This window comes from Capricornis sumatraensis, chromosome 12 (assembly GCF_032405125.1).
Source record: "Capricornis sumatraensis isolate serow.1 chromosome 12, serow.2, whole genome shotgun sequence".
Classification (NCBI taxonomy): domain Eukaryota; kingdom Metazoa; phylum Chordata; class Mammalia; order Artiodactyla; family Bovidae; genus Capricornis; species Capricornis sumatraensis.
The window spans coordinates 34,434,074-34,578,252 of record NC_091080.1 but is presented as its reverse complement, the minus strand read 5'-3'; the positions used below and the strand labels follow the sequence as shown (position 1 = coordinate 34,578,252).

Below are 144,179 nucleotides of genomic sequence, written 5' to 3'. Positions count from 1 at the left end.
AACCTCCCTCTTCCTGTCTCTCTTGCAGGGGTGGGAGGGGGTTCCTTCTCCTGACGGCGGCCCATGGCTCTCCACTAACCGGGAGGCGCCCTCTTACCTGTCACAGTTAAACCATGAAGGAAACCCACCTGGCGTCTCCACGCGGCGGTAGTGGTAGGGGTTGATGCACACCTCTTTCTGCTTGGAGCCGAATGGGAACTCGCAGCACTCGAGCGGCTTCAGCTCGTGGTGAGACTGCAGGTCCGGCCAGCGCCACACCCGGCAGTAGATGACGTGGGGCAGCCCCTTGCGGTGGGACACTTGCAGCCGCCCGTCCAGGGAGCGGGGAATGGTCACGCACTTGCTGGGCTGCCCTGGGCAGCTGAGCGCCCTCTCCAGCTCATCCATGGCTCCTTTCTTCTTCTTTAACTTCTTCACTAAAGAGTCCACTGCTTTCTCCGCCCACTTTTCCTCTTCATCTCCTTGCTTCCAGCCGAGCAGTCTCTTCACTGCCGGGCTGGTGAAGGAGAAGAGGGAGCTGATGGGGGTGCTGGAGTGCATAAGAGGGGGGAACTGCAGGCGTCCGGTGCACACAGGAGCTGGACCCACAGCCCTTCACTGCCTGCAGGGCCCAAGTGAAGTGAGCAGCGACGCTCCTCGGGAGGTCATAGGTCCCAAGTCCCCAGGGACGTCATAGGTCTTCCCTTTCTTCTGGAAGTGACTGCGACCAGTGAAGGCTGGGAAGCAGTTGACTTTCTCCAAAGCCCTGGGGTGGGCAGGACAACTCTGGGGGGAGAAAAAAAAAAAGACTTCAGTGAACCTCACTGGGACAATTTTCAGAAAAGGGTAAAGGTTGGGTGTAAGAGAGAAAATATTTTTCAGATGTTCTATACTTGAAAATACTTAGGATTTCCCTGGTGGTCCGGTGACTAAGAATCCACCTGTCAATGCAGGAGAAATGGGTTCAATCCCTGCCCTGGGAAGATCCCACATGCCACAGGGCAAATCAGCCACAGGGCAAATCACGCACCACAGCTGCTGAACCCACACGACAGCCCGAGAGCCACAGCGACAGAGCCTGCGAACTGCAACTGCTGAAGCCCAAGTGCCCTAGAGCCACGCTCCACAACAAGAGACGCCTTCGCAATGAGGGAGCCTCAATGCCACAAGCAGAGTAGCTTGGGCTTGATGCGATTAAGAAAGCCTGTGTGCAGCAACAAAGACCCAGGACAGCCAGAAATTAATTAATTAAAAATAATAAAGGCAGACACCAAAAAAAAAAAAAGAAAAGAAAACTCTTATTAGTCATCTTGACTCTTTCTTCTGTTTTACGCCCTGTTCCAAGTCTTGGTAATTCTGCCTTCAAAACGTCTTTCAAGTTTGGGAGCTTTCTCTCCATTTCTGCCAACATCTAAGCCGTGCCCCCCTGACCTTTCCCCTTGATCACTGCAACACCTCTGAAGGAGCGCCTCTCTTCCAATTCTAATCCATGGCTAGAGGAGCCTGGCGGACTACAGTCTACAGGGTCGCAAAGAGTTGGACACAATGGAGGGATTAACACAGTAATCTCACCGCTCGTTTATGCTTCCAAACTACGTTATAGGATAGTGGTTCTCAAAATGTGACCCAAGGACCCCTGGAAGTCAGAGAGTCCCCTTAGGGGACTGTGAGAGCCTCTCTTTTCCAACTAACACATCTGGGTGCACTAAACCTTCCCCCATATACTTCAACCCAAACAACAGATCACAACGGATTGTTTGCAGGAGCAGTTATGAGAATGCAAGTGTCATAGTCAACCAGGCATTAAGGAGACTTGCAAAAATACAAAATAATAACAACTTTTCATTATTGGGGGGTAAAAACTGATTTTTAAAAAATAAAAATGTTTATGTTATTAATAATATATGATGAGTTTGTCATTGTTTTTAATAAGTCAGTAAATGCTCTAAGCTTTTCAGTCTTAATTCCTAAAATGGTACCAAAAAAAAAAAAAAAGAGCCACATCAACAAAGGTTCTTTGGAGTTCTCAATAATTCTTAAAAGTAGAAAGGGGTCGTAAGACCAGAACGTTCTAGAAGTTACACACAGTCACACACACAACACGCACACTGTCACTTTTGTTATTCTCCCTCAAAATCAGCTGAACTTTTCTTTGCCTTCTCATCCCAAGGAGACATTCCTCTCCAGTTATTCAACAGTCCCATTTAAATTTCCTGAGGTAGCTCTGCATTTCCTCTTCTGTGAAAAAATAGCTGGCTTAAACAAAACCCTCTGCTTCTTCCAGATTTTAGAAACCAGTTCCCTTGTTTCCCTTGTAAAGTGGTTCCTGGTAGGATTTTGGAGAAAGCTGACTCATTTTAGCATCTTGGAATCAATCTAGTTCATCATCTCCAACAACTGCGTGTTTAATACGCGTGAGACGTAATTTTCCCCTCTGCCTCCCTGGAGTTGCACCTTTCTGGGTTCAATTACAGACACGTCCTTGGACAGAGCTGCTGTCACAACGCCTGCTCTTACGATGACCATCAGGCAGCTCTGTGAAGAGGGGTTATTGGTGACTCAGACGGTAAAGAACCTGCCTGCCAGTGCAGGAGACCCGGGCTCAATCCCTGGGTCAGGAAGATCCCCGGAGAAGAAAGTGGCAACCCACTCCAGTGTTCTTGCCTGGGAAATCCCATGGACAGAGGAGCCTGGTAGGCTACAGTCCACAGGGTCTCAAAAGAGTAGGGCATGACTTAGCAACTAAACAACAATAACAAAACTCTGTGAGGAGGATGGCATTCTGATTACACAAAAATGGGTGACGTTCATGAACATGAAGCAGCACGTACATCGCTTCATTCCTTGTGTAGACTTCAGTTAGCCCTGGATACAGAGAGGGGGTCAACTAGGGGGAAAGGAGAGTTAAAGACTCCGTAGCTGTTCTTTCTCTCCTGGCAGTTTGACTTACACTCAGTTTTATTTGGAAAGGTTGATTTTGTGGCTTAACAATCATGAATTTATAAAGTATAGTTAAGTCACTGTGTTCGAGCTCTGTTTACTTAATTGAGACAGGCTGCCTTAAAGCAATCGTTGAAGAGGATGAAGGGCTCTGAGGAGGAAAAGCAACATGACACAAAATAACCTGAACCTCAAAAGAGCTCTGAATTCTGCTTAGTTTTACATCAAATTTTTTATTAGTAAATCATGGCATAACTCTTGAAGCTTAGGCCATCAGTAGAAAACAGCTGCTAATAAAGATGTTCAGTAGAGTTAAACTAAAAGACCCTTTAGAAAAACTTTTGCTCCAGGAAACAAATCACAGTTCTGCAAACCCAGGTTTGCTGCTATTGTTTTAACTGCTCCGATCTACTAATGGCCTGGGAAATCAATTTATTGGAACAAATTCCTTTTCTAAAAAAAAAAAAAGACCCTATTGCAGTGCAGCTAAGAAAGAAAGAATAGGTATTATTTCATGTAAAAGCTTCATCAAGAGGTATGTGTTCTGTGTGCGTGTGTGTGTGCATGTACGCCAAGTATCGAGGGTCACTCTGCAAAATGTGTTTGTTATTGTGGGTTACAGTATAAAAATGTTTGAAAAGCATTACTCCTAAATGATACATTTCCTCAAGCCACGTCTGTTTGAGCTTTACCCTGATGAGTGACTTTCGGGGTTGACCGTCCCTTCTCGTCCCCTGGGGAAATTCCAACTAGTCAAGAATCTAGGGTCTGGGAACCCTGGCTCTGCAGTCTGATTTCACTGCCACATTTCAAATCTTTATGAGTCTCACCATGGCTCCAAAACTATGGTTTTATTGCCACAAGACACAGCTCCTGTTCCATCACACAGAGCCCTTGCCTTAGGGGGTAGGCTCCAAACAGTCAACTTTAGAATCTCTGAGTAACAAATGCCAAATTCATAATAGTGACCTCTGGATAGGGAAGGAAAAGAATACAAAAACCAAAAGGTTATAGTTAAGGAATTAAACTTAATATCTTGCAAAAAACTGTAACGGAAAAGAATCTGGAAAAGAATATATAAAAATAGTTGTTGGTTAGTCACTAAGCTGGGTCTGACTTTGTGACCTCATGGATAGTAGCCTGCTAGGCTCTTCCGGCCATGGGATTTCCCAGGCAAGAATACAGGAGTGGGCTGCTATTTCCTTCTCCAGGAGATCTTCCAGACATAGGGATCGAACCTTCGTCTCCTAAACTGGCAGGCAGATTCTTTACTGCTGAGCCATTGGGGAAGCCCATATGTGTACACACACACACACACACACACACACACACACACACACACACGCTCCTGCTGCTGCTGCTAAGTCACTTCAGTCATGTCCGACTCTGTGTGACCCCATAGACGGCAGCCCACCAGGCTCCCCCGTCCCTGGGATTCTCCAGGCAAGAACACTGGAGTGGGTTGCCATTTCCTTCTCTGATACATATACACATATATGTGTATAACCGAATCCCTCTGCTACATACCTGAAACTAACACAACATTGTGACTCAAACTTTAACAAAAATTTTTAACAAAAACACAAAGTAAATTGAAAATACATAAATTTAGGTTCTGTTTAAGAAAAGTTAAGGTCTAATAAAGCTGATTGGTGGGTCCACAGATGTTCAAAATATGATGCTCTACACTTGTTTGATATATATATTTTTAATAGGAAAACTAAGTGCAAAAAAACATATCGAACTTGGGCTCTCAGTAACACTAAGGCTTCAGGTTCCTGTCAATGTTAATAGTTCTGATTTGTCCAGGGGTGCAGTTTAGGGTTCCTGAAGGTTATCTCATTCTCATTCCTGTAATACTGTCGCCACTAGCAGAACAAAGGGGCCTCACTTATCTCCAGCTGGTCATCACTGACATCCACCGTGCAGGCCACCCCAACCCTGCCCAAGTCTGTCCAGGAGTGTCAATCTGACTCAAAACGGCTTTCTACTGTCAGATAATTTAGGTTTGCAAAGACTACATGCTCTAACCTAGAGCAAGCTCTAACCTCCTGAAAATACCACTGGTGAGACTCATAATTTTAGTAATTAACACACAGCATCCCGGGGAGCCAATAAAAAACTGTCACGCAAATAGGAGGTGGGAGGGGCGTTACTAAAGCTTGTCCATACTCCATTCCTATAAAGTACAAAGAAGAATGAAAAGGAATAAACTGTGAAGATGAATGTATGCGCAGCATTGATATACAAAAATAACCAGATGACTTCTACAAAATATAACAAGAGCTACAGAGAGAGGCAATAAGTGACGTAGGAGGAGGAACCCTTGGCCCAACTTAGGGGGTTCTGGAAGGTTCCAAAGATGGTCTCTGAGCTGCACCAGGAAGGCTTTAAGTCACAGTTAAAAGATAACCTAGCTAGGCAGGTGAGGACAACTTCCTAATAAGCTTTTCGTGGTTAAACTCTCACTTCTGTAAGGAAGCTGTAACGCTGCCATAGCCTGACTGTGTGATCTTGAACGAGTCTTGTGTTCTCTCCGGGGCCCCTCATTTCCTCATCTGTGGATCAAGAAGGGCTCAGCCTCATGGGAAGGGTCTGTCTGGGCACTGGGTCCACGATCCCATGTGGTGTCACAAGGGATTACACAACAACCGCATGTAATCCCCCACATGGATTGGTTTTCTCCCACTTTAAAGTGAAACCAAACGATTTGCTTGTGCTAAAGGAATGGAAACACCACATTTCCACAACACATTTCCAACAGCATGAAGAATATACTTCTTTGTCCACTGCACTTGCTTTCACTGAGTGAAACAAGCCTTCCTCGATGCTAATGGGCCACTTGCCTCTACCCCTCTCTTCTGCCAAGCAATGAAGTATTTTGTAGCCATTATGCCAAGATATTACTACCATGTTCATTTCAAATAGTATTTTGCACCTTTAAATATTTGTTCAAATTCTGTTTCAGGGGAGCGTAAGCATGAGTGAAAAGGGGAAACAGTTACTTTTCTCTCAGCTGCTGGTGCTACGCTGCTACCACTGGGGAATCTGAAAGTAAAGCTTTTCACCCATGAAGACATATCACATTGGACAGGGGCAAAACAGCTTCTCTCCATGGCTGTCAAACCGATCCTTTTGATGACAAATGTCATCTACCAATTATAGCACAGTGCCCACTTTTCTCTCCAGCTTTCTGTTTCTTCCCAGCATTATTTTTATCAGCCCCAGGGAATAAGAGTGAAAACACAGGCGTGGTGTGATTGGGTCTACCACCATTTTTCGCGCCTGCATCCAGGCGTTCACGAGGCCAGACATCCACAAACGCCATCTGTTGACCATCAGAGCTTTCCTTCTCTGGGTGGAAGGGAAAAAGCAGCAGGGCCATGCCTTCTCCGGTTCACTCATGGTCCACTTCACACACTCACAGCACAAACCAGTACTGGACGCTCTTTTTCTGGCAACTGAGTTTTACAATAAACCCGAACTGAGTGAGCCAAACAACTTCTCATTTCCAAGTTTTTTAAATAAACAGAACCACTTAAAAGGAAACAGCACTATGGATAGCCAGTAAACACAGGAAAAAATGCTCAACATCACTAATTATTAGAGGAATGCAAATCAAAACTACAATGAGGTATCACCTCACACCAGTCAGAATGGACATCATCATAAAATCTAAAAAGGCTGGAGAGGATGTGGAGGAAAGGGAACTAAATCTCCTATGCTGTTGGTGGGAATGTAAACAGATACAGCCATTATGGAGAACAGAATGTAGATTTCTTCAAAAAAACTACGAATATACCGCATATGACCCAGAAATTCCACTACTGGGAACACACTCTGAGAAAGCCACAATTCTAAGAGACACATGTACCTGCAATGTTCACTGCAGCACTCTTTACAGTAGCCAGGACATGGAAGCAACCTAGATGTATATCTACAGATAAATGGATAAAAAAGATGTGGTGTGTGGAATAATGAGTAATGGAATATTACTCAGCCATAAAAAAGAATCAGTCTGAGTCAGCTCTAGTGAGGTGGGTGAACCTAGAGCCTGTTACACAGAGTGAAGTAAGTCAGAAAGAGAAAAACAAATTTCATATATTAATTAATGCATACATACAAAATCTAGCAAAACAGTATTGATGAACCTATTTGCAGGGAAGGAATGGAGACACAGATGTAGAAAACAGACCTGTGGACACAGTGGGGGAAGGAGAGAATGGGATGAATGGAGAAAGTAGCATCAGTATAGATACACTACCCATGTGTGAGACAGACAGCTGGTGAGAAGCTGCTGTGTAACACAGGCAGCCCAGTCTGGTGCTCTGAGATGACACAGAGGGGTGGAGTCAGGGAAGGAGAGGAAGGCTTAAGAGGGAGCGAACAGGTTTCCCTGGTGGCTAAGATGGTAAAGAATTAGCCTGCAATGCGGGGTTTCAATTCCTGGGTCGGGAAGACCCCTTGGAGAAGGGAATGGCAACCCACTCCAGTATTCTTGCCTGGAGAATCCCAATGGACAGAGGAGCCTGGCGTGAAGTCCAAAGGGTCACAAAGAGCCGGGCATGAATGAGCAACTAACATTTTCACATGGCTGACTCTGTTTTTGTACAGTAGAAATCAACACAACATTGTAAAGCAATTTTCCTCCAATTAAAAAATAAATTTTAAAAAAGGCAGGGTTGGGGGAAAAAAAGCAGAACTAACCATGTGCACTCACCATGATTTAACTGTACATTATTCTACACTCAGATCTAATTTGGGTGGATAAAAGTGTGAGAGAAATGAGACTTTAAGTTGTTGGTTTAAACTGAACTTCTGTTACCAGTTACTCAATCTTATTTCTACTTACTTGGTCTCACTGGAAGATCCAACTGGTGAATTCAATCCTGAAGAAAATAAAAATCAAAAATTACCACTTAAGGTGAATTCCTTGGTTGTCTGCTCTGGAGCATATGGAACCACTGAACAGTCCCTCAAGGGCATTGCCTCTTGGTCAACCCAGACAAGAAAAGTCTACCTCACCAACCAGGCTGTACACTCCCGTGTCCATGCTGCACGGGCCACTCCAGAAACATCCAGGACAGAACACTGTAACTTCATTATTTGTTTTGTTTTTTAATTTCTCAACCTCATCAATTTTTAGGTGTTTTGAAGAAGCCTCTTTTTATTTTCTAAAAATTGAGGTATAATTGCTTTACAATTCTTGTGTTCATTTCTGCTGTACCATGAAGCGAGTCAGCTAAATGTATGCATATATCCCCTCTCTCTTGGACCTCCCTCCCATCCCCACCATCCTACCCATCCAGGTCATCACAGAATGAGCAACCTTGTCAATTCTGACCCTTTAATCCACAGCCAGCATGAAGTACACCTTGGTATCCCCTCCAAAAAACAGTTTACTACAGAAATTTAGAATCTGAACACACTTTCCAAAAGAACATTTAACCCCCTTGAAGGAATAGACTGTTTTCTTGACTACTTCTATATCACTTTTTCGTATATCAGTAATTAATATGGCTTTGAAAGGGTAAAAAGAGACCCCAAAGAACATCTATCTAGAAAATAGTTGGCTGTTATTATTACTATTGGAACATATATATCATGTCGTATTATTGAAGAGAAACCAGACTTAAAACACACACATACACAAATACACAGATGTATTCAGATCGGTCCTCACTTAAACTAGCCTGTCATCCCTACATGTTCCAAATGAATGGCAGTCACAAGTTTGTCTTGTAAGATATAAGTAACTACCTCATACACATACCAGTTTAATGTCATTGGATAAACATGCCAATTGGTGGATAAACATGGAAACGGTGTCATGATTTCACACTCTGGGAAAGAGGTTTTTCTAACCATTTTCAGAGACTTCCTACAAATCTGTGAGAGGGAAGTTTCCATTCACCAGTCCCTTAGTGAGCATCCTGAGCCACGGGGAGAATCCCTCCTGCCCAGAGTGTCAAGTTGACAGACATGCATCGTTATAGCAAGGGCTCCCATGGTGGGATTTCAGGGCACCTCTGAAGGCCTTCCCTGGTGGCTCAGCAGTAAAGAATCTGCCTGCCAATGCAGGAGATAAGGATTTGATCTCTAGGTTGAGAAGATCCCCTGGAAAAGGCAATGGCAACCCACTCCAGTATTGTTGCCAGGGAAATCCCATGGACAGGGGAGCCTGATGGGCTACAGTCCACAGGGTTGGAAAGAGTCAGACATGACTTAGCGACTAAACAATAACAATAATGGACCTCTGAGGAGCCTCCAGTTGGTGCAGTGGTAAACAATCCACCTACCAATGCAGGAGATACAGGTTCGATCCCTGGGTCAGGAAGATCCCCTGGAGAAGACAATAGCAACCCACTCCAGTATTTTTGCCTAAGTTTGATGAATGGAAAAGCCTGGTAGGCTACAGTTCATGAGGTCTCAAAAGAATCAGACATGATTGAGCGACTAAACAATAACAACAATGGGTCTCAACTATCGGCTCTTACTGGGAGATATATGGATTTTTCTAGGCAGACAATCCACAGGTAATTTTCTTCAAATTCTTAAAAGAACCTGTGACCACCAAAAGATTTTCTTAAAAAAAAAAAAAAAAGACCCACTGAATTAGAAGAAAGAGAAGGACAAAGTATGAGAGAGAAGGGGAAAAAGCTGAAGAAACTAAAGAGAATAGCTGACTGTTCAAACTGAATTAGGTGCTGGTGGCGGAGGCCTGGGGGACAGTCTTTAAAAAGACTAGAGGATTCTAAGAAGATGGCAGAGTATGAAGCACCAGGAAACTGTCTCCTCACCCAGACAACTAGTACACTAGCAGAATCTGTCTCGTAATTATTTCGGAACTCTGGTCAATTGAAGGCTTGCAACTTCAGGTGAAGTCAGTTGAAAGCTATGGTTTTTCCAGTAGTCCTGTATGGATGCAAGAGTTGGACTATAAAGAAGGCTGAGCCCTGAAGAACTGATGCTTTCAAACTGTAGTGCTGGAGAAGACTCTCGAGTCCCTTGGACAGAAAGGAGACCAAACCAGTTAATACTAAAGAAAATCAACACTGAATAGTTACTGGAAAGGACTAACACTGAAAATGAAGCTCCAATACTTTGGCCACAAGATGCAAAGAACCAGCTCATTGGGAAAGACCCTGAAGCTGGGAAACACTGAGGGCAAGAGGAGAAGGGGACGACAGAGGATGAGATGGTTGGATGACATCATCGACTTAAGGGACATGAGTTTGAGCAAACTCCAGGAGATAGTGAAGGACAGGGAAGCCTGGCATGCTGCAGTCCATGGGGAACCAAGAGTTGGACAGACTGAGTGATTGAACAACAACAACTCACAGGACCAAACAGGGTTGCAACAAAGTAGACTTTGTGTTACTCAGAGACTAGTCTTAATTTAGACCCAATTCTAACATGCTTTACTGTATGTATTAGAATGCTTTGACTAAAATTTCATATAGGCACAAATGTATATTGCATATTACTGAGAGTGAAATTCTTTATTTCCTCTCTTCTATATTTGTAACTCTTGGTGTGTTTATAAAACATTCCACATTCTTAAGTAAAACAGAATCCAGGTCAACTATTTCAACGTGGATGATTTATTACTTACAAATTGAAGACCCTTAGAAATCTATTTTTACTTAACTGTTTATAAACTGGTGAATAACTATTGCCCTTAAAAAAAAAGTCAAACTTTCTGTACCTTAGCAACCTCAAAAAGAATAAACAAGACCTTACACAACACAAGGCATCTTAAAGGAGCCCTTACTCCAAGCAATCCTGATCTATGAAAATTTGGGTTTGATGCAAATATAAATTTGGGAGATTCCTTTTCTTACAAAATGAATCATACTAAATGTAAAATTATGATGCAAAGGACAAAAATCTGATTCATATACAGCTTTTTCAGGAAAAATATCCTTTCAGTCAATAAATACTTATCAAGTTGTCTGTGTTGCAGTTCCTTGAATCAACTGTTAAACTTTACTTTTGTAAGTGTATCTGATAGTAACAATCTAGACACCTTAGTAAAATAAGAGATCTCACATTACATTGCTACTTTTAAAATACAAGTCTAACTTTAAAAATGTACTCTGGCCATCTCATCATCAAAACACTTTGGTTAGGCACTAAAGAACACCATTGTTAGCAAACTGCAGAACAAATCAAATTAGCTTTGGGGACGCTTTATCTTCTAAACACTTTGCCCATCAAAACACCAAACATCTTTAAAACTTTAAGAATTTTACAACTGTGCCAGCTTTTGGGGTAAGCAATATGGTATTATTTTACTGATGCAGTTAATAAACCACTTTTTAAAAATGTTCCCAGTGTGTCCTTCAGAAAACTCTGTTATTCTATCAGATGATATCCATGTAGAATAGCTTAGTTCAAATTCAGAAAACAGATATTTCCCTTTCTCTAAATAGATGTTTTGAAATTGTTTTTGTAGGTAAGGTAAATATTTCTACCTTCTCATTGTTATAAAGTCATTCCAGGACACCCCAGATAGCGTTCATTTTTTAACCCTGATGAGTGTTTAGGAATAGAAATCCAACACATGCATCCTCTTTTTCTCCCTCCCTCCCTCTCTCTTTCTTTTATCGTTTCTCAATAAAAGCGGTTTGGTCCAAATATAGGGAATGTGGTGTGGTGAAACAGCAGGAACAATGCATGACAGCCACACCACGCACAGCACAGAAACATGGTTTTCCAAAACTTTCCCTATTTTTCATTCAGAAGGTTGCATATGTCAACACAGAAGTAATGCGCAAGGAGCTTAATCGAAAAAAGACTTTTAAGTTCATTTCCAAAACTCCAGCATGTAATTACGGTAAACACACAAGTCACCTTCCCCTTTTCCTCTTCCCACTCTGTTTTGCAAATCGCAAATCGACAGAATAAATGGCCCTTTGCCCTGTACGACCAAAAGCAACTTACTACCCTCCCTTGTGCTTAGGTGCATTGCTAGAAGTGGGGATTATTTCCAAAAAGCCCTCTAAAATATATGCTGTGAAGCCATCCTGAAATAATCCTCAACATTTTCTTTCTCTCTTCTTTCCTTCCTTCCTAAGAGGTACAGGTGACTTACGATACTATATTAGTTTCAGGTGTGCAATAATGATCCAATATTTTTATAGATTATACACTATACAAAATTGTTATAATTACCACTGACTACATTCCCTGTGCTGTATATTATATCCATGTGATTTACTTATTTTCTGAATGGCAGGTAGTTTGTACATTTTCATTCATTCTTTGAATCAGTCAATGCATCTTTATTGAGTCTCTACCGTGTGATGGGTGCTGTGCTGTGCTAAAACCATATAACAGCTTCCCAGATTTAAAGTCTTCATTACCTAAGGAATTAAAAGAATCTACGTCAGGAAACCATCCCATTAAACTATTTCAAAATATTTAGAGTCTTAAAACTACAAGGAGGGGAAGGGGATATTTTTGGCTTTGCCAAATGGTTTATGGGAAGGTTTTGCTTTATTTTTATTTTAAACATAGGTGGCAAAAGAGTGATTTTATCATAGAGAGTCCAAAACTCTGGGTCAGCCCAGAAGCAATCAATTTGCTTCAGTGAACCAGGGCCAGGGAGACCCACCATCTGTAACTGGCACCCCCGGGGCAGTTTCCCTATCCCAAGACCTGTGGATGGACTGTGAGGCGTGAACTTGAACTGCTCCAACCTGTTATATTTTCCTCCAGGTGGAATCTCTGAAAAGGTAGATATGATGTAACCGAGGAAACACCACCACTTGGAGTCCTAACATTTCTGCGCTGTCAATTTCTCTACTCCTTCCACTCCATCGGGCATCTGTAAACTGCTACTGCCCCACCTTGCAAGCCAGGGCTTCTTTAAATTTACAGCTTGGATCCTCGCCATTGAGGAAGAATTCCAGAAACTAAAAACAAAACAAAAAATGAAATCTGTGCTGGAGTCAAAGTGAGCTCACCCATTGTAACGAGCTCTGTTCATTTTCAAGCTAGAAAAACTCACACCCAGAAGAATGAGAAGGTCCAAGGCAGTGTTGGGAGAGATTCTGTCAAAGATAATGACAGTATCACTGAAATATATACAACATGGCATTATTGGGTGATTAGGCTTAACTGTACCACTGACTTGAAAGATTAAACTGGAGGGAAGTTTACCTCCTGTTGGGGTCACCTAGGCCAGACAGACAAAAGGAAGGTGTCTTACAAGATGACAGGCGATGGGCCAATAACCAAGAGGATAGCTGTGAATAATGAAGTCAATCACTGTGCAGAGCAAAAATTCTCCATCTGTAGATTCAGTCACTGAATCTAGACTAACAAGTAGATTTTTATGTGCCAAGGAGTCATGAAACGCAGCAGGAGCCGAGGGGAACTGCCCCAGCGAAAAGAGGCAATCCCCTGGCAAGTGTAAGAACAGCAGGAAAGACATTCTCAACCTGACAAGTGATGACAAGACCCACAAACTAGCTAAGCTAGGTTCCTAATAGAAGCCTTAGATGTCAGGTTGGTTCTGCAAAAGGACACATTTTGACATAATCAACCAAAACTTCTCATCAAACAGCCTGCTTTGTTCTCATCAAACAGCCTGCTTTTATTTAACTGAGCCTCTGAGCTTTAAACGGATATCAAAACTACTGATAAAAATTCGTCTTTTTCAAATGAAGCGTGTCATACTATATCGAGGACAACGTATCTGTTTTCTCAGTCAGTTAAACTGTTACTTAGCAGATAATATCTCAAGGATGCTTAACCTTAAAATAATCAAGCACTGAGGCCACAACTGAGAGAGATTACTATTTGCATACTTGAGCAGCAAAGCAAACAGAGTAACAAGCAAGATGTACTTTCAAGCAAAGAATATGTGAAGCATTTGCCAAGCAAGATCTCAAAAAGAATACAGAACAACTCAGTGTAGTCCAGTCTTCTAGAAATTCTGGCACTTTATTTGGCTAGAAATTTGTAGTCATAAGATTAGAACATAAGTCAAAATTATTAACATGTTCTCACTTGTTCATTAAGTTAATAGACTTCTTGTTGAAAACCTAATTTTATCTGAAATACCAAGTGTTGATAAGAATCTGATTAACATGTTAACTGGCTGTACCCTAATACAAAATAAAAAGTTAAAAAAGAAACGTGATTAACAAAAATTGATAGGAATAGGTTGATCAGCACTTTGGGAACAATTTGCTATCATCTTTGAAACTGAAAGCTGCATATCTTTAGACCTAGCAACTCCACATCCTGGTATATGTCCTAGACTAGTTTTCAAACCTCAGATAGAAATGGTTAATAAAATCAGTTCACTGGATTTCTATCAGGATTCTAAAAAATATACTGGATTTTTTATCAGAACCATTGCTCAGAGTAGGGAAAAATATTATATCTAGAAGTTTGAAGTGATAGTTAGGTACATAGATACACACAGAGAGAGAAGAGAGAGACAGAGCTATCTGTGTGTATTTTCTATTGAGTTATAGTGAAAACCATTTGGAAGGCACCACACTAAGTAATGGGCTTTCCAGGTGCTGCTAGTGGTAAAGAATCTGCTTGCAATGCAGGAGACATAAGATGCAGGTTCGATCTCTGGGTCAAGAAGATCCCCTGGAGGAGGGCATGGCAACCCACTCCAGTATTCTTGCCTGGAGAATCCCATGGACAGGGGAGGCTGGCGAGCTACAATCCGTGGGGTTGCAAAGAACTGGAAACGACTAACGCGATTTAGCACGCACGCAGCACGCACGTCCTAAGTGACACTATTGCATACACTATAATATTTATAGTAGCACTATTCAAAAGAGCACAAATCTGTAAACAATGCATCCATCAGCTAGGGAACGAACAGATAAACAATGGAATAATCTCACAGTGAAATATCATATAGTCATAAAAATATACTAACTATATTGACAAAGATTACTCTTCCATGTTAAATGGAAAAACAAATTAGATCCTAAAAGACTACACAGAGGGTTAAATCACTTTTATAAAGTTGAAAAACAAATGAACAAAATTAAATATCATGGAGATACACACATGTTGTCAAATTGTATTTTAAACATCAAAGCAATGAAAACACAAGATTCATGACATTCATACTTGAGGCAGCGGACCAGCAAAAGAATTTCCCATCTGCTCTGCCTTGCCCTGCCCTGTGTCTCCTCCTTTCTTCTTTCTTCCTTCCTTTTGATTTTAATTAAGATAGAGAGGGCATTTTGATTTTAAAAACATTTTATGTTCATGAGAAAGAAAAAGAAAAACAAACAACAACCTAAAAAAAACACACAAAAAATTTCCTAAAAAGAAAACCCCCCAAATCCTTGCTCATTCACAGGGAAATGCTGATCACTTGCAAACATTTTTAAGAATTTAAAAATCTTTGTTCTAAATAAACATATTTTAAAATAGGATTAGTTCACAGATATGTCTTATATTTTGCCTATTTCAATGAATGAAATATTGTAAGCATTTTCATGTTGGTAAATATTTTGTTTTTAAAGTTTTGTGGTAGTCAAAGTAATACTAAGCTTTCAATTTTAATTCTAAGTTGCATGTTTATTTCACTTACAATACTTCCCTGTTCCATAGTTTGAAATAAAAGAGGAAAAAAAACAGATTTTGAGCACTCCCTGTACAGATTTTTACAGCTGGTTGTCAACAGTTTTAGAGTAACTGCTAAAACGAAAGCAAAATAAACCCAGAGGCATTTTATTTCTAGTCATACATAAACAAGTCAAGGCACTTTACAACTCTAATTATATAAGTTCCTCATTAAGGTATTATTCTTACAAAAGTTAAAACACGGACAAGGTTAAATTTCATTTGGTCATCAACTACAATTTCCAAATCCTCATGCCCTTCCTGGTATAACTACTATTACCCCTTTGGGCTTATTTTTTAATATTTTCCTCTGCATGTGCATATACAGACAGATCCTCACCGAAAAATACAGTATTCGTTTTAAGTTTTAAAAACATTTAATCATTCTGCAACTTGCAGGTATTTTCTATGTTGTTGTTCTTGTTTAGTCACTAAGGCATGTTTGACTCTGCGACCCCATGGACTGCAGCCTGCTGGTCTCCTCTGTCCGTGGAATTTCCCAGACAAGAATACTGGAGTGGGTTGCCACCACCCTCTCCAGGGGATATTCCCAACCCAGGGATCGAAGCCACGTCTCCTGCACTGGTGGGTGGATTCTTTACCTTTGACCCACCAGGGAAGCCCATTTTCTATGTGAGCATTACGTAAATCTACTTCATTCTTTTAAAGTGCTGCATACAGTATTCCATACTACAACAAAGCCTTTTCCTGCTTAGGTTCAACCTCCCATTCAAAAGAATCTACCACAGTGTGGGAAATCTAAAATATATCCATGTTTATCCGCTCGAAAACTGGCATCAACTTAAAGAATGAGAGGATGTGAAGTGTTGTCTCACTGTGGTTTGACTGGCATTTCCCTAGCAACTAATGATGCTGAGCATCTTTTCACATGCTTGATGGCCATCTATATATCTTCTTTGGGGAAAAGCTTTCTCAAGGCCTCCTCCCATTTTAAAACTGCACTGTGAGTCTTTTTGTGTAGCACTGTAAGAATTCTTTATATAACCTGGATATACAGATAGCGAGATACATGATTTGCAAATATCTCTCCCTTTCTGTATATTGTCTTCTTACTTTCATGATAATGCTCTTTGCCGCACAGAAGTTTGTTTTATTTTGATGACATCTGCTTCATTTACTTTTTCTTTTGTTACTTGTGCTTCTGGTGTGCTATCTAAGAACTTGTTGCCAAATTCAAGGTCATAATTATTTACCCCTACATTTTTTTCCTAAGAGTTTTGTGGTGTTAGCTTTTTAATTTAGGTCTTTGATCACTTTCAGTTAATTCTGTGTAATTTGGATCACTGATCGTTTTCAGTTAATTCTGTGTAGTGTGGGACAGGAGTCTAACTTCATTCTTTGCATGCATATACCCAGTTATCTCGGCACCATTTATTGAAGAGATTATTCTTTCCCCATGGAGTGGTCTGTTAACACCGTTGTCAAAAACTCAGCCAGCCACACGTCCACAGATGGTTGGTTTTATTTCAGGGCTTTCAATTTCTATTCCATTGTACTTTGGCCACCTCATGCGAAGAGCTGACTCATTGGAAAAGACTCTGATTCTGGGAGGGATTGGGAGCAGGAGAAGAAGGGGACTACAGAGGATGAGATGGCTGGATGGCATCACGGACTCGATGGACGTGAGTCTGAGTGAACTCTGGGAGTTGGTGATGGACAGGGAGGCCTGGTGTGCTGCGATTCATGGGGTCGCAAAGAGTCGGACACGACTGAGCGACTGAACTGAACTGAACTATCCTTATGCTAATGCCGCACTATTTTGATTTCTGCAGCTTTGTAATAAGTTTGAAACTGAAGTGTGAGTCCTCCAACTTTGTTGTCCTCTTTTGAAATTGTTTTGTATATTGTTGATTTTTGTTGTTTATTGTCTCTGTTCTCCCACCATGACACAGGCTATATTAGGATGTGGATTTTTGTCCATTTTGTTCACAACTGTACCCTTGCTCCTAGAATAGGGCTTAGCATGTAGCAGGCGCTAGATGCTGCTGCTAAGTCTCTTCAGTTGTATCTGACTCCTTGCTACCCTATGGACTGTAGCCCACCAGGGCTCCTTTGCCCAGGGATTCTCCAGGCAAGGATACTGGAGTGGGTTGCCATGCCCCTCTCCAGGGGATCTTCCCCACCCAGGAATCGAACCCAGGTTTTCCTCATTGCAGGCAGATTCTTTGCCCCTGAGCCACCAGGGAAGCCTATAGCAGGCACTTAATATGTGCTAAATGGATGACTGGGGTCTTGAGAAGACAGAGTGATCCACAGCTCAGAGAAAATGGTGCGGGTGCAAGGAGAAGAGGAGGAGAGAGGAAGAAAATATGGTTGAACAAGTCCTGTCAGACTTGAAATGGCAGGAAGGTGGGTGGTTGAAGCTTGAGATACAGTGACAAGGAACCCTTTCAAAACCATATTGCCGGGGTCGCAAGGAGCTGCAGCCATTGCGGTGTGTGTGTCAGTCTTTAGTAACTCATATGTCCTAAAGCTAAAAATCATTTTGTTACTATCACATTAACATTTTATATTTTTCAAAAACAAAACATCAGATAAGATGAAGTAGAATAACCATGAATTGCTCTCTCTGAACTGAGAGGAAAAAGAGCTTTTGCATCTTATCTCAGCTGTCTCCATAGCTTTTAGTGTACATAAATAATTATTTTTGATAAGTTAATGTAATTTTACAATCATATCAGAAAACATACACCGCAATGCAAAAGGACCATACTGACCTTTAAGAAAAATTCCGAACAAAATCTTTTGTAAACACATTTATCACATTTAGTTAAATTAAATAAGTGGGCAGTGACATCAGCAAGTCTGAACACTATTGTGACTAATGGGACAGAAGCCAGTGAAGAAAAAGCAGAGCTGGAATACGCAGTGCAGTTTAAGATAAATGGTTTGGCAATTTTCTTTGATGCTCATTGCTCCCTTTCGCTGTGTAAAATTTTTTAAATGTAAATAATTAAGGAAGTATGAAGAGCCACCACGACTGTTGAATATATATTATGTAAATTGCCACTGAATAATTGCATCTTTCCTACCTAACAGCAAATACTGCTGCCATGAGATGAAGCAACATACTGTCATTCTAAAAAATTAAGCCATACAGCCCCATCTGTTTCCAGGTTCCAAGAGAGCACATCTACCAGGTAATAAAGAACCTATTAACCAGAGGATGCGAACATGCCTCTTATTTAACTTTTTCAAAATCAACAAGGTGTTGTTGATATAATTTGACAGTGTGTCTGATTTATGAAGGGAGTGAGATACACACCTCTTTATCTGATAATGATTTAAAACAATATGTGAAGTATATAAACTGTCACTAAAATGGCACAGCTCTGGGATTTGCCAGGTGCTAATTGCTCTATTCAAAGCCTCAAAGAAAGTGTACAATTGCCCTGGGCAGTCATCCCAGGTTTAATTATGTTCCGGGAGCTTTATTCCCTGGACAGAGGTAACAGTCTGGAGAGAGCTTTGCGTCCACTTGGTCTTCAACTTAGCGACTAAAAGACCACAGGCAATTCACTGCCTCATTTGCAAAACCCACTCTAGGAGGCAATACTGCTATTCATCCCTCAAATTCAGCCCACGTGACCTCCCTGAAAGAATTCTCTTCTCGGTTGCTTGTACACATTAGTATTTTCACTTGGGATTGTAATGTATTTGTTCATCTGTCTCTATTAAAGAAGTCTTTTAAGGATAGCAACTATCTTCTTGCTCTTTGTAGTTCCAATCCCTTGCATAAAATCTGCATTGAATACACACTTTATTATTTGTGTTAAACGACTGTGTCACCTAGTGCTGGTGCCTGGGAAATAGTAGCTGCTTAATAAATATTAATTACCGGAAACTTTGTTTACTAAAAATTCCATTTGTTTTCTTCTTTTTATCACATCCTGCTGTTAGAACTCAACTCAGGCTCTTACTATCCTAGACTAGTAGTTCTCAAGGAGGGGGTGGGGGAATTTTGCCACCACAGGACCTCTGGAAATATCTGGAGGCATTTTTGGTTGTCATGACCAGACAGGGGGTAGGTAGGGGCCAAGGGTGATCTAAACATCCTATAAGCAGAGGACAGCACCCCATAAACAAAGAATTATCCAAGCTCAAAAGGCAGTAGAGAGAAGGTCGAGAAATGCTGACCTAGACTTTCATTTCTTGACATTGACTCCTGATCATTCTACTTATTCCTACCCCTTTCTCTCCTCTATTCCTCCAAAAATATTCTTTTTTTTTCCTAATTGAAGTATAACTGACATATAACATTATATTAGTTTTGGGGGTGCAATATAATGATTTTGTATTTGTCCATATTGCAAAATAATCAACACAGTAAGTCCAGTTACCATATAGTCATGTAATTTTTTTCATGCGATGAAAACTTCAACTCTCTTAGCAACTTGCAAATATGTAGTAAAATACAGTATGATCATGTGTCACCATGCGATACATCACATCCCATGACATTTATTTTGTAACTTATACCCTTTGACCTCCTTCACCTATTTTGCCCCTCGCCCCACTTCTGGCAACCATCAGTCTGTTCTCTGTATCTATGAGCTTGCCTTTTTGTTTTGGGGTTGTTTATTTTTTCCTTTGATTCCCCATATAAGTGAGACTAAAACGATTGTCCCTATCCTGTTCAAAAGGTCTTACATATTTTAAAAATCTTTATTGTTCAATTAAGAGTTGTTGCTGGATTTTCAATAACTTGGTTTAAAATAATTGTCAACATATAATTATGTCAAAAGCAGAACTAGAACCAAGTTTTTGAAATTCTTATTTCTAATGCACCTGCTTGACAGCCTCAGTTGGAAGCTTTTGAGAACACAGGGGGAAAGAAACAGACTCTAGAGGGTGGCAGCTAGTTTTTCTTCAGTGATCCAAATTTCTAGAGCTACAAAGACCAAATGGCCCTTCAAATTTCATTTGCAGGACAAATGCTGTGTCACTGAATGTCAATCACACCTCAAACCGTTATCCTGCACACTTGCTAGATACTAATTACAGTTCATTTAAAATTAAGATCTAAGACTAGTGGGTTTTAGAAACAAAGAATTTTAAAAATATCTGATTTCTGTTACTTCTATGACTGTATGTTATGAAACTCCACAGAATTTTAAATATGAAAAGTATATACACAAATAAGTTACATATATGTAGTTCTTTAGACTCTTTCCATTAAAAATCACATTCCATGAAAATCATATATCTGATTAGGAATTCATATCCAGAATATATAAAGAACGCAACAATAAAAAACCAAACAACTCAATTCAAAGTGGGAAATGCACTCAAAAAGACCTTTCTCCAAAGAAAATATAGAAGTGGCCAATAAGGCGCTATTAATGAGCACCATGGTAAGATGTTCAACATCATTTGTCATTAAGGAAATTCAAATCTAAAAAGCAATGAGATAGCACTTCATACCCTTTAGGATAAACATTACCACCAAAACAGAAACTAACAGGCATTGGCAAGAATGTGGAAAAAATAGAAACTTTGTGCACTGTTGATGGGAATGGAAAATGGCTCAGCTGCTACAGAAAACAGTTTGGCAGCTCCTCAAAAATTAAATGTAGAATTACCATATGACCCAGTAATTGCAATCCAGGTACATACACCAAGGAACTGAAAACAGGTACTCAGACACTTACTAGTACTCAAACTATTGCTCACAGCAGCATTATTAACAGTATTCAAAAGGTGGAAAGAACCTAAGTGTCCATCAACAGACGAATGGATAAACAAACTGTGGTATGTGTGTGTGTGTGTGTGTGTGTGTGTGTGTGTGTGTGTGTGTGATGGAATATTATTCGACCTTTAAAAGGAAGGGAATTGTGACATACACGACCGCATGAATGAAACTTACAGACGTTATGCTAATAAAATGAGCCAGGCACAAACAGTAAATTCTGTGATTCCACTTACACCAGGTAGATAAAATAGGCAAGCTCACAGAAGTTACAAGGACTGAGAGGAAGGGGAAAGGGGAGTTTCTGTTTAATGGGAAGAGTGCTGAACAAATTCCAATTTGGAAGGATGGCAAAGTCCTGGAGATGGACAGTGGTGGCGACGGCACAATGTGGAAGTACTTAACGCCACTGAACTGCATACTTAGAAATGGTTAGAATGGTAAATTTTATGTATATTTTATCACAAGAAAAATCTTATTCAAAATGTTATGATAATTTGCTTCATTGCTACCTTCAAGGGATTTTACAAAGTCCAAAATTAGACGGTTTCTTAAAACTCTAATTTTGAGATGAAAAATAACGTGCCATTGGTATGTAGAAGCCTTAAAAGAAACTAGAGTTCCTGGTAACATAAAATGCTGGAAAATATTCATACACAGCCCAGGCCCAACTATAGAGGTTCCTCACCTTTCAACAGCCACACTCACTGCAGGACAGCTGTAGTTTTGTGCAGTCCTGGCATTTTGCCTGCCTTTCAAATCCTTTCTTCCACTTAATGCTGAATCATATAAACATATCAATTTTCTCTGACAGTGGCAGTTGGGCCGGGGGAGAGGGAAGTACTGTTTTAAAAATAACATTTCCTTCTATTCTAAGAACAAGAGGAAAATATGGAACTATCTCTTGAGAGATTATTTTTTAAAACAAGATCTACCGTCTCAAAACCAACCAAGGGCAAGTTTACATACCATTAATTGATATTGTGTGTGTGTGTGCTAAGTCACTTCCATCGTGTCTGACTCTGCGACCCTATGGATTGCAGTCCGTCAGACTCCTCTGTCCATGAGATTCTCCAAGCAAGAAAGCTGGAGTGGGTTCCTATGCCCTCTTCCAAGGGATCTTCCTGACCCAGGGATTGAACCCATGTCTCTTATGTCTCCTGCATTGGTAGGTCGGTTCTTTACAGCTAGAGACACCTGGGAACCCCCTAATTGGTATTACTGAGCTTTATTTTCTTGGAATCAGTTATTCTCATAGTGAAAACTATAAAACTTCTTCACTCATAATAATACAAGCATTCACATATTCAACAACTGTGAGCATTTTGAAAGAAAGCAGAAATATGAATTCCTTTTCATGCACTATCATATCTGATATTTAAAGTTGTATTAAAACCTACTAATATTCCAGAATCTCTATGACTTCAAATCTATGGGGAGGTTCACACGATTTGAAATTCATTCTTCCATAAATTGACTTTATAATCCTTCCTGGAATAGAACTACAGTAGAATCTACTGCATGGGAAGATTATTGGGTTAAACAAATTTATCTTATACTACACACCTAAGTGGGCTTCCCTGGTGGCTCAATGGTAAAGAATCTACCTGTCACGTGGGTTTGATCCCTGGGTTGGGAAGATCCCCTGGAAAAGGAAATGGCTACCCATTCCAGCATTATTGCCTGGAGAATACCGTGGACAGAGGACCCTGGTGGACTACAGTCCTTGGGGTCGCAAAAGAGCCTGATGTGACTTGGTGACTAAACCACAACAAACAACATACCTAAGAACAAGAATATTTGAAGTTAACTTAAATATATGTATTTTTAATCATCACCAGGTATAGTGTGGCTCAGAGGAAGTGACATAATGCTTGCTTGAGTGTCATCTGATAAAAGCCCACAAATATATTGAAACCTCATAATGCATAAAGCATACATACAATCATGCTTGGGGCTGGTGCATGGGGATCACCCACAGAGATGTTATGGGGAGGGAGGTAGGAGGGGGTTTCATGTTTGGGAACACATGTAAGAATTAAAGATTTTAAAATTTAATAAAAAAAATAAAATAAATAAAATAAAATAAAATAGAACTTCAACAGAAGCTTGGTTTCTTTTGATATTAACACTGAATTTCACACAAAACAAAGGTCCTAACAAAAAGTGATATATCTCGCTTAAACCAAGATGTGGTTATACCTACCAGGCAGCCTTGCAGTCATGATATGAAGTACTAAGGTAAGCTGATGTCATTTGAATCTAAGCTTAATAAGCCTTTGAGAAGTCTTGATCTATGTTCACTTAAATCCCTGAGACACAGCTCTCTTGGTATTCAAAGTCTGATTTTTCAGCTAGAATGTCAATGTTGGTTAGACATCATTTCCTAAATTTCACACTCAGAATTATTTTGGAATTAGAATTGTGGGAGATTTAAAATTATATATTTTTTAAAGGGACAAGATACATTTGTATTGATGCTCATTGTCATTTCCTTTGGAGATGGAATTATTATTCCATGACCTATTTGGTATTTTATTGATGCCAAATAAAATAAAAGGGAAGTGGAATAGGCATTAGAGCATCAAAGAGGCATGAAAGTGAGTAAAAGAAAACCTCATTCACAATGGAGTCAGGAAGTCTGAGCAGCTTACTTTATACATATTAGCAAGAAGCTTAGTTTATATATGCCAGCAGGAAGAAAGAAGATTTTCTCTTTGCCCAGCAACAAACCAATGAGAAACTGCTGTAACTCAGCCAATGAGAAGTTGCCACAACCCCAAACTCTTGCTCTCCTCCAGTGGGCTGTTTCATTCAAAACAGCCCCTCCCAACTTCCTCATTTCTTCTATAAAAGAAGGCTCCCTCTCTTTAGGTCTCCAGACTTGCCTACAGTTTTCTATAGTTAGTTTGTCCTTAATTGCAATTCTTCTGCTATTCCTGAACAAACTTGATTTTCCTGGCTAAGTTACTCACCTTTTTGTTTTAAAGGTTAACAGAAGGAATCTAAAGAACATACCTAAAGGCTAGGTCACTTTTAAGGTAGAGTTAGAATGCTATCTGTTTTTCTAGGTAGTATTCTGAACATTAAGAGCAAGCTCAAACACTTTTAAGAGCAAGCAATTCTCAACATTTATAAGAGAATGTCAACACTACTTTGGGAAGATGATGGCATAAGTTTCTAGCATTCTAACCTATATCCTTTACACTGTCCACATATGGTTGGAAATAAAGTACACCATCCCACAAGTGTAATACCTTATTATTCAAGTTTGAAAGGGCCCACAATTTAACCAGTGGTTCCATGAACAAGAGGCTACATGATGTAAGCAATTGAAAACACAGGAATTAGTGGGAGAACCCTTGAATCTGAATGCTAGCTCCACCGCTAGCTAACTGAGGCCTTTAAATAATTAACCACTTTGATCTCATTTTCTCCTCTGTAAAACTGAAATAAGCCTTACCTTTCATACCAAGAGGATGTGTGAACAAAAGCAATTTGAAAACTGCAAACTATATAAGGACGCTCTTTTTATTATTATATTAACAGTTATACCTCTGCTCATTTTTTCTGCATACCTCATTGTAGAAATAAAAGGTGTCCAAAAGATGGGGGGAAAGGAAAGAAAAACAATCTAAAAAATGGATCTGAGACAAAGAAATGGAAAAAAGTTGAAAGGAAGATAAATGTTCACATAAAAAAATACTATCTCTACTATCTCATATCAGGATTTCATTACGAATTAAATTTACGGCATTTGGACTTCTTTGGTAATCCAGTGGTTAAGACTTCGTGCTCCCAATGAAGAGGGCCCAGGTTTGATCCCCTGATCAGGGAACTAGATCCTACATGCTGCAACTAAAGATCCCACATGCAGTGACTAAGACCCAACACAGCCCCCACCCCCAAAATTATGACATCATTTCCTTCCTAAACAGCTTCAACTGCTACTATTCACCCAGCGAAGTTGGTGTCTAGAAATTCTTAAGCCCATAATATATACTTTTTATATAATTCCAGGATCAGATGGAGGGGGAAGGCGAGAAGACAGATGAACCCTTACAAAGACAGTGAAATCTGCACAAAATCTGACTATCCAGTAATTGCTTTTTTACAAAACATAACTGAGAAGCAGCAACAAGCAAAAAAGAGGCCTGCCTGCCAAAAGAAATGTGTCATCAAGCCTGCACAAAAAAAGATCATGCAGGATCTATTCGCCACTATTCTCGACTCGGTTTAAACGAGCATGTTTCTAGGACTCGCAAGCTTACAGTGAATCAGAACTGCAAATGGACAAGAGGAGGTGCCACCAGCAGGGAGGACAGCAAAGTGACATCAAAGCTGGCAGTGTGACCCCGAGGAAAGGGACCAAAGCAAACAATCGGAAACTAAACAAAAAACAAAGCAAAAAAATCTATCAAGAAACAGACACCAGATCTCTAAAAGCCCAAGAGTTTGGGGTCAGTGCATCTGGGAATGACCAGCCCCTCCTCTGAGCTGCAGAGCTGCTTATGTGCAGTTTCCAAGAGGTGTTCCTCAGGATTCTGGAGACTGGAAGGAGCCTCAGGCACAGCAACAAGGGGGTAGGGGGAGTGGAAGGAGCTGGACACCGGGGGAAGGAGGGAGGCATGCAGGATTCTCTGTCCCCCCAGGTCCCTGCCCCCGGTGGATGCCACCTTCCACCAGAGCAGGGCTGCTTCACTCGCCTTTACTTCCTGAGGCTTCCATGATGAAAGGGCCTGCTGACTCAAAAACGAGTTTAAAAAAATTAATACATGACTACCACTAACTCTCTGGTGGCTCAGAAGGTAAAGAATCTGCCTGCAATGCAAGAGACCTAGGTTTGATCTCTGGGTTGGGAAGATCCCCTGGAGAAGGGAATGGCAACCGGCTCCGGTATTCGGTATTCTTGCCTGGAGAATCCCACGGACAGAGGAGCCTGGCAGGTACAGTCCGCAGTGGCGCAAAGAGTCGGACACGACTGAACTGCTTTCACACACACACACCGCTAATTCCAGAATCCCCTGAGCAGTATATCCGAATGCAGAAATGGGACCTATTCCAGGTGCTAGAGAGAGGAAATGACAAGCAGAACACAGAGGATTTTTAGGGCAGTGAGACTGTTCAGTAGGGCAGGACAGTGGTGGAGGCAGGTCATTACACTTTTGTCTAAACACACAGAATACACAACACTAAGCGCGAAGCCGGATGTAAACTATGGTCTTGGTGTGATAATGTACCTGCTCCAGTGCAGGATATCAGCAGTGTGGAGGCTGTGCAAGCAGATATAGATGGTAAATCTCTGCAATTTTCACTCAGTTTTGCTGTGAACCTAAAACTGCTCCTGGGCTACCTTGACAGCTCAGTTAGTAAAGAATCCACCTGCAATGCAGGTGACCCTGGTTCAATTCCTGGGTTGGGAAGATCCCCTGGAGAAGGAAATAGCAACTCACTCCAGTATTCTTGCCTGGGAAATCCCATGGACAGAGGAGCTTGGTGGGCTACAGTCCATGGCATCGCAAGAATCAGATACAAGTTAGCGACTAAATATAAAACTGCTCTAAAAATAATGTTAAAAAAAAAAGAGAGAGAGAGAATTAGACCCTCTTAGGTCACTTAACGGAGAAGGCAATGGCAGTCCACTCCAGTACTCTTGCCTGAAAAATCCCATGGACGGAGGAGCCTGGTGGGCTGCAGTCCATGGGGAGGCTAGGAGTCGGACACGACTGAGCAACTTCACTTTCACTTTGATGCATTGGAGAAGGAAATGGCAACCCACTCCAGTGTTCTTGCCTGGAGAATCCCAGGGACAGGGGAGCCTGGTGGGCTGCCGTCTATGGGGTCGCACAGAGTCAGACACGACTGAAGTGACTTAGCAGCAGCAGCAGCAGGTCTCTTAAAGCGCTGTTTTTCTCCCTGCTGGGAGCACCACTTTGTAACCACTAGTCCAGACTAGGAACCAGGAGCCACCCTTGACCCTGAATGGTCCTACAGAAATTCTATCCCTTCCTCTTGCTGGATCCACAGGTCACCAGATCCTGCGCTGGGCCCTGCCACACCTTACCGAGTATGTCCCATCCTAGACGTCCTCAGTGAGTCCAAATCACTCCAGGCAGCTGTCATGGACTGTGCCTCTTCACCCCAGCAACCCACCCCCCTGACAGCCTCCTCCCCGTGGGGCTCTCATGGGATGTCCTTCCCAGTCCTGAGTGACACCCTGCTGTGAGTCTGCAGCCAAAAGGCCAGGAACTGTTTACAGCAGTGGGGATTAAAACTGCTTTGTTTGCGCTTTAAAATTTCTTGTTCAGTCGCTCAGTCGTGCCTGACTCTGCAACCCCATGGACTGCAGCATGGCTGAAGGACAGGCTATCTCCTCCTGAAGTGTGCTGAAACTCATGTCCATTGAGTTGGTGATGCCATCCAATCATCTCATCCTCTGTTGACCTCTTCTCCTCCTGCCCTTAATCTTTCCCAGCATCAGTCCTTTTCAATGAGTTGGCTCTTAAAAAGAGTTTTATCCAAATTTCTCCTCTCAGTACGTATTTACTTACTTTATATAAAAACATAAATAAACACAGTAAACACTACTGTGGGGTGGGGTATGATTTGATGCTTTTGGCATTCTGTTTTAAATCAGGCTCGTCACAATCTGGCCTCCCCAACTACGTTCCAGCCTCAACAATCCTCGTGCCCTTTGCCCTTGACTCCCTCCCCTCTCCCCAGGAGGCCTGTATGCAGCCACCTTCTGCTCCTCACTAAAGATGGAGCTGGAAGATTTCCTGGAAACGATCTCTGAGGCCGGGGCACTAGCATGGATCAGCCTCCACAGCACCCCTGGGCTTCCCCCTCACCTGGCACTGACCTTCACTCCTGACACCTTATTTGTTACTTGTTTTCCCCAGAGATGCCAAGCTCCTTCTAAAGGGCACAGGCTGTGGTCTGGACAGCTTCACACCAGGTCTGTACCACAATAAATGTTGCACGAGTGAAGGTAAATTCCAGTCTTATCACTAATAGTAACTATTTTATTATTAGGCCATATGCTATTAGTCTAACTGCTGAAAGTGAAAGTGAAGTCGCTCAGTGTCTGACTCTGTGACCCCATGGACGGTAGCCTACCAGGCTCCTCCATCCATGGGATTTTCCAGGCAAGAGTACTGGAGTGGGTTGCCATTTCCTTCTCCAACTGCTGACCTGATGCCTATTGCTTTGTTGATGTGATACAATAAATTCTTCCAAAAGGCAGAGTTATAGAATGCATTCCCTCCTTCCTGTTCTGGTTAATCATCTGTCTACTTAAGGTGACATTACAGAGAACATCAACCTGTACTTGAATACTCACAAAGTGTTCAGTGTCTGTGAAGATCATTTCAAGTGTTTTTAATAATGATGCGTGGGAAATTTAAAACGTTTTATTGATGTGTGTGTATTATGGGAGGTTGAGTTTCCTGGCCACAGGCTGCCTGAAGGACGAGATTAAAAACCAATAGAGGAGAATCACTAATGAGGCGTGTTATGCATTGAAGTTTGGGGAAAGGCAGATTTTTAATGGCCCAAGGCATTCATGGTGTATCAACCAACTCAGCAGATTCACCGGGTCCTAATGTGGACTAATTCACACACACCATGCCTCTACAACTGGTCTTCACCTTCCTTCAAACCCCTTTGAGTATGTGATTTTCCTGTTCAAACATTTAAGTACCTCTCTTTTGACCAAAGTTTAAAATGGCATTGTTTTCTTGTGCCTAGAGATTAAAATCCAAATGCTTTCTTCCCTTACTCTACAAAACACCGACATATCTTAGGGGAAAAGAAAAGAACAAGGTCAAAGGAAGAACTAAATTCATCAAATAGTGATGAGGAACCAGACATGGTGCCAGGCGCTGAGTATCTCAAGATAAAAACGTGGTACCTTTCCTCTACAATTACAGTCTTCAGAGGGAGAGACAGAAATCTAAACAGGCTGTCATCAGACAGGCGACAGGTGCATTTTTATAACTGTTATTAAAAGGGCTGAGGAAAGTTTCCTATAGAAGGGGCCATGCAAACTCCCTCTTGAGACAGCAGAGGATAACGGGGGAAATCAGAGCAGTAAAGTGTCCTTTTCCTGAAAGACACGGGGTGAAATTCCAGGCCCAGGGATGCCCTCAGCATCCTTAGATTTTCACAGGGACTTGCTGACAGCATCACTTCCCCATGATGCCTTCTATTTATTTCATCTCTGCTTACAGTCCTTTGTTGCTGTTCAGTTGCTCAGTCATGTCCGATTCTTTGTGACCCCGTGGACTGCAGCACTCCAGGTTTCTCTGTTCTTCACCATCTCTTGGAGCTTGCTGAAATTCATGTCCATGGAGTCGGTGATGCCATCCAACCATCTCGTCCTCTGTCGTCCCCTTCTCCTCCTGCCTTCAATCTTTCCCAGCATCAGGGTCTTTTCCAACAAGTCAGTTCATCGCATCAGGTGGCCAAACGATTGGAGTTTCAGCTTCAGCCTCAGTCCTTCCAATGAATCTTCAGGATTGATTTCCTTTAGGATGGACTGGTTTGATCTCCTTGCAGTCCAAGGGACTCCCAAGAGTCTTCTCCAACACCACAGTTCAAAACCATCAATTCTTTGGCACTCAGCCTTCTTTATTTATATGGGGCTTTGGACTGTAAGGACCACAATATGGTCCTAATTATCCTTGTCAAGAATGACTCAAAATTCACACACAGTTAAAATTGAATTTTAGCCAGAAAAAAAGGAGAGAAATCAGAATGCAAAAATCAGATGACAATTTTTGGTATAAAAAATCTTAGGTAAACATTTTGATATTTGCTTTCCTGACCTCTCTCTGTCTTAATTAGGCTAAGAAATCCTGGAGACCAGAGTTTTACTTTATTATGCTACTTTATGTGGTTACCTTTTTATATGGTCCCGAGGGCATGGTTCGGGGCCTCACAGGCAGCATAGGTACAACAGGCATAGAGTAAATAACATTGAACAAATGACCAAATGTGTCAGTCCCCCTTTCCAGAGCAACTTTCACAGCCACAAAATCACATTTTAAGAAGACTCCGAAACATAATCAATACAGTATTTTAAAAAATTGTTTAAATGACTGTTTGCAGTCAATTTAGTTCAATTATCACACAAAGAAGGTAACACTCCTTTGAAATAACACCCAGGCACCAATCTGTCACTGCAAGCATCCAACACCTAACAACTGCCTTGGGAAACACATAATAAATAATAAATCCTAAGGAAAGCATATATGTATACAAGGGTTTGTCTTTGACAAACATCACATCCAACTTTTGCTCCTAAAAATGAAATCCAACTACCCCTAGGAAATAGAAATGGATTCTTCCCTGGTAGCTCAGCTGGTAAAGAATCCGCTTGCAATGCAGAAGACCCCAGTTTGAATCCTGGGTGGGGAAGATCCCCTGGAGAAGGGAAAAGGTATCCATTCCAGTATTCTGGCCTGGAGAATTCCATGGACTGTGTAGTCCATGGGGGTCACAAAGAGTTGGACACAACTAAATGACTTTCACTTCACTTCACTAGGAGATAGGGCAAGAATGATATAAAGGTATCAACAAGGGAAAGAAAAGCACTTGGGGCCGCATATCTTTTTAACTTAACATATTTTCTCATTTTTCACATTCACTGGCTTCTAATAATCACTCATATCATTAATAATAATCACTCACATCTTTAACCCCTGGCGGTCCCACTTTACAAACAAGTCATATTCATTTCTGTGTGGTCATCGGAAAACTAGAATTCCTTTTCCCAGAGAAACGATGTCCTGAGAGATGATAAATTCACTGGCCAGCCCACCAAGAGGCTCTCCACTCCTGGTACAATTCAGTTCAGTCGCTCAGTTGTGTCTGACTCCTTGCGACCCCAGGGACTGCAGCACACCAGGCTTCCCTGTCCATCACCCAATTCCGCAGCTTGCTCAAACTCATGTCCATCAAGTCGGTGATGCCATCCAACTATCTTGTCCTCTGTTGTCCCCTTCTCCTCCTGTCTTCAATCTTGCCCAGCATCAGGGTCTTTTCCAATGAGTCAGTTCTTTGCATCAGGTGGCCAAAGTATTGGAGTTTCAGCTTCAGCATCAGTCCTTCCAATGAATATTCACCTGTACTCCTGGTACAGGTGGCCTCTAATATTGCTAAAACTAACCCAAATAGGTGATGCCCACCTTTGGCATCTGCTGACCTGCTTTCTGCCTCACCCTTTCAAGCTCAGGTGCCTCCAACCCTTGTAACTGTCCTAATGCACCAACTTTTAAATGACCTACTCTTTCTCCTTCCTCTTCCTACAGAACTCCAATTCTGTCAAGTGTGAGTCTTAGTAAATAAAAAGGCAAGATGAATGAATGGATTTATAATGAAGTGTGATTAATAGGAGATATTAAATATTCTACCAAGAGATGGAGAATTCTGATGGAATTTGTCATCTTTTTCCGAGTTGTTTTCTGAAATGTGGTACTACCAAGTCAATTAAATTAGATACAAGTACTCAGAAAGCAGGGCTTCCCTGGTGGCTCAGCAGTGAAGAATCTGCCAGCCAGCCAGCCAATACAGGAGACACGGGTTGGATCCCTGGGTCAGGAAGATCCCCTGAAGAAGGAAATGGCAACCCACTCCAGTATTCTTGCCTGGGAAAACCTATGGACAGAGGAGTCTGGCAGGCTATAGTCCATGGGGTCACAAAGAGTGGGACATGACTTAGCAACTAAACAACTCAGAAAGCAACCGGTACCACTTTAGATGAACTCTGCTATCCACCACCTTCTCCTTAAGAAAAAAAATCTGCAAATCTGCTCGAAACCTTCCAAAGCCCGTAAGTGCTTGGGACAAAATCCTTCCAGGCTTTTGATAAACTGCTTCAAATACCTATTTCACAATGGACTACAGTTTCTAAAACCAAACTCACACACACACACACCTTAACTAGAGCAAATCTACAATCGATCAGCTTCCAAGCAGTTTAACAGATTAAAAAATGAAAAATATTCGGCTACATGGAAGAAGATGTCTCATGGGTTAAGAAGGGTTTGTGGAGGTAGGAGCCTCGCACTGCCCGCCCGGCTGGGGAGGTGCTCTCAGAATCGATCAGGTGAAGCCGTTGTTCCTTCAGAGTGTCGACACCTCCACCACTTCCAAACCCTCTCATCTGCTTCCGGACGAATCCCCAAGGCCATCAACACATCTGGGTGGCCCCTAGAGCACATGTGAACTCTTATGTGTCTAGTGCGAAGGAAACTAGATGGCCATCCCCGATAACCCCAGTGTTTGTAAACAGTGACAGCTTTGCACAGCTGCAGCCCTAAACCCACTGCGTGACTGAGGAACACGTTTCCTATGTACAGTTCCTCAAAGGTAAATGTGACAAAGGGGGAAAAGGGAAGTCATCGGATATGAACTATTAAATTTCCCTAAGAGAAATTTCATATAGAGAAATAATCCCCACCAGTGTTATCAGATAATCAGAAGGGAGAGAGAGAATGATTTTAATAGTTACTATTTAGCCCCCACCAAAAAAAGAAAAGAAAAGCTGTATTTTTGGAAAACTCAGGACTTTGGAGAACTCCTTTACACTGATTTCATAGATTAAAGTTTTGTCTTTGAATTAAAACTGGTTTAGGGAATGAAGCGTGAGAACCAACAGCTCTTCGGTGGTTAGGCCTTCTGACATGATACAGCTCTGCACACATATATTTATCATCTGTATCTTAATATTCATGCATTTTCACTTTAAATTTTGCATTTAAACTTTATTTCAGAGTCTCTTGAGTTTAGAAAACTGGTTTTGAGTTCATTAGACTTCCCAATTAAAAGTGTATAATCAACTATATTATATAGACATGATATTTATATACAAATTGTATTTTTTACATTATGTTAACTCTATTAATTCTGAACCACTAAACAGAACATGATGCATGCTAAGACGGGGTTTAGTATCTTTTGGTAACGTAATGAGTAATACACAGAAGGGGGACTAAGGTCTTCTGACAAGACAGACGAGACGACTTCTGCATCCAACCTGACCAAAACAGAAGTTCACCTCAGCAGCAGTCAGCTTCTTTTGTGAGCAGAGTTTGAAACACATACACTAAAAACAGTTTTTCTGTGGCTACTGCTGGCGGGGGAAGGGGGTCGACATATTGTGTTAGCAATTTTCTATGGAATCGAATTAGGGTTTCATTGTGGTAGCCGTATCACATTAAAAATCGGGGTTTTTCTTTGCTAAATGACTTCCATTGTGTATGTAGTGAATCTGATATGGAAAATTGCTAATGCAATAAGAGTATCATAGAAGCTTTCCTGACTCTAACGCTCAACCGCAATATTCAGGAGAAAGAGGCTCCACTGGGCAGGGGTGGGGGGTGGGGTCACTTTCCACAGCCTCTCCACGGGTCCCCAGTCCTCAGCTCCAGCTCAACACTGGCTTTGTGAAAGATGGACCATTAACACCTATCATTTAGGGGAAACTCCTTTACAGATTTTATTTCAGACCATGAGTTCAGTGAAAGACGTGCCATTGAATTAATATTTATTGACAAAGCACTAGACAGGGCACTGTAGTTGGCATGAAACAAATGGAAAAGATAGATAAAACAAGGTCTCTTCCTTCATAGAGTTTTGACAGGACTGAAGAGAAGAAGGAAATTAGCAAATGAGGAATTCACCAAGAGGCAAGATACAAAGGTGCAAAATGCCAAGGGCCATTAGGTGTCAAAGGAGGACACACCTGGACAGGACTGTAAAAGATGAGGAAGGTGCTGGCAGGTCTGTGGATCTGGTGAGAGGTGGGGAGGCAGGGGCGTTCTAGGCCTTGGTGTGAGGACACGTGCAGAGGAGAGGCAAGCCAGGGCAATGAGCAGGGGAAATCACAATTCTTTAGTTTAACTGCAGCATAAAATATGGAAGGAGTGAGAAGATAAGCCTGGAAATTGGTCTGGGGTCAGCTCAAGGCCAACACAGGGAGTAGTGGGTGCTGTTCAGATGGTTTGGGGTGGCAAGTGTCAGGCTGTGGGCCACTGGCAAGAACACTCAGCTTCTATGGGTCTGATGGTTTCTAATGCTAACAAACATCTTGAAATCTTAACTCTAGTTAGCCCATGTTTCTTGAGAGACATAATTTTATAGGAATATTTATTTTTAAAGGTTAGTTTATATCCAAAAGATATTTATTTTTTCCTTGTTGTTATGCCCCTACTCTTGTCATGAACAGTTCACCAGGTCAATGTTCTAACGTGCTCATACTATTAAATTCACTCACAAATTTATTGTTTGCTTTTTTCCCCCTTTTAGAATAACTTTTCAACTCACTGGCAACAGTAACCAAGGAAATATAAATCCAACAGCCTAGAATTACAACTATTTGAAGAGGCTCATGCTTTCGATGTACTGTTAAACATTTATAGTTTCATTCCAGACTATTCCCCGCTTCTGAATTTCTCACTAAATGTTAGACGTGATGGGCAGAAAATCTGCACTATGCCTCGTTAGAGCTTTAAAATTCAAGGTAGTATGTTTTCCAAATTTAAGAAAAACCACTTCATTTTCGTAACTTTTAGCTTTCCTTGTATCGGAGTACATTTTGTGTATAAATATTATTTCCAACATACTTAAGCCAAACATGATGAAACTGCTGTTTTATTTATTGCAGAGGGGATGTCAGATATAAACTAGTTAGTTGCCTAAGTGCTATGGTGATCACTTATTAAATACCAACTCTTCAAATACGGCAAAGGATATTGTGCTCTCATTGAAAAGAATGAAACTGTTTGTAAAACTGAAATTGACTATTTTAATCTTTATGAAATAGTTTCTGGACAGATTTTTTCCCTCCAACTGACCACATGATTAGAAAGGATAAACAGATTTACCAGTTGTTTATTACTTCTAGAATCCTTAGCAATGTTTCATTAACAACAAAAACCTTTCTGTCTCATCCCATGGTCTTGGGCAATCAGAGAGTAGTAGTTGACATTTGTGAATATTTTCTGCTTACTCATTAAGTGGAAATATATTAAAAAAGAAGAAAATTTTAAAAGAAGCAAAGTCAAATAGCTCATGCTGACTTTCATAAATAACAAAGATGTGAGAATTGCAAAATATTTAGAAGTTTAGCCTAAAATTTGTTTGTATCTTTGATTTTTAGCAAACACTGTACTGATAAAAATGAGTTTGCTCAGATCAAGGGTATGTTGGCATTCTCTTAAAACATAGCTTGAAACCACAGAGCCCAAGCAAAAAAACAGCTCTGACAAAGATGGCCAGTCAAGCATAAAAATGGGAGTTGGTTGTGTCAGAATAGATTAACAGGCTGAAGGCTGTCCGCTAAAGACAGTTGTCTTGCCATCAATGAAGGCAATCATTGCCACTAAAAGTTACTTTTCTGATATGTTATTTGCAACTTCTATCATAATATATTTTAAACGCTCCTTATTTATAAATGATTACATCATTTTCTTATCTGCAGCGTCCTTCTTGGATAACCACAACTTGAAAGCGGTCCAAAATCTTGCTCATGGTTTCCTACAAACATAAGGGCACTTACTAATTGAACTGTCTATCTGGAGTTAGGGGAATGTGTTTGGGTTTTACTTTTACTTCCTTTTTAAATATAGATCACTATTTCTACAATGTAAACATCCAATGGCATTCCCTCACAGCGACAGGAATCCCAAGGCAGAAGATATGCTGTAGGATTAATTTATCACTCACCCAGAAGGGTGCCTCAAATGCCTGGCTCAGTTATGGCCAAGGAGCTAGCATTATTAAGTGCCTTATGACTTTACAGCTATCCTCTATCATTCCTGTTCAGCAACGCTTCCAAAAGATCATCCGAGAAATCTGGCAAGCCACTGAAAATGGTACTTGTAAACTGGATCCGTTCAAAGCCATCCACAGTGACCTGTGGGTGTGTATCCGACTGTGACTGGGTAAAGAATTTACGTGCAATTTCATTCACAAACTCGATTTTACCTCATTTGTAGGTTATTTCTCACGAGTACCCAGTTCCCGCCCAGAAACAAGTCAACAGAGTATTTCTAAACCATCATTTCAAATTTCCAGTGTCAAGGGTGGGAGGAGAAAGGAATAGTAACGGGAAGACTTGTCAGCGATTAGCCATCCATAAAAACGCACCCCCCTCTTTCCCAGCACAATGCTGGCGTCACTTCGTCTCCTGTATCTGTTCCCCACCTCGCCCCCCTCCCCTCTGTGGAGACTTGGCACCGAATGGCAGGCGAAGGAAAAAGACAAACACCCCGGCTCCCAACACAATCCAAGCGTTAGCCTAGAGACACTTGAACAACATTCCTAACTTTTTTTTTCCTGCTCATTTCGCCTGCCTCAAAGGTAAGCAGAGTAAAAACGGTATGAGGCAGGGGGCCAGGGAAGGCCAGCTGAGTGACATTCGCTGCCCTGCATGCACCCCGATTTCTCCAGTGTCCTCCTCAAGCCCTCCGGCCACAGCAAACGGTTACTTAGCTGCGAGTCTGGGTCTCCACGGAGTCTGTCCTCGGTGCGCACCCAGCCCCGGGCCGGGGGCGGGAAGGGGTGTGGGGGACGGACGGCTAGCGCGCACCCCTGCCCCCTCCCCGGGCCACAGCCCCGCACGCCGGCGGGCCGAGCCTTCGCTGACGGGTCCCAGGTGCCGGCGGCCCGCGCGGCCGTCTCCCCGGAGCCGTCCCCTCCCGCTCCACCTCAGACAGGCCCCACCAAGGAGGTACAGGGACGGGGAGCACAAAGAGCCCCGGCCACACGCCAGACCCTTCCCTGTGGAAGAAAAACTTCGCTGCACACGCGTCCAGACACGCACACGCCCGGCGCGCGCCGGGGAGGGCATCTCTTACCTGTCCCCGCGCTGCTACTCATCGCCCCCCCCCCCCAATCCACCCACCCATGGAGGTCTGGCCGCCCCCCGCCCCGAGGTGGGTCCCCCGGCCGCCCGCTCGGAGCGGCTGCACTCACTGCCTGACTGCGCGCGCCCAGCGCCTGCAGGGCCCGGCGGCGGCGGCGGCGGCGGCGGCGGGGACCGAGACAGCGGCTGCAGCGGCGGCGGCGGCCCCAGCCGGCGTCAGTCAGACTGGAGCCGCGAAGCCTCATCGCCCGTATTAGTGCGCCGACCTGGAAAGCCGCCAGGAGTCCTGCTCGCGGGTCCGCCCCCGCCCGCCGCCGCCGCGCGCCCGGAGCCGCTCGGGGAGCCCGCCAGGAGGGGGGAGCGCGGCCCGCCCCGCGGCCACGTGCGCGGAAGCCCGCGGCGGGGGCGCCTCGGAGACGCCCCGGCGCGGGGTCTCCCGGGCCCCCGGGCGGCGTCCGCGTCCTCCCGTGAGACCCGACTCCCCTCGTCCGCGGCTCGGCCCCCTCGGCTGGGCGGCGGGGGCACCTCGCGTCTCTCTCCCCGAACGTCCTGCCTCTCCACCTAGAGCCCGAGGCCGGAGGACCGTTTCCAGAACTCGAGCTGTGGGACCGACAAATCGGTTTGGAAACCGCCACCCCCAACAAGTGGCTCTTCCCGACGTGTTTGAGTCCCGAGGGTGGCTGTTCCTTGCTGTTTGTCTCTTACTTGCTTTGCAAGAGTAAAGGGGGTCATTACCCCCAACCGACAGCGCCAGAGTAACTGGTTTGCCCCTGCATAAGCGGATGAAAATCGACTCACTCAGAGTGGTGAGTGGTGGTTAAAACTAGGCATGTAATTTTGTGGGTTGTCGTTTCCTTACCCGTATTTATTTGCTTAACAGCCTAGCCTATAATATATACTGTTATCTAATCTAATAAAGGTACAACCTTATGGGCACTGAGCAACGTTAATGGGTTAATGGACAACCTTCCTTGCTCACGGCCCGGCTATCCCCCCTGGATAGCCTGTCTTTGGAGGTCGCTGTGGGCCCCTCGAACCCGCTCAGAACATGTGTAAGAAATGCCACCAGCTTACTGATGGCCTTTGACCCCCATCAGCCAGCGGTTCTTCATAGAAAAGGCATTTACTGCAGGGATGAAAGAATACTAGAAAAGAAAAGAGAATAAAGCCACAAGGGACAGCATTCAGTTTGCTCCTGTATGTAGGAAAATCAGTCCTCCAGAAGGTCCTGATAACCTGTGAAGCACAAGGCCGTGGATTGAACTGCCTTTTCTTGTCCTCAGAGCACTGCCCTTTCTTCCTGTGGCAGATGCCACACTTGCATTATCACACTGTTGTCCACTGAGCAACGACCCTGTGTAAAACAGCATTTGTGTTAACACTTGAATCATCTTTATACACCTGTGCTCCAAGCTAGCTAGGTGTTAAGTTTGAGATTGCTCTGGGTGTGAAAGTCCAGGAAACCTTTGGACTGCTACCAATTGCACTTCCTGGGCATTTTATTGCAGGTAAAATAATTAGATCCTCAGAATTGATACCCTGTAGCTTGTTTTTTTTTTTTAAGGTTGTTACGAAATGACCCAGCCACTGTTTCCTTCCCTTAGGTGCATTAGACAATGCAGAGGACTCAACGCAGAGCAAGAAATGATAACCTCTGCAGTGCTGGCTCCGGCTTCCAGCAGTCTTTATAGGTTCTCCGAGTTCTCTGTGCTCTTGGCAGGCCTTGCTTCTGCAGATTCTTTGAGTGTGTGTAGTCTGTGTTTTCTGTATATTCTCTTTTACATGCCAAGAAATTTTGGCATCCAGCAGTTAGCCTATCACTTATTCCATGCCTATCATGCCTAAGAGAGCAGGTTAATAATCCTTTAGACCCCCTGAACAATCAGATCTGATTTCCAAGGAGAAAATCTGACTCTGGGAAGGAAGGCTCAGAGTTGACATCCCATTTTTCAGAAGCTGAATATTCTCGCAACAGGAAATCTAAACCCTATTTTTCCCCTCTTGATTTTTTGATTGGCTGCAATTGTCTTGCTGGTTAGAGCAGGTGACACAGGAGGCGCAGATTCGATCCCTGGTTTGGGAAGATCCCCTGGAGGAGAGCATGGCAGCCCACTCCAGTATTCTTGCCTGGAAAATTCCAGACAGAGGAGCTGGATGGGCTACCGTCCATGGGATCAGAAGGAGTCGGATGCGACTGGGTGAGCACGCACACACGTTACAACTTCCACCAAAAAACTGCACTACAGGATTCATGGGTTATTCAGTCATGGGTTGTGATTTGGTAGAAATGCCAGTAAGATTTTGGTTCGAAACCTGAAAACCATGGCAAAATGAAGCCCCCCTCCCTTTTCTGAATTACAAGAACTTGGCAGAATGTGAGCTTCTGCAGCCCATAAACCGGTGGTAGGAAGGGCAGCCCCCTCACCCATGAGGTTCATTCTTTTCACTTGTCTTATGCCCAGCACAGTGCAAGGTTGTAACAAAGTCTGCAGTAAACCATAGATGCAAAGATCCTGCTTTGTACATCTGTTGTACCAATGCCTGCCTCTGGTCTTCTTTGTGAAAATCTAATAATAATTGCGTGTTTGTGTGTGTTGAGGGGTGAAGTTAGGGGTGATTCATGGTCATTTTGGGGAAGCAGTGGGCACGTTGAAGGACTTGGAGAGAGAGTCATACAGTTCACAAAACTTACCTTTACAGTGAGGATAAGGCTTATTCTTATTTTTATGTAGAAGTTAATTATTTGATGGTATATTTTGCATACACTCCAAACCAGTTATAATGACTTTTTCATTTAAATATCATCTATTTATTTCAGTATCATTTTTGTGGGTTTGGGGAGGTGGGGCTTGATTTTGTGGCACCTGATCCCTCCAGAACTCTACGGGGTCCCATTCTTTCTGAATAGCAGGAGTTTAAGATGAAGATAAATTTAGTTTTGATTTGGGAACTTTGTGACTGTGTTCTGAAATAGAAGGCAATATCCTAAGGCATCACAGAATTATGGTTGAGTTTTGCTACTAAGCACGGGTGTCTTAACCAACTGAAATTTCTCACAGCACAGGTCTAGAAGTCCAAGATCAAGGTGTCGGCAGATTCGGCGGTGAGAACCCTTTTTCCTTGTTTGCACATGGTTGTCTTTGCGTTATAGCCTCAAGTGCCCAAGAGAGCAAGCTCTCCTCTCTTTCTCTTTTGTAAGGACACTGTCATGGGGGCTTCCCATGTGACCTCAGGTTCCCTCGTGACCTTATCTAAACCTAATCATCCCCAAAGGCCCCACCTCCTAATACCATCCCTTTAACCAAACCCTTCAAGTCAAGTTTTTGCCTTTAACTCAAATTGATGAGGAAAAGCCTCTCTCTTTCTATTTTAAAAGACAGGCTGAGCCCTCTAGACCAGCAAGTTGCCTGGTTGGAAGATGCAAGTTTCTCCTTGGTGTTTATTAACAGGTTGACTTTTTGCCATGTTCTGTGACATTTTCTTTTTTATAAGAGCTTGATAAAGTTTATACCGTTTGACCCACACAGTGCTCTTTCTAGGAGAGATAGAAGAGATATTCAAAACTCTTTAAGTGAGAATAAAAGAACATCTCTGAAAGCATTTTCTGTACAAATGTTTCATGTTCATATAGAATTTAAGATTAATAAAGGATCTTAATCGTGTCTGTGCTTCTATCATACTGCATATTGTTTGGTGAGCCTTAGTCTACTTTTAAGACCTCTATTGAAAATAGTTAAGCATAGAAGAAAACAGATTCATTACTTCTGGCTTTCCTCTTTAAGAGAGAAGTTTGGGTGGAGGGAAAAAAAAAAGTCATATTACCTTAGAACAAAGGTCATAAACAATAAAATATGAGATATTATTCTGCATCTGTTATTGTTTAGTCACTAAGTCGTGTCTGAATCTTTGCGACCCCATGAACTGTAGTGCACCAGGCTCCTCTGTCCATAGGTTTTTCCAGGCAAGAATACTGGAGTGGGTTGCCATTTCCTTTTTGAGGGGATCTTCTCCACCCAGGGATAGAACCTGCACCTCCTGCATTGGTAGGCAGATTCTTCACCACTGAGCCATTCTGCATTTTCCAAGTACAAAAATATTCTTTCTGATGTGTGCATATGTATTATCTTACATTTCCATAAAACTTTTCTTTTTAAAGCTTAGGCTTGCATTATTTCATTTAATTCAGAAGTAACCCTATAGGGAGGCAGCTCATGTACTGTCTCTGTCTTATCACTTCAGAGATGAGAAAATTGTGATGCACACAGCTTTCATCACTGGAAAAATGTCTCGTGATTAACCTAAACAGTATCCATCCAAATCTGTTGTCTATCCAGAGGGAAGAACGATGTGCAAGAAACCACTTTTTGAATGAAATTTCAATTTCTGACATATATTTCCTATAAGAAATGTAAATAAGGTTCAGTTTTTTGGAAGTATGTTTTCTGAAATGGTCATTTTAAAGTGAATGTGATGTAATTGCAGCTAAAACTCAGCTGTTGTGCACTGATTTAATCATCTGCAATGGTGAACGCACAGGTATTTGAGACATTTAAAAACTCTATGGGACTTGACTAAACAGGATTTTAAATTTTACAATCTCGAGTCATTTCTTTATATAATATTGATTCTCTCTTCTCTTTAATGGAAAGAGAATAGTAATCACAGTGGAAAATATTAATGGGTCAAATGCTTACCCTACCTTCTTCAGTATGAGAACCTGTCACCTTCTGCTAATACTTTTTATCTTAAAAAAGACAGATTGGGCTGTAATTGCACACTTAGCTTACTGATTCTCCAGCAGTGGGTCATAGCTCCTCAGCTGTGATGTCAGAAGATTGCCTAGGGGATTGCAACGCCTGTAACCTCTGTTTTTGCCCCTCATCTATACTAAACTGTCTTATAAATTCTGCTATATATATTTAGAACCACATCAGACTTTTATAGTGTTTGCTTCCACCATCAAACATAATATAAAACTCTTGAAGAGAAGGAAAGTCTTTTGTATTCATCAGTATTCTTCTTACCATGTATTTTCTTCCTTCCTAGGGTTCCAAGTTTCCTTCCTTTGATATTTTCTTTCTGTTTAGCCATTGTTTTAGGGTAGGTCTGTGGGTGTCCAATTCTCTTAAGCATCTGAGATTGTCTTGAAGGTTATTATTATTTTTTCTGAGTATGAGATTCTGCATTGACAGTTTCTTATTTTTAGTACTTTAAAAATAGCGTGCCACATCCTTCTGACCAGCATAGTTTCTGATGGTAAATCCAGTCATTCTGGTTGTTTCCCTATTATAGGGATGCTGTCTTTTTTTTTTTTTTTTTTGGTGGCTTTCAAGATTTGTTCTGTCTTTAGTTTTCCAAAGTTTAATTATGATGTGTCTTGGTATATATTTCTTTGGGTTTATCCTGTAAGGAATCTGATTCTATGATTTTATGCCTTTTGCCAAGTTTGAGGAGTTTTCAGTTAGCATTTTGTTTTTGATGATACTAATGTTAGATCTTATTAGTTTCACTGAGCTGTTTTTTATTATTATTCTGTTTTCTCTCTCTTGATCAGACTGAATACTTTCTATTGTGCTATCTTGAGTTTACTGATTCTTTTCTTTGCCACTCCCATTCTACTGTTGAGCTTATCCACCAAGCTTTTTATTCAGTTCTAAAATTTCTGTTTGGTTCTTCTCAATCTCTTCTTTTTCTTTGCTGAGTTTGTTTCTCTGCTGAAGCTTTCTAATTGTTTCATTAATTTCAAGCACGTTTGTAATTACGTGGAAGCATTTTTATCATGGCTGCTGTAGAATCCTCAGAGAATCCTAACATCTCTGTGTCAGCATCTCGTCTTTTTTCATTCAAGTTGAGGTTTTTCTGGCTCCTGCTTTGACGAGTGATTTTCTTTTGAAACGTGGACATTTTTTATGAAGTTGTGAGACTCCGGATCTTATTCAGACCGTTTCTTTTAGCTGACGCTACTCTGGTTGAGAAGGAGAAGCACCATCTTGTTATACTGCTGGGGGAGGTGTACATATGGGCTCCCCACTTGGCCCCCACTGACACTCAAAGGAAGGGGGATGGTTTATTACACTTGGGTAGGGGTAGGAGTTCTGGCTCACTACGTGGTCTTCATTGTCACCGAGGTGGGGTGGCTTTATTGCTGCTCGGCCACGGGAGCAAGCGCCTCCTCTGACCCCATCCCAGGAGGGAGGGAGCGCAAGTCCAGGCACCCCTGGTGAAGACCCAGGGTTGGCTGTTGGGGGTGAAAGTCCTGCTCGCTGCTGGGCCTTCTGTGACATCACCCAGGTCAGGGTGTCCAGGTGCCTGATTCCAGCCTTATGAGGGTGTGCATCTAGGCTCCTCACTCAGCCTTTGCTGTCGTCAGCAGGTGTGAGGCCACCATTCTTTTCTGTAGTGTTTGGTTGTAGAACAGTAGTTATTGTCTAAAGGATCAAATCTGTAAGGTATTGCTTTTTGAGACCATCAAAATACTAATGAGTTTTAATTAAAAATCAGAGAATTGTAAATGAGTCCTATATAGGATGGACATGTTAAAATCATTAGTTTGTAGATTTGGTGCTTTTGAGGTTGCACAAAAACAAAGCAACGCATTAGACTACTTCAGGGGATTTAGCTGTTGATAAAATGGATAACTTCATTCATGTAATTCTTTTCTTCAGCAAATGAATTGTAATGGTGGCATTATCTAACCATTTGGGAAACCTTTACTGAACAATCACAATTTAGGATGCTGTGGAGACACACAAATAAAAGGCAAGGCTATTGTAACTGAATGAAAAAAAATGGAAAACAGAACTGAGGAATCAACTATGAATAGTGGAAATACACATGACACAGATACAGCATTATAGATGGCAAGAAACATGTTATCATTCAGACAGAATCTTGAGTCAAACTCCATGTACACATACATATTCTGTAAGAACAAGTCAGAAGGTTGAAAGTAAATGATAATGTTGTTTGATTATAATGAGACTGTACTTCAGTTTTAATCACACCCATATATGTTTCCGGACTGACTGACTGACTGACTGAAGTCGCTCAGTCGTGTCTGACTCCTTGCAACCCCATAGACTGTAGCCTACCAGGCTCCTGTTTTATTTTAGTAGAAGCAGGACACTAGCTATGTGTGATCACGGGCCAATCACTGGTCTAAGCCTGCTTCATTTCTGAAATGTGGGTAACCATACCTATATATGATACATGTTTTCTCTTACAGAGTGCCTCTGAGTCTGTACCACACTGTTAGCTTAGGTGAACCTGTGCTTCAATCAAGCATATCAGAAGCCTGCAACAGTGCTCAAGGGAGAGCTGCATAAAAAAGTACTGACACTTTTCCTGAAATTTCCACTATGCTTCAAACACATTTTTATCACTAGCTTGCAAACAGCAATAAATTATGTTATTGTTTTATTATAGTTTCATTAAGGATCTTATTTTTGGCTCAAGGCTTGTAACTTTAAATTCTTATAAATGCTCAAGGTCATTCTGTTTGTTTTCTCTCATTTCTACTTGCATAAGCCTTGTTCTGTTCAAGTGACTTGTTCTGTTCTTGTTCAAGTGACTCATTCAAGTGACTTGTTCTGTCCTTGTTCTGTTTAAGTGACTTAAAGGTTCTCGAAACCTGGTAGTGAATAATTTGTTTATTCATTTGAGCAATAATTGTTTATGCTAAGCACTGTACAGGGAATACTGGTTTTTTTAAAAATTTATTTTTATTTATCTATTTTTTGGCTACACTGAGTGACACGCGGGATCTAAGTTCCTCGACCAGGCCACCGCAATGGGAGTATGGATTCTTAACCCCTGGACTGGCTGGGAAGTCCATGAGAATACGAATTTGAATAAGAAATGCTTTCTGTTTTAAGAGAGCTTATAGTCTAATGCAGATGTGACAGTATCACTGTTGTTGAAACTACTGGAGTCATTTTTAGCTTATTTACTTTTCCACATAACTTATAATGTTGTATTTCATGTGCTTCTGAAGCTTTCTACACGTCCCCAGATATCATACCTTCAGAAACTGAAGTAGCATGGTCATGAAAGAGCGTAGGCCCCGGATCCGGGCTTTGTGGGCTGGAATCATGCTCCTCCGTCTCCTAGCCCTGTGAGCTGGGCAGGTGACTGCTCTGTGCCTGTTTTGTCTCCTGTTGTAAAAGTTAGGTGAGTGATTATGTACTAAGTGCTCACAACAGTGGTCGGCAGAGAGTCAACACTCAATAAATGGTAGGTACTATCATTACTTTCTCTAAAACATCAGAAACAATCAAATTCTGAGTTTCAGGGGATCATTATAATGGCTGTTTTTTAGTCGTTAGCTTCTCAAAAACACATTAGCCTTCTGATGTTAAGTAAATATTTACTAATATCATAACACTTTCTTTTTAATAGAGAATTTCTCATTTTTATTAACAAAAACTCAAGAGGGAAAGGCTGACGGGAGGTAAGAAAGTATTGTATATTTAAGAGAAATTAGGAAGGAGATAAATAAGACTAACGTATAAGAATGTGGCTACCTTTGTGAACAAGCCTATATCCTTTCTTTAAAATAAATTTCCTATACATTTTAATAGGATGAACTATGAGTTTAATATAAATTTATATACATTTAAATATTTATTTTTAAATCCCTGAACACTGTTGCATGATTATTGTTTATATTTAAATTCATGAGAATTGTATAGGCATTTTAGAATAACAATGCTTATGTCTTCTGTTTATACTTCTCAGAATCATGATAATTGACCTACTAATAAATAAACAAAATTGCTAAAGCAAAAGGAAATCTGACTTTTGCTATAAATACCTTAAAGATTTTTGTCAAAAAGAGGTATAAAGATTTTTACTTCTGACAGTAAATTCTTCAAAATTATTAAAAGGCAGACAATACACAGGTTTATTCCAGCTTTAAAATTTTAATTTCAAATGAAATAATGTGACACTGATACATAAGAATACAATCAAAGATGGCAGATAACCTAATTCACTTTTCTGGTTTGTTCAAGCCTCCAGGCACCAGTCAAATACCGAAGTCGTATAAAAAGTAGATCCTTTCCCATCTGTAGCCAGCTCCAAAAGGGAACTAATTTAGAACCTGTAATTTAAAAATAATTAAAAATAAAAATATTTTCAGAGGAAAATATAACAGTTAAAACTGTATTTTAGAAGTCAATCTACACCATCTTTGTGAGCTTCTAGTCACCATAATTTGTATTATCTGTACGTAAACCACAATTTGTACATGTAAAAATGATTTTTTGGGGTAAGTCTTCATGTTGTACACACTGCTTTTCAGTTTCATGCACTACAGAAAATTGGGCACACCTCTGTATATAATACAAGTATAGATTAATAATCTGAGATAAGAAAGCCAAGACAGAAATCCAAATTTTACTCTATTTCTACTAAAGATTCTAAATCAGATAAAAGAAATACATCTTAGCTAGGCCACCTTCTTGTCCAGTGGTTGTCAAATGGCAATATGTCAAGCCCAGTTGACTCCATGAGATTTGCCTCCTTGAGCATGTTTTAAAGCTTAGATGCCTTTGTTTTACCCCTTGGAATTGTTTTTTTAAGTAAGTCAGCAGTAGGGCCTCCCTCCCCTCCAGTTTCAGTTAACTGGGGTGCTGGGTGGTGAAGTGACCTGGTCAGGACCATAAGACAGTCACTGACAGTTTCCAGATTTAAGGCCAAATGCTCTGGCTTTCTCTTTTTCTTCCTCCCCACCGCCCCAACCTTACTGAAGTATAATTGACAAATAAAACTGAAATGTATTTAAGGTGCACAGTGTGATGATCTGATACCCGGATACACTGTGAAATGATTACCATAATCAAGTTAACGCATCCACTGTAATTTTATTTAAATCGTGGACAAGACAGTTAAACATCTTTAAAACCAAAGTGAATGGTTTCTCTAAAAATAATAAAAACAAAACACCTTGATGTGAAATAAAACTTGGGAGGATCTAAACTGAGAATTTCAGATGGCCCCTGCTCAAGCAGGGAGTCTTGAGCAGAGGGTCTGGGGATGATGAACACAAAACCTGCTCACTGAGTGAAATGGTTAATGTGATTTAATACTCAGCTACCTGAGAAATGCAAAGTGAGCAAATGATCTAAACTGAAATGTAGTTGTACTTTCCCTCACTTCAGCTTCCCATAGAGTCTATGCTGGGCACAGAGCAACACAGAAACTTCGATGGAGCCAAGCACAACGGGTCAGAGCATCCCCTCACCTGCTTCCCTTCCCAGGTGGTCTGTGCTGCTAGCATGGCGATGAGTCAAACCGCTGTAAACTCAGTATGATTCAGCAAGACTCCCAGAGGCGTGCATAGTTTGTATGGTTTCTAGACTGGTTCTTAAGCTTTTTCTGTCCCTAAACATCTCAGGTTGCTTAATATCACACTGACTTTTCAAGAGGAGGCCATGCTCACCTGGAGGAGAGGTAACTAAAAGTCTCCAGTAATGCTCCTCCCACACAGTGAATTAATTTGGGATCATTCTAAGGTAAGCAAAGGAGAACACTAGAATATATTTTGAATTCTAAACAGTGAGATCCGTTTAAGCACTTCGGAATAGAAATTATCAGGAATTATGATAGATTTCACATTATTTTAAACCTTAGAGATCTTCACATTTTTGGATGTATATACAGACACTAGCTAAAAACCAGCTGTGAATGGATTATGGATATTTGGAGTAAAACCAGCTATAATTCTTCATTTAGCTTTGCAAAGTGGTTTGTAGGTATTCTAAACTCACTGAGCAAAGATAATACAATACTAAAAAAAAAAGGTATTATAAAAAGTAAAGTTTACTTCAAGATTATTCACCTTGCTTGTAGCCCGAAGTCATCACGATCCTGTCTACTGTACAAGTCTTTACTGAATTTCTTAGGCAAGCTAGTAGGTCTCATGAAGACCCTAAGAAGAGACTAAAAAAATCCAGAAGGCAGTAAGCCAGCTGGAGGCAGGTAGTGGGGATCAGTAGGCAATACTGCCTATGGAACTGCCTCTCTGAGTCAGGACAGCTGAGTGCGCCCTGAAGGGGGGCGAGGGGTGACAGGAAAGCCAGCTGACGTCACTGGGCAACTGTATGGTCTGAGGTCTTCCCCCGACTTAAGATCAGCTGTAACATGAACAATATGCTCACCTTCAATTTCAGTCCAGTTGACAGCAATTTCTGCTATTGGGATTTTAAAGAACTGTGCAATGTAAAGCAGTTCTACATCAAACGCCCTGAAATTAAAAATATATGGCTATTTATTTTTAAAAAGACAAACAAAGTGTAACTAAATCTCTACCTTGGCATGTGTTAAAGAAGCTTACACGGCAGATTATAAAAGCTTATATTGTAAAAGTGAAGGTCAGATAAATGTAAGGTCAAATAAAAGTCAAGGAGTGGAGGAGTTTCAAGGCAAATAAAAATGTTGTGTGTCACTGCGTAACATTTAAATGAGAAATATGGCGTCTCTCACAATGCAGACACGCGCAGAGGTAAAAATGTTCTCTTGGTGTCCCAGAGAAAATTTAATCCAAGAGAAATTTTTAAGATTGATGGTTTTCACATCCCGCTTTAGCTAGCTCAAGATACAGAACTGATAGCATTTTAACCTGATTAAGAGAGCTGATAAAACACCCATCGAGAAGCACTAGGACAGAATGTCCTCAGTCACTTTAGAGCTGCTTGATTATGTTCTTCTACCATCCAAAAACCAAGGTTTCGTTTCGAAGTACAGGGTCCCGGTGGCCTACCTTCCGCCTTCCCCTTCCCAGCGCTGTCCTGGGCTGCACAGTAGAGGCAGCTGGCGAAAGTGAAAAGCCAGTTTCGGCTGGTGTGAAAGGCCAGGGGGGTATGTATAACTACATGCGTACAGACAAATCATCTCCAGTTTCAATTCCCAGCTCAGCCTGCCTTCTACCTGTGAAAGGTTCTTTCTCAAAGATCTTCTGCAGTCAGTCCTTTGATTTAGGTCAAAACTGCTTCCCTTAACATTTCTGAACCCTGATATGCTGGATTCTTACATTATTCTCCACCAGCTGCTTCCTTTCACCGGCGTTAGTACCACACCCTGCGCTGCACTTCTCCATGCTTCTGCCTGTCTCTAAAGGCACTGAAGTCTTTCACTGTTTTGCTTTCATTCTTGAGACATTAACACCCCCTTCTCACTCTACTTTCTTGACTGCACAGAACATACTTCAAACTTTCCAAGCTTGGTTTAAAAATATTAGCACAAATAGCAAACACCTCTAATCCACTTCCATTTGATTTCCCTGATCCCAAGCAATCTGAATTTGGAGTTTTGTTGTCTTGGGTACAATACTACCAATGTCCATTATGCAGCTAGTTTAAATCCCAAGTGTTTGGATAATTCAATATGAAGACTTTTTTTTTTTAAACATGTAATGCCTTTTCTTATCCTAATAAAATATTTTCTTAAGATGATAAAACCATCTACAAAAGTGTTCTTTGTGTTTCTAAAAGGCCTGTGTAAAACTTCTGTTAAAAAGAATTGTGATATTCATGAAAGAAGGGAACAATTTGAATATTAAGCCTTGTGCTTAATCCTTCACTCAACACAAAACCCAAAAATTACCTAATGGGCTTCTGGGTTAGTTCTAATGATATTTAATAATCTGATCAAGATTATTAAATATTTCTCCAAGCATATCAGTATAGAATCACTGACTCATCAAAGGCACAACACAAGAATGATGAATGAAAAGGAGTGGGGTAAAAAAGCAGCTGACTAACTGAATTTATATTAAAAAAACTGAAAGGGCTATTCATCTTCTAAACCATTATTTTTATTATAGCCTTCACCCCTTAAACATTTTAGATGTGAGGTGTTTATTAAACAAGACACATTACCATATTATAAATAAAAGACCAATCTGGTACCAAAGCAAATATTATAATTAAAATACCAAGTCCTTCTAGCTGGATAATAAAGAGAAGAGTCATTCTCCAACTAAGTGACTTCTTGAGCTTTTTAAGTGTGGAGAGGGCAAAGCCGCTGTGTTTTCTTTTGTGACTTAGTTCCTGATACATCTGTTCCCTTATGAACAGATCTATTTCTGGAGAATGAAGAGTGTGCTGACTCTGTTAATCGGCAGATATACACATACCCTTCTGCTCCCTCCTGAAAGACCACTAAAATTAAAATGACAATGAAAGGATAGTAAGACAAGAACAAAAGATGATAAGAGTAGCAACAAAAAAAAAAATCTGAATGTTGGAAAGCAGCTGGACAAGTAACCAGGCAGAGTGAACAGTGGCAGAGGGGGAAGCGCAGAGCAGCTCATGGTCACAGAGGCCCCTAAGGTTCAGGCATCAGGGGCCTCGAGGGACCTCTGTTAAGTGGAGGTGCAGTGGGCTGCAAACTGGAGGACTCACTGAAAATCTGTATAGGATTCTCCTTTCTTCCAATTGGTTCTGTAAATGCTGGTAGCCAGGCTCATGTGTCCTAGGCAGGAGATTGAAGGATCTCACTTTAGTGAAAATGACCAGCCCCCAAACATAGTGACAGCTGGGAGTTACCCATACAAAGTGGCCCCACTCGTTTAGTCCACAGTGACATCTACCAGTTGGTCAGAGTTCTTTGACCATGCACACAGCTGCTGATGAGCTTTACAGGGTCATACTAAAGATACCTGAAGGTAAACTTTAATGATGGAAATAAACATAAAAAAAACTGGAGCAAAAGAAACAGGCAAGGAAAGAAGAAAATCTCACAGTGTTAAATGAGACATTAAGAGACATAGTGGAAGATACTATAGTCGTAAAACAGAGAAAAATGAATACTGAAATACAAGAGTTGTAGGAAATTGCAGTTTTGATAGCAGAGATAAAAATTCAAAAGGAAGGTTAGATGGCAAAATCGAGGAAACCTCAATAGAAAAATAGGAAGGAGAAAAGAAAATAAAATTAGAGGATCAACAGGGAAGTTCTACATGTGTTTTACAAATGAGAAGAGAGAGGAAATTGTTGAAGAAAGGATTAAAGGACATTTCTGAGAAACAAAGGACATGGGCTTCCAGAGTTAGAGGCCTACTGAGTTCTCAACAAAATGCATGGAAAAGAGCCATATTAAGTCGCTGAATCATGACATTTCAAAACACTCTGGAGGAAAATAAGGCTTCCAAAGGAGGGGGGTGGACATAATATGCCACAGAAGAGAATCAAGATTAGATTATCGACAGAACTGGACTTTTCCAGAGAAACACTGAGTGCCAAAGAAAACAGGGCAACGCTTTCCAAGTCCTGAGGAAAGTGATTTCCAGCCTGTAACCCTCTCCAGCTAACCGGTAAACGGGCGTGACGGTGGAGTAGAGGCATGCCTCCACACGCGGGCTCCTGCAGTGCCTGTGTCACGCTTTCAGGAAGTTCCATAGAGGACTGTGCTCTACTAAAACGGGGGAAGCCAGGGAGAACGAGATGGAGGACAGGAGCTGCAGCAGGCCAGGAAACAACTAGAAAGGAAGAGCCGACGAGAGGTCTCAGGAAAAGGTGGAGCTGAGGCAGAATCTGATGCCTCTGGGAACTCACGCTCCTGTCAGAGTGAGCATGAGGAAGTGTCAGATCCACAGTCAAGAAATGCCAACAAAAAGCTCCAGGCAGTTATTACCTTCAGGAAAAACAAAAAGTACTACAATTATATGGGTCTATAATCTCATTGCATGCTACGGATCAAATCTGAATTCTCCTTACCCAGCTAGAATGATCAACGCTGAGCTGAGCAAAATTATTTTAAAACTTCAGTAACGTAAGTGTGGAGGGTAAACAGGAGTTTAAGAGAGTACTTAAACATTCATTTCCTACTTTGGAAAGTAATATCTAAAAATGAAAAACTGAGACACAGCTATGTAGACACTTTGCTCTGAGTATGCAGCAAACGCCACAAGCAAGCAGTAAAGAAATGACAGTGGCTACAGTGAGGGAGCAGGAATGGGGGCGGCGGGTGGGGGAGTCAGAGGTGGTGGGGCGAGAGACAACAGGCTTCTTATAAACCCTATGGAATGGTTTCAAATTATAAACATGAATAACACTGATTAAAAATAAAAATATTATCTACTAGAATAAGGTACAGTTCAAAGAATCCATTTTAAAAATTACTCATAAACGGGGTCAAATTATACCTTAACATTCAATGGGAAGACTTTAGGTGAGGCAGAGTTCAGAGGATGGAGATTATATATATTTATATTTAACAATGTTACTCATACTCAAGCAATTCTGAATCAAAGAGATGGCTGTAGTCTTTCAACTTGGGCAATACAGTGTGCATTATACCTTGATGTTTTCTACAACCTAGAAACTCTACTTGACTTGAATTTCATGAAAGTTACGAGAAAAATTTCAGTTGACTCTTTAGAATAAGTCCTCTTAAGAAAACTGTCTAAGGTGACAACTACACAGAAATGAGTAGATGCACAATTTGATTTCTAAAACTTACACTGCATAAGAAAAAACCTACATCAGCTCTAAAGTGTTTCTTGATTGAAGTGTAAGATCAGAGATGTTTAAATAAAAACAGTGAGACATTACTGCCTATCAGGCTGATACATGCTTATTTGATGGTTCTCCTTTATGGGTACAGAAGAAACATTATTGGATCCTAAAGAGAGATGTGAGAGGTTAAAATTTTAAGTCAATCAAATCTCAAATAAGTAGTTAGAAAGGTGTGCACATGAACATAAAATTTACAGAAGAAAGAAAAACAAAACACATTCTTTAACTTAAAAAAACACATAAAACCTGGGAAAGGTGCTGGCCAACAGGGCAGCCACTGTCCACATGTGGCTGGTCTGAACCGACAGGTACCATACTCTCAAGACATAGTACAGAGAAAAGACCGTAAAATAGTTCAATATCTTTTTCATACTGAATGCATGCCAAAATGACTATGCTTATATTGTGTTAAAGATAGTATTAAATTTCATCTTTCTACTTTTTAACGTGGCTACTACGAAGTTTAAAATTACACATATGGCTTGCATTTGTGTCTTCTACTGTATTTCTGTTGGACAGTGCTGCCTTAGAACAATCCTGACAAGGAAATTTCATGATTTTAAAGTTATCAAGCCTAAAACTGTACTGCTCTCCATTTTTAAGTCCTTCCTTTCAAACTACAAAGAACCTAGCTCTCTGACCCTAGATTTGGACATAACCGCTAAATGAAAAATACCTACTGCAGAGGTGTGTTTCTGGAGTGGCTTCTTAGAGTCTCTGATTTTAGAGTCCATTAACTATCAGTATATTTTCTTCAACAACATAACAGAAACGTGCATTTAAATTTAAAGACCAAATATAAGTACTTAAAATTTAACCTAGGGAAAAGGATTTAAAAACATGTTGATCGGGGACTTCCCTGCAGAGGGGCCTGGGTTCAATCCCTGGTCAGGAAACTAGATCCCACATGCTGTGATTAAGACCCGGCACAGTCAAATAAATAAACATTGAAAAAAAAATGTTGATCATTTTAATTCTGAAATTCCAGTTTCTTTAAAGTTATTTGGGAAGATTAGATGACATCTATTTCTAGGGGGTAACAAATATTTGCAAACACATGCATGAAAGTTATACAGACTACATGAATGAATATCTACTGGAATAATTACGCAGACTCCTGCCACAGACAGAATTCACACAGAACCCAGAACTAGCACTGAGTATTAATTCTTACAACAATATTTACTGAGTAGCTATGATGGGTCAGGCACTCTCTTAGCCAATGAACTATACCATATGTTAATATTTTATATTCTGTCATAAATGTTATGACATTTAATCATCTCAAATCCATTTACTTTTTGTTTTTAAAGTGTGCAGCCGACTAGGATTTTCTGCTCTTGTGGAGCTTATGTTTTAATAGAGTAAAAGAAACATTACACAAATAAAATACTACAGATGTGACAGGTGCTACAAGAAAGGTTTATGGTGCTCCAACAGCTTACAGTAGGGGCATCTGGTCTACTACGGAGAGTGAGGGCAGGTTGTCCTAAGGAAGATCTGAAGGATAAGCCGATGCTGACAGAGAGGCAGTGAGTGGTGAGAAGGGAAGAAACTGCATGTGGAGACTCAGGTGGGCAAAATCATAAAATCAATATTGATGCTGATATCATTATCACTCTCAAGGCCCAGGGAAGGCACTCAAAGGCAATGGGAAGCAAAGAGGTACGTCTGATCATTTCTAATTTCTGAAGAGATCCCCCTGGCTGCAGCATAGGAACTGATGTCCTATGGAGTTTTTAATTCTGAAACTGGAGTTTCAGAATTAAAATGATCAAACTGATGGTGGTGAAGAGGAAGAGAAATGAAGGAACAGTTAGAATGACTCCAGGTTTCAGGCTTCTGTGTCACACTGTTAGTCCCTCAACAGGCTGAGAGCTGATGCGAGGTCTGGGATGAAGAGAGGCTGAGAGAACAGTATATTTTAAGACAGAGTGCTCTGAAGTATTGAATGTCGCTGATGGATGCGTCAAGATGGTAAGTAATCACATTAAACAAGACAACTGGATTTAATGATAGGAGGGTAACGAGATGTTTAGATGGGAGGACGGGTGAGGAGTGGCAAGTAGGAAGATGGAGACGATGAAAACAGACCATTTTTCCAGGAAAAAGTTGGCTGTGGAAGGAAAGAGGGCTAGGGCTGGAGGGGTGCTGGTGGCTGGTGTCAATGGAGACCATGCTTTTTTAATGGCGAGGGAAATTTAAACTTGAAAAAACTGATGAGAAAAACATGGTTGAGAGAAAGGGCTAAACACACAAGAGAGAAAGTAAGTGAACAGGACTGGGTTCTTAGAAGGTGGAAGGGGATGCAGAGATCCAAGAACTGGCTTCAGGCAGGAGAGGGAACTCATAAAAGAAAAAAGAGAAACTGGATACCCTTTTCTGCTTTGATATTTCTGAATTTTTCATCGAAGGAAAAAAGGAAGCTTAAGGAAATAGGATGTTTTCAGGCCTCTTGATTGATACTGTCCATAATTAAGGTGAATATATAACTTCATATCCTATATTTGGTTTGAGATTTTAAAAATAAGAACCAAACCAGTATAGGCACAGATTAAGTTTACAGATATAAGTATGAATTTTGTTTAAACCTGGAGGTTCATTATGAGAATACAAGGTGGCTTCCCATTACCTGGAGTAACTGCTGCATAAGAAGACATACCAGACACACACCGGTTAGGAACCTACCATCGTTCAATGTGGAGAGATGAAAACGTCCGTGACGCTGCTTCTCGAGTTAATAATTTGAACCCACACTGTGTGTCCCTGATTCCTTTGACACAAAGGAACCACACCAGAAAGTGGAACCCATACATGAGAAGAGTACGGAAGTAAGAACGCTGCAACAAAGACAAAATACAAATGACATTTCCATTTATCTATAAAGGAGACGTTGAAAACAATCTGGCTGCAGAGAACTGCAATTTAATATTTAACTGACTGGGCAGCTCTCACACATGAACACCATCATCCCATTAGCTGCCCTGGTGAAATCTATTCTAGACACCGAGGATGCCTACCGCTTGGAGCTGGGCGGGGGCTAGAGAAGTAGTTACTTCCTTCCTGGAGGTTTAGTCAGACAAGAAGAATCACAGTGACTGTGAGAGCCGAGGCTTCAGTTGGCCAGAAACCTGCACAGCAGCTGCGGGGGCTGCTATGAGCAAGAGGAACATCTCCACCGTCTTTCATGCCTCTGTGCCCCAAACATATTTTGGTTTCAGAAAAGGTGAGTTACCAGATTATCTTGTAAAAATGAAACATGATTTCAGCCTGAAGTTTGATACCTGGCTAATGAGAATACAACAGCAGGGGTCAGCAAGAGTGTCACAGAAGCCACAGACCATCAAGGAGTTTGAAACAAATACCCAGTCTCCCTAATTAAGTATGGCAGATATTTCTGATAAAATATACTTTAACAGGCTAAGTTCTTTTTTGGAAATTAAATTTAAATAGTCTTTTATCTGCTGCTAAGTCACTTCAGTCGTGTCTGACTCTGTGCAACCCCATAGATGGCAGCCCACCAGGCTCCCCTGTCCCTGGGATTCTCCAGGCAAGAACACTGGAGTGGGTTGCCATTTCCTTCTCCAATATGTGAAAAGTGAAAGTGAAGTCACTCAGTCGTGTCCGACCCTCAGCAACCCCATGGACTGCAGCCTTCCAGGCTCCTCCATCCATGGGATTTTCCAGGCAAGAGTTCTGGAGTGGGGTGCCATTGCCTTCTATTCCTTATTGTTAACCGTCATTAATTATATTATTAGTAGTAACACAACATGTATATTTTATTCATAAAACAATGAAAACTTAAAAGCATAAGAAAAACAGATCAGTAATTATGGCAGTCAAGACTTTAGTATTTAGGATTAAAAAAAGATAAGATCTCTTAAAATGTTCTATAATTGTGGTAGTAGAAACCGATGAAATGATATATTACATATGCACATAAGAAACCCAGTAAAAGTCTATGCAGAATAATATCTCATGTTAGTAAATCAAGGTCCTTCCCTCCTTTTGGCTTTTCTTTTTCATTACTGTAATCTTTAGGATCGTTCTTCATTCACATGACTTTTTCTATCACCAAGAAACAAAATCATGACTCAACAGTCATATAAGATGACATAAGAGAAAAGCCACTGCACTGAGCAGGCCTGTATTTGAATCCTGGCTCCATTAATAATTAGGCTGACCTTGAGCATGTTCCTTCTACTCTCTAAATCCCACTTCCCTCATTTAGAATGAAAATGCCTGCCTCACAAAGGTAAGGATTAAATGGTATAATATTAAAGTCTTTAGCCTGGTGTTTGGTACAGGAAGTAACAGACACTTAACAAATGCTTTTAATAAGGGAAGGAAAGCTTCCCTTTGAAAGCTCACTTAAACCTCCTGACCAAATTTCACTTGTGTATTAAACAGGACAAGAAGGGAAGGAAAAATAAAATATCAAACTTATCTAGATGGTACTGAAACAAAGTCTTTGGAAAGCTCTAACACTTCTCACTGATCACCTAGAATCATGAGTTCTGTTTTGATGTAAGTGTGTCTTACCTCACTAAGCAGATAGGACAGAAACCTCATCTTAACATACTCTGGGGATCTCACAACAGCTTGCTCACTGCCTTCCATTTAAAATAGTTCCAATAAATACTGGTTGGCTGATTAAACCTCCAAAAGAGCATTTATGCTTAGGAAAGGAACAAACAGAAATCGAAAGATAGAAAAATAAAAATTAAAAGGTAGAAAAACAATACCTATAAACTAGTTCTCGAATGATTTTTAATGTGATTGAGATGAGCTTAATAGTAACCAAATAAAAATATTCATGACTGCTTTTGCTTGGATGTTAATAGAAGATTTTTGTTTGTTTTAGGATAATGGCTATCTGAAACAAAACAAAACAAAACACAAACATGTCACATTCACATGAGGACTTTAACCTATTTGGTTTCTGACATACTGAAAAGTGTAACAATATAAACAACAGGATCTTTAATTTTTAAACCTTGAAAAAGTCTCTTAAAGTTTAGAAGACATATAAAAACACAGACCTATTTAGTTAAATGAAGGTAACAAAGTCATAGAAGAGCATTATATGAACTTCTGAAGTAGATACTTTAAAATATTTACTATTTTAATATTAATAATTTCTAATATTTATGAACATAAACAAGGAATTCAGGTGAAATTTAAAGCTGACTGGTAATTTTATTATCTTGAAAAGAGGAGTTAAAGAAGTCTCACGATTTAAGCGAAGACTCTTCAAAAATATAACCTAAAGAGATCAAACAAGCAGTAATGGATTCTATTTTGAATCCTTTAAAAATGATAAATTTGAGAATACCCAGACAATATAAACACAACTGTTTTAACTGTTACACAGAATATATGGGCATATGAACACATTTAAGGATGCTTAAATGACCCCACTGGTGCTGTATCATGCACGTCTGTCTTCCAAGAGGGCAACAGACCAGATGGTAGGATTAACTGAGAATATGCATAAAGGTGTTTAGGAAAGGTAAGTCTGAAAACTACACACTTTAGCTACCAAAGTTGCTGTTTACTGTGTTAATTAATACTCCTGTAATTTCTCACTGTCCACAGATCGATCATCATGGAGGATTTGCATCGCCTATAGCACGTTAAAAGAACCCGAGTGTCCAAGAAGTGGATGTCCACGCCGCAGTTTCCTAGACATGTGGCCAGTGGATGTGTTGCCCCTTGGAGATGACCTTCTCTATGACAGACATAGTTCTATGAGAATCACCTGACTTGAACTACAAGCCTACTCAGCAGGAGTTATACATAGTGGCTCCAGTGGATAACTGCTGATCAGTTTACCCTTTCTGGAGCAGCTGCCAATTCTATAGAGCCCCAAAGCACTATGTCAGTCACTAAGTTTTAGAGATGGAGGAATGGATGGACAGATGACAGGAAAAAGAGATCCTGGGGTAGATCCCTTGATGACTGGTTAAAAGCCTCACCAAGTAAAAGAAGGTCCAGATCATAGCACAGTCTCATTCTAAACACTATTTTGAAAAAATTCAAAGAGTTTTCAACTAACGGAAGTTCTAAGTGAAAAGAATTTACATTGTTAAAAACAAAACCAAAAACCACAATTCCCTTCTATTGCCAACAAACAATAACAGGTCCCAAGCATTTCTTTTCTAGATTACTTCAACTGCTTCCTATTTCTCCAATCTTTTTCCTTTCCAAGTTTATTACAATTTTTTTCCCATTTATATATTTTTTTAAAAAAGGAAAAAATTTACTCACAAAACCCTTAATCTGTTTTCATGTTTTTGTTTGAATAGATTTTTTACACAAACAGTATACTGCATTTATAGTATCATACTATTTTCCATACCACCTAACATTTTAGTATTTCCCTACATTATTATACAGTCTCCATTGTGAAGTGAAGTGAAAGTCACTTAGTCGTGTCTGACTCTGCGACCCCATGGACTACTGGAGTGGGTAGCCTTTCCTTTCTCCAGGGGATCTTCCCAACCTAGGGTTTGAACCCAGGTCTCCCGCATTGCAGGTGGATTCTTTACCAGCTGAGTCACAAAGGAAGCCTACTAGCATCTATTTTATTGCTGTATGCCATTTCATCCAGGGGAAATATGTACAGTTTCTAGCATTGGGATATTGTATTTTATAGCTTCTAGTATTTCACAATTAAAAATCATGTTCTAAACATCTTGCATATACACTTTTCCTTTCCTTATCTCTTGTGTATCAGTGAACTGATGAAGTTGGACTAGCTAGCCTCTAAATTCTTTCAGCACTAAACTTCTAGGAGTTTGATATTCTCCTGTGGTTAATAGATTAACCTCTTCCAAATACCAGTAAGATTTCATAGGGTTACAGAGTTACATTTGGACTAGATGCTGAAGAAGATATAATAATTTATTTCTTAAATTAAAAAAAAAAGGAGAGTTCAAGTTTTCACATTAGAGCAAAATCCTTAAGGGATTTAATGGTTCTGCTATCAGTATATCTTGGGGAAAAAATTATAATTTTTTCATGTCCTATTTCAGAATCACTGAGGGGAAGGGTCAATCTTATATTCCATTGGTTCTCAAACTCTGGTTGCATAGGGTGACCTGGGAAACTTAAAAATGCAGACTCTTGATCCCATGGCTAGAATCTGACTTAGTGTCTGAGACTGGCCTAGGAATGTGCGTTAAAGAAAAACACAAACAAAGAAAACAAGCCCCAGATGATTTTGACCTTCCTCTGAAAACTACAGCTTTATGCTCAATCTACGTGACCACTCTAGCAGATGAACATAAAAGAATATCATGGACAATTACTGAGCCTGATATGTTAGGTCTACATTTTTACATGAAAAGTTAAAATAACACTGCATAGAATGATTCCTTGTTATATTTTTTCCTTGCAGTCACTCCAGATTCTTAGCCTAATCTGTAAATCACCACCTCAAGAAGTTGATGTCTTCACTGATTCTTTCATATACTGAAAGGGGCAGCACAACTTTACTCATGTGAAGTTATGTTGCTTTTCTAAGGGAAACAGGTTTTAAAAATTTAAGCTTTGAATAAAATTCCAAATATAGTATTTCAGTGTGCTGACATGAGAAAAACTACAGGCAAGTTGATTGGTTCAAAAAGGCATCATTTGGAGAAATCTGCCTTATACGGTAACTGAATGGGGATGCCCTTTGTGTCTTCAAAACAGAGCTGCTTGCACCCTAAACCAAAGCGAAGTCTACGGTCTCCCTCTACACTAATGAAAAGGAAAAAAAACCAAAAATCTATTCCTGCATGTGCCAATATTTCCTTTTGAAAGGAACCTCATGTTTATGAGATTAATTATGAAAGTATAAGCTTATTTCATGCTAATGTATATGTAAAACAGAAAGAAAGAAAGAAAAAAGGATGCATGCATCTTTGATGAAAGCCTCACCTGAGCAATTGATTCTTTTTCCAAATGAGCTCGAGATCCACAAGCGATAGCCATTTGATCCTGAAAAAAGAAGCAATGAAATCAGTATTACTATTAAAAACATTTGCTTTCAATGTAAATATCTTATTTTTTAGAAACTTTTTTTTAAGTAGTGTTTAATATCTTTAAAGGTTTACTGAGGAGTTCAGAATCTTAAAGAAGTCTAATTGTATTTACTGAGATGACAGTTTTCCCTGCTAAATATAAGAGGCATGGATTATTTCAGAATTCATATATTTAAGCAATTTTTCTAACTGAAAATACTTTGTCAATATAAATATAATAAAAATTGGTAGTATTAGAAAGAAAAGGGTTATCTGTAGATAGTGTGATTTTATATGTAATCACTGCATTACGGAAAACCTAAGAATGTCAACTGAAAACTGATTACAAATAAGAGAATGTATATAAGAGAATGTAAAAGATGAGTGGGCACAAGATGAATATATATATATATATATATATATAAGATTTTAGTCTTATATGTAGATACAATGATCAGATAATCATAATGGAAGCAAAAACAATAACAACATGAATAAAAAGGAAAAATTTATAATCTTTACAAGAAATGTAGCAAGATCTAAATAAAGGAAACATACAAATGCAACCAAAGGAAAGAAAAATATCCAATCAAAGAGGGCAGACCATGACCATGGATGAGAGGACGTGATTACAGCATAAAAAGGCAACTCCCTAACCTTTAAATTTAAAGCCATACCAATAGAAATATAAGAATATTTTTTCACTGATTTTCTAGAGAAGCTAATTTGGAAGTTAATATTGAAAAATAAAGAACCAAGAAGAGCCAAGAATATTCTAAGAGTGAGAAAGGACTAGTCCAGAGGATTTAAAGTTAAATTATAAAGCTAAAAATAATTAAAACTAAAGTTGTTGTTGTTTAGTCACTAAGTGTGTCTGACTCTTTCACAACCTCATGGACTGTAGTCCCCACAGGTCCCTTTGTCCATGGGATCTCCCAGGCAAGAATGCTGGAGTGCCATTTCCTTCTTCAGATCTTCCCAACCCAGGGATTGAACCCTTGTCTTCTGCACTGCGGGGGATTCTTTACCACTGAGCCACCAGGGAAGCTAGAAAACACTAAGGTGCTATGCTGTGCTTAGTCGCTTATGCATGTCTGACTGCGACCCCATGGACTGTAGCCTGCCAGGCTCCTCTGTCCATGGGATTCTCCAGGCAAGAATACTGGAGTGGGCTGCCATACCCTTCTCCAGGGGATCTTTCCAACCCAGGGATTGAACCCAGGTTTCCCACATTGCAGGCAGATTCTTTACTGTCTGAGCCACCAGAAAGCCCAAGAATACTGGAGTGGGTAGCTTTCCCCTTCTCCAGGGAACATCCTGACCCAGGAATCAAGCAGGGTCTCCTGCATTGCAGGCAGATTCTTTACCAGCTGAGCTACCAGGGAAGCCCGAAAAACTAAGGTGTGTGTGTTAGTCACTCAGTTGTGTCCGACGCTTTGTGACTCCAGGGACTGCAGCCCACCAGGCTCTTCTGTCCATGGAATTTCTCAGGCAGGAATACTGGAGTGGGTTGCCATTTCCTTCTCCAAATGATCCCAAGGAAGGCACAAATACACAAACCCCAGAAGAATTTATCAACTTGACAAGAAAATCTTAAAGATTATTGTGTGGCAAAACAAGAAAAATCCAACCACATTAAAAATTAAAAGACAAATAAACTGGGGCAAAACACAGCAATAATTTACATTATAGACAAAAGGTTAATTTCCAAAATATATAAAGTGCTCCTACAAATTATTAAGAAAAGTACTCAATGATTGATTTGGAAAGAGGTGAAGGTTATAAACACAAATTCACAAAAATAGGAAGTGGAAATACCTTTTAAATCACTGAAAAGATTCCTACCGCAATCATACCAAGAGCAATGTAAATAAAATCTATTAATTTTTTACCTTATTGTACACACACATTCTATATAGACAGCAATTTGAAAACTGTTATCCCAATTACAAATATACACATAATTTGATGCAGCAATTTTACAGCTAGAGATTCTTCCCATAATAAACTTGCATATGTGTAAAATGACATCTATATAAAGTTGAACACTTCAGTATTGTTTGAAGAAGCAAACCTGTACATCAATCCAAAGGGACTGGTTACGGAGCTGTGAAAGAATAAGGATTCTGATGTACACAGACGGCTCAATCTCCCAGATATGTTGTGAAATGCAAACAACAGGAATAATGCATAGTGTGTATTTAAAAAATAAAGAATACAACATACATCTTCTAGGTGGACACGCGGAAATGGATGACAGTAACTTCTGAGAGTGACTGGGTGACTGAGAAATGCAGAGCTGGGTTCACTGCATACCTTCTTACACTATTTGAACTTTGAACCATTAATCGAAATAAACTAAAAAAGTGTTCATTGTAAAGAAATTGGTAAGCATACAAATTTACATGCATACGGAAAAAAAGTTATTATAAAAACTCATGCATAATCTCACTACCTAAAAGCAACCACTGCTAACATTTTGTATTATTTCCTTGTTTGTTTTTTTTTTTTGCTTTTGCTCTCCTTTCTCAAGTACTATTTACCCCAGTCTGGGGGAAAAAACTGGCTTAAGAAATTACTCCCTGCATGCTAGTTCCAGTTGATTCTACTTTGAACAGCTAAACTACTCAACAGTTCAGTTCAGTTCAGTCGCTCAGTCGTGTCCGACTCTTTGCGACCCCATGAACTGCAGCATGCCAGGGCTCCCTGTCTATCACCAACTCCCAGAGTTCACTCAAACCCATGTCCATTGAGTCAGTGATGCCATCCAACCATCTCATCCTCTGTCCGTCCCCTTCTCCTCCTGCCCTCAATCTTTCCCAGCATCAGGGTCTTTTCCAGTGAGTCAGCTCTTCACATCAGGTGGCCAAACTACTAAACAAGCATCATATACTTTGCTCAAAAAATTATTTTATAAAATCAAACATATTTTTATTGAGGTAGGACACTACTGGAGAAGGCAATGGCACCCCACTCCGGTACTCTTGCCTGGAAAATCCCATGGACAGAGGAGCCTGGTAGGCTGCAGTCCATGGGGTCACTAAGAGTTGGACACGACTGAGTGACTTCACTTTCACTTTTCACTTTCATCCATTGGAGAAGGAAATGGCAACCCACTCCAGAGTTCTTGCCTGGAGAATCCCAGGGACGGGGGAGCCTGGTGGGCTGCTGTCTATGGGGTCGCACAGAGTCGGACACGACTGAAGCGACTCAGCAGCAGCAGCAGCAGGTCACTACAGGTTAGGAAACTAAAAAGCTGGGAGAAAAGCTTTACATTAAAAAAAAAAAGATAAACTATTTGGAACTGTAGATCCCTATTTCATTTGTTTGTCATATAAAGCTCTACTTGAATTATATACATTTAGTTCACAACCTTAAAAGAATAATCATCTTCAGAGAAGGGACTGCAGGAAACTTTTTAAAGTTCACCAGGTAGGAATAATTAGCCTAGAATACGCGACCTGGTTACTCTAAGAGGATACACAAGAAAGAAGTACAGCTGACCCTTGAACAACACAGGGTTGACCCGGGCCTGTGGAGGGAGGTGGGCTGTAGGCACTCCTACACCCCTTTTGTTGGTCAAGGGTCAGCTGGAGCAGCACATTTCTTATTGTTGCCATTAAAAATAAAACCAGCCAAGAAGAAAGAGAACAGTGGAAGCCACTGAAGAACATGCTGGCGATCCTGTCAAACCAATGCTGTAAAAGACATTTCAGTTAACTTCTGCCATCTAGTGAGTCGGTTGTGCATTCATTAGAGAACTCCCGTTCCTGCTTCATTATTTTCAGAACTATTCTAGTCAGTTTTCATTAGGGTTTAAGGAGATACATGTGAGGCATGCTTATGGGCTTTGTGGCTCAAATGGATTGAAAAGGGAGTACCAATTACATTAAAGATAGAACAAGAGCCTGTATCCTGAGAAACTGAAATTGAACATGCTGATGTGTAATAAATTCAGAGCCACATTTCCATTTCTTAACAAAGCCAAAGAAATACAGAAACAGAGGTGACACCTCTTAAGAGGTACAGAGGCACCAGTATAAGGATGGGAGTCAAGGTCCAGTGGCAGTATCTACTAGGTAACAGCGCCATGTGGTAACTTTTCACCAACTTTGGTAGAAAATGACCAGGATGATAAGAAAAATAAGTCTGCTATTTAAAAACTGAAATAACTATTGATAGGCCAAAGTCGAGAAGACACATGGAAAACAGATAAAGTTCTATGCAGCTTTGTTGGGTTACCTGGGTTCCTTGCTGTTGTGAGATTTTTGTCATTCCTGTTCAAGGGTGCACAGCTCTGAGGAATGGATCCACACCCAGCTTGAAGCCCTGACAATGGGGAGCCCTAGAAACTTCTCCTAAATCCTGGGATACAGTGTGTCAGTGAATGCTGTCCATAGGCACTAACTCATCCTCAAAGTCTGAATCTTTCTAGATCAGGAGTATTTCATAAAAAGCTCAGAATATAGTAAAGTTATCTTCTTTCTCTAAATGGCTTTTAAAGGCTAGAAATGGCACCAGGATTTTCTTTCTTTCCTCAACCTTTACTTTTTTTTTTTCTTTTAAAACAAATGTTGATACTGCCTTTATTCATAATTGCCAAATGCTGGAAAACTGTCCAAATGTCCTCCAACAGTTGAATGGATAAACAAGCTGTGGTACACCCACACAATGGAATACCACTTAGCAGTTAAAAGGCACAAATCACTGATACACAGCAACTGGGATGAATCTCAGATGCATTATGCTGAGTGAAAGTCAACCTCCACTTTTTGAAACTGTGGCACAAACAGACACGTAATCTTTTTCGAGTGGTTGTTGCTTGTGTTTTGTTTTTGTTTCATAAAAATAAGATTCTGTGATCCAGTTTCATTTCATATCTCTACCTAGAAGTGTCAGTCTGTGCTTTTACATAAAAGATTTAGCTGAATATGCATGATAAATATTAAAACTCTGGTGGGAGTAAAGCAATTTAAAATTGAGAGAAATGGACAGAATATTAAATAAGTAATTGTGAAGTGAATCTCAGAAAATCAGTGAATGTTAGTAATTAGCTCTTTTGTGGGACTGCATATAGGAATTTTACACCCCCCACCAAAAAAAAATTCCCCAACTGTTTAACTTAAAAACACCATTTTGATTTTACTTTAGACCCCCTCTGTTCTTTATTGAATATCACTTAAACTATACTCTATACTCACTGGCCAAGGCTGTAGATCATTCAGTCCTTTTTCTAATTTTTCAATATCTGGAAACTTGGTGGCTCCGTCAGCATCTGCCATAAGGATCTTTTTACCTCGAGAACTGAATACACCCTGTATGTCAAAATTTTAATTAAAAGAAAGTTGCTTAAAATCAAAGTTAAATTTGGTGACATAGCAATTTGTTCTGCTTTACTTAAAATATCCAAGAAAGAAATATTAGGTATGACATGGCAGGAGGCCAAAGTTCCCTGAAAACAATTGATAAGATCATTCCAGAAGTATCCAGTGTCTACTTCATGATATTAAAAACTTTGTGAGGTCATACTACTAATACCTTGGAAAATATCGAGATGAGAAAATAGATTTGGATAAAGATACGCTGCATCAGTAAGAACAAAAATGTAAAATACCTACTATAAATATTATACCTGTATTATGTAAGTACAGTGGCACTTAACAGGGACCAGGGCCTCCTTCGAGGAGTATATGGAGAAGATATTTGTGGAGATATTGAACAAATAAAACACAGACAGCTTTGCTGTGAAATGCATCATAACATGACAGAGCTTTGGTATTTTTTACTATGGGATCTAAAATACTTAGAATTAATTGTTCAATAAAGAAATGTAGAATGCCACTAAAATTTAGAGAGTGTGGATATATTCAAATATTACTTTAGGCATCTGACACTTAGCAAACTTATGCCACTCAATTGTGAACTGATCAATCTTTGGGCAGAATACAGTCCCACCAGTGCATATTTCACACAGAAACTATGCATCAACTCTTTTTTTTTTTTTTTTTTTTTTGGTATCACTGTTTTTATTTACAACTTTATTGGCAAAAAAGAAAAGGGAGTAGTTTCAAACAGTTTAACACAGGGCATTGCAGTTGATCTGTCAGATTAATGAAGTTTCATTTTAAATGTTATGCATCAACTCTTAATTTCATGGTGCATTTGAGTGAACACATTGTTTCTTAAGTGTAAATATACTGTCACTTAACAGTGTGCCTACAGATAAGACACACATATACAAATCTAGGGGGCTTCCTCAGTAGCTCAGCTGGAAGAACTGCCTGTAATGCAGGAGACCCCAGTTTGGTCCCTGGGTTGGGAAGATCCCCTGGAGAAGGGCATGGCAACCCACTCCAGTATTCTTGCCTGAAGAATTCCATGGACAGGGGAGGCTGGTGGGCTATAATCCATGGGTTTGCAAAGAGCTGGAACATGGCTAAGTGACTAAGCACAGCACAGCACATACAAATCTCGACAGAAATTTGATCATCTATTCTACACCATTAAGCCACTTATTAGTAAATGTGATGTCTTTTTATCATACTCATTAGAATATGGGTGAAAAAGCAGAAATAAAAAGCTGTATTTAACATCTGAACATCATATATTAAGTTTTCGAAAAGAGAAACACTACAAGGCACAAAATCTGTAGCTATACGTTTGGGATTAAAAAAATAATAATAATAAAGGAGTGACTCAGTGATACACGATAGGGGGTTTCTTGAATGTGGGCGACCCTTCTGATTCTACCACTGAGGGCCTCCACCTCACTGCTAGATCAAGATGAATACTTCCTTCCGAATCACCCAGCACATCATAGCTATGGCATGATATTTTCTTTTTATTATGATCACATTATATATACATATATATAAGAAGTTATTAAAAGCAATTTACCAGCCTTATTTGAAAGGGTGGTATTTAACCACCAAGTTGCAGAATATATATGTGCTGTAATCGACAAAAGAGGCTATTCAAAATACCTTCATATTTCAGATAAAAATGTTGAAATTAGGTTATTACCATCCTAATCGCTCCGCCCTTTCCACGGTTCTTCACCAGCGTTATCACTCGTACTTTGTCACTTCCGTATTTCTGGCAGTATTTAAAAGCTACCTGTCAAATTACATAAAAGTCAGAATTAAAATGAATTTGAATTCCAGGACAGTAACAGAAACTGGGTTTCTGATTTTGGCTTAAACACTTGATATTCTAGTTGCTGCCTCTTTGTGACCGGATGACACCCACAGCAGGTTCTGGTGGCCTAGAGAAGCTGCTGAATTTCTGGGGCCAAGATCCGAGCCTGACTGCTGAGGTCACAGCTCCCTTTCCTGCAGAGGAGACACCAGAACAGGCAGTGGCTGTCTCTTTTTTTCTCGACTCCTCTGCCTAAGCTACAGAGCTTCTAGAGAAAATAAAAATAAAGGCCACATGCTCCTTGACTGTTACACATTTGTGACTGGGTTCCCAGAACTGCTTAAAGACCTGTTTACTTGTCAGCAGCCAACCTTACTCCCCAGAGAAGCTGTCTGTATCCTACACCATTTCCCCCAAATCTTCTCCTCGAATTCCTCACTCTCAGCAGAGAATCCCACCAGACTTGTCCTCTTCTGAGTCTTCAACCTCTTTCCCTCTGCTGGCTCCTCAGCAGACTTACCTTTGAAGTCTGGTCTTTGCTGCCATCGTCAACTATTATCACCTCATAAGTGAAGGTGGGATCTTGTTTCTGCAAAAAGCAAAAATAAAATACCACTATTTGGCATGGCCAACATTAAGAATTCTAATCAAGTTGTAAGGAAGCTAAAAAAGCAACTAGTGTTTTTTTACTGTTTATGTGTATAAATATGAATATAAATTTAAGTGTACAAAGCACAGTTACAGAATGTAACTGTACAAAGTGCATAATGTGTAAAAAGGCCAAGGCAACAGGCTGAGCACAGAGGCCAGGGCCGTGACAGCCCGAGAATGGCCGGCACCACCTCTCATCACGGATCCAGCCTGGGGTCCACAGCTTGGTGACCCGTTCTAGGATTAATTAGACGTCAGAGAAAACATGATACCTGTCTGTCTTCCAGATAACCCAGAGCTTCATCCATCATTACAGGCACTTAAAGAAAATAATAATAATAAATATATATATACACACATACACATATATAAATTGCTTTTGAAAATTATTTCGTCCCAGCACACAGTTTATGTATCAAAGAAGCCTGACTAACTAAGCCCTCCCAGGCTGTCCCCCCCAGAGGCTATTTCTATCTGGAACATCTGTCTTCTGCTCCCCTCTCGCTCATCACTTCTCTTCAACACTTCAGCCTCAGACTGGATGCTCCTTTCTCGTCTAATCCACACTCATCCTTTCTCGTCTAATCCACAACCACCAACCGTGCACACACTCTACAGTCCACAAGTATCAAGGCTCTGGCCAAGTCCAGACTTTCAATTTCCTTTTCTTCCCAAACTACCCCTTACCAGAAGAATCAAGGAGGGCTTACACCGTTTTTCTTCATTGTAGGAAGGCACGACCACAGAAAGCTGTTTGGTAGGTGAGTCCTGAATGCTGGGTAAGGCTTCCCTCTGGCCCCTGGCATTTAAGAAGAACTTTTCTTCTTCATGTCGCTGAAGGTGTGGCATCTCTGTAGCAGTTATAAATGCAACAAAGGAAATCTAAAAGCAGATATGTTAATAAGAGATTATACTGTGGTGACCTTTTAAAACATGTGTTATGTTAGAAGAGGGGCTTCCCCTGGTGGCTTGGATGAGTAAAGAATCCGCCTGCAACGCACGAGACCTGAGTTTGACCCCTGGGTCGGGAAGATCCCCTGGAGGAGGGCATGGCAACCCACTCCAGTATTCTTGCCTGGAGAATCCCACGGACAGAGGAGCCTGGTGGGCCACAGTCCATGGGGTCGCAAAGAGTCGGACACGACTGAGTGACTAACAGTTACATTAGAATTCATCATTTACATGAGGTGAAACATTTACTGTTTTTAGTCCAGTAACAATGGTCTGGAGGTGACTTCAAAACTCCAACCCTTCACCTCTTCTTGTAAACTGATTACTATTGCCCTTTCTTCCCTTACTAAGGTACTAATGCCCCAGGGGGCTATCCGTGTCCTGTCATGCCCCAGGCTTCTGTCATCTCAGATCTAAGAAGGAACAGTCACTACGGAGGTGACACCTACCCCGAGATACCCTGAACTCCAATCCCTTGCCCCACTCCCCCCAGAGCCTCCGTGGCAAAGGGACAGCCTGTGGGCGAGGGCAGACCTCACTCAGGACCAGGCTGACCAGGGTTGCAAGGAAAGCGTTTGCCAGCCCCAGAATAAGGACAAAAAAGCTGAAGAATATATACTCATCCCAGATTTCAGTTCAGAACACAGAATTTTTTGGAGTCAAGTATCAAATTTGGAGCCTGTAGGCACTATGAACTGCTAACATTATATAGCCCTCTTCCAGATTCACTAGGGAGCTGGCTTTGGAAATAACCATTCTTTGAAGCACTGTTTCTACTGATATACTTTCTGCTTTCAAAACAATCAACCTACCAACTTTTGGAATGCAATTCATTTGTAATTCAATGGCCATTTATAACATCCCACTGGAAACGTACTGAAATTGAATGTGCTTCTGATTAGCATGAGTATGAAGGCAGTGTTTAGTCAAGGCTATGGTTTTTCCAGTAGTCATGTATGGATGCGAGAGTTGGACTGTGAAGAAAGCTGAGCGCTGAAGAATTAATGCGTTTGAACTGTGGTGTTGGAGAAGACTTTTGAAGGTCCCTTGGACTGCAAGGAGATCCAACCAGTCCATTCTGAAGGAGATCAGCCCTGGGTGTTCTTTGGAAGGAATGATGCTAAAGCTGAAACTCCAGTACTTTGGCCACCTCATGCGAAGAGTTGACTCACTGGAAAAGACTCTGATGCTGGGAGGGATTGGGGGCAGGAGGAGAAGGGGACGACAGAGGATGAGATGGCTGGATGGCATCACCGACTTAATGGACGTGAGTCTGAGTGAACTCCGGGAGTTGGTGATGGACAGGGAGCCCTGGCGTGCTGCAATTCATGGGGTCGCAGAGTCGGACACAACTGAGCGACTGAACTGAACTGAAGGCAGTGTGCCGCCTAGTGGTTAAAGAGTTCCTGCTCTGTACTCCAAGTGACCAGACTGTGGTTACTAAATTCAATTTCCTACTAAAAGTAACCAGTGCTCCTAAGAGAAATGGCTGATTCAAGTGGGGTAGCAGTCAGGCTAGGAAGCTACAAACATTAATGACAAAGTAGCCAGCTTGACTTCCCTTGACAGGGAGGAATTGAAGCTTCAAAAAGAATAACTAGTGCAGTGTATCAAAACACAGGGAAAACTGTATATCATGGGTTCGTAATGATACTGAAAATAAAAAATTAATTAATCACCTTTGTAAGAAGCCAGGGAACCATCTCATTATTTTCAAAACTTGTCTTTTATCTTTACCTTTTAAAATATGAAAAGTATTTCAGGGAAACTGAATAGCTGCGGATGAATTTTTTTCATTACAAAATTCGAGGTAACACGTGAAGCAACGATACAATTACAATATTCCACTCAGCAACCCCCAGTGAAACAGTGGATTTAGGCAGTGATCATCAATGGCTGCTAAAACCATTAGGTTAATGACAAACTTAATGATTGGTGGGTCAAGCTAGTAACTCCTGAAGCTGTGAATCCCACTAGACACCACAGAAAATCAGTCATCACATGCTTCTTGATACGACACAAAAGGAGTAATCAGCACCATTCACACACTTCTCTTGATTAAAACTCAAATATGGATTTCATCAAATTGCAGCTGTAACCAGCAGTTCATAGGAAATTCAGGGGACAGAGCAAAATGTTAAAAGTTACCTAAGGGATGCAGTTAGTAAAATCCAGATTGTGAGAAATTCTACAGAACAAATGACTGCTTAAGAAACACAAGAAAAAAAAAAAGAGGAGAAATTGTTTAAGACACTTGAGACAAACTGATGTAGTCCTAAGTGTGTGTGGATACTGAATGAAACAAACCAGTTATACAAATACAAACCAGTTACACTAATACAAAGGCATTTGAACCAACAGTATTTTAAATCACTTAACAACGTTAAACTTAAAACTGCGATAACCTTATTGTGATTATGTTTTTAGACGGGGGTCCTAACTTTAGAGAAAAATGCTTAACATTTACAGATTAAATGTGATGTCTTGGATTTGCTTCAAAATTAATTCAGAAAAGAAGTGGTAAAGAGACAGTGCAGAGATTATATATGAAACAAGACTGATGTGTTCTGTGCTCCTGCTCTGGCATCTAAAAAAATGAAGTTCCACTAGTTGGGTGACATTTGCCTCCATGAATCCATGTTTCCAACATCAACTTCCTCACCAGTCAAGGAAAACTAATGATAACATTTCTGTCAGTTGCTGTTTTAAAGATTAAAAGAGATAATCCTGGTTGAAAGCTGAATACACTATCCAACATAATGGAAGTATTCAATAGACGGAAGCTCTTATAACCACTTTGAGCTACTAGGATCAAAAACTTTTAGTACAACCTCATGAAGTGCACATTTAACAGAGTCAACACAAGACAGATTCAACCTAGGATTCTGTCAAACTCTGCCCCACCAAAACCCTGAAAAAAAAAAACCAACAAATCTCCATATCCTACTAAGAGAAAAACAGACCTCGTCACTCACGCAGACACAAACACTAAATATGTCAGGATACATTGCTTGGTCTCTATCTAAACTACCTCTAAGCTGTAAATTCTGAGAAGCTGGCCCAGTGGCCTCCCTGGCAATGCTACTTAGGCTGCTAACCTCAACGTCAAGGAAGTGGAAATCTCTCTCTTTACTAACTAGATGGCGGGCCCATCCCAAATTATATGGGAGAAAGTTCACTCGGCTAATTTTCTACTACTTATGGATCAAGAAGTGTTACACTGTTTCTGTGTTTCCACAGAAGTGGCAAAGAAAATCTGAGTTTGAATACCGCTGTACAGTTTCGTGCAGATGCAGTGTGGGTGTCAATTTAAACTTAGGGTGTTGAATTCTGGCACATAACGACCCCCAACCATACGGTAACACCAGGCCTGGACCAGCTTGGTCTTCCTGGTCCGCTGATTTATCTGCTCTGCTAATAGCTGGCTTTGGTCAGTGAGGTCACCACTTTCCATTTGCTTAACTATACCAGGAAACAGAGTGTCTAGAAAGCACACACTTTCTGGGGAGGTGCTCAGGATCTCCCCGGGTAGGGCCAGAACTGCAGACCCGGGAGGAAGTCTTGGAGAGGTCAGGGCTGAGAGGGCGGATGGGCAGAAGGTCCGGGAACCAGGGGACTAAAAGAAGACGGGGTGGGCATGTCCCAGTGAACGCAAGTGCTAGGTTCTGGGCACGCAGGGGGAAGGAGCTCCAAAATAAAAATAAAGAACTGAAGGAAAGGGGGTGTGAAATTCTGAGATCTAGGCTTGGGGAAGCGTGGTGGAAGGACACGTCAAAGAGCGGACAGCTAGGCGGAGAGCATGCCTGGGGGGCCGCGCCTCCAGGAGCGCAGTGAGCCCAAGTCCGCGTCTGTCCCCAACCCCTGTCCTCACCAGAATCAGGGCCGCGGCGGCCAGCGCCATGCCGAGCACCGCCAGCTGCAGCAAGAGCGGAGCCATCCTCCATGCCGGGCCGCCAGCCGCCCTATCCCGCGTTTACACACACGCGGAAATGCGGCCGCGCAGCCCCGCCTCCTGCCCGCAGAGAGGCCACGCCAGCTGGGCGCCCGCCGCCCACAGCGCCACCTCGCGGCCAGACCCGGTCACGCCCGGGGACCCGCGCTGCCCACAGCGCCACCGCGCGACGAGACGAAGACTATGTTGTGTGCGAGCGGCTCTGTTCAAACGCAGTAGGTCCTGGTTGTCAGAATCAGCAAGGAGAAATAAACGGATGTCCACTTAAATTGAATTTCAGATAGCAACGGATCGGTTTTCAACAGCATTATTAAAATATAACACACACTCAAAGTTCGCCCATTTAAGAGCTTTTTGTTATATTAACTTTGAAAAACATACAATTTCCCATTTTAACCAGTTTATGTGCCTACTACAGGGACATTGATTGCATTCACAGCTTCCTGCAACCATCACTACCGTCTATTTCTAAAACTTTCCCAGTTCTCCCCCAGCTTCTGGTAACAACTAATAACATGAACAATTTTGCGTGTACTCTTTGTTCACCTGACATTCAAATTGAATTGGATGCCCTGCGTTTTATCAGCAACCCTTTCTAGGAAGGAGGTGGAGTGGAGGTTTTGAGCCACGACACAGTCTACAACGAAAGTTGTTTCTTTGGAGCCCACTCTTGGCAGCTGCGTAATGTAACCTGATGTGGATAACCAGCGCACAGAATTTTTAAATTTTCGGTGCTCTAGCAGGAGGCTTTTACCTGGAAGAAGGCAAGCCTAGGGCTCAGCCTAAGGAGGAGGGGGAAAGAACGCGGAAACATTGGAATAATGCTCCACGCTCAACACTTAATTCTTTGCTATAACGTCGGTTTTCTCTGAAACTTTTGAATGGTGGGCTTCCCTGGTGGTTCAGCGATAAAGAATCCGCCTTCAATGCAGAAGACGCAGGAGACATGGGTTCCACTCCGGGTTTGGGAAGATCTTCGCAGTTTAGTATTCTTGCCTGGAGAATTCCAAGGACAGAAGAGGCTGGTGGGTTATAGTCCATCGGGTCGCGAAAAGTCTGATTCTACAGAAGAGACTAAGCACGCACGCTTGAACTATCAAACTGTTTCTAAACCAACACTCATAACTTTCATAAAAGCTGATTCGCCAAAACCGTCAAGGTCAAGAAAACCTAAAGGGGCGACTGGCTAGGGGTGGTCGAAGCGAAGCCAGGCGGGAAACCATCCTCACCTCTTCTACCTCTACTCTGGTCCATACAACCCTGCCTTGTACATATCAGGTAGCAGAATCAGTGTTGAAAGTGCTGAAGCGAAACAGCAGCGCGGGCCGGAGGGGAGGTGATACGCAGGCGCGGGCGCGGGCGCAGGCGCAGATCCGCGGGCGGAAGATGGCGGCTGGGTTCAAGTGAGTGCGGTAGGCTGGCGGCCGCGAGTTTGTAGCCTGGCGGTCGGCGGCTACTCTACCCTTGGGATTTTCTCATCGGGAGGCCACCCCACCTGGTTCCCATTTGTTTCCACCGCAGAAGCAGACGTTGGGCGGGAGAACTGAAGGTGGTCGTAGTGAAGGGAAAGGGCGCATCTTCTCCCCAGTGATAGGAAGTACTGTGTTGAGCCGGTACCCGCCGCGAGTGCTAGGCTTGGTGTGTAGTGGACTTTGCTGCCCAGGAGAGACACTTGTAATCTTGTAAAAAGCGTTGCTTCAAAACCTCAGGGCGCCCTGCTTTCCCTGCCCAGTAGTTTATGTGTAAAAGCATTCTGCCTCGTTAGAAAGGTTTTCCTTAAGCGTTTTCGGTGCTGCTCTCTGGGGAAGGCTATAGCTTTTCGTTCTGAGTCCAGTTTTAAATGGATGAAATAAATAGGATTCAAAGGAAACCAGTTATATTGAAACGACCATGTATTTGTATAAACTCCGGGTTTTTGACACAGTGAAATATGTTTTGAAATTAACTTTCTTAGATAAGGCCTAGTGGGAAGTCTAAATAACTCCTGAAATTCGAAGTAACGATACGTCTTACACTTACCATAAAGTCAAGTCGCTCAGTCGTGTCCGACTCTTTGCGGGTCCCATGGACTGTAGCCTATCAGGCTTCTCCATCCATGGGATTTTCCAGGCAAGAGCGCTGGAGTGGATTGCCATTTCCTTCTCCAGGGGATCTTCCCGACCCAGGAATCAAACCTGGGTCTCCCTCATTGCGGGCAGACGCTTTACCGACTTGAGGCAACTATAAAGTAAAAACGAAAACATTTCCTCTGTGGTTGTTAAAGTCGCAGGTACAGCTAATATTATAGTGGTTTATTGCCTATACTCGTAATCGAAGAATATGCTAAGTTTAAGTCGGGGTAGTGAAAATAAATGCGTAATTTTTTTTTCCTACTAACGAAGTATTCCTGCTTCAAAGTATGAGTGATGCACACCTGGATTCATTCTCTTTTTAAAGAGGCCTAGGATTTTGGTCTCGATCCTTAAAGCAGAATTGAAATCAGTCTTCGAGTGTGATTGTTATTGCAAAAGTAGCTACTTTTTATAATTAGCAACATGTGGCAACATAAACTAGAATTCATAACAGAAACTTAATTACAAATTTTGGAATTTCTGCTCCATCACCCCACTATTAAGATTGTTGTGTTTCTGGATTTATATTGATTTATAATTTATCTCATTTTTCTCATGTCTTTCAGAACTGTGGAACCTCTGGAGTATTACAGGAGATTTCTGGTAAGTAAAGGTGATTATGTGATGCCTTTTGATAATGGTATCATATGCTTTTTTCATAAATACAAGTATTAATCATGTTATTCACCTAATGTTCCAAGTATACTTCGGTTTTTAAAAGACAATTTTAAAGTAATACAGATTAATTTATTTGAATTAATGAGGTTCAGTGTTTTTTCCCTGGTCTGTGTAAGATATACATGTAGATGTAATCTACTTTCATATATTTGCTTAGAAAGAGAATTGCCGTCCTGATGGAAGAGAACTTGGTGAATTCAGAACCACAACTGTCAACGTAGGTGAGAGTACTTTGAGTTCTAAAAGAATGCTGAAGTTGCTTCAGTTCTGAAAATAGATTTTTTTTTCTTAATAGCAACTTTTTATTTGTAGAGTTTTTTTTCACTCACTCTCCTCTCACTAGTGGGCTTCCCAAATGTCTCAGTGCATAAAGAATCTACCTGCAATGCAGGAGACAGGTTTGATCCTTGGGTGGGGAAGATCCCCAGGGGAAGGAAATAGCAACCCACTCCAGTATTCTTGCCTGGAAAATCCCATAGACAGAGGAACCTGGCAGGCTGCAGTTCATGGGGTCACAAAAGAGTCACATACGACTGAGCAGCTAAGCACATCCTTTCAGTTTTTATGTTCATATTAAATTTTAAAGTAACTCTGAAGTGTTTTCCCCCTTCAAAAGTTGTAAGGTTTGGTTTCCTTCTCTATATCTTACATTATTAAATCTTCTGTTGCAAACATGGAATTTTCCAATTTTACCCATATGACATTCCCAGGTTTTAGCCTCTGAGTCATTTAAACGGTGTTTCAGACAAATTCTACCAGGTCTAAGGGATTACAGTGATTTTTGTCAAGAGATTTTAATTTTTATAACAGCCCTGTGATTAAATGACAAACGATTCACTCAAAATCAAGAAAATGAATAATTCCTAAAACAATTCAGTTGACCCTTGAACAGTGAGGGGGTTAGGAGCACTGACCTTCACAGAGTTGAAAATCCAAGTATAATCTTACCGTTATAGATTGGCACTCCGTATCCAAGGTTCAGCATCCTTAGATTCAACCAACTGTGGATCACGTAGTACTGTGGAAGTATGTATTGAAAATAATCTTTGTATAAGTGGACCGGTAGTTATAGCCCATGTTGTTTAAGGGTCAACTGTAATTTTACAAAGACTCAAGCAAGGAGTAAATTTTCACGGACATCTTAGATATTTAGAGATAAAAATCATACATAAAAGAAGAAAACTTTTTCATTTTTTAAAAATACTTTTCAGGTTCGATTGGTACCGCAGATGGTTCTTCTTTAGTGAAGCTGGGAAATACTACAGTAATTTGTGGAATTAAAGCGGTAGGTTTAATATACTTATTACCAAGATTTGAGTTACTAAGTTAGCTTCATATACTTATTAGATTATAATATACATCTATAATTCTACTGTTGATTGGGCAGTAAGGTGTTTTAGTATTTGTTTTCATTTCCCAAGTTTTAACCTTTTAGATAATACAACCCAAGTTTAATGACTTAATTTGTGAACATTTGCAAATCTGCTGAAACAATTTTTTAAAAAATCCTCACTGCCTTTAATTTTTAAAGAATTTGGCTGTAATTTGAGAAATTTTAAGATATTTTTGGTGACATATTTTTATCCAGTGATGACATTTAATCTCTGCAAATGTGTAGAAAATTGCTCAAAAGTTTGAGGGAGTAATAGCTACCATTTACTGAGTACTTGCTGTTTCTAGCACCTTATGTTGGGTACTTTCAGAATTGCCCAGTTTAATCATGAGAAACACTGGGCTGGAAGAAGCACAAGCTGGAATCAAGATTGCCAGGAGAAATATCAATAACCTCAGATATGCAGATGACACCACCCTTATGGCAGAAAGTGGAGAGGAACTAAAAAGCCTCTTGATGAAAGTGAAAGAGGAGAGTGAAAAAGTTGGCTTAAAGCTCAACATTCAGAAAACAAAGATCGTGGCATCTGGCCCCATCACTTCATGGGAAATAGATGGGGAAACAGTGGAAACAGTGTCAGACTTTATTTTGGGGGGCTCCAAAATCACTGCAGATGGTGACTGCAGCCATGAAATTAAAAGACACTTACTCCTTGGAAGGAAAGTTATGACAAACCTAAATAGCATATTAAAAAAGCAGAGAGATTACTTTGCCAACAAAGGTCCGTCTAGTCAAAGCTATGGTTTTTCCAGTGGTCACGTATGGATGTGAGTTGGACTGTGAAGAAAGCTGAGCGCTGAAGAATTGATGCTTTTGAACTGTGGTGTTGGAGAAGACTCTTGAGAGTCCCTTGGACTGCAAGGAGATCCACCCAGTCCATCCTAAAGGAGATTAGTTCTGGGTATTCATTCGAAGGACTGATGCTGAAGCTGAAACTCACAATACTTTGGCCACCTCAAGCGAAGAGTTGACTTATTGGAAAAGACCCTGATGCTGGGAGGGATTAGGGGCAGGAGGAAGAGAAGGGGACAACAGGGGATGAGATGGCTGGATGGCATCACCGACTTGATGGACATCAGTTTGGGTAAACTCTGGGAGTTGGTGATGGACAGGGAGGCCTGGCATGCTGCAGTTCGTGGGGTCGCAGAGTCAGACGCGACTGAGCAACTAACTGCACTGAATCCTCTGAAGAGTCACTGGAAATTTTTCTCTCCAAATACTTGAGTATAAGCTGACTCCAAAGTCTCTGCTTTGACTACACTGAGCTCTGAGTTAGTCTAAGTTGAGATTCTTCCTCAATAAAGGTGGGGTGACATTTCATAAGACTTGCCAGTTTAGGGGCTTAATATTGTCTCATCTGAGGTTGGGGTTTAAATTCAGATTCTTGGCTACTGAGTAAGAAGAGAGGTGGGGCAGAACTTTTAAGAACCTCCGGTCATTTTGCTGAGGTGCACTAGTCAGCTTTGCCATACTGCCTTCTTGCCTTGCAGAGCTAGTGCGAGTGGTGCTGATGTCTCCAGAGCCCCTGACCCACCTTCCCAGGCACAGTGGATGCTCATGATGTTGCTAACTAGCTAAGATGGTCTTTGGTAGAGGCTTCCTTGACTGATTGCTGCCTTCACAATTCTCTAGTAGCTTCTTTCATAGGAAACGTTTGTATGCTTCTAGGAATTTGGAGCACCACCAACAGATGCCCCTGATAAAGGATATGTTGGTAAGTTAAACGGTTTTGTACTTTTTAATAAATAATATTATAGTTAAATCTTAGTGGGTGAATTGAAATTATTCAGAAGCTTCAGAGAGTCCTGAAAAGTTTGATGTATGTTAAAAGATAGTGTAAATTAAGTTAAATAATCCTGTTAAATATTGAAATGTTAAAAGAAGATAGTATAACAGCAAGGTACAGAATTTTTTAAATACCTTTGTCAAACTTGTTTGACCAGTTTATACAGGTGTCATCAACCATCAACCTTTGACTCTTAGGTAAAGGGCTGTAATTGCAAACTTCTATTTCCATAAACACTTCCTTTATACCACTGATTTTCTTTTTCTTAATTTGGACCATCCTTTCTTTACAGTGGGAACCAACATTTTAAAAATGCAGAACAGCTGGTATGATTAGTGAGGCTATATACTGTTACAGATTGGGGTACTTTGAAAGAAACCTAAAAACTTTCGTGAATAATTTACAATTGAAGGAAGTCTTAAATGCTTGGGGTGCTGTGTAGTGCTGTATTATTTTTGTGCAGAGAAAGTCAGAAAATATAAATTTTATCTAAGCCTAAGATTTTCACGAAAAATGGAAAAGAATGTAATTGATGTGTTATATAATGCTTTCCACTTGCCTTTGTAGTGGATAACGCCTTTAAAACTAAACCAGAGGTGAAATTTGGTTCACAGCTGCAGTGTTTCTTTCAGTTCCTAACGTGGATCTATCACCTCTGTGTTCGTGGAGATTTCGGTCTGGCCCTCCTGGAGAAGAGGCCCAAGTGGCCAGCCAGTTCATTGCAGATGTCATTGAAAAGTAAGATTATCATGATGAAGTCTGACTGTCATTCACTTTAGAGTTTTTGAACATTTGCTTACTGTGCTCTTTGTCTTTAAATCAAGTTCACAGATAATTCAGAAAGAAGACTTATGCATCTCTTCAGGAAAGGTAAGAGGGAGTAAAGAAGCTGTGAGTTTTTATTAATTCTGAAGTGTTTTTTGGGGTGGGGGAAATTTAAAAAACACACTAGCCTTAAATACAGATATCTTGTTTCTAGATGGAGTTGAAAAAAAAAAAATCACTCCTACTCTGTAACTATCTAGATAAACTGTAGTTCACCAAAAAAAACCCCAGCAAATTTTGATTACATCTTCTTTTAAGCTGATGTAATCTTTTTGCAACTAATAATGCAGTCATTTAAAATTTTTTTCCAGCAGAAAGTTAATATCTGATCAGCTAACATGTGTTTAAGGTGAATCCACATTATAAATTTCAAGTCTGTTTGAAAACTTTGAACTACATTGACAGGTACCTAGAGGCTTTTCATGTTGGATTATATTGATTTATTAAGCAGTGTAAGACCTAAAAATTTCATGTATTAAGGTTTCTGTGGTAAAATACATTTTGAGTCTCATTTGGGCTTTTCAGAAGCAATTCCCTCATCTGCTAACTTAGCAGTAAGAATGGAAATTCCTCCTACATCTGTAGCTCCCTTGAGGGGAAATGGAGATGTTTACTTGTCAGTTTTTACCCAACTTTTAGAAGCCAGCTTTTACCCAACTTGCTCAGTTTTTTACTTTATAAAGGTGAATTTTTTCTTAAGTTTTTGCCTCAAAAGTTGATTGTTTAACCAAGGATGTGGTTTGTGAGTAGAAACAAATACCACTTTATACCCATCAGAAAGCTTTAATTTCTTTGTCAACTCTGTTTTAGCTTGCTTGGGTTTTGTACTGTGATCTCATTTGCCTCAACCACGATGGAAACATTTTGGATGCTTGTACCTTTGCTCTGTTAGCAGCTTTAAAAAATGGTAAGCAACTTTAATAAAAGGGAGTATTCCTACTAACGTGCTAGTGTTCGTTTTGGTAAAATTTTCTAAAGGTTTTTGTGAAGATTTACCTATCCACATGTTTCTAAATTAAAGAAAAACAATGTTTATATCCACCATATTTGATTTAATTGTTGTTTTTTTAAGTAATACTTCTGCTACTGTACAGCATATGGAACTCTGCTTAGTATTAATGTGGAAGCCTGGCTGGGAGGGGGACTTGGGGGAGAATGGATACATGTGTATGTATGGCCGAGTCCCTTCCCTTTCACCTGAAACTGTGCCAACATTGTTTGTTAACTGGCTATGTGTGCATGAGTGCTAAGTCTCTTCAGTCGTATCTGACTCTGTGCAGCCCACCAGGCTCCTCTGGGATTCTCCAGGCAAGAATACTGGAGAGGGTTGCCATGCCCTCCTATCCCCCAATACAAAATAAAGTTTAAAACAAAAAAATACTTCTGGACAAGTTTAAACAGAGGGAAAAGTAAATTAACCAAGCATAGAATGCCCTGTTTAACTGGAGTGAGAAACTGACTTTACATATTTGCCTTTTTGTAGTACAGTTGCCTGAAGTTACTATAAATGAAGAAACTGCTTTAGCAGAAGTTAATTTAAAGAAGAAAAGTTATTTGAATATTAGAACTCATCCAGTTGCAACTTCCTTTGCTGTGTTTGATGAGTAAGTTAATCAAAAGGTTGTGTATTTAACTGAAGGGCAAAGATTCTTACAAGTAGAATTTGCAGTTTGCTATTAGCTTTTCTGGTTTCTACTGGTTCTGTCTAGCTCCCACCTAAGCTAAAATGCAGGTAGTAAGTTTAATTTACTTTTCTAAAATAAAATGTGTCTCATGGGTTGATAATGTATGCCTTTTTATTTTTCAAATAGCACTCTGCTTATAGTTGATCCCACTGAAGAGGAGGAACATCTGGCAACGGGAACCCTAACAGTTGTAATGGACGAGGAAGGCAAGCTCTGTTGTCTTCACAAACCAGGCACGCACTTTCCTTCCGTCTCAGTACTGAACATGTAGATGAAAACGCAGAGCTTCTTTACATTAGGGAGGGCCAAATGGAATGTGGGAGGTTTTATTTACTTAAGATGCCTTGCATCTTATCTGTCAGTGGTTCTTAAACTTCAGGAGGTCTTGTTAACACATACCTACAAATCTTGAGACCATATCACTGGTTTATATTATTCAAATTTTGTTTTATAACTTGACATGATGTAGGTCATGTAAGAGTAAGTGTTGGCACAATTTTTCAGGTGGAAGTGGACTGACTGGAGCTAAACTTCAAGACTGTATGAGCCGAGCAGTTACAAGACACAAAGAAGTAAAAAAACTGATGGATGAAGTATTTAAGAGTATGAAACCCAAATAAGCAACCACATTTTCAAAACAGATTTGTAAAAACTGTATTTGTTATACTGTGCACAAACCTTTTATACTAAATAAATACCAAACTACATTCTTTTGAAAGATGTTTCTAGTATTTCTCAGGTCACTTCTGTATTATGTACAGTGAAACCATTTTTAAGAAACAGTGACTTAGGCAAACCAACCCTAATGGTTTGTTAAACCATCTCCCTGTTTTTATTTAAAAATTATTTGTTTTTATTTAAAAATCAAACTTCTGTATAAAGTTTGTATGTCTAGTAATGTAAAATACTGACAAATTTTAAAAAACAAATGAAGTAGAAACTCCGAATCCTTTTGATTCAATGCTCTTTAACTTTTTAAAAAGAAAGAAAAACTATTCAAGACTCAGAACTTTGGAGTGGTTGGCGTGCCTCTCTTCATCTTACTTTTTGACTGGCTGCCTGTATGCCGATGACGATGTAGCTGAGCTGTTTGTGCTGCTGCTGCTGCCATAGCCATTTGATGCTGCAAGAATCGTAACTGCTGCAAACAGAGGGGAAAAAAAATCTAGTTAGGTTAAACGTAGGTAGGTATGGAAAGATGATTTTCCTGAGAGTGATGAGAACAACAAAACTGAAAGGGAGAGAGCACTAAGATAACAAAAAGGGACTATACCACATCGAGACAATGCACAGTCAAACAGCACCAGTGGTACAGAAGCCTGCTGAGGGCTTTAAAGACAGGGCTTTTTAAACTTTAGAAGAAGCTCTGTTACTTTGCCTGGCCAGTCTATATTGCAGTAACTCAGCAACTTCAGTTACCATTGTGTTGTATGATAATTCATAGCAGTATAAAACCACCCTGCAAATTAAAGATAGTCAAGTATACTATTCTGACTTCCTAAGAATGGAATAACACTTTTCTAAAACAGGACAATTTACAAATAGGAACACTGGTATACTTGCCTTTTTCTGCAGTATAAAGAAGTTAACCATTGGCACTTACAACTATTTCAAAATATAAAGTAATCTAAAAATGTATGTTAATGTGCCATCAGCACTTCATGAAAGATTTTAAATTAGGCAGAGAATATGACTTAAATGTACAAAATATATGCAGTGCTCCAAGTTGACTCGCTAAAGTTGTCAGATTTTTAAATAAATTTGCTATTTACCAATTACTGTATAATCTCAAAAGACAGTAACATAAAACTGAAGTAAGGTATTTTGAAGTACTTTTGGAGCAAAGTATCTTTAAAAATGTAAGCAGAGTGAAGTTGCTGGATTACTTGGATCTGTTGCTGCTGCTGTTGAAAGGCAGAGGAGAGCTGGAGTCTCTGCTGAGGAAGGCTTTGCTCAGGTCTGTTCTCGGCAGAGCCAAGCTGAGACAACACTACAGAGAGGAGAAGGGGAAAGCAGGCCAGTCAGAAGGTTTGAAGGCTCCCAGGGTTAGAAAAGGACAACACAGAAAATGAAATAGAAAAGTATCAGTATGATTAATCTCAAGTATCAAATCACAGACATTTCAGAATAAATTTAGTACAGTATCCTGTTAGTTGAGGGGAACCACTGCCTGCAGGACTTCCTGGACATGAAGAGGGGAGAGCATGTGGCCAGAGCACTGTGCCCTCTCTCTTCCTGCATCTCGGTGCCATTTCCCTGAGAAGGCTTTCTAGCAAAATGCTGACTATGCCATGTTTAAAAGACAACCAGTCAAGTAGGAAATGGAGTGGGAGAAACCCAAACTACCGTAAGGACAAAACTGGTAGACAAATGCCAAAAGACGGTACAATGACTATCAGACCGCACTGTTAGCAACAAAGGTGGTGAACCTTTTAGAGCTGAGTGGGATCAGGAGTTAAGTTTACCTCTGTACAGATGAGGAAACTGCAGGCCTCAATGGTCTGAGGGACTCACTACAAGATAATTTAGTGGCAAGTCTGGAGCTAAAGTTCTTTCCATTAAAATTATACTACTGCTATTTTAGGATATTTACAGTTTGAAGGGTAAAGGCTTATTAATAATAAATTTCCATTTGGAAATTCACTAGCTCTAAATTAGATCCTTATGTAGCTCTTCCAGACACTGGAAATTGTACTGAATTCATAGTAAGCCCAGTGATAATTCAAAGTATTCACAAGTTCACTCATTAGTCTTGACACATTATCTCAGTTTCCACAGACATGTGACTTACTGATTTTAATTAAATATGAACTTAGAACTGCTGTCTTAAATTGACGAAATAATCTTCACTAAAGATAAATCTTTGGTTCACCATTTATTACTAGAAATGGTGAGCAGTCATTTAGTATATCTCTTTTTTTTTTACAATTGCCTTAAGCTTTGCTACTTGACTATTAAGTCCTAATTCACACACTATAAGCTTCTAGAATGAGACAAAAAACTGCAATCTAGAAAAGTGCAGTCTAGATAACCATGATAAACTAAAGTCAACTGCTTGGAAGCATCCTACTAAGCTGGGTAATTGTACAAAATCTTGCTAACAAAATTTAGCATGAGGTAAACAACTGCTATTAATATATTTAGGTCAAAGCACTTCATCAAAATAATGAGAAATATCTCAGTGTCTCAATCAAATAGTTCACACATTAAATATAACTGAAATTTTCTCTTGTTTTTGCTTGCAAAAAGGAAAAAGTTTCAGTGGTGAGATCCCAAGAGATACTTTTAATAAATTCAAATTCAACATTATTTAGTTATGAAGATACCAACCAGCTGCCTGTGAATGCATAAAGCTTCCTACTCCAGCAAGGTTAATAACTGCAGCATGCTGAGCAGATAAGGCTTGTTCTTGACTGGTCAAACTTTGTTCAGAACCCTGAATTAAAAAAAAATAAAATGACATGTATACAAAGAAAAAACAATTTTGGGTTGGTGGGAAGGATTGGTATTTTTTCCTGTATTAAAAATCAACATTAGACTAGGTCTTATAAAAAGAGTAACAAGGAAAGCCTTCAAAGGTATTTAGAATTAGCAAGAATAACCAGTATTTCAAAAGCAAGAAACCTAATTTTCAGAATTGATTCTGTATTGGTTTGTTATTTCATGCTGTATTAATAATTACTAAGGCATCTAGAAAGCATCAGAACTATCTTTTTTGAGGTATTGCTGATTTGCAATACTGTGTTAGTTTCAGGTGTGCAGCAAAGTAACTCCTTAGTGGCTGCACCAATTTACATTCCCACCAACAGTGCACAAAGGCTCCCTTTTCTCCATACCCTCTCCAGCATTTATTATTTGTAGACTTTTGATGATGAACATTCTGACCGATGTAAAGTGATACCTCATTGTGCGTTTGATTTGCATTTCTCTAATCATTAGCAATGTTGAGAGCATCTTTTCATGTGCCTGTTGGTCATCTGTACGTCTTCGTTGTAGATATGTCTATTTAGGTCTGCCCATTTTTTGACAGGGCTGCTTGTTTTTTGATATTGCTTCTATAAAGCTTCATCAAAACATTTTTTAAAAAGCTCAAAACACTTTGCAGCACAATGTTACAGTTTCTAGTGAGCACATTAGATCAAGAAAAGGAAACAGACAGACATAGATTATAAAGGAAAAAAAACCCATTCTTATTTGCAAATGGCAGGACTATTACAGGAAAAAAAAAATCCCTAAGGAATCTACAAAAAAAACAGAGTAAGTGAGGTTAGTAAGATCACAGAACACAAGATCAACACCAATTGTGCATACTAGTGATAAACAGGTAGAAAATGAAAAACAGTACCATTAATAATTCCTACCCCCCCAAAATGGATAAAGGACAAAAACAAAACTTAGGTGTAAGTCTATAATACACAAATAGGACTTGCATGCTGAAAACTAGCTGATTTTAGCCTAGAGACATACCATAATCATGGACTAGAAAACTCGCATAAACATGGTAAACCTTTCCCAAAATGACCTATAGGTTCAAACTCAATTCCTTTAAAAATCCCAGCAAGGTTTTTTTGTAGATATAGACAAGGTGATTCTAAAATTTACAAGGAAAAGCAAAGGATCTAAAATAGCTAAACAATTTTGAAAAAGAAGAACACAAGAGGATTTTCCCTTTGATTTTAAGATTTACTATGACCTCTGGACAAAGGTCCAAAAGTAATTCAACTGAGAAGGATGGCTTTTATAACAAATGGCACTGGAGCAAATGGCCAACAGTTTCCCCTCATCAACGATCCTGGACCAACGTCTCATACCTTCTACAAAATTAACTGAAAATGGATCATAGATTTAAAATGGAAAGTATAAAAAATTCTTTTGGGCAGAGAAGCTGGAGAGGAGTTCTTAACACTTCATCCCTAAAGCAAAATTCACTAAAAAAAGAGTAACTCAGACTTCCATCAAAAGTGGAAGCAACCCAAATGTCCATCAATGGATGAATGGATAAACAATGTGATATATAAATCAAGCAAATACTACTCAGTCTTAGAAAGGAACTTCAGACACACACTACAACATGGATGAACCTTTTGGATATTATGCGAAATGAAATAGGTCAGTCGCAAACAGACAAATACTGTAAAATTTCACCTATATGAGGTGCCTGGAGTAGTCAAACCCACAGGAACAAGAAGTACACTAGGAGGAGGGGGAAATAGGGAATTCCTTAATGGGTACACAGTTTTAGTTTTGCAAGATGAGAGAGTTCTGGAGATTAGTTGCACAACAATAAGAATATATCTAATACTAGCAAAGTGCACACTTAGAAATGGGTAGGATGGTGAATTTTGTATTACATGTATTTTACCACAATTTTGTAAAGAAAAGTACAAATCACGAATTTTTTATCAAGCTAAGTAATCCTTCATGTGTTAATAAAACCAGTTTTTTTTTCTTCTTTTGACTTAGTTCTCTTTTTTTTAAAGAACTTTTTATTTTGTATTGGGGTATAGCCAATGAACAATGGTGTGGGGACTCAGCCATACATATACATGTGTCCAAAAAGTAAATAGTTTTAAGTACACCATTTTTGAGAAATCTAATAGAGGATGAGCATTATCCAACCAAGACTTGACTGGGCAATCTTTGGCAGAAGGCCGGATGGTGAACATTTCATATATTTAATAGTGAGCTAATCTGACCTGCCTCTTGAGAAACCTGTGTGCAGGTCTGAAAGCAACAGTTAGAACTGGACATGGACAACAGACTGGTTCCAAAAAGGAAAAGGAGTACATCAAGGCTGTATATTGTCATCCTGCTTATTCAACTTATATGCAGAGTACATCATGAGAAACGCTGGGCTGGAAGAAGCACAAGCTGGAATCAAGATTGCCAGGAGAAATCTCGATAACCTCAGATATGCAGATGACACCACCCTTATGGCAGAAACTGAAGAACTAAAAAGTCTCTTGATGAAAGTGAAAGAGGAGAGTGAAGAAGTTGGCTTAAAGCTCAGCATTCAGAAAACGAAGATCATGGCATCCGGTCCCATCACTTCATGGCAAATAGATGGGGAAACAGTGGAAACAGTGGTTGACTTTATTTTTCTGGGCTCCAAAATCACTGCAGATGGTGACTGCAGCCATGAAATTGAAAGACGCTTACTCCTTGGAAGGAAAGTTATGACCAACCGAGACAGCATATTCAAAAGCAGAGACATTACTTTACCAACAAAGGTCCGTCTAGTCAAGGCTACGGTTTTTCCAGTGGTCATGTATGGATGTGAGAGTTGGACTATAAAGAAAGCTGAGCACTGAATAATTGATGCTTTTGAACTGTGGTGTTGGAGAAGACTCTTGAGAGTCCCTTGGACTGCAAGGAGATCCAACCAGTCCATCCTAAAGGAGATCAATCCTGGGTGTTCATTGGAGGGACTCATGTTGAAGCTGAAGCTCCAATCCTTTGGCCACCTGATGCAGAGAGCTGACTCATTTGAAAAGGCCCTGATGCTGGGAAAGACTGAGGGCCAGAGGAGAAGGGGACGACAGAGGATGAGATGGCTGGATGGCATCTCCGACACAATGGACATGGGTTTGGGTGGACTCTGGCAGTTGGTGATAGACAGGGAGGCCTGGCGTGCTGCAGTTCATGGGGTTGTAAAGAGGCAGACATGACTGAGCAACTGAACTGAACTGAAAGGAAATGTTGGAGGTAGGACTCAGGAATCAGTATTTTTTTAGCTTCCCAGATGATTCCAAAGTGCAGCAAATGTTCAGAAAACCCTGAACATTTTAAAAGTAAAGTTCCTTTTACTACTTTACTGCAGTTCTTATTCAATTTCTCTTTGGCAATATACAGAGTATTTGTTTTTGTCTATTTTCTGTTTTAAGCTTCACAATAAAAAGAATTTCTCTATTCAAATGGAAACAAAATACTAAAAACAGAAAGATGATGAGGTAGAAAGAAAGTACATGGCCTATAGAGGCAGAAAGACCTGGACCTGAATCCCTGCTCTGCCACTCTCTGTATGGTTGTGAGCAAGTTGGTCACTTGAATCTATTTATGACTATGCAAGATGGAAGTGACATCATCTATTCAGTATGGCTGTTGTGAGAATTAGAAATAGGCCTTGATTACTGATAGCTACTACTGTTAATAAAGAAAGGACAGCATATGAAAAGTTTGTTCAAACAGTCTAAAAACACTTGAAATAGTCCTGGAATATACCAAAAAAAGATATAATTCTATGATATCATATGGAAGGTAGAAAGGACATACCTGCTCCCCAGGCTGTTGAGGACTAGAAGTTGTGGGTTGCTGGGGCTGAGGCTGCTGTGGTGTAAACTGGGAGAGCTGCTGCTGCTGCTGTTGCTGCAGGGTGTTAAAAATGAGCGAGCCGCCTGGAAGCTATTAAGAATTTGAGCAAGAAATAATTAGGCAATTTCAGATTATTTAAATTTCCTTATTCTACAAATGTTTCTGGGGCATTCCCTATGCATCAGGTATTCTTCCAGGGATGAGGAAAACGAAGTCAACAAAACTGAAAACAAAACAAACTCCCTGCTCTTTAAAAAAAAGGGGGGGGACAATCTCTTTAAACACAATTTTCAAGTGCTATTACTCTGGCTCTCAAATACGTAAGTAATCTCCAACATAAATCTTTCTGCTTCAAGTTAATACTTAGCTGTCTAAATAAACATACTGCTTTTGCTTAACTGTTTATACATTAACACAAAACAGCACTAAATGCATTTGCAAGTATAAAAAAAAAGCTAGTGATAATGAGGGATATATGTTAAAAAAGCTCATTTCCCTAAATCTGGTCTAGCTTTGCCCAAATCCAGAGGTTTTTATATAACATAGCCAGGAAGTCCAAAGCTGAAAAGAAAATGCATTAGATGTGCATATTTAGTTTGGAGATATTACAAGCTCTGTCATTATGAATCTAAATTAATAATAAAAAAGCGTTTTTACAAGAAGCATCCAGAAAATTCCACATTAAACACTAAAACTATGCATTCCAAATGCATCAGAAAACAAATGTTTTTCCACTTTATTCTATAGGGGTTTAAGTTAAACACACTTTGGAGTTTTGGGGCAAAGTCCAAGCAAATACCAAGTGAGAAACTCTTAGATCTGTACAGTCAAAAAAGAGGTGTCTAGGTCAAAAGCTCTACACTCAGCATAGTTCATTGTTAGGTAAATCTGGACAAAGCACAGGTCAAGTGTTTCCTTCTCAATTAGTTAGATAATAAAAATGTAGCAGAATGTAATTTGTAAGGTGGTTTCTGCCCTTATCATCAGTGCTATTAAGGAATGCCACTACTCTTAACACTGAGCTTGATCCCTACAGAAATTCCTACAGCAAAATGCAGCAAAGTGGGCTAAACAAGCTAACCCAATGTGTCCATATTATAATTGGATTATTCTGCGATGCGTATGTAAATACTGACACTGTCTGCATACTGTATAGGAAGTAAGTTAAGTTTTAGTTCTAAATGTGTTTCCTAATTTATTATTTCTGAATATCAGGTTGGATGGATGTGATTATTATTTTCCAGTAATCCCTAGCTCTGCCATTCTGTGTCTCCAAATCTTTATTTTCATGTCTACCTTTTCTAACAATTCTCTGTAGACAATCTCATCCATTTCCAACCTACTAGGCTTAACACTGAATGCAATCCTTAAAGGACCAAGCACAGCCCAGAATACTCTAAGTTCACAACATGTACTAAATATTCTCTACCTACTTTTTCTCTTTATATATGTTAATACTGAGAAAACGAATAAGAAAAGTCTCATCACTCGACACAAACTGTAACCTAATGGAATTTACTGCATGACTATTTAATAGTGATTGAATAGTCACCTGCCTGGCACTGTGCTATTGAGTCATATTCTCCTCAGGAAAAGAACACACACATCTAATCTAAAAAGCTTCTATTCATATTTAAAATCTATTGTAAGCAAACAGCAATACTTATGTATATACATAAAAAGTCTGTTACAGAACAATTACTTTCTAAGTATATTTGCTGCTACTACTGTAGGCAAGTTATTCTTCTTGGCAGCTGTGAACTCTCCCCTCTGGAACTAGTTCTTAATTTGGCAGGGCTGTCAGAGCCAATGGAAGTGTGGTACATGGGTACAATTTTTTCCCGCTTATCCACTTAATCATACTTTTAGATGCTTCTCAACAACCTCAGAACTTCAAATGCTAAAATGTGCAAACATACATGGTTAAAAAACAAAAAGCACTATAAAAAACTTAAAAAAAAAAAACAAAAAAACTATCAAAAGCAGTGTTTCAGGTTTACCTGGAGTAGATTTAAGGGCCTGAGACTTGAAGTATTTTTTAAACCAAATGGAACACCTATTAAATAAAACTCATGGTTAAAACAGGAAATTAAAACTTTATTATACTTGGAGGTACTTTATACTTTAGCATATAAAAATACAACATTTTAAGTACTCTCTGCACAGATGTGCTTATTTCCTATACTTTAAAATTTTCTTAAAACCGGCCCCCCAATTTCATCACTATTTGTTGATAATGAGATCTTATTCAAACATGTGAAGCACAAGATGTACCTTACATTCTGTATTTCAGAAACTGAGACTTCTTTATAACTACTGAAACTACTGGCTGGAAAAGTAATCTAGCAGCATGCAGACACTACAGATATAATAAAACTATCACTACTGTGCAAATACATTTCACATATTGGTATCTACTTATATTTCTCAGTGCTAAACAGTATGTGATAACAATCCCATCTCTGAGAACCAGTGTGGTTTGTGCTATTTCTTAAAGTGCAAATGCTAATATTAATTGTGCTGACGAACACTGAATTTTGTGTGTAAGGATCAAGCTGAAAGTCATGAAACAATGCTTTGTTAATTCTGAACTTATTCCCCCAAATTTGTGACACAATACAGAGCAAATCCTAAAGCAGGCGTTGGCAATCTTTTCCGGTAGGCTTTGTGGGCCACAGACTCTGTCCCTTATTGTTTCTCGTATCTTTTCTTTTTTAAAACAAACCTTAAAAAGTGTAAAACTATTCTTAGCTTGAACTGTGTGTTACAGATTGTTGATGGCAGTCTTCAAGTATGTATATATCTTCCTCAGTAAATATACCAATTTGAACTCTAGTTTAAAAGGTAACTAGTTCTCTAAGCAGGTAATTGTATTTAAAAAAGATAAAGGGTAGATAATACTCAAAAGACAATATGAAAGGCTTGTCTGAAAAATGGAAAAAGCGTAATCAGACAAAAATGTGACAATATGGATAGCCCCTCCAGGAATTCTCATTAAAAAAAAAAAAAAAAAAGAGATAACTCCCTTTAAGGGTGGATGACATCTGGGTAATGCTTTATAGCTTACTAACGGCACTTCCATATCACTTCATTTATTTTCTTGTAAATAGCAACTTAAGTTAGCTACTTTTACTCCGGCTTCAGAACAGATGAAACTGAGGTTGAGGGGGAACAATTAAGTGACTTCTTCCAGGCCCTAGAGTAAGCATTTGGAGCTACCAGTAATTAGAAGGATTACATGTAAATATAATATCCAAAATTTAACACTGATTCCATTTTCCAGGGCTCCTACCACTAAAGCATACTTATACACAGTAAAATAAGAATATCAGCTAGAATTAGAAAACTACAGCAATATATTAAACACATTTAAATTATATTCTTTGGATTCTCTTTCCCCGACTCATAGCAAGTTTCTCCTAACTCATAGTTAAGTTTTTCTTACTATGCTGAGTTTGTTTTTCTGTTAATCTTTTTTTTCTGAGTGAGAAATGACACTGTTTTACGATACATTCTCTTAAAGAACTTTAAAAGTAGCACACGTTGTTAAAAACATTTTCCCAGTACATGTAATTACATTACTGCAACTACCACAATAAACTACTACTAATGATGGGACAGCAGTTATTTTTGAGTGTTTATCACGTCTCAGGCATAGACACCTCATCTGTATTTATTCATTTAATCTTCACAACTGTGAGGTAAAGTATTGTTATTATCCTTATTTTATTTATAAGGAAAATGAGGCCCAAAGGTAACTTTGCTATGATTATGCAGTTATGGTAAGTTGAACAAGAAGGATTCAATCCAGGCAGTCCGGCTTCAGAACTGAGGCTTTTAAATGTCATGCTATATTGCTTTTCTTGCTTACATATGTTTTCAAAATATGGTTCTTTTACCTGGAGCAGGACTACACTGGTAACCATCAAAGTTACTTTTATAATGTTTGGAAGTCAAAGATAAAATCTGCAGAGACTTACAGGCTTACCAAGTTTCTTCAGAGAATTTGATAGCCAGATGGTTTTTAATTCAAATATCAGAATTTTAAAAGCTTTTGAAAGGAAATATTTTCAACATAATATTTCATTAAAAAAGGATGTTAGATGTTTATCACTTAAATGACATTTTAACATAAGCATGGAGTGTAATTTTGTTAGAGATTATTATTTCCAATATTCTGACCTGCTTGAGAGGCTGTCTGCATTGCACCCGGCAATGCATTTGGTAGCAGACCCCCTGAGGGTAGAAGGCCACTCAGGTTTATTCCTGCAGGAGTTATGGCACCAGTGTTACAGCCCAGCATAGGGTTTGAACCACTCATCAAAGCTTGAGCTCCACTGCAGGAGAATAAGACAAAGCATTAGGCAGGCTAGTGCTGTAAAAGAAAAATCAGCTACATAAATCCTTGGATTAAAAAACAAACTGCTTCACAAACACAGATATTTCTGTCTTAAATATCAACAGCGAGGTTTGCAAAAATCAAGTGCTATGTATCTACCAAGGCTTAAAATATAATCTGGTAGAGTAACGAACTCATCAATGGAATAAAAGATGGTAACAAAGGATAAACAGGAAAAATCTAAGCTGCTGTCAATGTGAAATCAGTAAGTAGTACCACCTTAGTGCCTATAATAGATGTATTACTATCTAAAATTCAAACATACTTGCTGAGATAAATTCTAGTCACGCAGAAACCATTTTTTTTTAGTTTCAACAATATACAATTTGTTTTTAATTTCACAAATAATTTTAGATTATCTTAAAAAAAAAAAAATCAGGGCTTTGATGCAAACTTACCAAACAGAGCCCACTACATTGATGAAGTTAAGTCCAGCAGAGTTTGCCATGACCTGGGTGGCTGTGGTTCCTGTAGTTATAGATGTTACCATGGTGGAAAGAGGAATGGTCGTTACAGGCATTGCCTGGCTCAGAGACTTTTGCTGCTGAGCAAACTGAGTTAACAAAGTGGGCTGAGGGGTGAAGCCTGAATCTTGGGGAGTAGGGGTAGCTGAAGGGGTAATAGGAGTTGAGCTCTGAGCATCAGGAGGGTGTGGGGTCGATGAAGGGGTTGGTGTAGGAGTAGATGGCTTAGGAGTTCCAGATCCTGCTCATTGAGAAAAATAAAAATTGCTAGTTTGTTATAAATGGCCAGTCCTTTTTCAAATAAGGTTAATGGAATCTTATTTAGCACTGACAGTCTGTTCCAGTTTTTTTTTTTTTAAAGCAGTTAACTGCAAGTGTTAATTTCTACACATGATACATGAGTGTTGCTACACTCAATTACAATTAAGGATGCAGTATATCACCTACAAATGCCATCAGAGATGCTATTACAGTAACAGTAAAAATATACATTTGTATTCTATCACAAAACCCATTTAAAAGTTAGTTTCCTACCATGCTATCTTTGGCCTAAAAACTTTAAAAGGAATTCAAATTAATTTTTGTTATTTACGATTTCACTAATTTAGGACATCACTTAGAAATATTGCTTATTTTCTGTTAACAGTCTGAGATAAAACTCTGAACATATTTAATAAATTACATACAGTTAACCATCGTATTTGGCACCTAAATATACATATTTAATTCCTAACACAGCAAGTTTACCCTGACAGACAAATTTTACAAAACACAGTAATAAAGCAAGTATTTGATAGATAATACTGCATCTTTAACAGTAACTGTGTACTTCGGTTTAAATGTAGAATGTATAGAAAATCTGTTGTGAATGAAGTATGCACAGTTTATCAACTTTAAAAAAAAAACAAAAAATAAAAAAACAAAAACCAGAAAAATAAAACCAAAAGCTCTTGAGGTGTTTTCTTTTTTAGCTTTCATGTCCTGCAGAAAGAAAGGAAAGAAATGTGAATGTCCAGAAGCTGTCACTCAACCCTTACTTAAAGTAACAACTGTGTGCAGTAGATTAACATAATAATCAATACCCACAACATAAGAAGTGTGAATAAGACTTTCAGGAAATTTATAAATTTTTTCTTTGTGCAAAACAAGAAGGCAGAAAAATTACACCTTTTGAGCTATCAAGATGAAGATGTTTACATCTAATGCAAAGACCACCCTGTCACTGTGCAGTGTACTAAAACTTTCAGCACATATTAGTCATTTATTAAAAAAATCTAAAAAACTGGAATGCTTTTTTTATTTGCAAGTTGGTACCTAAATATCTCAGATATTTGTTAATTTGAAGAAATTCAAACTAATGCCTAAATTCTTGAGCAATTATTCTTGATGTTTAAAAAAAAGTATTCAGTAGTAAAAATTACATTATCTTCAGAATGCTTTATGATCATCCCACATTTTCGTAACTGACAGCAATTAAGGAGAGTGTACGGGTATTATTAAAAAACTACCTTTCAGTTTACTTCTTACATTTACAAAGGTAGGACTGCAGCAACAACTCACATGACATTTTTTTTCCATATCAGCTGCATAGTTTACATAAAATGTAAAATGTCCTAAGGTACACTGGTATAAAAAATAATTTGGAATCTTACTGCTACATTTAGCTATCAGATTATTTTTTTCAGGAGATGTGTAGGTTGCAAATCTATAAGAAAGGTATACACAAGCTGCATACATAAATACAGAAAAACAAATACAATTACAATAAACACATAATACATACAGCCAACAAGAGATCTGCCTGAAGCTTCTTAAAACTTGTACATTTTGGGTAGACAGTACATTCAGATTTCACTATTTCACTGGAAGAACTATCTTAAGAAACACTAATGCAAAAGCTTATGAAGAATTTTTAAGTTACAACTTACTTTGTGATGAACTGGCAGGTGACAGGGCAGCTGGAGAAAGCATGCTAACTTGATTAAGATCCACGGATGATTTCCGAGAAAGACTTGGTGGCTTAGAAGCAGGAGGAGGAGTTGGAGATTTAAGAAAGCTGCTGGCCTGTTGTGGTGTAAAATAGTTACCTAGGGGAAAAAATATAGAAGTTATTTGCTAGGTTTACAATTTAAGATTTGATGAATTCCGCTACTTCTTAGATTTACAATTAAAAATGCTGAGCAAATCAAAATATGAGTAAATGGATTATGATTATCTGTTTCTTATTCTAGATTACAGAAAATTAAGGAATGCAATACCTGAGGAACTATTTCCTGAGGTTGAGGGAAGTTTGATGGGTGGAGGTCGATGTTTCACTCCTTTCCCCAGTACTGAAGACTGAACTGACACGGTCTCAGGCTGCTGAGAGACAATGATATTAAGCATACTCAATAAAATGAAGTCAAATCAGAAATTCACAAATTCACAACACTGTAACTTCTGGATGAAAACAGAGTTTAAAAAGATTAGGTATTACACGTTTCAAAAGACTGCAACTTCACAAAGGGAGAACTATTTCCAAGTGAAAAGGTCTTGAGTTTGAAGGAGAAGAGCAGAGTAAGATGACAGCAAAGCTTCACCCTTGAATCTTCCCCAGAAAAATGACAGCTGTAGAGGTAGCACATACTTCTACAGCTGTTAAGACATATATATACATGCAGGTGACCAGTATACATAGATGTTCATTACACTTTTTGTTTTACACCTCTGTGTATGTTTGAAAATTTCCATTATATAAAGTTAAATAATGAAAAGAAAATTAAAGTTAAAAGTAAATACAAAACTATGGACATGAGTTTAAACACATTCCAGGAGATGGTAAAGGACAGGGAAGCCTGGTGTGTTGTAGTCCATGGGGTAGGTTGTAGATAGACATGACTTAGCGACTAGATGGCAACAATCCCTCAAAAACTAGTTCTTAATATTTCTCAGATCCTTGAGAACAATCAGGCAGGAAAAAGTAATAGCACAAAAAAGTTAACCAAACACACTTCTGTTTCTTTCCCTGGAGAAAGCTGACTCAAGCTGGCTGAGCCACTGGAGCTGTGTGACATCTTCACTGGACATTTGGCTTCATTCTGGACCAATTCCTGGTACTGATTGACTACTCTGAAATATTAGCGGGAAAACAAGTAATGATTAGCTAACTCTATTTTAAACATAAATTTATTACATAGGAAATGAATAACTTAATGAAAAAAGTTCTATGAAAAATAACACAAAAATGAAAATTTAGACAATTAATCTTTGATAAAAGCACAGTCTTTTAATATTTTCAGTAACAAGCTAAAGCTGAAAACATTTTGCTAATTAACGATTTAAAGATCCTTTCAGTATCTTGTCTCTAAAATAAAATTACAGGTCTCTAAAATAAAATCCACCAATAAGCAGCCAAAAGAATTACAGTGACTCTGACTTATATTCTGATTAAAGTACTACCGAAAACTCATTTTCCTTAACTACTATAGATACATCTAAGTTTTATTTAAAATAAAGCTATATTTTAAACATTATCCTTTTGTTACTTTCTTAATTCTATTTAAAAATCCTAGGAGTAGATAAGATATAATTAAAATCAAAGCTTTGACTCCTAATGGAGTACTCTCTATCCTACAAGAATAAAGTTTATCTTACCCATCCAATCAAAAATAAAGATGCAAATATTTTTACCTCTCAGCATCAGTCTTTGATCCAATAACGAACCTAAATTGTTTTTTAAGAAAAGAGAAAAGTATTAAATAGACTTGTTTTAAGGAGCCCCGAGATTACTTTCGAAGTCTTTTAGTAATTTTAAATATAGAATTAAAATCTATCAAGATATGAAAAAAAATATTGAAAACACATTAAAAAATATTAAATGATGACCAAGTCTTGCATGCATTACAATATAATTCTGTGAATAAATTGGCTGATTTAATTTAAGGGAGATTTATTGGGGCTGAAAGTTGCTAAGTGCTACACACCCTTACAAGTGTCTGTCCTACAGCAAAATTCACTGAACTACCTTGTGCAAGGCCTGTGGCCTTCCTCTCGCTTTAAACTTTTGATTTTGGAAGTCATTATTAATGTTTACATAGCAGGACCTTAGAGCACATTTTGACAAAGAAGCGTTTATCACCAATTCAAATAAAGTCTTTACCAACTCTTTTAAAAGGATTTGACATTTATATGATTTCTTAACAGATTAAAATAGTGAGTTTGTTTATTTTTTAATTACCAATTTGAATGATCATCTGTGGAGAAGCTGAAATATAAAATGTAAAAAAAAAAAAAAGAAAAAACTTGTTAATGCAGCTCAAACTTTAACTTCATAGCTATTAAATCAAGTAATTTATGAATATGGGAGAATGACTGGAAGGTAACAAGCCATGGAGCATTTCTGCAGCAATGTCCTGAAGTAAAAGGCAAAAAATTCAATTCTCTAATTGTCAAACAAATATAATCAGTTGGCTTTCTGAACCAATTTTTTTTAAATGAGAGATCATATGTCATTCCACTGTGTTTCAGAAAAGTTAGTAACTAATTAAAATGACCAGCATGTGTTTCTACAGGGAAGACTTTAAAAAAATATGGCTAATCAAAATATCTGGTCTTTCTACTAAGTATAAATAAAATAGTAGCTGAGGATCCCCTGACTGCTACTGTTTTCTCCTAGTGACTTTTACTTAGGTATTGGTGAGGTTATTCTTTAAAATCCATCTTTCTGCTATAATTTCAACTCGTATTTTGTTATGATTTAACATAGAGCTGGCTCTTGCTTTTTTTTCTGCTCAGGTTCTCTTTTTCCTTCCTTTCAAAACAGCATCAACTTGACTAAAAGAAGAGAACTAATAATAAAACATTAAAACAAAACTAAATACTGGGTACCTTGTAGTAAACATATGTGACCCATAAGTTTAGGAAATTCAACTACAGTTGGCCCTTTATATCTGCGGATTCTGTATTCTCAGATTCAACCACCATGGAGTGAAAATATTTGGGGGGGGTGGGGGGGTGGGAGGGAAATATTCCAGAAAGTTCTGAAAAGTAAAACTTGAAGTTGCTATGGGCTGGCAACTATTTACACAACATTTAAGTTGTATTTACTACTTATTTACGTGGCATTTACATTGTATTAGGTACTATAACCTAGAGTATATGGGAGGATGTGCATAAGTTGCAAATATGTACTATTTCGATGTAAGAGACATGACCATTTGCAGATTTTGGTACCCAAGGGGTCAAGGGACCAGTGCCCTGCAGATAATGAGGAACAACTTTGTACTTATTGCTTTCTATTGTTTTTGGCCACACCGCACAGCATGCAGGATCCAGGTTCCATCACCAGGGATCAAATCTCTGGCCCTGCAGTGGTAGCGTGGAGTCCTATCCACTGGACTGCAGGAAGTCCCACGTAAATATATTTCTAGAGCCAGTAACTGCATGAAGCACTGAGTCTGTGTCCTTACAGGCAATGCTAGAATATCAAGCATTTTAAACAGCTTTTACAGTTACAGTAACCTTGCTTCCCACTTAAACGATTTATTGCCAAAAGCACTTTATGCTCACAAAGGTTAAAGTCATAAGTGGAAGTGAAAGTGTTAGTCACTCCATCGTCTCTCTTTGCAACCCGATGCACTGTAGCCCGCCAGGCTCCTCTGTCCATGGAATTCTCTAGGCAGGAAAACTGGCATGGGTTGCTATTCTCATCTCCAGGGAATCTTCCCTACTCAGGTTGAACCCAGGTCTCCTGCACTGCAGGTGGGTTCTTTACTGTCTGAGTTACCAGGGAAGTCCCCCTAAGTCATAAGTGGCAGCATATAAATATACCAAAACAACAGCACAGGCATAGATTTTATAGCAAATATAAAAATAATTAAGCATAGTTTTTAAAAAATAAATTACTATTTTAAAGAACTCTTGGAACAATATGGTAACTACAATTTAAGTTTACTGAGGTCTGCTGCCAAATCTGACTGAAGTTAACTAACAAAAAAGGAAAATTTTTATTCATCAAAAGCTCGTCAGTAGTCACTGAATAAACTCTTGATGGTTTACTTGGTCAAATACATGTATTTAACAGAACTCACTGGGACGGTGACATCGGACTGTCACTCTCCTCATCTTCTTTACATGGCTGGATTTTACCATAGTAAAGTGGATCACCAAGTGACTGCAAAATGGTCAGCTTTGTTTTCTGATACTGATTACCAGCTTCACATTCAAATATATAATCATCTTTTACATCCTGAAAAAAAGCATCCCAAATAAATACTCTCTTCCGAAAATACATAATCAGAATTAACAAAAGCCAGGAAAAAATGACACACTAACTTATATCTAGCAATTAAGACACACAGTCTGTAGACCTATTTAAAACTGTCTAAGAGGGCCTCCCTGGTGGCTCAGTGGCTAAAAATCCACCTGCCATTCTTTAAAAACAGAAGGAGATCCCAAAGAAAAGGCTATTGTACGTTTAATAAATTCAGATCCCAGATTAGGAACGGCATCAAAAGAAATGAAGCCTGCAGTGGTTACTTACATGGGCTGGCCAGACTGTTGGTTGTGAGTCATCAGACTTGATAGATTTTTCTACTTTGGCATATTTTTCCACCTAAGCAACCAAACCAAGAGACATCAGATATAATGAAACCAGTATTATGACGATAGAAAAAACCTAAGTAACTTAATACAATACACTTTTTAGCACAAGAATTCTTGAATCACTAATAACACCAACTATTTATGCATAAGTCGTTTAAAATTCTCCTGATATAGATTCAATTAGACCAACTAGTTTTACAATAAAACAAAATTAGGATCTCTTTTGCCATTAAACAAATGTAACGAACACAAATGCCTCTTCCTTTTACTCCGTAAGTAGGTATCCTATTTGTCTTTTAGGAAAACTGGGATGTCAGAGGTGATTAGGACCAGGATCTTTTCTTTTGGCTGGGTCTTTACTGGAATTGTCACGTAACAGTGTGGACAAAACCAGAAAGACACTAGGGAAGTTATATTAAAATTGGTAAAATTTTTGTAAATCTCCATTTTCTCGTCAAACTCAAACCATATTTTCCATGTATTTTCTACCAGACTCCGTGAACTGAAAGTTCTCATCTTTCTGGTAACCACGATTTTTAAGAGTAATAGACTCACTTGGGCATCTGGTAAAAATTCAGATTCCCATGTCCCTCCCCTGGAGACCTGACTCAGTAAGCTGGACTGAAGCGGGGCTTTAACTGGTATCCTAGATGTTTCAACTGATCAGTCAGACTGAGAAACTTTGTATTAAGGCTTTTCTACTCAAAGCAATGTCTGTGGAACCCAGTACCATGCAACCTAAAAGCTTGTCAAGTAATGCAGGAGATCAGGCCCTAGCCCAGACTTGCTGAATTGGAATCTGCATTTTAATAAGCAGCCCATGTGATTCTTATGTACATAAAGGTTTGGGAAGCGCTGCTTTATATACCCAGATTGCCCTCTGAAGTCAATTCCTCCCTTTGGTATTTGCACCAAAAATCTCTTCTCAGGCCATGTTTCTTGAGGGGTGAATAGACAGATACACACTGAAAGATAATGTGGCTTAGTTTCTTGAGTTGTATATACAGTCTACTTCTAATGCTTTTGGCTTTGTGCTTTTGAAACTTTTTATAAAATCACAGATAATAAGATTTACACATGTGCTAGCCTAGAAAGTATGCACAGAACAAACATCTGTTAAAATAACCAACCACTTCTAGAGTTTAATGAATAATAAAAACAGGAGAAATAGGAAAATAAAAGAAATATGGGCCCTCCTATTAAAAGATCTCTTTCCTATCTTTGCTCATTTATAGTTCATGTACATTATGGACCAGCAAAGAATACTACTCAAGGATGAGAACCTTGGCCACTGCTCCAATATTGTTAATTTTTAAATTTAATCAATGAGAAGTATTACCAGGAAATTATGATGAAATATTATGAAAAAAAAAGAGGCATTTTATGCATATTATGTAATATGTACCGTTTTCTTACACATTTGGAAATACCTTGCTTATTTTTCCTGCTCTAAATACAAATCTATATTAAGAAGTTACATACTTAGACAAGTAATATGAAAGAACAGCTTCTGAAGATGAGCAGTTGACTTAAGAAGTGTTTTTGCATAAACATGGAGAATGAACTAGTGGTTAAAACTAGGGAAAAGGGGGGAGTTATTATGGGATTATATAAAATCATTTGTGAGAAAATGTTGAAAACTTATAAAGCACTATATAATTTAAAGAATCTTTCATTCAATAAAATTAAAAGAGAAAAGTAGCAGTAATAAGAATCTTCATTTTCCCTAAGTATAAGAGTGAGATTTAGGAATCTTATATATGAAAATAAGTGCAATTTATGAACTGACTTACATCCACCTCAGAAGGTACAGCCAAATTACAGGGACTCCGTTTCCACATATCTACACACTAAAAAAAAATAAAAACAGTATAAATAAGTATACTTAAAATGCAAAATAAGGCATTTGGTATAATAAGCTTCATTTAAAAACATATACTTACATTTCCTGCTTTAGAAATTTTGAGGTCATAATGCTGACCTGCTTTTCTTTCCTTTCTTTTTTGTAAGAAATCAAGTAATTTTAGCTGAGGAGGAGGTGGACCATGAGACATATCCTGTTGCCGATTCAGAGAGGACCTGGAATATCTCTTGAAACATCTGGAACATTAAGAGATTAGAAGTATTGATACACCAAACTAATAAAAGAAACTCGGAATAAATACGGTTTTAAAAATGTGTAATTAAATCAAAAATATTTGTAGAACACTGTCACTTGCCAAGCAATGTTCCAGGCACTGGTGAAATAAAAATGAACACGACGAACACAATTCCTGCTCCCACGGAGCTGACAGTCAAGAAGGGAAGACACATATACATTCACAAAGGAACAGGTCAGATCACTCCAGATAACAACAGTAGAGTACGAGTAAAAACCAGGGTCCTGGGAGGAATAAGTGATACGGAGGGCAACACCAGGGGAGGGCAGGAAGGACTCTGAGGAAAATGTGTGAGCCAAGACATGACAAGAAGAAACAAACTGTGGAAAGATCAGGGAATGAAGCAGAGAATTTTAAATATTTGAAGCAGAGAATTTTAAAAGTTTCTGAGGCAGGAACAAAGCTGGCTTGTTTTCAAAAATGAAAAATACAGGTGGGACTAGAGCACCAGCAGGAAATGAGGTCAAAGAGCAAGGCAAGGGCCTTGTAGATGAATGATAACATAAAGTACAATGGGATGGTTTTAGAGGAATTTAAGCAAGTGGTGGCATGATCTGCTTTGAGGTTTTTAAAGCATTACTTTGGTTTGCCTGCATGGCAAACAGACCAAGAGGGAGCAAAGGTGAAGCAGTCAGACCAGGTAGGAAGGTATTTATCACAGAAGTCAAGATGAAGATGACAGTGGCTTGGTTTAAGGTACTGGCAGTGGGTGTGGAGAGATGTGGAAAGAGGTTCTAGGACACTTTATGGGACTGCTGACAGATTCTCTATGTACTTAGTTCATTATTTCCAAAGTGGTACCTTTTCCTCAGCATATATTACTTCAACAGTAAAACAGAATTTAGAAAATGGGTAGGTTTTTTCAGCCCCTTGAAACTTGAAGAAGATCCAAAGTGGACAACTGAAACAATTACTCAAAGAGAACTTAATGATGAGCCAACTATAACTGCAATCTAAATTAATATGCATTCTTTTACTTTATTGAGATGGCTAAAATATTCAAAGACAAGTTACCATGCTATAAAAAGGCATTTAGTTATAAATTGACTTCTGAAACTATTATCACTTTTCCCCAGATCTGTAAAAGAAATTATAAATTGATTTTTTTAAAGGTAACATTAACAAAAATTACACTGGTATTAGGAAGGGCTAAATTATTCTTTATTCTCATGCTCATCTCTGCTCAGAATTTCTTTTTGGTGAACAGACTTTGAATTTATAGGTAGTTTGTTCTTCAAAAGAATGCACAGAATGCATCACTTCAAAATAAAGCAGAGTATTAAAAAAAAATCCTAATTCTTACATTTTTACTCTATAGAGGGAAAAGATACCATAAATGTCAAAATTCAGAGCTCTCTCTCTAGCTCTCTCTTGGTTTATCCTTCCAAAAAGGTGATTACCGTTTCATTGGGCGTGTGTTCATCTTTTGCCTGTTATAGAGCAGTCTGTTTGCAGTGCAGGTGACAGCTATGGAAGGATCAAGACACAGTGGCTCCGCTGTAGCCAGAATCAATTGGCTCTCAAGCAAAAGTTTGTCTTCCTGAAATAGGTAAGAGTAAATATCAATACTAGCTTTAAGATTTTCAAATCATACATATCACTTAATCTAGAAATATTCCTGAGAGTATTTCTGCTAAGGAATAGAGTAAAATGTAGTATTTCAAGTACCAACTTAAGTGTGTAAACGTTACAAACTGAACAGCATGACACCACTAATGGAATTTCAGTAATTTGGACAAAGTGGTCAAGCTGTCAGAATGCCTATCTGTTAGCCCAACAAATATTTACTAAGAGCCTATAATATGTGAGGCACTGTTCTAGATGACAGGGAGTTTTTGTTTAGACTATAGGTTTTTCACATTTAAGAAATACAGCTGTCTAGATTCATTAATATTTTCAGGTTGATGACATTTTCAAATGAAAATGATATTTTTCTGAAGAATTTTCCTTGAAAAGGTACAATAAAGGATAGAGCCTCTCCTTTTATTTACCAATTGCCAGAGTTAGAAATCAATACCCTTGGAACCTCCAGATGACCAATGATTTCGTTTTTGAATATTCTTTTAAGAGCTTTTAACCTTATAAATGAAAAGATTACAGCCCAAACTACAACACAATGCTTGACAGTTACTGATGAACTAAATCTTATTTTATAATCCTATTTCACAGCTACAATGATTTTCACTACTGACATTTTCTTTAGTAACTATTCCTCTTTACAGTAACAGAGAAATAAGTGAATACCCTTGTGAATGGGCACCTCACTGAATCAGCACTGGAGGACTAACTGGCTATTCTCTGAGTAAGAGAGGTCGGTCCCTAGGGCTCTACCCAGTGCAGATGGCCAAAAGACAGGTTAAGTGTGCTTTAGAACCCAAGATGACAGAGTATCAGCATCTATTTGTATCCACTATGCAAACAAAACATTCTATTTCCTGCTGCTAAGTCGCTTCAGTCGTGTCCGACTCTGTGTGACCCCATAGATGGCAGCCCACCAGGCTCCCCTGTCCCTGGGATTCTCCAGGCAAGAACACTGGAGTGGGTTGCCATTTCCTTCTCCAATGCATGAAAGTGAAAAGTGAAAGTGAAGTCGCTCAGTCATGTCCGACTCTTAGCGACCCCATGGACTGCAGCCTATCAGGCTCCTCCATCCATGGGATTTTCCAGGCAAAAGTACTGGAGTGGGTTGCCACTGCCTTTTCTGATTCTACTTGAGAGAGGATAAAAAACTAAGTTTCACACTGGGTAGATTAGGTCAACCTCACCCTAGTTTACCATGTCCTAGAGCAACTGGAACTGAACTGGTTTAGTTTCTTGCAGGATTAATACATCTTTGTAGAGCTCATAATGAACCATATATCAAATTATGAGCAGGCAATATCTTTTGCTTAACTTAGTAAGCACTGCTTCATCCTATATATTACCTGTTTTGGATTAAAAAAACAACAGAACAACTAACCTGGGTCCACTTATGGTTATCACTTGTTATTGAATGTACATCACAGATTAAAGTCTAAAAGAAATAACAATTGAAAAATATTAATATATAGGCATACAAACATATGAAAACATCGAATAGGTAAAACTCAAAATGAAATCTGAAATGTTTCTTAATGAAACATTCCTTACCTGCATTGTTGGACGTAACAGAATGTGCCTACTTTGGTAACCAGGAGATTTCATGTTACTGGACTGCCTATAGTCACGTATTTCTGCTATGACGCATCCACAATGAAAAATATTAACCTGTTTTGAGTGAAAATATTTAAGTAAATGCCATTTTTTCAAAAGCCTAAGTATGTAGGTTTATATTAAGTGTTTCAGGTTCTTAGCATTCTCATGCAATGTTTCTGACTATTCACATACTCAAAATTCCTTGGTGAATTAACCACTACATAAACTCTTTGAAAAGGAACTGTTTTATGTTCATCACTGTGACTCAGGAAGCAGCCTAACACTGTTTCCTAGTCACAGACTGACATTTGGCATTTATTTACTATTAATGTTACAGATCACTGGAACTGCTCTTCTTGACACTCACTGGGTCACTGCTGTACTCCACTAACACTGTCACTGCTATCAATTTGTTAATAAACCATGCCAGAATTGCACCTTACAGATACAACTGCTGTATCTGCTCTGCTAAAACTTCCAGGAGACAGGTTTCACTAATAAGAGGAAGAAAGCTAACATTAATTCAAATAGTAATCTCCTGCTAATGATATTATTTTCTAGTTCGAAGTCCAAAGATAAGCAACTGGATCACTCAAGTCTTGCAAATTATCACTTGCTACAGTTGCTTATGGTCTTTTGTGTTTCTTTCATCATTCAGAACTCGAGTGAGTACTGTGACTTCCATGTTATCAGTCATTTTTCTGCTCATGCTTTTTAACCAATATTTACTGAGCTACTACAATGTGAACTGTTACGCACTGTCCAAATATCCAAGAAGCTTCACATATAAAGTGGTGAGATAACTTGCTCTCAGTGTGGAAAGACAGGCAATAAACATGTAAACAAAAATGAGATAACTTGAGAGAGTGAATGCTACAGAGGAAATAAAACAGGGAGTGACTAATTTAGACTGTGTGCTCAGGCAGAACTCTCTGGTGGAGTAATTTTCAGCTGAGACTTGAATCACAGCAAAGGGCCAGACACCTGGGAGAGATCACTTCAGACAGAAGAGCAGATGAATAAGACAGGAATAAGCTTGGTGTGTTTTAATCTAGAAAAATGGCATGGATGGCTGGAGAGTAGTGAGTGGGGATGAGAACCAGGAGGTGAATACAAAGACAGGGGTTTTGTACAGTGAGAGGACACTGGAGAACTCTAAGCAGGGAACTTTGTTGTTGTTTTCTGTTTTTGTTTTGGAAGCTTAATCAACTACACTTATACATTTCAGTATATAGCCTAAAGGATAAATATCCCACAATATATCAATTTTCATACAGGCATATATATATTAGGTCTCACTTCCCTTTCCAAGAACTAATGAGAATAAAACAAAATATTCTTTATCACAAAACAACATGTATCTGGCAAGTCTAAGGACATTTTATGGAGAAAAATTTTGTACCTGAGATTTTTCTAGGAGATCAACCAAAATTGGAGGTAATTCTTCTGCATCCAAGTATTCAAGCAATTCTCCCTCTTCATAAGGCAGTCGAATGGTCTCAGAATCTTAATTTTAAAACATAAAAGTTTCTGAAAGTGATCAGGCTCACCAAAAAGCTTAGGTAATAATTTAAGTAACTTTTCATAAAAATAAAGAGAATAAAACTAAAAGCTCTCCTGAAGTCCTTAAGTCTAAAAAATAAATCACCTCATAAAAATCTTGATAAACTGTATATAAACAGTTTTAGACTGGAAGAGAGAAAAATACCTAACATCCTATGGAGAAACATCTGGCACAACAATCACAAAACAAATCCCAGCCAGCAGTACAATAATCAGAGTGTGATAAAATTCTGACCGTTAACTAAAACTTCCTTGCAGATTCCTTAATCTAATCTGGAAGTCAGACTGATAATCTGGTATAGCTTCTGAAAAATGACTACTTACAGGCCAAACTTCTCTTGATGTTATGTTTTACAATTAACGACCAATACAAGAAAAAAAATCCTTAAAAATCTTTAACTGGATAAGTTCCGTACAGAACTTATACTATCATCACTGAATCAAAATTTAAATGCTTCTTTGGTGAAATCTCAGAGTGTTAATACTTTAAAATTCTATTCTGACATTCACATTAATCAGAATAAGATGTTGAAGACTATTCAAAAAGTAGTGAGTCTGCTTAACTTTGAAAGTTTCACACTCAAAATATATTCAAAGCATAGAAGAAAAACAGATTAAAACATCTTACACTATCTTAAATACATTAACAACAACAGAATGGAAGTAAATTTTGATACATTTTAAAATTACATCTTTTATGGTTTAATTTCAAAGACCTTTCTCAATCAGAATATTTCTCAAATTCAGCAAGGCTAATCACAGGAGAGTTAACTTCTCATATTGTAACAAAACATCATAAAGAAGAAAATTTGAAATCAAAGTTTTCTGTTGTCAAGGCATCACTGATGTAAAGGACAGATCATTCAGCAGGATGAGAAGCTCCTTCTAAAAGACAACACATGCTGCCCAACAGACGCAGTTTCGTGGCTGCTGCCCTCTGGAGGGTCTTACCTGATCCATTTTTTCCCCTGAGCATCAGAGAATATCCCTCATTTCCCGGGTATAGGTTGACCACTAAACATGACAATGTCTCTTGCATAACAAGCTTCTCTAATAAGTTCACATTTCTTCTTAATTTCTGCTTTAGAAAGAGGCAGAGCTCGTGAAAATAATCCAGCATAATTTCAAATAATGCAATCACTTAACGAAACTAGACCTGAGTTAGTTAACCTTTGATGCTTCTTCCACATCTATATAAAAATTAATGTTGATCTATTACTGTTTTATGCAAATGAATATCACCAAGAAAAAGTGATCCATAAAATAAAACCACCTAAATACAAATATATGTACCTGAATACGCAAGTAGCAAATATTAAAAATATTTAGAAAGGAAAACCACTAAATGTAAATTTCTTTAAAGGGGCTATAATGTATAGTTAGTTTCTATTAAGTTTAAATGTACATAAACAATATGAGGCATTCTCTTTGGTTGTACTGTTACAGAGCACATTTCTTAAACATTTTATGGCCTAAATTAGATCCAAATAAGCTCAACAGCTCTAATTAGCTGAAATGTTAAATTCAAAGATATCCAACTGGTTAAGAGGATGAAAGTGATTTAAGTAATTTTCTGTAAATTGAACAGCTTCCTAGAAACCACTTTGCTAAAAAAAAAAAAAAAACCAAAAAACAGAAAACTATCAGGAAACATATATACATCAAAATCCATTCTTTAGAAATTCATACAATTAAAAGTAAAACCCACTTATGGATATAATAATTTCTTTCATCAAATCTTATTTGTGAAAGGTATCAGTTAATAGAATATTTTTCATGACCTCAAAAAATAAGCCTGTTTAGAGTACCTTATTTTCAACATGTATATATAGTCATATGCAAAAATTATGAATTCTTAATCTATAGTCAACATAGAAACAAAAAACTGTATTTTGAAAATAAATAAATATTTAAAAAGCAAAGCAACTTTTAACCACTGTGATGGAAAGCTGGAAAATATCTTTATTCTTAAAGGACCACATAGCACTTTAGCCTGTGGGCCATAAGGTCTGCATTGCAACTATTCAACTATGCTACTATCTCAAAATCAGCCATTGACAAGACATAAAAAAAGGGGTGTTGCTGGATTCCAGTAAAAGTTCATTTACAAAAACATGCCGTGAGCAGGATCCGGCTGGTAGACAGTGGCTGTCAACACCAATCTGGAATCTTTCATGTACCTCTCCTACCTTAGTTCTATGTATGCTCATTGTACAGACTGTGGTGATAACTGATGGGGGTATAATGTGAAAATTAATAAAAGGAAACCTCAACTAAAACTGGAGTGGGGAAGGCCTGCAGAGGGAACTCTCCTGCTCCTCCACTCATCATCCATTACCCCACCAGGAAGAGAATTACCTTGCACTCCTCAACAGGAAATGCAACTATTTTCCTTCCCCAACTGGGGGAAGACTTTCTTCTTACCCAGCAACAGGCTCTGTGAGTGGGAAAGGACTTCAGCCCAGCCAATGGAAAACACCTGTAGCTCAGCCAACAAAAAGCCAGCATCTCCTCAAGTTTTACTTTCCTCCAGTGGACTCAGTTTTTCCTTGCTGATGACTTTCCTTGCCCTGCCCTCCTTAACAATATACCTCTTCCATGTTGTGTAACTCCTCAGAGTATCTCTGTCTGATGAGATACTGTTCAATTCATGAGTCGTTTAATAAGGCCAATTCGATCTTCAAATTTACTGTTTTTTTTTTTAAACAATGCATGTCAAAACTTACAAAATGTGTTACATACTTCAAACATACACAAATTATTGTAGGTCAATTATTCCCCAATAAAATGTATGGAAAACATGCCATAAAACTTGTGGTTTCACAATCATGTTTTTCCTAAATATTTTAAAACAGATATTATTAGAATTCCACTAATTTTTTGCCTAAGAGGTATTTATTTTTAAATTAAAGACACACAACAGAAGCTCACTAGAGCCTTTAAGGCCCTTACAACCCAAGGGCCCAAAAAATATCAAGAAATCAATTTCTATTATATTTCTACTGCCCATATGTTCATGCTCAATAAAAATAAATTTAACTTGGCCATGAACTAATTTTTGTGACCAAATTCACCTTTTATTATCGTCTATCTAAATTTCCTACATGTCCTGCAACAGTTTTAACTTTCCAGTGCAAATTACCATGAGGAGATAGGTAACTTTTCTCCTGATCTTTGGTCCACAGATAACTTCTCAGGAAGAAAAAGAAGCAAAAGACAATATACATGGTGGTTTTGCTTCTTCTAACTTCCTAATGAGACAGTCTGCTACTCAGTAAACATGTTGAGTTTGCTCACCTCTTCTACCCAAGTAGGCTATCTGCCTGGTACCAGATTAGCCAGAGCTCTGGTTTAGCTGCAGAACCAGCTAGTCTGGTTAGAAAGTAGTATATTTGTTCACTAACAAAAATACAAACCGCTACCTGCTTCAAATCTAATTCCTTCAAACTTCCCTTCTTCCACTTCATTTCAAAAGCCTTAATAATATAAAAAAAATTATACTTACCTTAACCTCAGGCTCTTTTTCACATTCTTCAATATATAAGTCATAAAGTTTTTGAAATATTGATTTTCTAAAATAAAGACAACACACAAAGTACTGTGAATACAATACTCATAAAATAAAGATTTTGAATTTTCCTGTCATTTCCCCCACAATTTTCCAAAAACTGGGTGGTGAAGAGAGGCTGGACCTGGCAGCTAACATCAATTTAGAAATTACTAATACAGTTGACCCCTGCACAACATGGAGGTTAATCCTCATGTAACTTATAGCTGGCCCTCTGTATCTGTGGTTCTTCTGCATCCACAGATTCAACCATGAAGTACAGTAGTGTTTACTGTAAGCATCTGCAAATAAATGGACCTGCACAGTTCAAACCCACACTGTTTACAGGTCAACTGTATCGGCAAAGTACCCAAGATACAACATTTCTAGCTCAGTGTCTAGTAAGAAATAAATGGAGGCTATCATCACATTTCAGCATATCTATGATACCATCAATTAAGTATTCATACCTTCCACTAGATAGGTATTTCCTTTTAGGAGGTCTCTGCCGGGCACTTTCAATGACATACTAAAAAAGAAAAGTTTAAGAAAACAGCTGGCCTTTTGCTTACTGCATGAACAACTGCATTAAGTATATTTAAATCATGATAAGGCTAAAGACTATTCAGTCATTCGAATCTTGCATGCATATTAAATCATACCTTTTAAGGAAACCTACTAAACTTCTAAATATATGTAATAAACAAGTGAAATTTAAACTGCAGTAAAATTTAGCTCAATATTTACTTGCATTTATAAGCAAAATCATACCATTTCACCACTGTGATTTCACAGTCAATAATATTTTCAATGTTTATAGTTGTTTAGAATACATATAGCATACCCAATTACAAAGACTCTATATATTTGAGCTACTTCCCCTTTAATTAAGCAAATAGAAAATTTGTTAAAACAGAAAACAGTTTCAGAAACTCTATGTCCTTGTTCAAATATTTAACTCACAATACTGTTCAGTTTTTATTTCACAGCATTACTATCTGAGCAGTCCAAGTAACAGATGATTCAAACATCATCTGGTATTCTTATATATATATTTACAGACAGTATACTCATCCTAATATTAATGTATGCCCTGGACAGTCACATACAAAAATCTCTTAAAACTGAGTTTTGTCAATTAAAGACAACACTATTTCAATATGTAACTTAGTCATGCCTCACCTCTGCACGATCCAAAGCTAGTTCTAAAGCTTGTTGCTGTAAAAAGTAAATGGTGTATTTTATTATATTAGTTATTTTCACACAAAAATAACTTAATATCCATATAACATTTTCTAATTAAGTGTTTAAATGTGTTTTAGTTTTTAAAATAGGTCTAACATTTTCCTTTCTTTCCCTCCTCCACCCACCCCACTGCATGCTCAAGACATGCAGGAAAAAATATGGTCATCTCAGACACCTGATTCTGACCACAAATTAGTTAAGAAATGTTACAATGATTTTCTCTGGTCATGCTTGTACAGCTGTTATAGGGCTGAAGGTTAGATATGGTAACTATTACCATTTTATAAACTTCAGCATTTTAAGAGCATCATTTAGGAAAATATACTGGCCATCAGGTATGCAATTAAAGTGAAGCAAAAACTGAAATCCCTTAAGCTGCTAGGAATCCTAAAAACTGAGGGGGCTATTATGTTGGTGCCTAATATCAACTTAGACATTCTTAACATTATGAACAGAAACTAGGCCAGTGCCTAGTAGAAACAGAATAAATGATGGTTACCCTTACCAATTTTTAATGAATTTAAAATGAATGTCCAACTGTTTGCGACCCCATGGACTGTAGCCTACCAGGCTCCTCCATCCATGGGATTTTCCAGAAAAGAATACTGGAGTGGGTTGTCATTTCCTTCTCCAGGGGAACTTCCCGACCCAGGGATCCAACCTGTGTCTCCCACATTGTAGGCAGACGCTTTTTTTTTCACTGTCTGAGCCACAAGGAAAGCCCTAATGAATTTAAGATACCATCAGTTACATGCCTGAATTAACTTCCCTGGTGGCTCAGATGGTAAAGTGTCTTGCTTACAATGCGGGAGACCTGGGTTTGATCCCTGGGTCGGGAAGATCCTCTGGAGAAGGAAATGGCAACCCACTCCAGTACTCCTGCCTGGAAAATCCCATGGACGAAGAAGCGTGGTGGACTACAGTCCACGGGGTCGCAAAGAGTCGGACACGACTGAGCGACTTCACTTCACTTCAGGGAAGAAGAGTATGCTGCCAATAATAAGTTTTAGATGTCACTGACTGTATCATAGATACATTATCAATTCAGTAATTAAAATGTAAAAGCGAAAAGCAGATGCACCTTAGAACTGATGAAAGTACAGTATTATTATTACATACAGTTTGAGATCTACTAGTAGCTCCCCATCCTTCTTTGATTTCTTAGAGGCCTGTCTTACAGGGCAAGAGAGATTAATAAGAAGGGTAAACTCTGTCTTCTTTATTTGTATAGTATCTTTTGTAATGATATCCAAGAATAAAAAATACTAGATTTAAAAAAATTTAAGCCAATATACCACCAATAATTTCTTTCTAGTTTTGTGGTTTGGGTATCACACAGAGATATACCATTTTTCACTCACAATGACAATCACTTTTAATTTCAGTGAGAGGCAAAGAAAATTTTCATTTTTTAAGAACCTATATTTTTCTGTTATTTTGGACTCTCCAACAATTCAATCTACCAAGTTCCATGGAGTAAAAACTCCTGCTGCTGCTGCTGCTAAGTGGCTTCAGTTGTGTCCGACTCTGTGCAACCCCACAGACGGCAGCCCACCAGGCTCCCCCGTCCCTGGGATTCTCCAGACAAGAACACTGGAGTGGGTTGCCATTTCCTTCTCCAATGCATAAAAGTAAAAAGTGAAAGGTAAGTCGCTCAGTCGTGTCCGACTCTTAGCGACCCCATGGACTGCAGCCTGCCAAGCTCCGCCGTCCATGGGATTTTCCAGGCAAGAGTACTGGAGTGGGGTGCCATTGCCTTCTCCGGTAAAAACTCCTAGTACCCATCAAAATCCCAAGAGGGCAGGAGTAAGAATATATATTGCCAGGTTTCAGAAATCATGAAGGTTGAAGTGACCCTGTCATCCTAGTTATAAGGATGGAGAATTAATATTACAAAGACAGCCAGCCTTTTAGAAGAGCAATAGAACCTGTACATTATCAAGCATCTAAATGGAGTAGGTAAAAGAAAGTCTGAAATATGTCATACTTCAAAAGGTTGTTAAATTTATATATATCAAATTTAATTTACTTAAAAAATTTCATGGGCAGAATTCAGTGAAACTGTTCCCCAGGGACTCAAAATTAGATTCTTGAGCATAAACTATTTTCCAATATATACTCTTGACAAAAACACAAGGTTCTCTTATTTTGGCCATAAAACCTTATAGAGTAAGTTTATAACTTATCAAAAAATTATAAAACACAATCAAATGTATATTCCAAGACCATTTCAAACAGCCACTATTCTCAAATATTTAATCTTGATATCAAAACTATAAAGGTTCTAGTGAGATATACCTGCATATATAAATGCGAGTATCATTTATTCACTACTGCATTCAAATACTTAAGACAATATCAAAGCAAAATATAAGGTAAGAACCTCATTGTGATAGCTCCACTTTTCTCTAAAAAGGCAAGAGTACATAGGGAAGATCCCAACACAAGAAGACACATGTTTTCTGAAGTTTATTCTGTCAAATGCTGTTTATAACATTAGAAAGTGATCTTTTTCTTCTGTTTTTAATTTTTTAATGTTTAAAGTTAAATGCCCAGCCCTACGTATGTTTAGTGACTGTAAATGGTAAGCAGAAATGTGCCATTAGAAGGCTAATCTTAATGCTGCTTAAATGTTAATTGCAGTAAGCAGGTTATACTTCTTGTTAATTTTTTAAAAAAATCTGTACTAACAAGAACTTCAAAATATGAGAAACCTGTACCCCCAAAACTATTTATACTTATACCCAAGGTTCTTGCCAATGATTTGGACTATGGTAACGTAACTAGAGGACTTCCCTGGTGGCTCAGATTGTAAAGAATCTGCCTGCAATGCAGGAGACCAAGATTCGATCTGTGGGTTGGTAAGATCCCCTGGGGAAGGGAATGACTACCCACTCCATTATTCTTGCCTGGAAAATGCTATGGAAGAAATTTTTTTTTTACTACTTGACAAAAATAAGGACAGATAGATTATCTGTGCAACCTGGATATGATTATAGTACTGAATTGAGAGATGAGTTTCATATTTTAAGATTTTGCATGCAATTGCTAAGTAATTTCCCAGTTAGAGTAACAAGGGTAGCTAACAAGAATATCTGTTTCATATTGATTTTTTTTGAGGGAAGAGAATTTTCTAAGAATATTAACATACTGATTTGTAGCTCACCATTGTGATATAAAACAGGAGTCCAAAAAGGAGAAAATTTATGTGCGTTGATGAAGCTGGATGAAAACCATATCCTTAGAAATCAATCTTAAGAGTACTGAAAAACAAAAATGACAAAACCCCTAAATTAACATAAATCAACATATATGAGATTACTTAGTAATTAACAAGGAAAACTAAAGTATGTATATTTGTAAGACACTTTAACCAGTCACAAATTCACACACTGACAGTCTATTCTCTCATTCTGAAAAATACAGTTTTAACTAGGTAGAGCAAAAAAAAGGTTGCAAGTTGAAATCATTACTCAATTTCTGAAAAATATTTAACATCCAGGAGAGAATGTTTGTTTAATTTCTCCTATCTTCACAGTCACTGCTCTGTTACTCAGGATTTTAACAGCCTGTCCTTTAGCCTTCCTCACTGCACAGTTCATTTTACAAATCAAAACATTTCATCACACCTGCAGATAAAAGTCCTCTTTAACATTCTCCCAAATGCCCCAGGCTACACTGTCCAATGTAGCTCCAGTCCTTCCAGCTTGTCCCCTCCTCAAGCAAACAAGACACACTCTAGAAGAACCTCATTCCTCTAATACACAAGCTCTCATCCTGGCTGCACAACAGAGTAACCCTGGAAACTTTTAACAAGTGGGATACCCATGCTCCTCCAGAAATTCTCATTAATTGGTCTGGATGAGGGCCCAGGGGTCAGCATTTTTGACTCTCCCTAAGCAATTCAAAAGTGCTGCCAACGTTGAAGTCTACTGCTAGATCTTCTCTGCCTCTCACAGAGATGTCTCTCACGGATGTTTGCTCTGAAAGTGACAGCTAAATAAAGCTTATGTGTAATCTAATTCTTTACTTAACTCCTTGTAATCACCCCGTGTGTCTATACACAACTGAGCACACCTTTAAGCAACAGAAAACAGTATTTTCCATGTAAAATTGTTTTGGTTTGTTTTCAGTGAACCCAAAGCTTAAGTTTTGCCAGTTCAGTCTTGAAAAAGTAGAAGGTAGAAGACAGGAAAAAATTCACAAACCCACCAAACATGACAAGCACCATACAGGTTCCAGGAATATCATTTCACAAATGAATAAGATGTTAATCCTATTCTACAAAAGTTCATGCGAGATTTAACATGAACTTAAGGTGAAATTTTTCTGACCACTGAATCTAAAGATGAAGATACACTGCTACTGCTGCGTCGCTTCAGTCGTGTCCGACTCTGTGCAACCCCACAGACGGCAGCCCACCAGGCTCCCCCGTCCCTGGGATTCTCCAGGCAAGAACACTGGAGTGGGTTGCCATTTCCTTCTCCAATGCATCAAAGTGAAAAGTGAGAGTGAAGTCGCTCAGTCGTGTCCGACTCTTAGCGACCCCGTGGACTGCAGCCTGCCAGGCTCCTTCGTCCATGGGATCTTCCAGGCAAGAGTACTGGAGTGGGGTGCCATCGCCTTCTCAGGAAGATACGCCACAGGCAAAATGTGATGACTTTAAAATCAGATCTCTTGTCACTAAACTGGGGGATGGAGGAGAGGTGGGCTTAGTGACTTTAAATATTTAAGTACTACAAAACCCCATCAGTTCAGTGCAGTCGCTCAGTCGTGTCCGACTCTCTGCGACCCCATGAATCGCAGCACGCCAGGCCTCCCTGTCCATCACCAACTCCCGGAGTTCACTCAGACTCATGTCCATCGAGTCAGTGATGCCATCCAGCCATCTCATCCTTTGTCGTTCCCTTCTCCTCCTGCCCCCAATCCCTCCCAGCATCAGAGTCTTTTCCAATGAATCAACTCTTCGCATGAGGTGGCCAAAGTACTGGAGTTTCAGCTTTAGCATCATTTCTTCCAAAGAAATGCCAGGGCTGATCTCCTTCAGAATGGACTGGTTGGATCTCCTTGCAGTCCAAGGGACTCACAAAACCCCATAACCACTTACAAATCCAAACATTCTGACCGTAATACAGAATCTACTAGAACTGTGAGATACCACTGTAATTATCATCGTAGCCATTTTACAGAATAAGTCTCTCAGAACTAGTGATTTTCTCAGGATCACACAACTAGACCGGAATTCAGACTCCTCTTTTTAATCCTGAGATTTTTACTATTAAATCTTAACAACCTTCAGACCACTCAACCCAGCACTCGTTTTTGAATTCTTAAAAGCATTTAAAATAAGGACTTGATTCTGCTCAGACTAATACTTTGTCTTAATTTTGATCTATTTCTACATCATGGTTATCAACCATTTTTCACTGTACTCAATCTAACACGGAAAACCGCGCTCATCACTTTCTACCCCGAGTCCAATCAGAGACTATTTACGATACGCGCGGCCCCTCCCCGGTGGTGGTTATCGGAGATGGCTTCCAGGGGCGGCTATTCGCCAAGTTTATTTCTGAACTCCCAGGACCCACGGCGGGGATCGGTCATCAATCCAATTCTAAATACCGCTATCAATCCCACTGACTTCCCTGATGGACGCTGAGTCTCCTGCATCTGCTCGAGCTTTGTTAACAACTTAGACTTTACCTGAAAAACGCCCCAACTCCACAGCCCAGCTGACAAGCCTTATTCAATATGGACACCAAAAACCCCGCCCCCGCCCCCGCCCCCCTCCCCACAAAAAGCGCTACGCTAAATTCTAGCGAATTTCCGGAAATACCTGTAACTGCAAACCAAATGTCAACACTAAAATAAAAGACGCGAGAGGAGAAGAAGGCGACCGCCCAGGGGGCTGCTGGCTCGGCCCGGCCCGCCGCGTCTCCAAGAACACTGTCTACCTCGCGCGGGCGCCGGGCCCCGGAAGCGGCGAAAAGCCACTCGGGAAGCCGTTCGTTCCCCTCTGACCCCGCCCCTAGTCTCGCGCGCCTACCCAACCCGTCGCGGGCGCGCCCCTGCCCTCCGGCCGCGGCCCACCTGTGCAGGCGGCCGACTCTCTACGGCGCCCTCCGCTCGGCCCGAGCGCGACGCGCCGACCTCGGCCCACGCTAGCTGCTGCGCGCTATCCCCGCACGCCCCGCCCCCGTTCTGGCCCGCGCGGCTCAGCAGCCCCGCCGACCGCCTGTTCCGGCGCGCACACTTCCGACTGGCGCGCTGGGCGGTGCGGGCGGCCGGCCGCGGGCGGAAGTGGTGGAGGTGGGGAGGCTGGGCCGCGGCCAGCGGGCTCGACGCTGGGATACTCTCGCCTGGGTCCGCCCCCGCGAGCCCCGTAGTGACTCGAGCCCAGTGACCAGGCTAGGTCCACGGGCGCCTTCGCCGACCCGGCGTCCAGGTCCGTAAAAGGCGATGTAGCCTGTGACTATTTGTGAGGTGGGAATCCCGGTTGAAATACTACAGTGAAAGAAGCTTGTAACGAACTTTCCTTGTTGCTCAGTCCATCCTAGGGAACCACACCATTGCTGCCTATACTGGTGCCGGCCTTGCAGTCTATGATGGTGTACCAGTCAAGTGCCAAAGAATGTAATGTTAAAAAACAAAGCACAGCACTGAAGAGTTCTAAAACTTAAGAAGCGGAATAATCAGCGCATATTGCAGTGTCTGATTGTAATTATGCACTTTTGAACAACTTCAGCTGTTGGGTTATCAACTTTAAAAATTATTATTGAAGTGAAACTCAAAAAACGTAAAATGAAACATCTTTAAATACACAATTCAGTGTATGTAGTATAATCGCAATGCTGTGAAACCACTAACAATGTCTAGTTGCAAACCATTTTCTTCACTCCTATTAAGAATTACATTCTATTCTTCTCGCTCCTGGCAGGAACAACTACTTTCAGACTCTAAAGAAAGAAAGTGATGTTGCTCAGTCGTGCCAAACTCTTTGAGGCGCCGTGGACTGAAGCCCAGACTCTAAGGGTTTACCTAATTCGAGTATTTCACGTAAATGGATTTATATGATCATTTTGTGCTGTCTGCTTTCACATAAAGGTGATTTCCAGGTTCATCCACCTTATATCAGCAAATATTAGTATTTCATTATTTTTTATAGTTAATACTCCATCTTATTTGCATGTATATACCACAATTTACCCATCCATCCAGCGATGGACGTTTGGGTTCTTTATACCTTTGAGCTATTGTGAATAGTGCTGCTATGAATATGTGTGTGGACGTATTTGTTTTAACCCTGGTTTCAACGCTTTGGGGTGTATACTGTTGAAGAAAATCAGAATCTGACAGTAATTCAATCAGCGAATGAAAACGAAACAGTTCAGTTCAGTTCACTCGCTCAGTCGTGTCCGACTCTTTGCAACCCCATGAATCGCAGCACGCCAGGCCTCCCTGTCCATCACCACCTCCTGGACTTCACTCAGACTCATGTCCATTGAGTTAGTGATACCATCCAGCCATCTCATCCTCTGTCTTCCCCTTCTTCTCCTGCCCCCAATCTCTCCCAGCATCAGAGTCTTTTCCAATGACTCAACTCTTCACATGAGGTGGCCAAAGTACTGGAGTTTCAGCTTCAGCATCATTCCTTCCAAAGAAATCCCAGGGCTGATCTCCTTCAGAATGGACTGGTTGGATCTCCTTGGAGTCCAAGGGACTCTCAAGAGTCTTTTCCAACACCACAGTTCAAAAGCATGAATTCTTCCACATTCAGCTTTCTTCACAGTCCAACTCTCACATCCATATGTGACCACTGGAAAAACCATAGCCTTGACTAGATGGACCTTTGTTGGCAAAGTAATGTCTCTGCTTTTGAATATGCTGTCTAGTTTGGTCATAACTTTCCTTCCAAGGAGTAAGCGTCTTTTAATTTCATGGCTGCAATCACCATCTGCAGTGATTTTGGAGCCCCAAAATATAAAGTCTGACACTGTTTCCACATCTATTTGCCATGAAGTGATGGGACCAGATGTCATGATCTTTGTTGTCTGAATGTTGAGCTTTAAGCCAACTTTTTCATTCTCCTCTTTTACTTTCATCAAGAGGCTTTTTAGTTCCTTTTCACTTTCTGCCATAAGGGTGGTGTCATCTGCATATCTGAGGTTATTGATATTTCTCCCGGAAATCTTGATTCTTGTGTTTCTTCTAGCCCAGCATTTCTCATGATGTACTCTGCATAGAAGTTAAATAAGCAGAGTGACAATATACAGCCTTGACGTACTCCTTTTCGTATTTGAAACCAGTCTGTTGTTCCATGTCCAGTTCTAACTGTTGCTTCCTGACCTGCATATAGGTTTCTCAAGAGGCAGGTCAGGTGGTCTAGTATTCCCATCTATTTCAGAATTTTCACAGTTTATTGTGATCCACACAGTCAAAGGCTTTGGCATAGTCAATAAAGCAGAAGTTGATGTCTTTCTGGAACTCTCTTGCTTTTTCCGTGATCCAGCGGATGTTGGCAATTTGCTCTCTGGTTCCTCTGCCTTCTCTAAATCTTGCCTGAACATCTGGAAGTTCACAGCTCACATACTGCTGAAGCCTGGCTTGGAGAATTTTGAGTATCACTTTGCTAGCGTGTGAGATGAGTGCAATTGTGCGGTAGTTTGAGCATTCTTTGGCATTGCCTTTCTTTGGGATTGGAATGAAAACTGACCTTTTCCAGTCCTGTGGCCACTGCTGAGTGTTCCAAATTTGCTGGCATATTGAGTGCAGCACTTTGACAGCATCATCTTTCAGGATTTGAAAGAGCTCAACTGGAATTCCATCACCTCCACTAGCTTTGTAGTGATGCTTTCTAAGGCCCACTTGACTTCACATTCCAGGATGTCTGGCTCTAGATGAGTGATCACACGATCGTGATTATCTTGGTCGTGAAGATCTTTTTTGTACAGTTCTTCTGTGTATTATTGCCACCTCTTCTTAATATCTTCTGCTTCTGTTAGGTCCATACCATTTCAAAACAAAACCAAGCAGATTTTATTTAGGAATTATTGCAATAGAGAAAAGAGACCTTAGTATAGAACTGGAGTCAGTTAAACAAATACATCATAAACAAGTGAGACCCTATAGCCAGCGGGTGGAAGGGCTAAATTCTGGCCAAACCATTTTAACAGGTTTCTTAATTGAAGGCAGAGCAGGTTGATGTAATATTGAAGGTAGGGGATGAAGAATTTGATGAGATATTGAGGATGATAAGATATCCCAGTAGGGGTTCTCTCTAAACTGACATGACTGGATTCTTATGACAACTAGTTGATGCAGGCCCCACAAGACCAGTACTAAAATAGAGGCTGAGAGGGCTTAGAGGACCCTGACTAAAGTCAAGGAAACACTCCTTGTCAATATCCAGGAATGGAACTGCTGGGTCATGTGGTAATTCCATGCTTAAATATTTGCAGAATCAATAAACTGTTTTCCACAGTGGAGGAGATGTTTTATATACTGATAGCAATGTATGACAGTTTCAATTTCTCCACATCCTCACTAACAGTTTTGTCTTGTTTTGTTTTTGATAGCCATCCTTGGGTCTTCCCAGGTGGCTCAGTGTTAAAGACTCTGCCTGCCAATGCAGGAGATGCAGGAGACTTGGGTTGTTGGATCCCTGGGTCAGGAAGGTCCCTGGAGGAGGAAATGGCAACCAACTCCAGTATTGCCTGGAATTTCCATGGACAGAAGAGCCTGACTGGCTGTAGTCTATGCAGTTGCAAAGAGTTGGACACCACTGAGCACACATGCATAACCAACCAGCCTAGTGGGTATGAAATTGTGGTCTCATTGTGGTCTTGAATGGTTTGCCTTGGAAATGAACAGAGAGCATTCTGTCATTTTTGAGATTGCATCCGAGTACTGCACTTTGGACTCTTTCATTGACTGTGATGGCTACTCCATTTCTTCTAAGGGATTCTTGCCCACAGTGATAGATATAATGGTCATCTGAGTTAAATTCACCCATTCCAGTCCATTTTAGTTTGCTGACTCCTAAAATATTGATGTTCACTCTTGCCATCTCCTGTTTGACCACTTCCAATTTGCCTTGATTCATGGACCTAACATTCCAGGTTCCTATTCAATATTGCTCTTCATAGCATTGGACTTTACCTCCATCACCAGTCACATCCACAACTGGCTGGTGTTTTTGCTTTGGCTGCATCTCTTCATTTTTTCTGGAGTTATTTCTCCACTGATCTCCAGTAGCATATTGGGCACCTGTCCTGGGGAGTTCACCTTTCAGTGTCCTATCTTTTTACCTTTTCATACTGTTCATGGGGTTCTCAAGGCAAGAATACTGAATGGAAGCTTCCTGATGGGAGAGACTGATTGAGGGGGAAACTGAATCTTGTTCTGATGGGTGGGGCCATGTTCAGTAAATCTTTAATCCAGTTTTCTGTTGATGGGCAGGGCTGTGTTCCCTCCTTGTTACTTGACCTCAGGCCAAACTATGGTGGAGGCAATGAAGATAATGGCAACCTCCTTCAAAAGGTCCCATGCACACATGCTACACTCAGTGCCCCCAACCCTGCAGCAGGCCGCACCGACCCACGCCTCGGCTGGAGACTCCTGGACACCATGGGCAAGTCTGGGTCAGTCTCGTGTGGGGTCACTGCTCCTATAGCCTGGGTCCTGGTGTGCACGAGGTTCAGTTCATGATCTAAGCCACAGTCAACTCCCAGTCTTGTTTTTGCTGACTGTATAGAGCTTCTCCATCTTTGGCTGCAAAGAATATAATCAATCTGATTTTGGTATTGACCATCTGGTGATGTCCATGTGTAGAGTCTTCTCTTGTGTTTCTGGAAGAGGGTGTTTGCTATGACCAGTGCGTTCTCTTGGCAAAACTCTATTGCCCTTTGCCCTGCTTCATTCTGTACTCCAAGGCCAAATTTGCCTGTTACTCCAGGTATCTCTTGATTTCCTACTTTTGCATCCCAGCCCCCTATAATGAAAAGGACATCTTTTTGGGGTGTTAGTTCTAGAAGTTCTTGGAGGTCTTCATAGAACTGTTCAGCTTCTTCAGCATTACTGGTCAGGGCATAGATTCAGAAGGTTTTGATTATCACACCAGATAATCACAATGGTGGGATCACTCACCTAGAACCAGACATACTTGAATGCAAAGTCAAGTGGGCCTTAGGAAGCATCACTACGAACAAAGCTAGTAGAGGTGATGGAATTCCAGTTGAGCTCTTTCAAATCCTAAAAGATGATGCTGTGAAAGTGCTGCCAATATGCCAGCAAATTTGGAAAACTCAGCAGTGGCCACAGGACTAGAAAAGGTCAGTTTTCATTCCAATCCCAAAGAAAGGCAATGCCAAAGAATGCTCAAACTACCGCACAATTGCACTCATCTCACACGCTAGCAAAGTGATACTCAAAATTCTCCAAGCCAGGCTTCAGCAGTATGTGAGCTGTGAACTTCCAGATGTTCAAGCTGAATTTAGAAAAGGTGGAAGAACAAGAGATCAAATTGCCATCAATTTTTTGATGTTGAATCATTGAAAAAGCAAGAGAGTTCCAGAAAGACATCAACTTCTGCTTTATTGACTATGCCAAAGCCTTTGATTGTGTGGATCACAAGAAACTGGAAAATTCTGAAAGAGATGAGAATACCAGATTACCTGACCTGTCTCCTGAGAAACCTGTATACAGGTCAGGAAGCAACAGTTAGAACTGGACATGGAACAACAGACTGGTTCCAAATAGGGAAAGGAGTACATCAAGGCTGTATATGGTCACTGTGCTTATTTAACTTCTATGCAGAGCACATCAGGAGAAAGGTTGGGCTGGATGAAGCACAAGCTGGAATCAAGATTGCCAGGAGAAATGTCAATAACCTCAAATATGCAGACAACACCACCCTTATGGCAGAAAGCGAAGAACTAAAGAGACTCTTGATGAAAGTGAAAGAGGAGAGTGAAAAAGTTGGCTTAAAACTCAGCATTCAGAAAACAAAAATCATGGCATCTGGTCCCATCACTTCATGGCAAATAGATAGGGAAACAATGGAAAGTGTGACAGACTTTATTTTTTGGAGTTCCAAAATCTCCACTGCAGATGGTGACTGCAGCCATGAAATTAAAAGACACTTGCTCCTTGGAAGAAAAGTTATGACCAACCTAGACAGCATATTAAAAAGCAGAGAGATTACTTTGTCAACAAAGGTCCATCTAGTCAAAGCTATCATTTGTCCAGTAGTCATGTATGAATGTGAGAGTTGGACTATAAAGAAAGCTGAATGTGGAAGAATTGATGCTTTTGAACTGTGGTATTGGAGAAGACTCTTGAGGCTCCCTTGGACTGCAAGGAGATCCAACCAGTCCATCCTAAAGGAAATCAGTCCTGAATATTCATTGGAAGGACTGATGCTGAAGCTGAAACTCTAATACTTTGGCCACCTAATGCAAAGAACTGACTCATTGGAAAAAGGCCCTGATGCTGGGAAAGATTGAAGGTGGGAGAAGAAGGGGATGACAGAGTATGAGATGGTGGATGGCATCACTGACTCGGTGGACATGAGTTTGAGTAAACTCTGGGAGTTGGTGATGGACAGGGAGGCCTGGTGTGCTGCAGTCCATGGGGTCACAAAGAGTTGGACACGACTGAGAGACTGAATTGAACTGAACTGTGGTCTTGATTTGCAGTTCTCTGATGGCCAGTAATATTGATTGAGAGTCTTTTCATGTTCTAATTGGCCATTTGTCTATATTCTTTGCAGAAATGTCTATTCAAGTCATTTGCCCATGATTAAACTGGGTTGTTTGTCTTTTTGTTGTCTAAATTATGAGTTCCTTATATATTCTAGATACTAGACCCTTATCAGATATATGATTTACAAGTATTTTCTCTAGTTCTGTAGACTGTCTTTTTACTTTTCTGATTTTTTTTGATATGCAAACTTAAATTTTTGATGAAGTCTAATTTATGTGGTTTTTTTTTTTTTTCTGTTGTGAATTGTGATTTTGGTGTCATTTTTAAGAATCTATTACCAAATCCAAGGTCATAAGGATTGTTGAAAACCATGTCTGTATTTTGTTTTCACAAAGCAGAAAGTGAGTTTATCCCAAGGATTTCAACCTGCAAGCCAAGAAACTCCAGGCTATGAGAGTTCACAGACTAAATGGTGTATATAGGGTATATGCAGAAGTAATTTGACTTTTTCAGCTGATCTTTATTTGGATCAGGGTAGTTTTGTCAGGGGAACAAGGAAGTCTAAAGATAGCATGAACAGACTTGGTCTTTGAGAATGACTGGCATGCTCTGCTGATTTCTGAGAAGGGTGTAAATTCTTGCAAATTACATTAGATAATGTTTTGTTTTTCTTTAATGCACCTTTGTTGTCCTCCATTTTGTCCCCAGTATAAGTGACATCACTTCAGTTTCGGTTCTACAGGATTTACCCCTATTTTTTTCCAAGAGTTTTATAGTTTTAGTTCTTATATTAAGTTATTAATCCATTTTGAGTTTATTTCTGTATCTGTTCTGTGGTAGGCATTCCATTTCATTCTTTTGCATGTTGTCCCTGAACCATTTGTTGAAGAGAATGTTCTTATCCTCAATGAATGAACTTGACATCCTTGTCAAAAATCAGTTTGCCATAGATGTATGTGTTTGTTTCTGGACTGTTAATTCTACTCCATCGTTCTATATGTCTGTCCTATGCCAGTACCACACTGTAGCTTTGTACTAAGTTTTGAAATTGGGAAGTGTAAGTGCTCCAGTTTTGTTCTTTTCCAATATTGTTTTGGCTATTCAGGCCTTTTGCAATTTTATATGAGTTTGAGATCAGCTTTTTCATTTGCACACACACAAAAAAAAAGCAACTGGGATTTTGATAGGGATTGAATTAGGCATCAAAGTAGTAGGTCTCCTTGACAAGTGTTGTTATCTTAAAACATTAAGTCCTCAAATCTGTGAACGTGATGTCTTTCCATTTATTTAGATCCTTTTTAATTTTCTTTTTGCAATTTTATAGTTTCCAGGGTACAAGTCTTTCATCTCTTTAGATAATTTATTCCTAGATATTTCTTTTCATTTTTGAATGCTATCAGTCTGCTCAGGGTCGCTATAGCAAAATGCCACAGACTGGGTGCCTTAAACAACAGAAATATCTTTCTCACGGTTCTGCTTGGGAAGGCCACATATCAAGATGCTGACAGACTTGGTTTCTGGTGAAAGTCCTCTTCCTGGCTTGTGGAAAGCTGTCTTCTTCTCACATGATGGTGAAGGAGAGCAAGGGATCCTTGGTAACTCTTCTTGTAAGGATACTAGGCCCTCTCTCCAAAAACAATCCCACTGCAGAATAGGGCTTCAACATCTGAACTTTGGGAGACACAGCTTAGTCTATAGTTGTTGTTTTGGCACTCAGTCATGTCTGACTCTTCGTGATCCCATGGGCTACAGCACGCCAGGCTTCCCTCTCCTTCATCATCTCCCAGAGTTTGCTCAAACTCATGTCCATTGAGTTGATGATGCCATCCAACCATCTCATCCTCTGTTGCCCTCCTTCTCCTGCCCTCAATATTTTCCAGTGAGTTGGCTCTTCGCATCAGGTCACCAAATTATAGTAAATTCAGTTATAAATAAAATCATTATTGAATTTTCTTTTCAGATTGTTCATTGTTGATGTATTAAAAAAGAATGGATTTTTGAATATTGATCTTGCACTCTGAAAACTTGCCACATTTGTTTATTAGTGCTAATAGTTGTATGTGGTGTGTGTGTATGTGTTCTTTAATATTTCTAATATATGGAATCATGTCATCTGTTAAAAATTGAGCAAGTTTTACTTATTCCTTACAACTGGGGTGCCTTTTATTTCCTTGCCTTGCCTAATTGCTCTGGCTAGTCATCCCTTCATCTTAAAGAATTGGTTTGTGCAATTGTAGAGGCTGCAGGTGTGAAATCTATAAGGCAAGCTGGTAGGATGAAAATACCAGATCTCTTTGTTGTTTTAACAAGAGCTGCCCTCAGGGGAAACTAGTTAACGAGAGCCTGATCTGCTGGAGTTTTATCCCCTGGAGAAGGGAATGGCAACCCACTCCAGTATTCTTGCCTGGAAAATCCCATGGACAGAGGAGCCTGGCGGGCTCCAGTCATGGGGTCAAAAAAGATTCAGACGTGACTCAGTGACTAAACAAGAAGCTGACCTGAGAGAAAGGAAATACCTGAATCCAATCTACGGTAGCTGTCTTCTCTCACCTACGGGCAGGGGAGTCTGAGAAACACTTGGGAAGTCTGAAAAACACTTCAGGGACACAGACTCGCTAAACGACTGGGACCTAATCAAAGGGCTGTAGACTGCTTCTCCTCCCCACACCTCACCACTACATAAGTGCTAAGTGAAGTCTCTCAGTCACATCCAACTCTTTGTGACCCCACGGACTGTGGCCTACCAGGCTCCTCCGTCTATGGGATTTTCCAGGCGAGAATACTCAAGTGGGTTGCCATTTCCTTCTCCAGGAGACCTTCCCAACCCAAGGATTGAACCCAGGTCTCCCGCATTGTAGGCAGATGCTTTACCGTCTGAGCCACCAGGGAAGTCCCATCACCACATAACTAACGGCTTATTTACAGTAGTTCCTTTTATCCACTACATCATTTCTGGCTATCAGGAAAAATTACAAGGCATACTGAAAGGCCAAAAATACAGTTTAAAGAAATAGAACAAGTATCACAACCAGATGTGGCATGGATGTTGGGATTATCAGACTGGCAATGTAAAACTATGATTAATGAGGTACAAACTGTTATGGACAAAATCAGCTACAAGAACATTTTGTACAACACTGGGAATATAGCCAATATTTTATAATAACTATAAATGAAGTATAACCTTTAAAAATAGTGAATCACTGTATTGTACACCTGTGACTAATATAATGGACAACACATAAACTATACTTCATAAATAAAATTATGATTTATATGCTAAGAACTGTAAGGGATAGACAACATGCAAGATCTGATAGGCAATGTGTGCAGAGAGATGAAAATCCTAAGAAAGAACTAAAAAGAAATGGTAGAGATAAAAACAAAATGCAACAGAGATGAAGCATTCCTTTGATGGACGTATTAATAGACTGGATATGACCGAGGAAATAATAACTAATGGTTTCCATTAGTGGAAGTGTGAAAGGGAACTTTATAAGGAATGGATCAGGCTGACAACACTTGATCAATCTTTGCAATACAAAAAGTGAAATGGTCAAGTATTACATGCCTCTTGACGTAGGGTACTTCATACTATTACTGTTTATGAAGTGTCTTCACAAAAAGAGCAATTGAAACTGAACTGAATCAATCCCCTAGGTCTAATTATCAGTATACTAGAAAAAAGGGTCACAGGGTAACAGCTTAAAGTGACAGCATGATAATACAATCTGCCCAATGCATCATGTAGTAAACTGTAGGAAAATTGGATGTGAATTGGCTATGTAATATTAATACTAAGGGATTACTGTTAACTGTTACAGGCTGAATTATGCCATCCCCCAAATTAATATATCGAAGCTCTAATGCCTGGTACCTCACAATCACATTGTGAAGATAGAGCCTTTAAATTAAATGAGGTTGTTAGGGCGGTCCCCAATCCAATATGACTGCCAGCACACAGAGAATAGACCTTCTGAGGGTACATCAATGAGGGGCTATTTGCAAGCCAATCAGAGAGGCCAGAGAGGAAGCCAGACCTGCTCTCCCCTTGGTCTTGGATTTCAGCCTCCAAATGCTGAAAAAATTAACTCCTGTTGTTTAAATCTCCTAGCCTGCAGTATGTTGTTGTGGCAGCTGTGGCAAACTAACACAGTGGCATTAGGTGGAACAGGGGTTTTTTCTTTATGAGAATAAGAAAAAATGGATTTTATTTATTAGAGATACAAAATGTAGCATTTACAAGTAAGTAAGTAAATAAAAGAAAAGGAGAAAGTAAAATTCTGTTGGAATTTTAAATCCTTTTTGCATTAATAGGCCAAGTATAATTTGTTTATACACAAACCCAATTATCTGTATATTTTATATTTCTTGAAAAAAAAGGAGGCAACTTCAAACCTATACTAAATGTTTAATATGTCCAAAAAATGTATTTCAGAGTTTAAGCTTGGTAGATAAATGGTTGTCTAGAACAGTGCCTTAAAATTATTTTTAATCTTTTAGGCTTAATTAAATAAAAACATTAATAAGGTAGGGAAGTAATAAAACAAGATTTGTCACATAAAAAATTTGGTACTATAAGATTTTTATTTAACCTCTAGCTCCTAGATCTGATAGCCTTTTTCTCACACTGAAAATATTGGTCCCCAACTGCATCAAAATCATGATTGTTTTATCCCACGCAACATTTGCTGCCATCTCAGAATGACAACAGAAATGCTTACCATCAACAGTATGATCTCTGGGACATTTAAAGATTTTTATTGAAGGGTTTTTGACCTTAGATTGTATACTACTAGGAATATATATACAAATTATGAGTTTTTAAAGTTGTTTAAAATAATTTCTCTCTGGTTGACTCTATCAATCAGCAACTTGATACACAGAGGTATTTATTTTTGCTTTCAGAAATTGAAAGATTTTGGTTCTCAGGAATTATTTTATAGTTTATTTTTTATAAGTATTTAAAATAATCATATAGTTTCAAATCAGATCTACAAAATAAAAAAGTCAGAAATTTCAGTTTCCATTCCAGTTTTTCGTTTTGTTTGTCCTTCCCTCAATTGGTAACCATTATGTTTTAGTTTTTTGCTTAATTCTGCTATTTAACATATACAATATAATAGATATAGGGGACTTCCCTGGCAGTGCAGTGGTTGAGACTTCACTTTCCAGTGTAGAGGGTGCGCTTTCGATCCCTGGTCACAGAGCTGAGATCCCACATGCCTTGTGACCAAAAAAAACCAAAAAAACATACCACAGAAGGAATATTGTAACAAACTCAATAAAGACTTTAAAAATTGTCGACATCAAAAAAAAAGTAATAAATATAGAGAAATGCTTATATCTCCTGTTACTAATACTAATGAAAACTGGTAAATAAATAGAATTAAGCATTTATCCTATTTTTATAATTCGTTGTACCTCAAGGGATCTGATTAATTTATGAGCAGACATTTCCTTTTAAAGAAGTATGAAGGCTAATAAATGCAGAAGGACTGGTAGGATCAGATTTTCACCATGTTAAGATTATTGGGGTGCATGTATCTTTTTGAATTAGAGTTTTCATCTTTTCTGAATATATGTTCAGAAGTGGGATTGCTGGATCATATGGTGACTATTTTTATTTTTTAAGGAACCTGCAAAAATACACATTTTTACACTCCCTCAGCCATCTATTTGAAATGCAGTCATCAAGGAAGATACGATCCCATCTCCCATTGTCTGCTGGGAGAGTAGGATGGTGGCTGCTGGGAGAGTTAGCAAGGCTGCCTAGCTCCAGGTTGTAAAATAAGATAAAAGAAGATGTTCTCTTCCTTTGGGTAAGGCCAGTTAACGCAAGTGATCAACAAAGTCCTCACCCCAGCTCTTGAAACCTTTCCTGCTATAAACTTCCATATTTCAAAGCACTGAAAAGAATCAACAGTCAATAGAGTGAAAAGGCAATCATGGACTGGAAGAAACTATTGCAGATCACATATCTGATGTGGTGTTAATATCTGGAACATGTTATGAACTCCTACAACTTAACAACAAAAACCCCCAAACAATTTAATTGCAAAATGGCCAAAGGAGGAGCTTCTGGTTTTGGTGAATGTATCCACATTCCAGGAGGGTGTGGCCACCTTGATTCCTTGGGGACAGAAGCTCCTGGGCCTAAAACCCTTCTGCCCTCCATCCTGTGTACCTCTTCATCTGGCTATTCGGTATCCTTTACAATATCCTTCACAGTAAACGGGTAAAGGATCTTTCTCTTGATCCCTATACTCTTGTTCTTCTGGATCGTCATTTGTGTCATTTTAACAAGTAAGAGATTGTTTCAAAGGGCATTTGGAATTATGAGAGCTTATAAACTATGTAAGGGATTTTTTTTTTTTTTTTTTTTTGGTCTGTGTGTGGGGGAAATACAAGAGAATGCTGTTTGGAGAGAATGAGAAAATAAAATGAAGGCGATGGCAGGACTAGTGCCTAAGATGAGTTTGCAATAGTTTCTTAAATTGCCTTTAAAGATATCTGCACTTTATTTCTGTTTTTATAAAAACTGAAAGTCAAATGCAGAAAAAATCGTGTGATTGAAATATTTTTTCATTACTTAAGAACATGTACTATTGTTTTCCCCTGTATGTTTAGCTATTTTGGCCTTGCACCTTTGTACTTCCATCAGTGTAATATTGAAGGAAGCCCGTCTTATGTTGTATTGAAGACTCAGCCATGTTTACTCTTTTATTGACTGTACTGGAACTAAGCACATCTTGGCAGAGAAATCATACTGCCTCCCACCATGTGAGGTACCTGCTGCCCATGGACGTAATTGTCTGTCAACCCTATAGAGATCTGTACATTTATTTGAAAGACCTGCTAATGATAAAGAAGAAACTGGAGGAAACACTGAAAACAAATATACTTCTGTTATCACTGACCTCAGCATCTACTGTGGCTAGTTCTATGATAGAAAACAAAGGAAAACATTTTATGACAAGTGGCAACATTTCTGACTGATTTTTAGCTATATCCTTAAGAGGGAATAGATGTGTGTAACCTGTAATTATTCAGCTGTTACTCTGAATGTGTATGTTACTCAATAGTTCATATCCTGATATACTACATTTTAAAGTTTTCAATGATGTCATAAAGACTATATTGGTATATACCCCTACAGAGCCAACACTCATGTCATAAATACTGCTGTGAGCTCTAATAACCAGCTACATGTTAGGTAAATTCATTTAGGTTTAGAAAATAGCAAATTATTGGCCATTTGCTATGCAAATATGTATATATATATTGAGGGAATTTATAAACACTCCAAACTCATACTTGCTATGGAAAAATTTTATTTATCATTGAATTATTACTTGACCTTTTGAAATCATTATTTGGCTCCTTTAGACAGTTTACCTAATATGGACAAGTACTTTCCTCCCAAGAGGGAGTAGTTTTACTAGCGTGTGCCTCAGAGGATCAGAAATATATTGTTAATTGTTTCTTTAGTGTTGATAGCTTCTTTCAACTGTTAAGAGGATCAATCATCTTATGTAAATACCAATCCAGTGAAATAATATGATATTTGTATTCAAAGCAATTAGATAGCCACTTCAATTTCTGTTCTATAACTCAAATTGCAATAAGAAACTTGAAAAAAAATGGGCAAAGGACTTGAATAGATATTTCTCCAAAGATATTCAGCAGATGTTCAACATCACTAATCATTAGGGAAATACCACCTTCACATTCCTTGGGATGGCTATCACCTCCCCCTCCCCAAATCAAAATTATTATAAGTACTGGTAAGGATGTAAAGAAATCAGAAGCCCTGGACTTTGAGAGTGGGCATGTGAAATGGTGCAGATGTGCTGGAAAACACTATTGCAAGCTCAGTTGTGTCTGACTATTTGCAACCCTATGGACTGTGGCCCTCCAGGCTCCTCTGTCCATTGGAATTTCCAGGCAAGAATACTGGAGTGAGTTGCCATTTCTTCCTCTAGGGGATCTTCCCGACCCAGGGATTGAACCTGTGTCTCCTGCATCTCCTCCATTGCAGGTTGATTCTTTACTGCTGAACCATCAGGGAAGCCCAAAAAACAGTATTGTGGTTCCTAAAAAAGTTCAACATAGAATCATGTGATCCAGCAATTTCACTTCTAGGTATATTCCCCAAAGAACTGAAAGCAGAGCCTGGAAGAGATACTTGTACACAAGTGTTTATAGTAATATTATTCACAGCATTCAAAAGGTGAAAACAACCCAAGGTCCATCAACAGATAAATTCATAAACCATGGTGTATATATTCAACAGAATATTTTTCAGCTTTAGAAAGGAATAAAATTTTGACACACACTATAAGGTGGATGAACCTTGATAACATTATACGAAGTGAAATAAGCCAAACACAAAACGACAATAATTGTATGATTCCTTCTAATGAGATACCTAAAGTAGTTAAATTCTATTTAACTATGTATAGAGACAGAAAATAAAACAGTTTATCAGGGACTGTGGGATGGAAGGAATGAGAAATTATTGTTTAATGGGTATTGAGTTTCATTCTGGAGGATGAAAATGTTCTAGAAATAGATAATTCTGATGCGCAATAACTGAATGTACTCAGTGCCACTGAATTATATATTTAAAATAGGTTACAGTAGTAAATGTTATGTGTATTTTACTATAATGAAAAATGTTTAAAAACCACCAAAATAACTCCGATTCTTTGTTACAGTAGAGATGAGTTCAGACTGTGTTCTGATCTCTTGTAACTATTTAGACAGCCTTGAGTAAAGTCTTCCTAACCTTTTAAACTTTGTTGCGGGCAGTTTTTGCTTTGACAGTTTGTAGTTCTGGCATTGCCTTGTATGTTCCATGTATTATGTATAGTTGTTTGAGCACACATCTGTTTTTATGTGGCATTTTAAGCCCCTTGAGATCGGGAACCATGCTGTGTTTATATTTTCATCATCCAGAAAGCACATTCTGGTGTCCTTACAAATTAGAGCCTCAAAATATTTTTCTGAATACAATTTAAATTGTTTCTGTTGTACATGGAGAATATTCTTGTATACAGATGACATCTTGTGGCACCAAATGGAATTGCGAATACTCTATCAGTATTTTTCTCAAACAAATTGTTCTCTTTTAAAAAATCTGGATCTTATATATCTTTTTAAAAGTTTACCTCAAATAAGCATTGTGCATTTGGGGTAGAAGGATAATGGTATTTCTAAAGGATGCTTTTGTTCCATGGCTGGAGCCTACCTAGGACAGTTTCACAGCCCCAACCAGGTCGGGAAAGTCATCACATTTTTAAGAGTCCCTAAGTAATAATGATTAATTTATTAATAATTGACATAAAGGTGATAGTTGAAACCAAGGAAAAAGAGAAGTATGTGTGTTGGCTGCAGAGGCACAAGGCTTGCTAACTGTCTTGAGGGAAGATTTTGTGCTTGAAAAAGCGATTTATAGTTGCCAATGTTTTAATGAATATTCAACTTAGATCTTTTAGGCCTTTAAACTCAAGGTATTTATTTTATTATAAACTTGGTAAATTTTGTTTTGATTAAAAGTAGTCTCCTTTTCTAACTCCTCAGTGGATTCTTACATGCCATGAAACTTAAGAAGCATTAGAAGGGTTTCTAAATTGCAATGAATGACTCTCATTCTTGAATTATTATCTCAGTGAGGCCACAAAGACTACACTTTATAGATTTTGCATGAAGATTGCATAGCATGTTCAGTTCTCATTGGCGCAGGAAAAGCCATAGTTTTTTTTACCTGGTACTGAGAAGAGTGTGTCTGACTTTCTCCCAAGGATGACCCTGATAAGGAAAGAAAGCAAAGGGGAGGGGGGGAAAGCAAGAATGGAAAGAAGAGTTATACAGCAGTCCCCACTGTAGAATTTGACTTTCTATCTCTGCCCCTCTCTTCCTTTCCTCAGGCAAGCATATTTGAACCAGTCTAACTCTGAACATCTCAAGGACTTGATGTGGTTCATACTTGCAACTCTAATGCCTCTTGAAATCTGAGTGCTTACTGGTCATTCATTCAAGAAGTATTTACTGAGAGCCGGTAATCTACCAGGCAAGGTTCTAGCGGCTGCCGATGTTGTGTGTGTGTGCTGGTCATTCAGTCATGTCCGACTCTTTGTAATCCCATTGACTGCACCTCTCTGTGCTCCTCAGTCTGTGGAATTCTCCAGGCTAGAATACTGGAGTGGGTTGCCATGCCTTCCTCCAGGGGATCTTCCCTACCCAGGGATCAAACCCATGTCTCATAAGTCTCCTGCATTGGCAGATAGATTCTTTACCACTACCACCACCTGAGAAACCCAATATGTCTCTTCAGTTCAGTTCAGTTCAGTCGCTCGGACGTGTCCAGCTCTTTGCGACCCCATGAATCGCAGCACGCCAGGCCTCCCTGTCCATCACCAACTCCCGGAGTTCACTCAGACTCACGTCCACTGAGTCAGTGATGCCATCCAGCCATCTCATCCTCTGTCGTCCCCTTCTCCTCTTGCCCCCAATCCCTCCCAGCATCAGAGTCTTTTCCAATGAGTCAACTCTTCGCATGAGGTGGCCAAAGTACTGGAGTTTCAGCTTTAGCATCATTCCTTCCAAAGAAATCCCAGGACTGATCTCCTTCAGAATGGACTGGTTGGATCTCCTTGCAGTCCAAGGGACTCTCAAGAGTCTTCTCCAACACCACAGTTCTAAAGCATCAATTCTTTGGCGCTCAGCTTTCTTCACAGTCCAACTCTCACATCTATACATGACTACTGGAAAAACCATAGCCTTGACTAGATGGACCTTAGTTGGCAAAGTAATGTCTCTGCTTTTGAATATGCTATCTAGGTTGGTCATAACTTTCCTTCCAAGGAGTAAGCGTCTTTTAATTTCATGGCTGCAGTCACCATCTGCAGTGATTTTGGAGCCCCCCCAAATAAAAATCTGACACTGTTTCCACTGTTTCCCCATCTATTTCCCATGAAGTGATGGGACCAGATGCCATGATCTTCGTTTTCTGAATGTTGAGCTTTAAGCCAACTTTTTCACTCTCCTCTTTCACTTTCATCAAGAGGCTTTTTAGTTCTTCTTCACTTTCTGCCATAAGGGTGGTGTCATTTGCATATATGAGGTTATTGATATTTCTCCCAGCAATCTTGATTCCAGCTTGTGTTTCTTTCAGTCCAGCATTTCTCATGATGTACTCTGCATAGAAGTTAAATAAGCAGGGTGACAATATACAGCCTTGACGTACTCCTTTTCCTATTTGGAACCAGTCTGTTGTTCCATGTTCAGTTCTAACTGTTGCTTCCTGACCTGCATACAGATTTCTCAAGAGGCAGGTCAGGTGGTCTGGTATTCCCATCTCTCTCAGAATCTTCCACAGTTGATTGTGATCCACACAGTCAAAGGCTTTGGCATAGTCAATAAAGCAGAAATAGATGTTTTTCTGGAACTCTCTTGCTTTTTTGATGATCCAGTGGATGTTGGCAATTTGCTCTCTGGTTCCTCTGCCTTTTCTAAAACCAGATTGAACATCAGGAAGTTCATGGTTCACAAATTGCTGAAGCCTGGCTTGGAGAATTTTGAGCACTACTTTACTAGCATGTGAGATGAGTGCAATTGTGTGGTAGCTTGAGCATTCTTTGGCATTGCCTTTCTTTGGGACTGGAATGAAAACTGACCTTTTCCAGTCCTGTGGCCACTGCTGAGGTTTCCAAATTTGCTGGCATATTGAGTGCAGCACTTTCACAGCATCATCTTTCAGGATTTGAAATAGCTCAACTGGAATTCCATCACCTCCATTAGCTTTGTTCATAGTGATGCTTTCTAAGGCCCACTTGACTTCACATTCCAGGATGTCTGGCTCTAGGTGAGTGATCACACCATCGTGATTATCTTGGTCGTGAAGATCTTTTTTGTACAGTTCTTCCATGTATTCTTGCCACCTCTTCTTAATATCTTCTGCTTCTGTTAGGTCCATCCCATTTCTGTCCTTGAGGGAGCCCATCTTTGCATGAAATGTTCCCTTGTTATCTCTAATTTTCTTGAAGAGATCTCTAGTCTTTCCCATTCTGTTGTTTTCCTCTATTTCTTTGCATTGATCGCTGAAGAAGGCTTTCTTATCTCTTCTTGCTATTCTTTGGAACTCTGCATTCAGATGCTTATATCTTTCCTTCTCTCCTTTGCTTTTCGCTTCTCTTCTTTTCACAGCTATTAGGCCTCCCCAGACAGCCATTTTGCTTTTTTGCATTTCTTTTCTATGGGGATGGTCTTGATCCCTGTCTCCTGTACAATGTCATGAACCTCATTCCATAGTTCATCAGGCACTCTATCTATCAGATCTAGGCCCTTAAATCTATTTCTCACTTCCACTGTATAATCATAAGGGATTTGGTTTAGGTCTAGACCTGAATGGTCTAGCGGTTTTCCCTACCTTCTTCAATTTCAGTCTGAATTTGGTAATAAGGAGTTCATGATCTGAGCCACAGTCAGCTCCTGGTCTTGTTTTTGTTGACTGTATAGAGCTTCTCCATCTTTGGCTGCAAAGAATATAATCAGTCTGATTTTGGTATTGACCATCTGGTGATGTTCATGTGTAGAGTCTTCTCTTGTGTTGTTGGAAGAGGGTGTTTGCTATGACCAGTGCATTTTCTTGGCAAAACTCTAATATTAGTCTTTGCCCTGCTTCATTCTGCATTCCAAGGCCAAATTTGCATGTTACTCCAGGTGTTTCATGACTTCCTACTTTTGCATTCCAGTCCCCTATTATGAAAAGGAGATCTTTTTTGGGTGTTAGTTCTAAAAGGTCTTGTAGGTCTTCATCGAACCGTTCAACTTCAGCTTCTTCTGTGTTACTGGTTGGGGCATACACTTGGATTACTGTGATATTGAATGGTTTGCCTTGGAGACGAACAGAGATCATTCTGTCATTTTTGAGATTGCATCCAAGTACTGCATTTTGAAATCTTTTGTTGACCATGATGGCTACTCCATTTCTTCTGAGGGATTCCTGCCTGCAGTAGTAGATATAATGGTCATCTGAGTTAAATTCACCCATTCCAGTCCATTTTAGTTCGCTGATTCCTAGAAGGTCAGCGTTCACTCTTGCCATCTCTTGTTTGACCACTTCCAATTATGTCTCTTAAGATACTTTTAATCTATGAAGTTCTGTCTCTGTTTTTTCATGTTCTTTGTTTTTTAAAAAAAGAAAACAGATCAGGCCTTTTGCGAGGTAGAATTATATTGTTTAACCTGTTTATCTTCTGTTTATTTCCCCTAGCCTGGCAATTAAATTAGATCTGAGTCTAGATCAGAGTCCAGTTTGAGTTTTTTCACCATTTCATGGATGTGTTTCTATTTTGCCTATTACATTACATTAATGAGAGGGTCCGGCTGTCTCTCTTTCTGATGTCAAGATTGTTCAGGAGATTTGGATATTGAATTAATTCAGTTTAGCCACTAGAGGTCAGGACTTTATATTAAAAATAAGTGCTTCACGAAGGATCTAGACTTAAGTTTTATAAAAGAGTAAAAAAAAAATTATGTTTATAAGGTGTCATCTTTAGGAATTTATGGGTAAATTTTCTTGACTGAAATATAAATGTCACTTTGAGAGGTTGAATACATTTTTTTTTGCAATATAATTTTTCTATGTTTAACCATTATTACTATGCTAAAATTTTGTTTCTTAGATTTAAATACTCCTTTACCCTAGAAGTTCAAGTCACTTTATATGCTGCTTTAACTCAATATAGTACTCTGGGTAAAATGGAAAAACAGGAAATATAGGACAGAAGGGAAAATACTAGTGAAACCAAATGTGGGATAGAAAGCGCTGAGCAGTGAAGGAGAGGAAGAAGTAAATTTATGTTATCCGTGGCTGCAGTGGCAGCCCAAGGCTGCTTCCTCTCTGGGACAGGCTGCTTCCCGGTGCTATCCCCAGCACTATGTATCAAACATGCCCTGCTATGGGTAGCCTTGTGGGTCCAAAGAAGTTCCTCAGTTTAATCATTTTAAGAGTTTGATTTGGGGTTGCTGCTATGCATTATCTGTGTTCTTCACGAGTGGGAGAAATTTAACTCAGCGGTGGAACTGTTATGATAAATTACTGGCCCCAAACCTTACACCAAAACAATAGATGAGTATGATAATAGCAGTGCATTATTAGAATCACATCTTTTCTCCAATGAGCAATCTTACAGGGGTAGAAAAGCATGGACTAACCTGGAGAGCTCAGGGTTTAGATTCTGGCTCTTCTTCATTATGTCATCTTGTACCACCACCACGTGGAGCTTCTGTTTACCTGTATGTAAAGCAGGACCAATGAGCCCTAGAGCTGCCTGGGTGGTTGCAAGGACTGGGTTTTTGTCTTATTTCATTGGTTGCTTCTGTTCAATTTCCCTTGCCTCATTTCTTTCCTTTTTGTTGTCACACCGCATGGGGGATCTTAGGGCTTCCTGCAGTGGAAGCGCAGAGTCTTAATCACTGGACTGCCAGGGAAGTTCCCTCGTTTCTTTTTATTGTTAAATATTCCATCTCATGGATCTATTACATTTATTTATTAACCAGTTCAGGGTAATTTGGTTTGTTTTCATGTTTTGGTTATTCTGATAAATGTTGTTATAAACACTTCTGTATAAGTTTTATGGTGCACATGTTTTTATTTTTCCCCCCTTGGGAATTCATCCAGTGATAGGATTATTAAGTCATTTGATAACTCTGTATTTAACCTCTTTAAGTAAGTGTTAGTCATTCAGTCGTGTTGACTCATCGAGACCGAAGGAACTGTAGCCCACCAGGCTCCCCTGTCTATGGAGTTCTCCAAGCAAGAATACTGGAGTGGGTTGCCATTCCCTTCTCCAAGGGATCTTCCCCACCCAGGAATCAAACCTAGGTCTCCCACACTGTGGGCAGATTCTTTAGGGAATGCCAGATTCATATGTTGAAGCCCCCTCATCGTGGCTAGATTTGGAGTGAGGCAGTAATTAAGGTTAAGTGAGGCTGTGGTGGAGCCCTGATCTGATAGGAATTATGTTCTTCTAAGAGGCACCACCGCGGAGCTCTCCCTTCATCTTTCCTCTTACCTGTGAAGACCCAGGGGGAAGTCGTCCCTCTGTAAGTCAGAGGAGAGCTGTAACCAGAGACTGAATCGGCTGTACCTTCATCTTGGACCTCCTAGCATCCAGAACTGTGAGAAAATAGACTTCTGTTGCCTTTTAAAAGTCTATTTTTAATTTCTATTGTTTAAACCACTGAATCTGTGGTATTTTTATGGCATCCCAAGGTGACTAATGCTTCCCTTGTGGCTCAGCTGGTAAAGAATCTGCCTGCAGTGTGGGAGACCTGGGTTTGATCCCTGGGTTGAGAAGATCCCTTGGAGAAGGGAAAGGCTACCCACTCCAGTATTCTGGCCTGGAGAATTCCATGGACTGTATGGTCCATGGGGTTGCAAAGAGCTGTACACAACTGAGCAAATTTCACTTCACAAGGTGACTAAGACAAGTGATGCTCTTACCATGAAGCAGTCTTTTTTGTCTTCGAATTTGTGATAGCAGTGATATAATTTAGTTAGGTATTGTGTAATGCATGACATAATGAGTAGGAAAAGGTATTCTTCTGAAAAATAAATAGACCTTTGGAAAGACATGCTGAAGGCATATCTCTAAAGAAAAAGCATTGAATTAGGTATCTGTTTCTGAAAATACTTTGTTAACAGTAAAGTTCTCAGAAAATATGTTATTGTCGGTTCTGGAAGGAATCAGTCATACTGAGTTCTCTTAACTAACCTAAATTTGCATTCTACTCCCATAGAGCAATTTCAACCACAGCACGGTATATGGCTCCACCAGATTAGAAGCAGGGGGTGGCTCAGATGGTAAAGACCCTGCCTGCAGTGCGGGAGACCTGGGTTTGATCCCTGGGTTGGGAAGAGCCCCTGGGGTGGGGCATGGCAACCCACTCCAGTGTTCTTGCCTGGAGAATCCCCATGGACAGAGGAACCTGGCAGACTACAGACAGTCCGTGGTGTCAAAAAGAGTTAGACACCACTGAGGGACTGAGCAGAGCACACATAATGAACTAAAATAGACAATAATCTGGGTGGCAGAAACCTAAGTTACTGAGTGTACCTAACTCCTAGGAAAATAATGAAATGAACCTGAGTCAGGAACTGTGGATCCAGTGCAGGAGCTGTAAATGCTGGGAAGAAAAAAGCATTTCTAGAGTTGGCTTCTAGAAGTAGGAAGGATTAGCAGCACAGAAAACTGCCCTGCGGCTCCTCTGTTTAAGAATTTTTTCTTAATTTAAATTTATTTATTTTTAGTTGGAGGGTGGTTGCTTTACAGTATTGTGTTGGTTTTTGTCATATATTAACATGATTCAGCCATAGGAATATATATGTCCCCTCCCTCTTGAACCTCCCTCCCACCTCCCACCCGTCCCACCCTTCTAGGTTGTCACAGAGCACAGGATTCGAGTTCACTGCGTCACACAGCACATTCCTAATGGCTATCCGTTTTACACATGGTGACGGGTATGTTTCCGGGCTACTCTCTCTTATCGTCCCACCCCCTCCTCCCCCTACTGCAGCCACAAGCCCGTTCTGTATGTCTCATCTCCATTGCTGCCTTGCAGACAGATTCGTCAGTACCATCCTTCTTGCCAGGTCTCTTGGGAAAGCAGCTCTGCCCCAAAACATCTTATCCATACTCCTTGGCACATTTTTTTTTAAAATAAATGTAATTTATTGGTTTTGCCATACATTGACATGACTCCACCATAGGTGTACATGCGTTCCCAAACATGAACCCCCCCCCCCCCCACCTCACTCCCCATAACATCTCTCTGGGTCATCACCGTGCACCAGCCCCAAACATGCTGTATCCTGCATCGGACATAGACTGGCAATTCGATTCTTACATGATAGTATACATGTTTCAATGCCATTCTCCCAAATCATCCCACCCTCTCCCTCTCCCTCTGAGTCCAAAAGTCCGTTATACACATCTGTGTCTTTTTGCTGTCTTGCATACAGGGTCATCATTGCCATCTTTCTAAATTCCATATATATATTTTAGTATACTGTATTGGTGTTTTTCTTTCTGGCTTACTTCACTGTGTATAATTGGCTCCAGTTTCATCCATCTCATCAGAACTGATTCAAATGTATTCTTTTTAATGGCTGAGTAATACTCCATTGTGTATATGTACAACAGCTTTCTTATCCATTCATCTGCTGATGGACATCTAGATGGTTTCCATGTCCTGGCTATTATAAATAGTGCTGCGATGAACATTGGGGTACATGTGTCTCTTTCAATTCTGGTTTCCTCGGTGTGTATGCCCAGCAGTGGGATTGCTGGGTCATAAGGTAGATCTATTTGCAATTTTTTAAGGAATCTCCACACTGTTCTCCATAGTGGCTGTACTAGTTTGCATTCCCACCAACAGTGTAGGAGGGTTCCCTTTTCTCCACACCCTCTCCAGCGTTTATTGCTTGCAGATTTTTGGATCGCAGCCATTCTGACTGGTGTGAAGTGGTACCTCATTGTGGTTTTGATTTGCATTTCTCTGATAATGAGTGATGTTGAGCATCTTTTCATGTGTTTGTTAGCCATCCGTATGTCTTCTTTGGAGAAATGTCTATTTAGTTTTTGGCCCATTTTTTGATTGGGTCGTTTATTTTTCTGGAATTGAGCTGCATAAGTTGCTTGTATATTTTTGAGATTAGTTGTTTGTCAGTTGCTTCATTTGCTGTTATTTTCTCCCATTCAGAAGGCTGTCTTTTCACTTTGCTTATATTTTCCTGTGTTGTGCAGAAGCTTTTAATTTTAATTAGATCCCATTTGTTTATTTTTGCTTTTATTTCCAGAATTCTGGGAGGTGGATCATAGAGGATCCTGCTGTGATTTATGTCGGAGAGTGTTTTGCCTATGTTCTCCTCTAGGAGTTTTTATAGTTTCTCGTCTTACATTTAGATCTTTAATCCATTTTGAGTTTATTTTCATGTGCAGTGTTAGAAAGTGATCTAGTTTCATTCTTTTACAAGTGGTTGACCAGTTTTCCCAGCACCACTTGTTAAAGAAATTGTCTTTACTCCATTGTATATTCTTGCCTCCTTTGTCAAAGATAAGGTGTCCATATGTGTGTGGATTTATCTCTGGGCTTTCTATTTTGTTCCATTGATCTATATTTCTGTCTTTGTGCCTGTACCATACTGTTTTGATGACTGTGGCTTTGTAGTAGAGCCTGAAGTTAGGCAAGTTGATTCCTCCAGTTCCATTCTTCTTTCTCAAGATTGCTTTGGCTATTCGAGGTTTTTTGTATTTCCATACAAATCTTGAAATTATTTGTTCTAGTTCTGTGAAAAATATGGCTGGTAGCTTGATAGGGATTGCATTGAATTTGTAATATTGATTCTTCCGATCCATGAACATGGTATATTTCTCCATCTATTAGTGTCCTCTTTGATTTCTTTCATCAGTGTTTTATAGTTTTCTATATATAGGTCTTTAGTTTCCTTAGGTAGATATATTCCTAAGTATTTTATTCTTTTCATTGCAATGGTGAATGGAATTGTTTCCTTAATTTCTTTTTCTACTTTCTCATTATTAGTGTATAGGAATGCAAAGGATTTCTGAATGTTGATTTTATATCCTGCGACTTTACTATATTCATTGATTAGCTCTAGTAATTTTCTGGTGGAGTCTTTAGGATTTTCTAGGTAGAGGATCATGTCATCTGCAAACAGTGAGAGTTTTACTTCTTCTTTTCCAATTTGGATTCCTTTTACTTCTTTTTCTGCTCTGATTGCTGTGGCCAAAACTTCCAGAACTATGTTGAATAGTAGCAGTGAAAGTGGGCACCCTTGTCTTGTTCCTGACTTTAGGGGAAATGCTTTCAATTTTTCACCATTGAGGATAATGTTTGCTGTGGGTTTGTCATATATAGCTTTTATTATGTTGAGGTATGTTCCTTCTATTCCTGCTTTCTGGAGAGTTTTTATCATAAATGGATGTTGAATTTTGTCAAAGGCCTTCTCTGCATCTATTGAGATACTCATATGGCTTTTATTTTTCAATTTGTTAATGTGGTGAATTACATTGATTGATTTGTGGATATTGAAGAATCCTTGCTTTATCCCTGGGATAAAGCCCACTTGGTCATGGTGTATGATCTTTTTAATGTGTTGTTGGATTCTGATTGCTAGAATTTTGTTGAGGATTTT

General features: G+C 39.5%; 4 protein-coding genes across 17 annotated transcripts in view; 1 reads left to right on the top strand and 3 right to left on the bottom strand.

Moving 5' to 3' along the window:
* The window catches only part of SMAD9 (SMAD family member 9), a 23,000-nt gene extending 22,460 nt beyond the window's left edge, over positions 1 to 540 (bottom strand). For both annotated transcript variants that reach the window (XM_068984455.1, XM_068984456.1), the window contains exon 1: positions 129 to 540. In XM_068984455.1, coding sequence (XP_068840556.1) covers positions 129 to 540 — 412 coding nt within the window. The remainder of the gene's footprint in view (positions 1 to 128) is intronic.
* A 45,527-nt stretch (positions 541 to 46,067) lies between these two features.
* On the bottom strand, positions 46,068 to 73,342 carry ALG5 (ALG5 dolichyl-phosphate beta-glucosyltransferase). 3 transcript variants are annotated; one of them, XM_068984507.1, is made up of 10 exons: positions 73,250 to 73,342; positions 69,138 to 69,309; positions 68,700 to 68,746; positions 68,297 to 68,365; positions 67,663 to 67,755; positions 65,841 to 65,954; positions 60,557 to 60,616; positions 55,319 to 55,470; positions 48,272 to 48,357; positions 46,068 to 46,212 (listed from the first exon to the last, which is right to left on the bottom strand). In XM_068984507.1, the coding sequence occupies exons 1-10, from the start codon at positions 73,313 to 73,315 to the stop codon at positions 46,097 to 46,099; spliced, it is 975 nt and encodes a 324-aa protein (XP_068840608.1). In that variant the 5' UTR covers positions 73,316 to 73,342; the 3' UTR covers positions 46,068 to 46,096. The 3 variants fall into 3 exon arrangements, with proteins under 3 accessions (XP_068840608.1, XP_068840610.1, XP_068840609.1); XM_068984509.1 differs by lacking the exon at positions 65,841 to 65,954; XM_068984508.1 differs by lacking the exon at positions 68,297 to 68,365 and having other exon boundaries at positions 67,663 to 67,734.
* Positions 73,343 to 74,715: 1,373 nt separating this feature from the next.
* EXOSC8 (exosome component 8) lies at positions 74,716 to 82,496 on the top strand. Its single transcript, XM_068984654.1, has 11 exons — positions 74,716 to 74,733; positions 76,008 to 76,044; positions 76,277 to 76,340; positions 77,331 to 77,404; positions 79,181 to 79,226; positions 79,931 to 80,036; positions 80,123 to 80,168; positions 80,934 to 81,030; positions 81,607 to 81,727; positions 81,935 to 82,041; positions 82,313 to 82,496. The coding sequence occupies exons 1-11, from the start codon at positions 74,717 to 74,719 to the stop codon at positions 82,426 to 82,428; spliced, it is 831 nt and encodes a 276-aa protein (XP_068840755.1). The 5' UTR covers position 74,716; the 3' UTR covers positions 82,429 to 82,496.
* A 134-nt stretch (positions 82,497 to 82,630) lies between these two features.
* On the bottom strand, positions 82,631 to 118,433 carry SUPT20H (SPT20 homolog, SAGA complex component). Of its 11 annotated transcripts, none has more exons than XM_068984642.1 (26): positions 118,343 to 118,433; positions 115,419 to 115,515; positions 112,190 to 112,225; positions 111,478 to 111,536; positions 110,966 to 111,032; positions 108,412 to 108,541; positions 107,300 to 107,403; positions 105,853 to 105,969; positions 105,683 to 105,736; positions 104,124 to 104,263; positions 102,508 to 102,664; positions 102,358 to 102,414; positions 100,503 to 100,574; positions 100,051 to 100,208; positions 98,199 to 98,225; positions 97,652 to 97,684; positions 96,973 to 97,090; positions 96,241 to 96,343; positions 95,911 to 96,069; positions 93,917 to 94,223; positions 93,302 to 93,456; positions 91,120 to 91,175; positions 89,081 to 89,209; positions 85,139 to 85,244; positions 83,695 to 83,798; positions 82,631 to 82,949 (listed from the first exon to the last, which is right to left on the bottom strand). In XM_068984642.1, exons 2-26 carry the CDS (start codon positions 115,419 to 115,421, stop codon positions 82,812 to 82,814), a joined length of 2,589 nt encoding a protein of 862 aa, XP_068840743.1. In that variant the 5' UTR covers positions 115,422 to 115,515; positions 118,343 to 118,433; the 3' UTR covers positions 82,631 to 82,811. The 11 variants fall into 11 exon arrangements, with proteins under 11 accessions (XP_068840743.1, XP_068840742.1, XP_068840750.1 ...); XM_068984641.1 differs by lacking the exon at positions 118,343 to 118,433 and adding an exon at positions 118,089 to 118,194; XM_068984649.1 differs by lacking the exon at positions 118,343 to 118,433 and adding an exon at positions 118,089 to 118,194 and having other exon boundaries at positions 93,917 to 93,986.
* Between the last annotated feature and the right edge of the window lie 25,746 nt (positions 118,434 to 144,179).

Bases quoted from the DNA above. Each gene is read 5' to 3' on its own strand.
- ALG5 (XM_068984507.1), bottom strand. From the start codon at position 73,315: ATGGCTCCGCTCTTGCTGCAGCTGGCGGTGCTCGGCATGGCGCTGGCC. The intron at 55,471-60,556 runs GTGAGGCTTTCA...TCTTTGTTGCAG, and splicing joins AAAAAGAATCAATTGCTCAG to CGTTCTTACTTCCGTACTCT. The intron at 48,358-55,318 runs GTAGGTTCCTAA...TTTTAATTTCAG, and splicing joins TCTCTCCACATTGAACGATG to GGCGTTTGATGTAGAACTGC.
- EXOSC8 (XM_068984654.1), top strand. The intron at 76,045-76,276 runs GTAAGTAAAGGT...ATATTTGCTTAG, and splicing joins AGTATTACAGGAGATTTCTG to AAAGAGAATTGCCGTCCTGA. The intron at 79,227-79,930 runs GTAAGTTAAACG...TGTTTCTTTCAG, and splicing joins CCCTGATAAAGGATATGTTG to TTCCTAACGTGGATCTATCA.
- SUPT20H (XM_068984642.1), bottom strand. The intron at 108,542-110,965 runs GTAAGTATAATT...CTCTTTCTAAAG, and splicing joins AAAAAGAGCCTGAGGTTAAG to CAGAAATTAAGAAGAAATGT. The intron at 96,070-96,240 runs GTATTGCATTCC...TTTTTCCCCTAG, and splicing joins CTCAGGAAATAGTTCCTCAG to GTAACTATTTTACACCACAA.